General features: G+C 43.0%; 2 protein-coding genes across 2 annotated transcripts; both read right to left on the bottom strand.

The window, feature by feature from the left end:
* Positions 1-4820: 4820 nt before the first annotated feature.
* On the bottom strand, positions 4821-21232 carry ISM2 (isthmin 2; the record flags this gene model as incomplete). Its single annotated transcript, XM_081085321.1, has 7 exons — positions 4821-5338; positions 6548-6631; positions 6891-7031; positions 9094-9232; positions 10417-10641; positions 15557-15655; positions 21098-21232. The coding sequence occupies 7 exons, from the start codon at positions 21230-21232 to the stop codon at positions 4821-4823; spliced, it is 1341 nt and encodes a 446-aa protein (XP_080941447.1).
* Positions 21233-39712: 18480 nt separating this feature from the next.
* Positions 39713-136114, bottom strand: SPTLC2 (serine palmitoyltransferase long chain base subunit 2). Its single transcript, XM_081083877.1, has 12 exons — positions 135892-136114; positions 112740-112934; positions 106311-106465; positions 104298-104446; positions 100969-101093; positions 93829-93922; positions 90819-90924; positions 89657-89876; positions 84478-84604; positions 50377-50512; positions 47994-48123; positions 39713-41169 (listed from the first exon to the last, which is right to left on the bottom strand). Exons 1-12 carry the CDS (start codon positions 136018-136020, stop codon positions 41050-41052), a joined length of 1686 nt encoding a protein of 561 aa, XP_080940003.1. The 5' UTR covers positions 136021-136114; the 3' UTR covers positions 39713-41049.
* Positions 136115-144179: the final 8065 nt, after the last annotated feature.

Below are 144179 nucleotides of genomic sequence, written 5' to 3'. Positions count from 1 at the left end.
CCTGCTGGGGTTGGACCCCGGCATCTGGCGCCCGAACAGGGACCCCTAGGTAAGCGCCCCACACTCGGGACGGCTAGGACTCCACCGTAGGAAGAGGATGGATAGTCTTCGCCGACTCCGTCCACACCTTTGGGAACCCCTGGAACAGGATTCCCCTAGGTAAGCCCCCCCCCCCCCCCCCCCCGCATTGAGAACCCCACACTCGGGACGGATAGGACTCCACCAGGGTACTGCAGACCCCCCCTACAGAGGATAAGTAGGGTAAGAAAGTGGATAGTACAGAACTCAGATTGAGAAGATGTGCCATACTGAGTTCAAAGAAAGAAGACTCTGTATTGATTCTTAGATTAAGAAGATGTGCCATACTGAGTCTAAAGAAATAAGACTCTGTATTGATCTTTTAACACATATGCTTGCTAGCAGAGGAATTAAGGTTACTCCCAGTCAGATGGAACATTTTATACAAGAAATACGTCCATGCTTTTCTGAGGAAGGAAAGGTGCCCGAAAGGTAAATGTAGAGGCATGGGAGAAGGTAGGCCCAAGGAGCCTTATCCTCAACCCCACTGCAGCCTTTCCACCCCGGGAAAGTGCAGGATTGGCAAGCTCTCCCTGGGGTGATAGATCAGGCCTCAGGTAATAGCGGAAAGCGCCAATCCTACTCTTAAAATGGATACAAGAGAGCATTTCGGGTTTTTCTTTTTAATACCCGCTTTTAAAAAAAATAAAAAAGGGGGAATTTGCCGGGAGCCGGTCCATGCTTGCTGTTTCAAGGGACCTGGCATATATGGCATACTGTTCTTAATATGTTTGCTCACCTTCTTAGCGCTGTGTGTTTTAACCAAGGTCACCTCTCCGAGAAAGGTTGTTTCCCCAGGTAGGAATTTTTCCCTGAAGTCAGGGAGGGGATGCCTCTCCTAGAAAGGTTGTTTCCCCAGGAAGGAATTTTTCCCTGAAGTCAGGGAGGGAATAAAACCCCTCAACTAAGTGCCAGGCGGGTAATTAATCACTTTAACTATGAACAATCATGCTTAAGCTACATAATCTTTACTCCCTGGAATGGAGATAAGAAACGCCCTAACCTTTGTAATAGAGATTGACAGGATTAAAATCAACTGGTATAAATACAGATGTAATAAGACAGCAAGACACAGAACTTAGGAGACAGAAAGAAGACAGCACCTACACAGAACCTACAGACAGAAGAACTTCGCTGGAGAGAACATGGCAAAAGATCCTGGACTGAACCTGACTACAGAAATTGGCAAGAGAACCTGACTAGAACCTGGTGACTGAACCTGGCTGGAGAACCTGGACAGAACCTGGCTGGAGAACCTAGCGAGGGAACATGGCTACAGAACCTGGCTGGAGAATCTGGAGAACCTGGCTGGAGAACCTAGCAAGAGAACATGGACACAGAACCTGGCTGGAGATCCTAGCCAGAACTTCGCTGGAGATCCAGACCAGAACTTGGCAGGAGACCCTGACAAGAGAACCCGGCTATGATGATCAACTGAACGCTGCCTCCGTGTCATTCCTTCTTCGCCGACTCCGTCCACACCTTTGGGGACCCCTGGACCTGCTGGGGTTGGACCCCGGCAATAGACCAAGGAGTCTCCTCACCTAAGAACCATCTGTTGAATACAGAAAAGTGGACCCCACCCCTAGAGATTCTTACTCAATGGGTGTGGCCTATGAACTTGCATTTTGATAGGTATCTCAGGTGATTTCCATATCAGGAATTCATTTTGAGAAGTGCTTCAACATGTTAAGAAAATCTTGTAATGGCCGAGCCAAAGAAGCATACTTAGGTCCCTTTTGTGAATAACGGGACAAAAGATCTGAAACACTGTATCTTCCAAGAGACAAGGGAGGTCAGCAGGATCCAACAGGCTTTGTATTGCTGGTTAAACCCTAGTAAGAATTCAATTTGAGCCTGAACCAGTGTGGCTCAGTTGGTTGGTCATCCTCCCGTGTACAGGGAGGTTCTGGAGGTTGCAGGTTCAATCCCTGGTGGAGGGGTACAGAAGGCAGCTGATTGATCTTAACTCTCACATCGATGTTTCTCTCTCCCTTCCTCCCTCTAAAAAAATCAATAAACTATTCTTTTAAAAAAAAGAATTCAATTGGACCCTTCTTGCCTAAACTAGGATCCCAGATGAGAAAAACCAGAGGGGAAAATCGTGCAAAACCATTGAGGTGGCTGGAGCAGCTAAGTTGGAAACAGTAGTGGTGGTCATAAGCCATGCATGGCCAAGGTGGCTCCTGGCATTTGGAGCAGGGAGAACAGTAAATGACAGCAGTGAGGTGACTGACAGTGGACAGGAGTGGGGGGAGGGGTCCTCTGATTTCCTGGGCCCCTCCTGGCTCTGATACTAACTAGCCACTACCAAGCCGCCCCCTTTCACAAGTGCTGTGCAACCTCCATCACAGTGTCTCCTCACACAGGTGTTCCCCCGCCTGCAGCTGCCTGCAGTGTCTCTTTCTCCTCTGTAGAGCTTGAATACACATCGTTTTGTAGCTGACCTACTCCCTAATGCCTTTTTCTTAGTTTCTCTCATCTGTGCCTGACACGGTAGCAATTTAGCATGTCACTGAGATTACAGATTAAAAATGGGACTAAGCACTGTTTGGGTAATAAACAACCATTAGGTATAGATCAACTTTAGAAAGCAGCCCTCGCTGGCTTGGCTCAGTGGACAGAGCGTAGGCCTGTGGACTGAAGAGTCCTGGGTTCGATTCCAGTCAAGGGTACATGCCCGGGTTGTGGGCTCGATCCCCAGTAGGGGGCATGCAAGAGGCAGTGATCAATGATTCTCTCTCAACACTGATTTTCTGACTCCCTTTCCCCTCCTCTCTAAAATAAAAAAATATATTTTTAAAAATTTATACAGCAGTGTGTGTCAAGTAAGTTACATTAGAAAGGAGGAGAATTTTCAGTTTTCTGTGAAAACAGACTCTGGGATGTCTCTAATTTTTAAGTTTATGCTAAAAAAATAATTAAAACATGTCCTTGCTAATTAATTGTATTGAATTTTACAGACGAGACAGTAAACTTGGCTTCCAGCTGGTGACCTGAGATCCTGCCCTCTCTGACCCTGTAATATTCTAATTGCACTGGAGTATTTTTAGACTGTGGTCCAGGACCAGACTAATAAACTCACCTCGAGCTGTGATGCTAATGGGAAACATGTGGCTCTCTGGGCTTCTCCAAGTGGCAGCTTGGAATCACCTTGCCTCATTCTACTTTCTGTTTCCTTGGCGCGTCTCTTTCCCTTCCCAAAGGCCAGGGGTGACAGCGGAGTGTCTGGTACGGGTGCCAACTAAGGCAGGGGCCAGGTCCATCTCTGCCATCCTATAGGTATGTCCTTGGGCAGCTCTGTGCTGGATTCCCTTGCAGCAAGTTACCTGGGGAAGTGGGGCCACTTCCTCCAGAGTAAATGCAATTGACCTCTTTGACCAAAACACTTAGAGTGAATGTGCTTCCCAGGCAGCCCTTTGCAAGTGTGAGTTTGGTCAAATCCCTGCACCCAGGAGCTCGGCCTGCCCAGCTGGGTGAGGCAGTCACAAATGAAACCCGAAACACGAAACCCGTGGGAGCTGGGAGCTCCTTCCGACCCACGCTGCTCTGCTGGGCCACAAATTCATCAGACAGACAGAGCTGGAACGTAAAGTGCTTTATTGCTGAGGATCCCGAGAGCTTCGAGGCCGCTGTCTAGGGGCTAGCAGTGAAATCCCCTACCCTGCGGAGGCTTTTGTGAGCAGGGAAGGCCGGGACTTCAGCATTTCAGCCCCATGGAAGGCATGGCAGTGTGCTTGGGGGTGAGGGGAGGTAGGAAGAGGCACAAGGTGTGCGGGGGGGAGCAGACTGTGCTTGTCTCCCCAACTCTGAGCTCAGTGCATTCACCGACGTCACCATGGGAGCCTGGAATGGGCCATGGTGGGAGTATTTACACCACAGAAATTGCCCAGATGCTACATTCAAGGATTCTCCCTGCCCGGAGAACTGTTTACCAGGGCACCAGGAGCATGCCGCACCTCCTGAGCTGGTTCTGAGTCCACCCCAAGCCTGGCTGCTGTGACAAGCTGCCACTCCCCCATGTGGGGCAGTGCCATCTCCCACCACCTGGACAGAACACAGGTGGGCTGGACAAAGGGGACCTGACCTGGGGATCCTGTCCCTGCCTGGAGCCTGCCCTGGCTTGGCCGCCTCAGCCTGCCTGTCCACTGAGAGCTTCAGCCCCGGGCTGAAGTGGTGTCCGCCGAAAGGCAGCTCGGAGCTGAGGATAAAACCCTTTTGCTCAGTGGCTCCCAGCAGGCAAGAGGGCCACGTGCAGCCACTCAGAGGTAATGAGGGCTGGTCACCCAGGGCTGACCAAGGGCAGCTGTGGGGGCTGAGATGAAAGGACTGGCCTCGGGGCTGGGGGTTTGAGTGATTCGCTGCAGGCCCTGGGAACCAGGCTGTGTGGAGAGTGGAGAGCCTGGCGCACACCTGCGTGCAGAACCAGGGCAGGAGAGCCCAGCTCCCGGGTGGGGGAGGGAAACGAACGGCCAGGGTGGGACAGCACCTCTTAGCAGGCAGGAGGGTAGCCCCCCGAGACACAGATTTCCGCTGCACCCACAGGGACCTTGGGGCTGAGCTCCTCCCCTCACCCTGAGCCTGTACACCCTTCAACCGTCTCCCCAACCCCACCCAACACTTGGGTGCTGACCAGCCTGGAGTTCACAGGCCTCACAGGCTAAGCCCTTACACTCACCCAGCCTGGGCAGGGGCAGGGACAGGGGCCTGCCAGGGAAGCGCTCAGCACAGCAGCCCTCTCATCAGTACTCCTTGGCCTCCTGCAGCTGGGCCAGGTACTCCGGCTCGGGAGGGTTGTCAGGGCAGGCCCGGCCATTGTTGGGGGGCCGCACAGAGTGGTAGCGGCTCCAGTCGCCCTTACACAGGATCCAGGGCATCTTGTCCAACTTGAAGTGCAGTTCAGGTGAGACCTCACTGCTGATGAGGTGAGGTGAGCCAGCGCCCTTGCCCCGGGTCAGCAGCCGGAAGCTGGAGTCGTAGCAGCAGTGCTGGGCGGCCAGCGTTTTGCTGTCCGAGGACAGCAGGGAGCGCAGACAGTAGCTTGCCGTGGGCTTGTAGATGTCCAGGCGCTCTCCCGGGCCACTGGCGTCCCTCCACTGGACGCTACGGCCGGTCCGCTTGTCCTGCAAGCTCATGATCTTGTGCGCAGCCTCCGGTGGGTATGTGCATGGGCAACTGGGCAGGTCCTGCAGCACCTGGCTCAGGTACTTGTCTAGGAAGTCGCTCTTGCAGTTCAGCCACTTCTCACAGTGGTCCACACCTGCAGAGGGCAGGGAAGTGGGGGAAGTTGGGTCAGCCCCGTGGTGTGGGGGGTGAGGCCAATGGGTGGAGAGGAGCCAGAGCCCCAGCTGGGGCAAAGGTGTGGCCAGGTAAGGCCTTAGGGGCCAGAACTGGGAGCTCCCGGACCTGGCCTCCACTGCTGACAGACAGGGGTTCCCACACAACACCAGGCAACCTGAAGCAAGAGGCCCTGGTTTAAAATAGATGCAGGCCCAGGGGCTGGAGGAGGGGCCCAGATGGCCTCTGCTCTGCTAAGGTGCTGTTCCTTTCAACGATGGGTGGTAGGAAAGGTCCTGGGGAAGGAGCTGGGTGGTGAGAGCAGGGAGAACGGTTAAACCAATTGGTAAGAAAATGTTTCAATACAGGGTGGGGCACAAGTAGGTTTGCACTTGTTCGTATGGAAAATAATATACTAATTAATAAATAACAGTACAAAAATAAACCGTTTTGGGTACTCACACTGGAAACCTACGTTTGCCCCACCCTGTACGTTACACACTGGCCCATTCTTGTTTTTAACTCGGCCTTTCTCAGGCCATATGCCCTTGGGTGAGTCACTCTGCCACTCTGGGCCCCCAGTGGCTGCCCTCGCCCATCTCTCTGCCTTGGGAAATGTGGTTTCTGACCCCTTGAAACCATGAGCTGCTGTGACACTGAGCAGGGGCCTCCTCTGCACAGGCAGGAAGAGGTGGGGGAGGTGATATCCACAGCCTCCTGGTTCCTTGCAAGGGGCAGGTGAGACCGAGGGACCCAGATGCTGTGCATGCTGGTGGAGGCGTGGCCTACTCCGGGCTGCTGGAGGGAGAAGTCCCAGAGTTCTGGAACCCGGCCCACTTCTGGCAGCACCCACTTCCCAGACAAAGCCTGCCCAGGAGTCTTCAAAAGGTGACTCAGGAGTAGCCAGAATGTCCCCTTCCCATCCTGCTGCCAGGGAGACTATGGAGACCTCTTCAGCTCCATGGAGACCTTCCCAGCAGGAATATAAAACTGGGGAGGCCAACGGGCCTGTTCAGGGGGGTCACACACACTAGGGCACCCTTGCTGGGGAGGCTGACCTTCCTGTTGGAAAATGTACTCTCTGCCTCAATGGATGGAAGTAAGATTTCTGCCCATGAAATGCTGAGAGAGAGAGAGAGAGAGAGAGAGAGAGAGAGAGAGAGAGAGAGAGAGAGAATAGCCCTCCACTGACCTGAGTCCAGAATATCTGTAGCATTGGGGGCCAGGAATGGCCACTCCTCACTGGGTAAGTCCAAGGGGTCCTTGTCCTTGGCGCCTTTGGGAAGAGAGGCGGTCAGGCTGGTGGGGTCCCAAGGCACCTCTGTGCTCCCGATGGGGAAGCCCAGCCCTCCCTAGGCGCTTGGTGCCCACAGCATCTGGGACAGGCCTGGGATGAGGCAGGACCACCATGTTTGTGAGCTCCCACATCCCCTCTCCCAAGACCACCCTGGTGTAAGGCTCACATGCCCACATTCCCAGGGGACCAAGCACGGTGTGTAAGACACTCCCTGTGCAGGAGCTGTGGCTCATCTCACCAGGACAGTGGGGCAGGTCGCAGTCCTTGGTCTGGGTGACAGTGCAGGCGAAGCCACAGGGCCGGGTCCTCTGCTGGGTGCTGTTGCCGCAGCTCCCGCTGCAAGGAGACCAGGGGCCCCACTCCTGTGGAGGCTCATCATCTGTGTCAAGGCAAGGAGCCGGGGTGAGTGGGCACAGCCCACAGGCTGCACTGGAGAATATTCGCCTTTTGCTAAATTTCTCAGGAGGATGCAACCTGTGGCAGGGCTCCAAGCCTAGTGCACGGAGCAGGGGCTAGATTTCAGCCCCTCTCAGACCCTTTGTGCAGTGAACACCTGTGCAAATGCAGGAGGTGGCCCTAGAGAGGCAGCACAACCCCCAGCACATACTCTATGCCAACACAGCAACAAAGAGGAAACGGTATCTGGGCTGGAGGCCATCTGGCCGTTGTCAGGGCGACCTTGAGCAAGTCCCCCTCTATCTCTGAGCTGTAGTTTTTATGTCAATCAAAACCCAGGATGACAATACTCTCCTGGGGTTATTAAAGAATGTCCCTGCCCTAGCTGGCTCAGTGGATAGAGCGTCGGCCTGCAGACTGAAGGGTCCCTGGTTCGATTCCAGTCAAGCACACATGCCCAGGTTGCAGGCTCGATCCCCAGTAGGGGGCATGCAGGAGGCAGCTGATCAATGATTCTCTCTCATCATTGATGTTTCTCCCTCTCTCTCTCCCTCTCCCTTCCTCTCTGAAATTATATATATATATATATATACACACACACACATACATACACATATGAATGTCCCCACTGCCCATGTTAGGGGCCCGGTCCTGCTGAGAGACGTGGAACACCCTTGCCTGCACCCACACCCCTCTGACTGTGCAGGGCCCGGGCTCTCTGGGGAAACCCAGAGTAATGACACAGCCAGTGCTCTCCTCACTTGCTGGCAGGCCCGAGCAGGCTGGCACCAAGAGTTTAGGGATAATAAATGGAAGAAAAGCTGAAAGTCATGAAAATTCTGCCTGTTAGTTAATATTATTTTGGTGAAATTGGGAACAGGCTGCTATAACTTAGTCTTAATCATAGGTACCTCCATCCAATGACAAAACAACAAGGCTCTAGGGAGAATGGCTGCAAATATGTGTGAGATGGTCTGCACCCAGGAAATCCTGAACTACAATGTGCAAAAATAAAAATGGCTGCCTGGAGGGCTGGCAGGATCCAGGTGATATTTTCCGAACAGACCATATCGTATTGTTTTCTAATCAAAATAGCGGATACTGTGTTCACTACATGCAGGCACTTTAACTGTATTAACTGACTTAATACCCTTACACCCAATCCTATGTAGTAAGGGTTGTGCTAGACTCCATTTTACAGAGCAGCGGTTCTCAACCTGTGGGTCGCGACCCCTTTGGGGGTCGAACGACCCTTTCACAGGGGTCGCCTAAGACCATCGGAAAACACATATATGATTACATATTGTTTTGTGATTAATCACTACGCTTTAATTATGTTCAATTTGTAACAATGAAATTGGGGGTCACCACAACATGAGGAACTGTATTAAAGGGTTGCGGCATTAGGAAGGTTGAGAACCACTGTTATAGAGGAAGAAACTGAAGCACAGAGAGGTTCAGTAACTTGCCTAATGTCACTCGGCTGGTAAGTGGCAGAGTCGGGGTTCAAACCCTCATAGTCTGAAAATGAGGTCAGTTGCGAGTGGTGGGATTTATAACATTTTGCAATTTGTTGGAAACTGACAGATATGAATATATATACATAATATTCATATGTCGGTTTTGCTTAGGGGATCTCAGAGCTGTTGTGAGGGTCAAATGTTTTTTGGGCAAAAACTTTGCAAGCTATGGGTGATGTTACCATTTAGCGGATGATGGTGTTTGTACAGGCCTAAGCTCCTGGTTCCCCAGCTGCCCCTGCCCAGGAAGCTCTCAGCCCTCTCTCTACCCCCAGTTCCACTCTGGACCTGGAGGGCAGCAACCAGGGATGCCAAGATGGAGGTGCTCACCGTAGAAGTCCCTGAAGGGGTGCAGCCAGTCTTGCTCCTTGTTGTCATCTTCCTCATCACTGTCCTCCTGGTCCTCGCTCTCACTGTACTCATAGCCTGTAAGGTACTCCTCCTCCTCCTCCTCTGCTTCCTCCTCCTCTGCTTCCTCCTCTTCTCTTGGGGCTCTGTCCCTGAGACTGGACCCCGCCTCCTCACCCCTCAAGTAGTCCCGGAAGAGGGACCTGGAGGTCTCCATGGCGGTAGACAGCCAGTCAAAGGGCCAGACATTGCTTGGCTTGGCCAGCACGTCCTTCTCCACCTTGGCCTGGGGGTCCTCCACCACCTCGATGGTCACCTGCAGGGAGACAGACTCCACGCCGGTCAGTGAGGGAGGCTCAGAGCTGGACACCAAGGAGAGGGAATAGGACAAAGGCAGGAGGAAGAGGCCCAACCTTCTTGGCCTTCCGGGCACATGGGGTCACAGCTTATGACCTGGCTATGCGTCAAAATCCCCTGAAGGTCCTAGACTCCCCAACACTACCTCAGACATGGGTGTAACTGATCTCAGGTGAGGCCAAGCATGGGGGCTCTGGCGGGTGCCAGGGCAGAGACCCACTAGTGTCAGAGAAGCTGGCTTTGAATTCTGGCTTCACCGGCTTTCAGGCTGCACAGCCTCCGGGGCCACTACAGCCCTGAGCCTCCGTTTCTTCCTTGTAGAACCAGAAAATAAGAGCAGAGACAGCACATCCCCAGGGCAGCCCCTGGGGGGGAGCAGGGGCTCTCTTTCACATGTGGAAGGGAAAACGAAACATGAAATCATTTATGTAAAAGTGAAGCTTAAAAACATCATTTGGGGTTAAATTAATCTGAGGTCACTGAACAAAATGTGGGGGGAAAACAGCAAAATCTAAAGAAGCAGTGAACGTTGCCCACCTTCCATCACCGATGGAGAACATTTTGGGGATTAACGTCCCCAGTTTTATATATATATATACGTGTACACACACATACTCTTAAACAATTTTATAGTTATGTTCTACACTTTTCTCTTTCAGTGAAAGTGTTTTCTAACTGTAGATGCTACACAAAAATGCAGAATTATTATCATTAGGGATTCAGGACTGGCAGTGGGGCATGTCAATCCCCCACCCACTGTACTCAACCCCTCAGGGGGGTTGAGCCTGGGTGGGGATCAGACCTTCAGGCTTTTCCACAAGGCTTCCCCCAAGATTTCCAGAGTCCCTTGCAGCTCAAGAAGCAGTCTCCGCTCATTTGGTCCCCATGACAGCGCTGCCAGGTTGGCGCTGTTTGTCCCTTGCTATGGACATGAGTTGCTCATGGTCTGCAGTTTAAAGCAGAGAAGCGGGTCCTCTCCCAACAACTCCATGGGGACAGCATGGGGAGTCAACTTCTCCAACCCCACGCAGCACCCGCACCTCCAAGGAAGGCCGGACAGGACGCCTGACCTCAGAGCTGAGCCCCTGAGCCCAGCTCCTCTCTTGGTGCCCACTGGGCCCATGGCCCTCCTGCAGCTCTCACCTGGATATCGGGGTTTGGGGTAGTCAAGTCCGTGTTGGCCAATCCTGGCAGCGTCTGCAGCTCCAGCACCAAGGGGGTGTCCTCCTGGGTCCCAGGAGGGGCTGTGTCTTCTGGGCTCAGAGCTGCTGGCTCAGTGACAACCCAGTGCCTGCGTCTTTGTGGCCCTGCCTGGAGTGGGGTCTTCTCCTCTTCCCTAGGAAAGCCTGGATCTGGGGAGGCTGAAACCTAAGGGGGAGAAGGGGGTGGGAGAGGTGACTGAGATCAGGGATTGCCCCATGTGGACCCAAAAAAGGCTGGGTGTGACCAGATCACAAACTTGCCGTGACTGTATATGCAAGCATGAGAGCTTTAAGGCCTCATAGGATAAGTGGGGCTGTTTCCACAGAGCACTTGGCCAAAGAGCCAATGTGAGGCGTGAGGGGAGGGTTGAAATCGGGTTTCTGCACACGGAAGAAACAGTCCATCCTCCTCATTGTACAGAGGAAGAAACAGGCCCAGAGAGGGAAGGCAGTGGTTCCAAGTGCAGTTTGCAGGCCACCTGCCCGAGAATCCCCCAGGCTGTGGTCATCGGAGAACAGCCTCCTGCAGCACAAGTCAGAGAAGGAAGCCCCAGGAAGGCCTCTGGGTGGCAGCAGGCTTTGGCCCTTCCCCTCAGAGCTCCCCACTGCCTGGCCTTCCCGAGCGGCCCATGTGGGGGCTGGATTCCCTAGCATCTCTGACCACAGCTGCCTGTCTGTCTCTGCCTGCCCACCTGGGTCTGGTCCCTTTTCCTATTCCAGGCTGCTCGTATGGATGGCTGGCTGCCAGCTAATTCCCCATACCAGCCTGTACCCACGGGGTCCACACTGCACCATCCTTGCTTCAGCACAGGTAGTAGGTGAAAGGTCGATCCTAGTTGTCTCTGACTCCTGCTCCAGGGCCCATCTGCTCAGACAGTGGGGCACTGGGGCCGTCCACCTACCTCCAGGCTGCAGCCATTGCCCAGTCTTCATGCCAGAGCAGAAAGAGCACTGTTTAGAGCTACCCTTATAAGCCTCAGGGGCCATGAGCCTACTCTGAACCCTGCCACAGCCTTGAGCCCACCTCCCATCTCACCTGGGCAGTGTGGTAAGGCTGAGAAACATGGGTTCTGGAGAGTCAGACCAACTTGGGTTTAAATCCAAGCTCTGCCTCTCACAAGCTCATTCAACTTGATCTGTAAAATTAGGATAATTCCTACCCAGAGTCTCTTGGAGTCAGAATTTTATTTATCAAACACTTCCACAGCACTGACTGTGTGCCAACCACTATTCTAAACATTTAATCATTTGTTTCATCCTTCCAACACCCCTCGGGGGGGGGTGCTCCTGCCATTCCCATTTTGACAATGGAGACTAAAGCACAGAGAGGGCAAGTAACTTGCCTGAGGGCACACAGACATATAGAATTTGAACCATTATGCTCTAGCACTATAGGCGGGAGCACAGAGAGTCCCCTTCACAGATCCGGGGCTTAATCAGTCTAGTTTCTCACTCTCTTTTCTTGGGTTGGAAAAGTCTCTCCCCTTTGACTTCCCCTTCTGTGGTATGCAGATGCCTGGCTCCAAGGCTCCTGCACAAATCACTTGGTCCCAGGGCAGCTGTGGCCCCATCTCAGCCTGGCCCTGCAGTCTCTCTTGCTCTAGGGTCAGGCTGCCTGGGTCTGAATCCTGGCGGTGGCTGGCATCTGGACCCTGGCGGCATGCGGGACCCTGGCGGGGCACATCACCTCTGTGAGTGTCCTTCTCTATAAAATGGGAAAGGTTGCCAAAACCAGTTTGGCTCAGTGGATAGAGCGTCGGCCTGCGGACTGAAAGGTCCCAGGTCTGATTCCGGTCAAGGGCATGTACCTGGGTTGCGGGTACATCCCCAGTAGGAGATGTGCAGGAGGCAGCTGATCGATGTTTCTCTCTCATCAATGTTTCTTTTTTTTTTTTTTATTGCTTAAAGTATTACAAAGGGTATTACATATGTGTCCATTTTATCCCCCCGCCCTAGACAGTCCCCTAGCCTCCCCTACCCCTCAGTGTCTTATGTCCACTGGTTATGCTTATATGCATGCATACAAGTCCTTTAGTTGATCTCTTACCCCCCTACCTCCTGCCCCCCAACCCTCCCCGGCCTTCCCGCTGCAGTTTGACAATCTGTTTGAGGCTGCTCTGCCTCTGTATCTATTATTGTTCAAAAGTTTATAATGGTCTCTATTATCCATGAATGAGTGAGATCATGTGGTATGTTTCCTTCATTGACTGGCTTATTTCACTTAGCATAATGCTCTCCAGTTCCATCCATGACGTTGCAAATGGTAAGAGTTCCTTCCTTTTTACAGCAGCATAGTATTCCATCGTGTAGATGTACCACAGTTTTCTAATCCATTCATCTACTGATGGGCACTTAGGCTGTTTCCAGATCTTAGCTATGGTGAATTGTGCTGCTATGAACATAGGGGTGCATATATCCTTTCTGATTGGTGTTTCTGGTTTCTTGGGATATATTCCTAGAAGTGGGATCACAGGGTCAAATGGGAGTTCCATTTTCAGTTTTTTGAGGAAACTCCATACTGTCTTCCATAGTGGCTGCACCAGTCTGCATTCCTACCAGCAGTGCACAAGTGTTCCTTTTTCTCCACATCCTCTCCAGCACTTGTCGTTTGTTGATTTGTTGATGATAGCCAGTCTGACAGGTGTGAGATGGTACCTCATTGTTGTTTTGATTTGCATCTCTCTCATCGATGTTTCTAACTCTCTATCTCTCTCCCTTCCTCTCTGTAAAAAATCAATAAAATATAAAAAATAAAAAATAAAAAATAAATAAAATGGGAAAGGTGATGGACAGGAGCTGGAATCTCGCTGGTGCTGAGGATGGTCAATTCCAGCTCTCCCTGGTGCCCGGTCGGACCAGGTGATGAAGAAAAGCCATGGAAAGCCCTGGCGACACATCCCAGCCACAGAGGCCACCCTTTTTGTGGAGCCTCCTGTTCGGTGCACCAGCCCCTGGGGGTTCTGGGGTGTGGAGCAGGGAGCGGTGGGGGGGATGACATCCGGTCTTAGTTTAGGTTCCTTCAGAGCTGAACCAGACATAAGGATTCGAGGGCAAGTGGCAGGTGATCTGATCCCAGGAGACACTGTGGCGGGGGTGGAAGGGTGGAGGAGAGAGCAAATCAGGGATGGGAGGCAGCTAATAAAGAATGTTGCATCATGCCCGGCCAGTGTGGTTCAGTGGTTGAGCATCAGCCTATGAACTAGGAGGTCACAGTTCGATTCCTGGTCAGGGCATATGCCTGGGTTGTAGGCTCGATCCCCAGTTGGGGGCATGCAGGAGGCAGCCAATCAATGACGCTCTCTCATCATTGATGTTTTCTCTTTCCCTCTTCCTTCCTCTGCTGAAATCAATAAAAATATATATTTTTTAAAAAAGAATGCTCCATCTGGCTGGTGACCACAGTGGGCAACTGGAGCTCAATCACCCTGGACGCCTCCATTATCCCCAGAGAAGGGGAGCTGGGCTGCCTACTACCCACTCCGCCAGTCGTTGGCTAAGGGCTGCTGGGATGGAGGAGAGTTTGCTCTCCAGGCAGGTACGTCGGGCTTGCCATGTACAGCTCAGAGCCGTCCCTAGTGCCAGTGAACACCCTCAGGCAGCTGGACACTGGCAACTGGAAGGCCTGAGGGCACATGGGTTGAGCCCCAGAGCCATGACCTGTGACCCCTGTCTAACCACATATGGGCCAGGCCTTTTACGTACCTTCTGCCACCCACTCCAAATAGAGTGTAAGCTCCGTGAAAGTGGGAATTTCTGTCTGCTTTGTTCACGCTGTATCCTGTGCCTAGCACAGTGCCTGGTATATTGTAGGAGCTCAATAAATCACTGCTGAGGGCTGAAATGAATGCCAGCATCCTGAGGAATGAGTGGGACTATGTGAACGAGGAGGCTTTGGAGGCCCAGAGAGGGTAAGGATTTACGTAAAGTCTCAAGGTTACAATAGCAGAGCTTGGGTTCAAACTCAGCTCTGCCTGATCTCAAGTCCATGCATCAGTGCAACCACCTCTGCATTTACAAAGCACACCCACTATCATCATCTTGTCTGGCAGCTAAACTCGGTGGTAATGAGCTGTGTGGCCTTGGGCAGCTTACTTCATCTGCCCAAGTTTCTCCCTGTGTCAATTAGGAAACACCATCCCTGTCTCATGAGGTGCCTCATATGTGGCAAGCATGCAATGAACTATTTGTATGCCATAAGGGTCTATAGACGCAAGCAGCGGACCCTTTTTAATTAACTTCAAAGTATCGTGTGGCAGTTAACTGGTGAATGTTACTTAGAAGTGATGACGGATGGTTCTGAGAGGGAAGAGAGAGGAGGTGCCTCTTTCTCCAGGCACTGTGTCAGCTCTTTACATCTTAATTGGTCTGAAGACCTTCCGCCTGCCACAGCTGATGGAGGACCTGGGCAGGTATGTTCCACAATATTCTGAGGCTCCGCCTGCCTGTGTAAGAACACCTGTCGTGCCCCCAGGACACTGCCCCCACCTGTTAAGCTTGCATGTGGAGTTTCACGCAGGCACAAATATGCAACTCCATTCTTTGGTGGTAGGAGGGGGATGGAATCATTATCCAGAGAGTCTTGAGATGTAGAATTTACACAGGTTCTCCCCACTATCCGAAAGTAGGGCTTTCCTACAAAACCTTTCACAAGGAGAAATGGTACAAGGTGAAGAAGCAATGACCATTCATTGACCATTCATTCACATGGAAAGTCTCCAGCCTTGCCAGACCCCCCAAACTGAAACAAACTAACGTAATAAAAGCAGTGGCTCTTTCGCTGCTTGGGAGTGCACCACCCCTGTATCAGCTTGCGGCAAGACAAAATCGGAACACTATTTTTTTTAAAATATATTTTATTGATTTTTTACGGAGAGGAAGGGAGAGAGATAGTTAGAAACATTGATGAGAGAGAAACATCGATCAGCTGCCTCCTGCACACCCCCTACTGGGAATGTGCCCACAACCAAGGTACATGCCCTTGACCGGAATCAAACCCGGGACCTTTCAGTCCACAGGCCGACGCTCTATCCACTGAGTCAAACCTGCTTCCTCCCTCCACCTTTCAAAAAAATATTTCCTACCATATTTTTATTGCTGCTATATGTTCCCCCTTTTTTCATAAAAGCAAAAATCCTCTTGGATCTTTTTTCAGTTAGCAAAAACAGGTACTGATGTGAGTTCTGTAAAAGTGAAGAGGCGCAATGTAAAGTTTCGAAAAACGGGACAAGCCTGTACTGAGCTATATCTCCATTTTCTATCACACACACACACACACACACACACCCCTACATGTGCCCTCCCAGGCTTGGCCAGCAGCCCTGACCCATGTGTTCCCAGTTAACACAAGAGTCCTCATCCCCAAAAAGCCTTCCTGCATTGCACGCACCTGCCTGCTAACCTGTTTCAGCCCCTCCAGTTCCTCCATTCTCCCTGCTCCTCTCTGCCTCGGGGTCGGGAACTTGTTCCGGATAATGGAAGCCAGTTGCCAGATGCAGGCCAGCACCTCCCCTCCCCACAGCCCCAGCTGCTGAGGCCAGAGCCCATCCATACAGAGACAAGCTGCGCACACAGTCACCCAGCATTCAACAGCAATTGCCTCTTCGGCCAGGCTGGCGGACCACGGGCAGAGGGAGGGGGCTGGAATTCACTCGTTCACTCTCCTGGCTGGTGTGGACCAGCCTCACCCAGCCCACCCTGGCTCCTCCCTGTAATCAGAGTACTCCTGACAGAGACACCCTCCCAGCACCAGGGCTGGCTCAGGCTGAATGACCCATGGTTTATGCTCTGCTGTCGCCATTGTGAAATGCTCAGAGGCCCACACTCTCATTCTGCACCGGGCCTCACAAACCATGCAGCGGGTCCGGTCAAGCTCTCTGTATGTATTGACTCCAACCTCCTTGGGCAGGTACTAGCATCCTCCCCACTTAAGAGATGAGGCAGTCAAGGATCGGAGGTGAAGTTACGTGCTCGGGGTCAGAGGGGGCTGGCAGAGCAGGATTTGAGGCAGGTGGGCTGGCTGGACTCTGTGCTCTTAACCCTCGTGCTCTGCCAACTCCAGGGGCTGCACCTCTGGCTCACTGCCTGCCACTGTGGGGGCCTGAGTGTGGTGATGAACGAAACGCTAGAACAGGATGTTCTGCTCTTCACATCCATTTTCCCTTTGATCCTCATAACAAGCCAATGAGGAGCCAACGGGAGGAGGAGATGAGGAGACTGAGAGCCAGTGAGGTTGGGGACTTGCCTGGGACCATGAGCAGCCAAGCCTCCAGGCGCCTGCGCGTTCCTGTCCTTCCCTCTCTCCCACAACCAGCTCTCCAGGGGTCCCGAACTCTAAGAGCAAGAAGAATGGTCTGGAGGAGGAATGAGGCCAGACCACAGGCTCGGCATCACCGAGACCCGGTTCCCCTCTGAGGGTCAGAGGCCAAGCTGCAGGAAAACACCTGCTTCTCAGTGTCACCACCTGGCAGGTGAGACCTTTCACCCCACAATGCCCCTCCTACCATCCAGCCCCTGTGCCAGGCAACTGGCTGGACAATGGACCAGGGCTGAGGTGCTAACTAAACACGCCTATCCTGTGCATGCCGGTCCCAGGCTTGGAGGCTCCTTCCTCTGAGCTTAGCTCTTCATTTTTTATGTAGCTTAAAGAGAGAGAGGAAGGGATAGGGAGGGGGAGAGAGAAACATTCATCGGATTGGCTGCCTCCTGCACGCCCCCTACTGGGGATTGAGCCTACAACCCGGGCATGTGCTGTGACCGGAAATGGAACCAGCAACCTTTTAGTGCACGGAATGATGCCCAACCCACTGTGCCACACTGGCCAGGGCACAGAGTGGAGACTCATTCTGCTGCTGCTGCAGGAGTCTCCCCAGTTCTGCCCCACAAGGGACCCCTTCATGCAGGACAGTCCTTGCAGCCTGGAAGGAGGACCTCTCAGTTCTTCTCTTGCCCATTCTGATCTTCATCACCCTCTATCACAGCGGTCGCCAACCTTTCGGACCTCACAGACCACCGTGGTCCACGGACCACCGGCTGGCGACGGCTGCTCTATTGCACACTAATAGCATGGCCCAAGCTATGCCCAAAGTACCCAACACCCCCCACCCCCAGGTTTTTCCTTGCCTGCCTAGGAAGTGGTGCGTGCCAGACTACAGCCCAGGGCTGTAGAATTAAGCAAAGCTGGGTCTGCATTCTGGCTCACCACTTACTAGCTGTGTGACTGTAGGTTAGTTATTGGATCCACTGTCAGTTTCCTCGTCCCTATAATGAGGATAACAAGACAAGAAACCCAAAATGCTAGGCACAGTGGCTGTTGGGTGCTCGTCTGATCTTAACCAGAACAGAAGACACCCAATGCACAGAGCTGTGTCATTCTTTGCCTGTCCAGCACCCTTGGAACAAACTGCCTGGCCCTAGCCCCTGGCAACGACGATGCCACCCATGTATGTGTGCTGTGTTTTCACACCAAGCACGCCATCCCGTTGGACTGTAGGAGCAAACTGGGTCTCAGCAACAGGCCTGCCCAGAGAGGGGGTGGCATGTTCTGTTCACAATGCTGATGATTTCAAACTGAATGAGAGGGCTGGGGCATGGCATGCAAAGATAAACCGAAAGGTCCTCAGTGGACTGGTAGTCTTGAAATGACGGCTCCCCATCCCAGCTAGGTTTAACATCTCTGCACCTCAATTTTCTCATCTGGAAAAGGGGAATAATGCCCAAGTCAGAATGGTGTGAAGGTGGAATAACATCACTAAAGTCTTTGTACCAACTCTGCAAGGCCCAGGGAATGCTCACTCCCCCTCAGGCATCCTACACCTTTAGATCTGATGGGTTTCTGTATGTTCTTCAGTTTCTTCATAAAGGTCTTTGAGTTGGTCATTTCTGACCAAGGCCCTTTGAATAGCAGTCTGCATCCTCTCAACAATTCCTTAACTAACGCCTTTGATGTGTAGGAGATGACTTAGCCCCTCACTTTTGTTGTTGTTATTAATCCTCACCTGGGGATATTTTTCCCATTGATTTTTAAAGTGAGTGTAAGGGATGGAGGGAGAGATGGAGGGGGAGGGAAAGAGAGAGAAACATGGGTGTGAGAGAGACACATCGATTAGTTGCCTCCTGCATGTGCCCAACCAGGGCAGGGAACCCGCAATTCAGGTATGTGCCCTTGAGTGGGAGTCAAACCCTGGATCTTTGGGGTGCTGGGGTGGGGGGGGAAGGGGCAGGACACTCTAACCACTAACCCAGTGATGGCGAACCTTTTGAGCTCGGTGTGTCAGCATTTTGAAAAACCCTAATTTAACTCTGTCACATATAGAAATTTTTTGATATTTGCAACCATAGTAAAACAAAGACTTCTATTTTTGATATTTATTTTCTATATTTAAATGCCATTTAACAAAGAAAAATCAACCAAAAAAATGAGTTTGCGTGTCACCTCTGACACGCGTGTCATAGGTTTGCCATCACTGCACTAAACCCATGCAGCCCAGGGAAACTTAATTCCCTCATTTAAAAATATTTTTATTGATTTCAAAGAGGAAGGGAGAGGGAGAGAGAAATAGAAACATCAATTATGAGAATCATCCATTGTCTGCCTCCTGCACGCCCTCTATTGGGGATCAAGCCCGCAACCTGGACATGTGCCCTTGACTGGAATCAAACCCAGGATCCTTCAGTTTGCAGGCCAATGCTCTAGCCACTGAGCCAAACCAGTTAGGGCCTGCCCCCTCATTTTAAATGTCAGGAAATTGTCCAAGGTGACTCACAAAGGAGTTAATGACCCCCTGGGACCAGAACCCCAGGCCCTGGGCTCCAAGCTCTGTTTTTTCCTTCGTGGCACTAATTTGCTTTAACATGTTGAGGGCTCATCCAGGCCCTACTGGGACTGGGGATATGACTTTGGCTCTGAAATAACTCATCCTCTCCGCTGGAGGAAGATCTGGCAAACCTACTAAAAATAATTACAATACAAAGCAGTGAGACTAAAATAGAAAGTAGTTAGCCAAATGAGTAGAAAAACTGCCAATGTAATTAATTTATGACCACTGTCATCTCTCATTAGGAGGTGGGACTAGCCAGAGGCTGTTTAGTTGCTCTAGACTGCAGTGGGTTCTCAACCAATGGTGTCCCTCAGGGAACATTTAGCAAAGTCTGGCTCTGTCAGGGAGGGAATGCAATAGGCATCTAACAAGCTTGGGATGCTGCTAAACACCCTACAATGTACAACAATTATATGACCAAAACGACAGTAGTGCGTCTCAACAGGGGGAAAATTGGATCTCAGGGGCCAAAAAGTAAAAAATAAAATCTTAGATGCTACAATGGTTTGTACCACTCCAAAGGGCCATGGTACCTGAACGGTTTATCTGTGTTATTAAACTTTCATGGGGGTTGGGGGGGGAGCACTTGGAAAAAAATGCCTAAAAGGCTCCTTAGCCTGGCCAGTGTGACTCAGTGGTTGAGCATCTACCTATGAACCAGGAGGTCACAGTCTGATTCCTGACCAATGATTCTCTCTCATGACTGATGTCTCTCTCTCTCTCTCCCTCCCTCTCCCTTTCTCTCTGAAATCAATAAAAATATATTTTAAAAATAAATAAAAGGCTCCTGGGGGGGGGGGGCAGTAATGAAAAAAGATGGACAGACCCTGGTCCACACAGATCCCCCTGCAGTGCCTTTGGTCCCAATGCCCCGGAGGGCCTCAGCAGCCTGGCACCAAAAGTGTGTCCCAAGCTCGGCTCTCACTCACTCACCGATCTCCAGCACATCTGTCTGGGCCCCTCAGAGTCCTCACCCGGAAAATGGGAAGAACTGCTCTGACCTCCTCCAAGAACAGCTCAGGGCAGAGGAGGGGCCAGGACCCCTCCCACGCAGGCCCACTCCTGCATACCTTGGAACGAGTCCAGCAGGTTTTGTCCTTATGGGGATGAATGTCCACTCCAGTCCAGGAAGGAGCAGCTGGACTGTTGATCCCCCGGTGACAGCAGACACAGGTTTCAACAGACTATGGTTTCTCTCCACGACTAACATCACTCTTTAAGGTCTCACCCCTGTCCTACACCCACCCCTAGGGCCCACTCTCAGGCCACCCAGAAAGTGCTTCCCGATGTCTGGGTGATCCCTTCTGCTTTTCTAAGTTCATAATAATATAAAGGTCCCTCCCTGGCGGACTACTCACACCCAGCAAGTTGGAGGACCCCACTTACTACCTCACCTTGTCTCAATTCATGCCCAAAGGGGCCCAAACCCTTTGCAGATTTAAGAGGCTGCACCTTGACCGTTTGAACCTCAGCAACTCCTATGCCACCCTCGCACCCTCGGAGGGAGGGCGCACCTGGCCAGCGCGGCTGCAGGAGACATGCGCTCAGGGCCAGGCGACGAGCGGACGCCGGGCCTTTCCGGGGTGTCTACGCTCCTCACTCGGCACAGAAGGGAAGCTGCTCCCCAGGCTTGCGCGCCACACAGCCCAGGGAGTGGGGGCTCCTGAGGCCCCATGCACCTGGCCCTCGCCCGGCACAGCCCTCGCCCGGGGCAGCCGCTGCTCTGTCCCAGCCGCGTTCCCGGAGCGGCCAGAGCGGACGTGCCGGGAGAGGGACCAAGCGCGTAGCCCCGCGCCCGCTACTCACCTCCGCCAGCCTCGCTTGGCTCCGGAGCCGGGAACCCCTCGGCTTCTTCGTGGGGAGACCCCATCCCTCCGCCAGCAGCGCTGCCAGCAGCACAGCGCCGAAGAACAGCCGTGCTCTGCTGGGGAACCGAGGCATCGTGGCTCTCCAAAGCCGCTCCTCCGGTGCCTCTCGATGCGCTGCGCTCCGCCGAAGTTTGCAGGCTCCCGGCCTCCAGGGGCGGGGAGCCCGGGGGCAACGGCTCAGCCTGGCCGCGGGGGCGCGGGGCGGGGGCGAGCGGCGCGCCGCCCTCTCCGGCCCGAGACCCAGGCACTGAGCGCTCACGGCTCTTGGGGTCAGCGCCCGGGGGTCCCCGCCCTCTCGGGAGTCTGGCTCCTCCGCGCTTCCTTTGATCTGGCCCCCTCCCCACCCTCTGTCCCCGCCGCCGCCGTCGTCATCGCTGCCCCAAGCAAATCCTTGTACCGGGGAGTTTGCAGCCCTCCGGCAGGCGCTCCCCAGCCCGGGGCGAGGACTCCCGCGAGGTCGCTCTCCCCTCCGGCGCTCCCCCTCCCACGGCGACGTTGGGGCGCGAGGAGAGCCAGGGCCTAGCGCTTAAGGGATTCGCCGCGGCCCCACGCGGGACCCCTCAGATTATGGGCAAAATGTTTATGACTCCAGGTAGATCTGCGTGGGGAGGAAGGCCTGGAAGTAACCCCCGGACTTCCAGCTCCCCTGCTTGGGCGTGGAGACCAGAGAAACACCTGCCGTCCTGCACCCAGTTTTCTCAGGGTGTCTGTCCTCAGAACACTTCAAACCAGGAGTGCGCTGAGACTCGGATGGAGGGTTGAAGGGAACCGAAGTTTTGCAAACCCGAAGCTGCCTTTTGGGCTATTGACTTTAAGCTGTTTATTAAGAAACAAGACTCAGAACCTTTATGTCTCCCCCTCTCCTGCCCAAGAGATTCAGACGGAAAAACCTGTTTTAGGAAGGAGATCTTAGGATGCTGCCTTAGCCTAATTTGATTTAAGGATGGTAAAGAGAGGGCTTTGGCAGCGGCTTCTGAGGTACATGTGTCCCACTCTTCCTCAACTACCTGTAAACCACCTAGTCTCACTTCTGAAATCTAAGACGCCTGTCCGCCCCCCCCCCAACCCCTTTTCTCCACTGTCCAAAATGTCTTATATACCCAGTGTTGCTTCACTGTCTCTGGATTTCATGCTTATGTGAATTCCCCATACACGTTATTAAATTTTTTATTTTCTCCTGTTAATCTGTCTCTGGTCATTTGATTATTAGCCCACCCAGAATTTAGCGAGTGGGAGGAAAAGTGTTAATATTTTTTGAGCCCCTACAGGTTAAAGCCCCAGAAAGACAGCTGCTAACCATATTTGAGGGAGTGGCCAGTAGATCCTGCCCTGGGGCTGGTGTCACTTAGTTTTATTCCGGATCTGACAGTGGGACTGCCACTCTCCCCAGTGCAGGGATCCTCGCGGGTAGGGCATGGAATAACACCTCATTGTTATGGTAAACATCAGGAACTCAAGGGGCAATGACAATTTTAGTGGCTTAGATAGGGGCTGTTAGGGGATGTGAGCTTGATGACACAGGGCAAGCGAGAGTGGATGGGGACTGGGCAGGTTAGTGAGGAGCATTAGGAAGATAGGAGGGCGCACAGTCTGCCTCAGTTTCAAGGTAGGGATAGAAGCTCTGGGGAGGCGCTGGGGAGGATGGCCAGGAAACCTGACACAGGGCTGAGACTTGGGATCTGGGTTTAGCCATAGTGAAACTCTTAGGGGACTGGCTTATTTCTGAGAAACTGCTTCTATCCCCATAGCACGGCCCAGGACTCTGCAGTGTTTTGAATAGTGCATCACAGAGATTACAACCTGGGTCTCGAGTCGGCCACACGTTTGAATCATTTACGAAGAAGTTGATATTATTGGACAAGTTCTTTGACCTCTCCGTGCTTTTGTCATCTGTAAACGTGTGTGTCGGGTGGGTGGAGGGAGAAGGGTACCTACTTCACAGGTGTGAGAATGAACTAAGAATGTATGTGAAAAAATTTATATTAGGATGAACTATATAAAGTTGCCAGTTGTTAGTTAAACAAGGTCAAATACTGGCAATTTCATATGATGCAACCTATTCAGAGGCCTGTGACATGTGTAAACACTGTTGGCCAAAAGAAACCTAGCATTTGAGCACCTGCTACACTGTATTGCTTTTACTAGACTAAATGGGAGACCACTTTGTTTTTTGTTTTTTTAGAACTTTTTTTGATAAAACTATTTTTGAATCCAACCAAATATTTTGTCTTTCCATCAGACTTTTGCATCAAACTCAGAGTTTGAAAATAAAGGGTGCCCTGACCCGTATGGTTCAGTTGGTTGGGCAACAGCCCATGCACCAAAAGGTTGCTGGTTCCATTCCTGGTCAGGGACATGCCCAGGTTGCAGACTTGATCCCTGGTGGAGGGTGTGCAGGAGGCAGCCGATCAATGTTTCACTCTCACATTGATTTTTCTCTTTCTCCCTCCCTCTCCCTTCCTCTCTCTCTAAAAATCAATAAAAATATTTATTAAAGAAATAATAATGGTTTTATTTATTCATTTGTACCTCTCTTAGGGCACAGGTTTTTTCTCTCTCCAGGTTTTTTTTTCTTTTAATGCAGTGGACAGAAAGAAGGTGAGATTGGGGATTTCTCTTGAGGACCCAAATGGGTTAAGTAGATCTCTTGCCACCCTTAGGTAGGATGAGGACAGGATTAGTATCACACAGCCAGACATTTCCTGTGCCCTTAAGTGAAGGGTCCCATGGTTTCCATGGATCAAACTCTACAAGGCATGTTTACAGAAAGCATAAAAGGTGGTAATTAGGTAGTTGTTGGTCAAGGTTATATGAGTGATTAAATTGGCATCTTAGGTTTCTGAATATTAATAAGGTGAACCCAGGGGGGAGTCCAATATGGCAGCGGATTCGTTGGGAACCACACTGATCTTCTCCCAGGACCAAACTGGAATTACAACTAAAATATTAAAAAATCACCCTGAATAACTAACTGGAGACCAGCTGGAGAGAAGCCTTACAACCCAGGAGCCCACACGGCGGCTGGCTGGAAGCGCAGAGGCGTGAGAGCGCTGGCAGGCTCCCACAGCAGCAGCGGAAGTTCTGGAGGGACATCTCAGCTGCTGGGCTCCCTGTAAGAAGTCTGGGGTCTAAACCTCAAACCAGGCTCCCCATCCCAGAGCACCAGAGCTGGGAAAGGTGCCCACATAACATCTGGCAGGAAAAAGAAGCAGGGCTGCTGTCTAACAAGGAGAGATGGCTAGAAAGGCAGGCACCCTCTTAAAGGGCCAATGCACAAATTTTGTTTGTGGCCACTCACCTTGGGTTCCAGCAGAGGAAGGGCAGAGTGGATGAGAGCTGTGTGAGGAGTCCCAGGTTAGTGGCTCTGGGGTGAGAGCTGAGAAGACAGCTGCCTGGATCCCTGTGCTGAGTCATTCCCTCATACTGCAGAGGACATCTTTCTCAGGCAGACCTTTCCCATCATGCAGCATTAGCCTGGGGGGAAGCAATAGCCCTACCTGTTGGAATCCCTCTCACCCCACCCTGTGGAGCTTATGCCCTGCTGAGGACTATAGCCAGAGACTCATAAGTGACTGAGACTAATAGACAGACTACAGGCAGAGGCGGATCTATGGGTGCTTTGAATCTTTGCCTCTCCAGCTCCTGGGCCTGGGACTAGTAAAAGCAAACCTTGGCCTGCAGCTTGGTCCTTTCCACATGTAGCCAGGCCCAGTAGAGGGAGCCATAAACTGTGGATTGCTGATAGCTCCAAACAAGTTGCCCAGGGCCAATCACAGAGAGTATCTGACATTGTCCTGCACCAGAGTCCCTCCAAAGAGGCCCAGGCCAACACACCTAGTGGCCAGCTTCAGACAACAACAGAGCAGGATCCAATAAGCTTCACAAGCAGCGTATCCACAGGGAGATATTGGCAGGCACCAGAACCTGCTGAGACAAATGCCATTTCGTGTGATCAGCACCTGCACAGCAGCCTGCAGGCTGTGTTGCAGGTTGAGCTTCACTGCCAGCCAGCCCGAGTGTTGAGCCCATGCATTAATGGGTCAATAGCAATCAAAACTCAATTACAATAGGAGGACCCACACAATGGGCACAAGAGACATTCTTAGAGCACCCAGTTCTGGTGATCAGAGAGATTGCCTCACTGGGTCCCACAGCTCACCTACTACATAAGGCCACCCTACCAAGACTGGGAGTCATAGCAGATCTATCTGATACATAGAAACAAACACAAACAGGCAGCCAAAATGGAGAAACAAAGGAACAGGCACCAAATGAAGGAACAAGATAATTCTCCAGAAGAAGAGCTAAATGAAGTAGAAGTAACTAATTTATCAGATACACAGTTCAGAGTAATGATTATAAGGATGCTCAACAGCATGAAAAAGGATAAAGAAACCATAAAAAGTACTTGTCAGAAATGAAGAATACCATATCTGAAATAATGGGAGGAATAAGCAGCAGGGTAGATGAAGCAGAGGATGGAATCAGTGATTTGGAAGACAAGGTAGAAAAAAACACACAATCAGAGCAGCAAAAAGACTTTTAAAAATGAGGGTAATTTAAAGGACCTTTGGGACAACATGAAGCATAACAACATCCACATAAGAGGGGCACCAGAAGGAGGAGAGAGAGCAAGGGATCGAGAACCTATTTGAAAAACTAATGTCTGAAAACTTCCCTAACCTGGTGAATGATATTGAGAAAGAAGAACAAAGTTGGATGAATCACCCTACCTGATATCAAACTATACGAAACGCCATAATAATCAAAACAGCATGGTACTAGCATAAAAACAGACATATAGATCAATGGGACAGAACAGAGAGCCCAAAAATAAATCCATACCTTTATAGTCAATTAGTAGTTGACAAAGGAGGCAAAAACATACAATGGACTAGAGATAGTGTATTCCAGTGATGGCGAACCTTTTGATCTTGGCATGTCAGCATTTTGAAAAACCCTAACTTAACTCTGGTGCCGTGTCACATATAGAAATTTTTTGATATTTGCAACCATAGTAAAACAAAGACTTACATTTTTGATATTTATTTTCTATATTTAAATGCCATTTAACAAAGAAAAATCAACCAAAAAAATGAGTTCGCGTGTCACCTCTGACACGCGTGTAATAGGTTCACCATCACTGGCGTATTCAATAAATAATATTGGAAAAATTGGACAGTTATGTGCAAAAAAATGAAACTAGACCACCTTTTGACACCACACAAAAGAATAAACTAAAAATGGATTAAAGACTTAAATGTTAGGGTCGAAGCCATAAAAATCCTAGAAGAAAATATAGGCAGTAAAATCTTAGACATTTCTCATAGCAATATTTTTTCTGATATATCTCCTTGGGTAAGGGAAAGAAAAGAAAAAAATAAATAAATGGGACTATATCAAACTAAAGAGTTTTTGCACAGCAAAGGAAACCATCAACAAAAAGAAAAGACAACCCACTACATGGGAGAACGTCTTTGCCAATAATACACCTAATAAAGGGTTAATTTCCAAAATTTATAAAGAACTTATAAAACTCAACACACACACAAAAAATTAAATAAATAGGAGACAGGACCTGGATAGAACATGGCAAGAGAACCTGATTAGAACCTGGCGACCGAACCTGGCTGGAGAACCTGGACAGAACCTGGCTGGAGAACCTAGCAAGAGAACATGGACACAGAACCTGGCTGGAGAACCTGGATAGAACCTGGCTAAAGAACCTGGCTGGAGATCCTGGATAGAACCAGGGGAGAGAACCCAACCATGCTGGTCAACTGAATGCTGCCTCCGTGTCATTCCTTCTTCGCCGACTCCGTCCACACCTCTGGGGACCCCTGGACCTGCTGGGGCTAGACCCCAGCAGATTTTTTTTATTTTATTTAGCTTTTCTGTTTCACTTATTATCTCCTTTGATCTCAAATTAATTAAAAATTTAATGTCCATAAAGTAGTGGTTATCTGGACTCACAAAATTAACTCATCAGTTTTATTTTTTCTGTTTACACTTTATTCATGGCTGAAATTTTAGAACTGAAGCAATATGCTTTCTATTTTTTGCTGTCTCTTTTTGTATCTCAAAAAGATCTTTATTAACTATAGTGTGTAATATTTTCCTACCTATTGGAAACAGTTATAAATTAGATTATAGAATTTATAAAATTAGATTATAAAACATCTTAAAGAAGTTCTAATTAGACAAGCTTATTGGGATAAATATGTGCTTAGATACACTTGAGCCTTGAGCAACACCTATTTGAATTGCACAAATCCATTTATATACAAATTTATTTTAATAAATGCCTGTACTGTTTTTGACTGTCATTTGGGAATCTGCAGAAACAAAGAGATGTGAAAAACTAACTATATTCTTTGATCTACACCATTTTATATAGGAGGATCCTATGGTATCTGAAGGTGGTCCTGAAACCAATGTCATTTGGATACTGAGGGACAACTCAAGTTTTGGGGGACTAAGTTATATTCAGATTTTTGCCTGTGTGAAGGGTTGGTGCCCCTAACTCCTGTAGTGTTCAAGGATTAACAGTGTATTTACTATTACTAAAGTTCCCAGAAAATTATAAAACTAAATTTCAAATACTTTCAGTATACTTGAAAAGTATTAATGTAGAAACAATTCACAAACATTTTAAGAGTTCAAATTCACATAATTTAGATAAAATTTTGGCTACTGCCGAAACCGGTTTGGCTCAGTGGATAGAGCGTCGGCCTGCGGACTGAAGGGTCCCAGGTTCGATTCCGGTCAAGGGCATGTGCCTGGGTTGCGGGCACATCCCCAGTGGGAGATGTGCAGGAGGCGGCTGATCGATGTTTCTCTCCCATCGATGTTTCTAACTCTCTATCTCTCTCCCTTCCTCTCTGTAAAAAATCAATAAAATATATTTAAAAAATAAAAAATTTTGGCTACTGAGATTAGTTTATAGTTTTGGTTTAATAAAATGTTATCCCTGATTACCAATGTTATATATAGTACTAACATATATTTGTATTCTATTTGGTTACGTTTTTACTGATCAGCAACTGCTGTTTACATTTAATGTTTAAAATTATCAGGGAAATTATATTTGCATTTAACCAAATTGAATTATTCTGACAAACACTAACCCAAAAATAGTTATATTTTAAAAAGAAAAAATAAATAAATAAATAAATAAACCAATTTAAAAATGGGCAAAAAACCTGAATAGACACTTCTCCAAAGAGGACACACAGATGGCCAATAGACATATGAAAGGATGCTCACCATCACTAATCATCAGAGAAATGCAAATTGAAACCACAATGAGATATCATCTTACACCTGTCAGAATGGCTATCATCGATAAATCAACAAACAACAAGTGTTGGCGAGGATGTGGAGAAAGGGGAGCCCTCGTGCACTGTTGGTTGGGAATGCATATTGGTGCAGCCACTGTGGAAAGCAGTATGGAGTTACCTCAAAAAATTAAAAATGGCCGAAACTGGTTTGGCTCAATGGATAGAGTGTCAGCCTGCGGACTGAAGGGTCCCGGGTTCGATTCCGGTCAAGGGCGTGTACCTGGGTTGCGGGCACATCCCCAGTGGGAGATGTGGAGGAGGCAGCTGATCGATGTTTCTCTTTCATCGATGTTTCTAACTCTCTATCTCTCTCCCTTCCTCTCTGTACAAAATCAATAAAATATATTAAAAAAAATTAAAAATGGAACTGCCTATGACTCAGCGATTCCACTTCTGGGAATTTATCTGAAGAAATCCGAAACTCATTCGAAAGAATACATATACCCCTATGTTCATTGCAGCGTTATTTACAATAGTCAAGATTTAGAAGCAGCCCAAGTGTCTGTCCATCAGTAGACGAGTGGATAAAAAAGCTGTGGTACATTTACACAATGGAATACTACTCCACCAAAAAAAGGAAAAAATTTTTACCCTTTGCAACAGCATGGATGGACCTTAAGGACATTATGCTAAGTGAAATAAGCCAGTCAGAGAAAGACAAGTACCATATGATTTCACTCATATGTGGAATTTATTTACTTATTTTTTTTAAAAAAATATATATTTTATTGATTTTTTTACAGAGAGGAAGATAGAGGGATAAAGAGTTAGAAATATAGATCAGCTGCTTCCTGCACACCTCCTACTGGGGATGTGCCCACAACCAAGGTTGCCCTTGACTGGAATCAAACCTGGGACCTTTCAGTCTGCAGGCTGACGCTCTATCCACTGAGCCATATCAGTTAGGGCTCATATGTAGCATTTAATGAACTGAACTACCAAGCAAAATAGAGACAGACTCAGAGAGCAGGCAGATAGCTCTGGTGGGGGAGGGATTTGGGAAATGGAGGGATTGAGCAAAAAAGAGAGAGAGAACTCATGGACATGAACAACAGTGTGGTGATTGCAGGGCAGGGAGAGGAGTGGGTGGAGGTGGAAGAGAGCAAAGAGGGGATAAATGGTGATGGAAAAAACATATATAAATTTAAAAAATATGTAATTTTAAAAAAGGTGAGCCAAAAGTTTTTAATGGCTTGGAGGGTAAGATTGTTGGCTAAATTGCCATTACTATCTAGTTTCCAGGGTACCCCCAATAGTTAGTTGGGACCACATGTTTCATTGCCAAATTCATCTTTTAATGGTAGGACATCTGCCTCCCAGTGGCAGTGTCATTTAGTAATTTATTCCCCCAATGAATTGAGTTATTAATGGATTTGACTTCATAGCTAGCATTGTTACATACGGGGTGAGGCTATGATCGGTGATATTGTATTATTACATAGACAGGGGAAATTTCTCCTAAAAATAGACCTGAGTCAAATTGATTCCTAATGCACAGAGATGAGCTTTTTTACTAATGTGAGTGCCTGCCTGACAACCTCACAGTATGTAGCTACCTCTTCCTTTGTAACCCACTAAGTGCAGTTTGCCTCCAATCCCATCATTCGTCATCCTGGTGTGTAGAATGTAGTCAAATCCTGCATATGACCCATTGCTGTGTATCAGAGAGATTAAATTTAGAGGTATAGCTTTGAGTTGAGGGTCCTCACCAGAAAGATTTATTTTGGTGCATATCCAACAGTTTGATAGGTTGCCTATCTGTGCTACCTTTTGGATGGCCAGGGCCCATGGCTTTTAAAATTGGTTGCGAGAAGGAATACAGGGATAATGACTGAGAAGAAGGTGAGGAGGAAGGTTTGGACCTGGATGTTCATAGTTTTAGGACTTGTGTTATGAGCTAATATATCTCAGGGAGGAGTCCTCCTGCAAGAGAAAAGTAAAAGTAATAAACTAAAGGGTGAAGGTATCAGCTTAATAAATATGGAATGGGCTGACTTGCTTTGTCTTGTTTTATTTTTATTTAGGTCACATTTTAGAGGTTTGATGATGGTTATATCTTTTGGCTTTCCTTACACCTCCATTATTTTGTATTTCTCCTTGATCATATTACCCTGTCCAGTGTTCAAGACCAAGTATGTGACCCCACTGTCGATTTAGAAGTCAACCATTTTTTCCCCTATGGTCAGGGTCAGCCTTGGAACTTTCAGGACCTCTGAGGAGACTTCAGCCCCTTTAGTTTCTTTATGAAATGTTTGGAGCATTATCCTTTCCAATGGCCCTCCTCTTTGCATATGGCACACTGGTTGGGCCCACGTCTCTAGGGCTGCTGGGTGCCCCTGTCTAGGGACCCAAGTGACTCACTGGTATTATAGTGTCCCATAGGGTGGGCCTCATCGTCTCCAGGAGCTTGGTTGACCTTGAACTGCCACGGCCAAAATGTTGGCTTTCTTTTGGCCTTCCTTGGTTTCTGCCTTGAGGTCTTTGTTGCTAAAACACTCGGAAGGCCAATTCCACCTATCAGAGGTCGGGTGGTAGGTTCTATCTCTAATTTTTGCAGTTTTCGCCTACTGTCTGGAGCAGTTGGTGATATAAAGTGGGATCGAATTACTGCATTTCCTTCTATGCACTTTGGGTCTATATTGGTGAGGATGCTCAGGCATTCCCTAAGTCTTTCTAAGAAAGCAGAGGGATTCTCTTTTTAGGCTCCTGGTTAATTTCCTGGATCTGACTCCAATTAATAGGTTTCTGCCAACTGCCTGTATTCCCTTAAGGATCATATTTCTAAAATGGCTAAATAGACCTTCTCTTATATTGTCCCTAAAGTCCTAATTAGGATTCCTCTTAGGGATGGTTTGTGCTCCTGGTAGATCTGATGACCTGCATTATCCCTATTAATTTTGTCTGCTTCTTCTCTAGCCTTTGTAAAGACTAGGGCTTTCTCTTCCTCTGTTAATAGGACATTTAAGAGGGTCTGGCCCTAGCCAGTATGGTTCAGTGGATAGAGTGTCAGCCTGCGGACTGAAGGATCCCGGGTTCATTTCTGGTCAAGGACACATGCCTGGGTTGCGGCTTGATCCCCAGTAGGAGGCGTGCAGGAGGCAGCCAATCAATGATTCTCTCTCATCACTGATGTTCTCTCTCCCTTCCTCTCTGAAACAATAAAAATATATTTTTTAAAAAAAGAGGGTCTGGATGTCTGCCCAAGTGAGGTAGTGGGTCTGGAATATTCCCCCAGGTTAAGGAAGCCCTCTGGGTCTTCTCTTAATCCTTTAGAATGTGCTTTCCAATTATACAGATCTGACAAGGCAAGGGTACATACACAGTCATTAGTTTATCTCTTTCTCCACTGGGAATTTTGCTGAGGGGAACAACCTTCCTGTCCCCTAGGTTGCTAATTTGTCTCACTATGAGTACTGGCCAGGCTGAGGCCTGGGTGTGGATGAGGTGTAGGGTTGAGGGGATGAAGGAGGTGGTGAGGGAAGAGGTGAGGGGCTTGAAGGATTATCAGAAGGGGATGTAGCATCCTGTCCAGGGGAGGGCTGGCCATTAGGACTAGGTGGGATCAGGGGAGCACTTGGCCTTGGGGAGGGAGTAGGTCAAGGAGGTCTTCTGGTCTTGAATTTAGAGCTGGCAAAACTGATTTGGTTTTTTGGGGTCCCTCTTCAGGATGTAGTCCTACATTTTTATTTTATCATCTCTTATTCTGGTGCATGGCCATGAAAAATTGAACATAAGGGATTTCATACCATTTTGGTGAATTGTGTTATAATTTAGAGACCTGTTTACTAGCCTGATTCTCCACCACCACCCCCTTCCAGCCCCCCAGTTCATATCCGGCCAAGTGGTTTTACAAAGGAAAATAAGTAGCTTTTCAGTTAAGGGGTGATACTGAGTGACTCCCAATTCTGTAATAACTACCCCAAGGGGGATTTTTCTGGTTCCCCATATCCTTGAAGTTTTATCCCTTACTTGCTGCCACCCTCCCAGGGGGGCATCTCTTATGGTTGGTAGATACACAAATCCCACAGAGTGGGCCCAGACCAAATGACTCATCCTTTCCCTTTGGTCGATTACCCAGTCCTCCACTGGATATGCAGGTATGGAGATCCTTTCCAAGAGGGCCCAAAACAATAGGTCTCTATTCCCATCTGCCTTTCCCAGTCTAGTGGGGTGGCCTAGCAGTGGTTGGCAAATCGCGGCCCGCGAGCCACATGCGACTCTTTGACCCCTTGAGTGTGGCTCTTCCACAAAATACCGGCTCTTCCACAAAATACCGACTTCTGCGCATGGGCCACGAAGTTTCAATTGCACTGTACGTGCGTGCCCGCACGTGGTATTTCGTGGAAGAGCCACACTCAAGGGGCCAAAGCGCCGCACGTGGCTCGCAAGCCGTGGTTTGCCGACCACGGGCCTAGGGGTATAGTATGGTTAAGCTCCTCCTATCTAAGAGACAAGCACTCAGAGAACTGGGGATGGGAGTGGGGTCAGTAGTCAGGCTAAAACCAGAAGGCTTTCTCCTGCTGTAGGAGAAGTGCATTCAAAAAGGGCCTGGACAAGGTTTATCCAATCGTAAGCAGTTTCAGGTCCCAGGGCCCAGGGGCTCCTAATTGACTTGGAGCCTTCCGCTTGGCACCAGAAAGGCCTCTTTCTCCCTTTGGCTGTATCTATGCACATTTGCTGTACAACCTGCCTCTTTGGTAAAGAGTATCCCACAGCTAGATGGTTTACCATCAGTGAGGGACAAATGACTTATAGCATTAACTCAAAGCTCACTTTGCATATTTAAAGCCTAAAAATGGTCTTTCTGCAGGGAGGGGGACAGTGATTTTATAGTGTTCCTGGTTGCACAGACATTTGCTTCATGTTGGGGGGTGGGGGGGTGGGGCACGTGCCAATCGACCCTGTTCTGGGACCGACTTATCCTTTCCTTATCCTCTAGGCCAGTGGTCACCAACTGGTGGTCCATGGATCGACCACTGGTGGTCTGTGAGGTCCGAAAGGTTGGCGACCGCTGCTCTAGGGGCCAGTGCCCCACCGCCTCTTTTTTCAAAAATATGTTTTTATTTATTTCAAAGAGGAAGAGGGAGAGAGGGATAGAAACATCAATGATCGAGCCCACAACCCAGGCATGTGCTCTGACCTGGAATCCAATCTGCGACCTCCAGGTTCATAGGTCTATGCTCAACCACTGAGCCACCCCAGCCAGGCGTCCCCTGGCACAGTCCAGCCTCCCAACAAGCATCCTCCTTCAGCCTTTCAGGGGTCTTCCCTACGTGCTCACCCTTGATGGCAAGAAGACGCTCAGACTTAGTGTTTCAGTCTCAGAGATCCTGGTCCCAGAGGCAGAGAGCATAGGGCAAAGCAAGGTCATTTCTGGCTGGTAGCTATCTAGGCTCAGATGTCTGGGAGCTTGGAAGCAAATGTCTCTTCGTAGTCACCAATCTGTTACCAATTTAGATTGTCCCTACTGTAGGGACCTGGGAGTTTATCTTTTGAAGTTTTCATTTTGATGAAGTCAAGTTTATCAATTTTTTGTGTGTCCTAAGAAATCGTTGCCTACCCCAAAGTCACAGACTTCCTTTTGTATTTTCTCATAGAAGTTTTATATTTTAGCATATGTGCTGCCGAAGCGAGCACCGAAGTTTTATATTTTAGTTTGCATGTTCAGATCTATGATTTATTTTTAGTTAATTCTTTTATATGATGCAAGAGTTGAAGCTGTGGACAAAAAAGGGGCCACATACTAAACCTCACAAGGTCAGGGGAGGCCAGCCTTGCGGGCCCTACAAGGTACCACCATAGGATGGTCTGAACATAAAAATTCCTAACTAAAATCGATCACGGTGAGTCACCAGTCACAGCCAATAGCTTCCTTGACAAAAGTGCTGGCCTATGTGAGCTTGTCTATTGTCTTTTTGCATCTAAGATAACATACCTTTAAAATGTCAGAGTAATCTCTTTTACAGACCCTTCAGAGCACAACATCCCAGCAGAACATGAGACCATAGAACCCCTCATTGTTAATTTGTTCCCGGAATACCATCTCTAAGTGCTGTAAATGTTACTGATTTCCTAGCCTATAAAAGAACTATGTGTCTATCCATTTTACCTTTTATTCAATCCCAGAGATTTCCCCACTTTACCTTTTCCTGCTCCCCAATCTACCACCAGTGAATTTCATGTAACCCTCCTTATGTCTCTTGATTCAAATGTATAAAATAAACTGCAGAACTGCCAGCCTCCAGAGCATTTTCTCAATTCGCTGAGATTTTGTTTCCTGGCAATTGTTATCAGTTTGGCTCAAATAAACTAGTAAAAATTCTCTACAGGTTTGGATCTCAGCTCCCTGTAAGCTATTTTTCTATTCTTATTCTCTTTCCCCCTTCTCTTAATGTTAGCTACGTTTATACAGATGTCAACAAAAGTCATTTCCCCTAGATTTTTAGCTGTTCCAACACCATTTGTTGACCAACTGTACTTTCCCCATTGAATTAGCCTGACACTTGTCAAAAATCAATTAACCATATATATGTGGGTCTATTTCTGAACTCTAGTCTATTTTACTATAGTATTGTTCTACACGGCTATCCTAATGCCAACTGTAGTCTTAGTGACTGCAGCTTTGTACAGAGTTTTGAAATCAGATAGTGTAATTTCTTTTTCAAAATTTTGTTTTGGCTATTCTAGATCCTTTGCATTTCCATATAAATCTCATCAACTTGTCAATGCCTACAAAAAAAAAAAAATGGTGCTCTAGCCAGTTTGCTCAATGGATAGTGTCAGCTTGTGGACCAAAGGGTCCTGGGTTCGATTCCAGTCAAGGACACGTACCTTGGTTGCAGGCTCCTCCCCACCCGGGCCCTGGTCAGGGCTCATGCTTGAGGCAAGCAATCGATGTGTTTCTCTCACATCGTTGTTTCTCTCTGCCTTTCCCTCTCTCTTTCACTCTCCCTAAAAACCAATGGAAAAATATCCTCGGGTTAAAAAGAAACCAAATCGAGTGCTTCTTTTCCAGTGCTTTAAACTTCTCACTAGTGTCCCCAGTGCACAGGACAGCCCAGCGCAGCAGCCGGCACCACCTCCTTCCCAGACCACCTCATCATCTCCCCTTTGCTCAGGGAGCATCAACCATACTGTCGTTCACGTCCTCATTCCCTAGAGACGTTTTCTGTCTCAGCCCTGTCTAAACCAGACCCTGGTGACAATCTTTTACCGTGTTCTTTACTGTTCCTTCATGGCACTTAGCAGTTTGTAAAAGGATATATATGTTCATGTGCCTGTTTACTAGAAAGTAGAAACCATATCTAATTGTTTGTTGCTGTTATTGGTAATGTTCAGTGCAGTGCCTGGCATGCAAATAGCACCCAACGTTTATTGGTTGATGAAGAAAGGCAGATGTAACCTTCTAAATATTTTATTGGGGCAAACCAATATATTTGTATGGGATGATTTTTAAGCAGCGGTTGCCAACCTTTCAGACCTTGTGGACCACCGGTTGGCAACTGCTTAAGTTATCTCAAGTAGCTCCCCTTCAGTTTTTAAAATTATTGAATTTATTGGGGCAACATTGGTTAATAAAATTATGTAGGTTTCAAGCGTACTGTTATATAACACATCATCTGTATATTGTATTGTGTTCACCACCCAAAATCAAGTCTCCTTCCCTCACCATTTATCCCCTTTACCCGCTTCTGCCTGTCCCTACCCTCCTTTCCCTCTGGTAATCCCCACACTGTGTTTATGAGTTTTTGGGTTTTTTTTTTTTTTGCTTAATCCCTTCACCTTTTCACCCAGCCCTGCAACCCCCCTCCCCTCTGATACCCTTCAGTTCTTGACATGCACTCTTAAAGCTCATACACCTATCCCAACCCACTATCTATAGCTTCCCAGTCATCCAACAAAATAAAAAATAAATCACTTGGCAGAAAAGGGAGACAGGGGTAAGGGAGAAAGAAAGACATTTTAATATCACTTACATTTTTATTGAATTTCCCCTTCTCTCACTTTGTCAGATTATGAGCATTGCAGCAACAGAGAGGGGTTATCACAGCACCTCTTGCAAATTCCAGGTTACAGGCAAATTGGTCAATGGAAAAATATGGGCCAACAAAGATCTCAGCTCCCCATAAGCTATTTGTCTATTCTTATTTTCTCTTTCCCCTTCTCTTAATGTTAGCTACTTTTATACAGAGAGAGATCATTGAGGCTGTGAGCACGAACTCACCAGTATCCTGTGAAGAACCATCAAGAATGACTTTTGTCATTCCAATCATTGGTTTAACATCACAGAAGTAAGACCTGTTTAGGGTGCAGACAAGTTACCATTCCACCTTAGTCTGTGACATGTCCCACACTCCCTGGGAACCAAGGGACCAAGCTTCTGCACAAGAAGCTTGGGAGTTGTGTTGGAAAAGCAGACTGTGACTTGGCTCAAGGCTCCACATAAGGAGGGATCCACTTATCCATGCAGATGGCAGCAAGACAGGACACTTAGCCCATCAAGATACTGCTAACCTCCCCACCACTGCTCCACAAGAACAGAGCTTTGGGTATTGCTTCATTAAAAACACAGTAACTGCAGTTTAAGAGCCATTGCATCCTCAGGGTCAGTTTATTATATCTCATCATACCACAAAGAATCACAGTTTAAGGCCATTTTTTCATGTGTACTATGCAGTAAGCAAGATCTTGCCCATAGCTCCCCAACCAAGCCACTCCCAAGGGTGGACTGGGAATGTGATACCTGCAGACTCACCACAGAAGACTTGAATAAACATTTTCAATAGGGGTTCCAGCTAATCCCTTTGGTTTCCTCCCTAGAAAAGACTCACTCCATAGCAAAAGATGCTTGGAATACAGGTCACTGGAAACGACAAAAGAGGCAATAGCATTTTCCATACAATTAAAAGCAAATGGATCACTGGCTAGTCCTAGCATTTCTTCAGTATGATAAGCAGGAAGCCAGCCTTCTAATTTGGCTATCTGGGCACATAGCAATTGGCTAGGAGCCTGGACACTAAATTTCATGAGGATAAAGCTGAGGAGAGAATGGACATGCATTCCTCTACATGGAGGTGTTTTGATTAACTTGCTTAATGGATTAAGATGCCTGCTGGGCACTGAGTTCCCATGATAAACTGAGCCTCCATGATAAATAGGTAGCAGCACATCTATAGGTTCTGGGACTGCAGTTAAGCGAACAGCTGCTCAACAGCCATAAGAATCTTTTGACTTTTATAACCTTCACAATCCCTTTGGGCTATGCTGATTTTACCTGTGTGAAATGCTCCAGTTCTGGATCTTCATGAAGGTAGACAGAAGGAAAACCACTCACTCTCCCCACTGCCTAACCACACGGGTTTCAGCAAGTAGAGATTAGAATCCATTTTGGCTTACCTAGAACACCAGGAGACACCCTGGGAGTTAGGACACAGCAATTCTTTGCACAAGAGAACCAGGAGACAGGTTCTGTCACATCCCTATGAAGTCTAATAAAACAAGAATCCCCCCAAATCTTTTTCTTCACTGCCTGTGGAATTCTAAAAATCAAGAACAGAAAGAAAGAAAAGCCAAATACAGGAGGGAGGGGAGTACAGAGATAAATCATGGGAAGAATATCCAATTCCTTGGCCTCTGAAACGGCATTAGGCACACACAGTCCTCAGTAGTTACGTAGGATATTCTGTCCACCTTACGTGACTGCATGAGGAAGAAGCGTGTTTTGACCATCTGAAATCCTCAGCCTATCATCAAAGTTTAAGATAGAGACTTTGGGGTTCTGGAGACTAGGATGTTTTAAATAGAGAAGAAATTTTCCAAAGCAAAGCAAAAAGTGGAAAAAGTGCTTCAAAGCCCCTGAGCATTTCCCATAGTTCCTTGCTTTAGAATGTACATCACATTCTAGGGCAAAGGTGGGAGGATGATCTGCTATCTGCTCCATTCTTTGTGTGTGATTTTGATGTCCCCTCATTATAGATTTCCTGGGTTTTGATGTAATCTGCAGAAAAGTCTCCTAAACCGGGAATGGGTCAAGAATGCTAAAGAGAGAGATGGGGAAACGTGATAAGGCTGAGTCACACCTGCATTGACTGACTCAGATGATCAGCTTTGGTAGTCACGGGTTAGCTGATGCCTGTTTGAATCCCATCAGATTCTCGAATCTTGCTGTGTTAAACCATGTACTAAACAATACTTACAAGTCCCAGATTTCGACTTGTTCTCAAGGACTGTATTTATATACACTTGTATTCCCCCAAGGGCTTGGTTAAAGAATGATACTTGCTATATGACTGGATCCTAGATTTATATTACAGTTTCAAGAAGAGACAACCAGCATGTATAATGTTTTGTCCTCTAGACAGCAGAGGTCCTGGATCGATCATAGGACTTTTGTTTCTTCAAAATAAACTTATAATTTAACTACTTTTATACTGAAATAACTTTATGCCAGCAAAGTGATATATAACTTTTTAAATGCCCATACCGATATTTTATATTGCACTGACTTCATGCAAGCCAAAATAAAGACTAGCAAGTAAGTTCATTGCGTAAAGTTTGTGACTTTTGCAAACCCTACACCACTACATAGTAACTGCAGTGCAAAAGCCGTCTGGTACTCCATGGGGTCCTAGGGTGAGACACTAGATGTACAGGAAAGGGTAGCAATGCACTTTATTTTACAGGACGAGTTACTTGGTCACCACAATTTCTTTCTTACTGCAGCTTGTACATGCTAAGTATAGTCCCCGCATATCCACATGGTTCTTTTATTCACCCCTTGCTATTCTTTAAAAAAGTAAAATGAAACCTTGGAACATTTCAAGGGCTTAAGGCTCTCAGATGCTGAGAGTGATCAAAGACAAGTTGAGACACGAAAACAAAACTTCACAAACAATAATAGTGCATACATCCTCCACTATACATATTAGCACAAACATACCACAGCTGATGATAAGATGCCCAAGAGAATCTGGACTGAGAATTCTTACCAATAAAAGGAGTGGTTTCACAATTAGAGATGTGCAAAAATACTTTCACAGGATTCTTTTCCATTGGGTTCTCAATCTTTCCCTATCATACCTGATGGCTACTAAAAAAAGACAAGCTGATCTTGGGCAGAATAAAGTCTAAAGTTCTTTTCACTGAAGCTTTGATTAACAGAAAAAAATAAAAATAAAAGAACTTTAACATGGTGATTTTCAGATGTGTTCTTTGGTCAAGCAGCATAAAGCTCTCTGAAAGAAGTCCCCTTACCTGATACGAAAACAGAGTCAGTAGAGACGGTGCCAGTTTGGCCAACAGATATGTGTTCAGAATTTCTTTAAAAGAAGGGAAGGTAATGGAAGGCAAGGGAGACTAAACCCCTGATGTCAGGTTAGAATTGTCTTAGGACATCAAGAATAAAGAGAACCAGCACTCAGAAGAGTGATATTTAAATGGGCCAACTTCTAAAAAGGACAAGTTTATAACTTTAATCCTTATAGGAACATGACAAATGATTTCTGAGCAGAGGATTTACCAACATTTCCCTTTATCAGTTTAAATCCTAATCTGGACCTAGACCCAGGCAGAGGCCATCATAACTTTGAAAAGCAGATAGCATTAAGGAGCAAACCACAGACAGTCTGGTTCTGCAAGTAGTAATCAATTCTTCCGGCTGCCCCTGCCCCTCACCCAGCAGGACTGCACATCACTTCACGGAGCAGCTTTGAACACAGAATCATGAAGTGTGAGTCAGCTTCACCATGGAGGTCTGATCAGGGTGGGGTACGGGTGCCTTTAAAACAATTTAAGTGTTCTACGTAGTGGGTGGGGGCATTAAGTTACAGATTGGGGAGAATCCAGAAATTGGACATACCCTCAGACAGTGACCATCATGAAGAAATATTTGATGGTGAATGAAGAAATCTTTGTTCCATTCCAGTAAATGGAACAAGATCACGACTTGAGAGGCTCTAGACCAGGGGGAGTTACACAACGAGGGAGAATATCAACAGTGTTAACGTTTTCTGTTTTTCTTAAAAGGTTAAACTTAAGACTAAAAGCAGAACACTTTGGTTGATTACTTGACTGGTTAAATAAGGATTCCCAGGTTGGCAACCTCCGGGATCTGGAGTGGAAGTAAGTGGAAGGCACTTGCTCCCGAGGGAGGGAGGGCCAGGTGAGTCTTGAGGCTGTGATGCCGGCTGGCAGCTCTGGATGGGCCCAAGGCTGCAAGGCGGCTGGGGAAGGGCAACAGCCTGCGTGGTTAGCAGAGACAGGCGGGTCAGCGTGATTTCACAAATAGGATAGTTATAAAATAAAACATTTTTTAATGGACAAAAAAGCAAAGTGAGTCACCTTTTTTAAAAGGTGAAATGCAGCAAAGGAAGACGTGGAGCAGTTTTTCCTATTTACAAAATGCCATTTGGAGTGGAGGTGGCCACCGTCAGTAGTTGAGAAAATGTCTTTCACGTGAGACGGCCACAGAAGTGTGGTTCCTGGAACTGGCTCAGAAAGGCCACACACTGTCCTGGGTGAGGGAGTTTCCGTAAGGGAGCACCAAAAAGGCTCAGTCTTCTGTTTCTTCATATGTGGTCTCATCGAAGGGCCTGTCCAGCAGCGGCACCAACCGGTGACGGGAATACTTCAGCTGTAGTAGGTCCCCAACTTCATCTATCTCCTTGAGAGCCTGAAACGTAAGACAGAGCAGAGGTGGTCAGAGCCAGGGGCTGCAGGCGTGGCCAGTGCTTCCCATCCTCTGGTGGGACTGTTTGCATCCAGTGCGTTTACTCCAGCCGGACCACAGTGCAGCTATGCAGAGCTGCTTTCTGAGCAAGAACGTGGGGCTGACCATGAATAATGGGTTGTGAATAGCAGGTATTCAGGATAAAGGGTATAATTCACCACAGTATGTTATGCTTGGCAGGAAAAGAAACATGTGCCCTGGACTTGCCAGGCCGGCCACAATGTGTTCTCTCTCCTTTTATACTTCAGTGCTTACTCTTTCCAGTATCATGCTCCAGAAAACTGACGAGAAGTCTGCGCTGAGATGCCTCCCAGATGCAAGATGGAGAAAGTCCCCAAAGTGGACTGCTGCCCTGACTCAGGAAGAACACGTGGAAACGTGAGGAGGAGACTGTGTGGGTGAGGAACGGGCTGCAGGTAAGGGAGGAACAGGGAAAGGACAGAGCTAGATTTGAGATCCAGAAGCCCAGTCTTGGGAGATTATCTCATCTTCCCATCAAAACTCTGCTCAGTATAATGTTCTTTCCTGTAAAATTAGACCTTTATTTTTCAAAGAAAATAGGCTTCATATAAAACAATTCAAACAGTAAGGCAAGCTATAAAAGGCAAAGTCTTCCTGATTGCTACACTGGTCTACCTGGTAGCAGCAATCCATGTGTGGTCTCTTATGTGTATTGAAGAAAAAAGCTCTTTAAATATGACATACATACAGCAACATATGAATCAGAGTTCACAGAGTTAACCTTTCCAAAAAGCAGCACACACAGTCAAAATAGAGGATTCTAATATAAGAAAGGGATGTGTTCCGAATTTCTCAGAGAAAATTTTACTGCAAGGATAGGGAAACTCTAAGCCCCAGATATTTCTCAGAGAAATTCAAGGAAGACAGCAAAATGTTTCAAATCCTAGATGCTAAGACTTTCTAATAAAAGAACCTGGCATAGGTCAAAGAATGCAATTTTCAATTCACGGTAGCTCTGCAGCCCTGTTACTCACTCCCCAGACCCGTGGACATTACCTAGTGGGTCTAATAACAAGCCTGGGGTGAATGCGCTTGGCTTCAGAGATGATGGCTCTATGACACCATCTCATAAGAAACAGTAAGGCCGAGGCCGGTTTGGCTCAGTGGATAGAGCGTCGGCCTGCGGACTGGGGGGTCCCGGGTTCGATTCCGGTCAAGGGCATGTACCTGGGTTGCGGGCACATCCCCAGTGGGACATGTGCGGGAGGCAGCTGATCGATGTTTCTCTCTCATCGATGTTTCTGGCTTTCTGTCTCTCTCCCTTCCTCTCTGTGAAGGATCAATAAAATATATTTAAAAAAAAAAAAAAGAAACAGTAAGGTGGGCAGTAGAAGCCCTGTAACTCTCTGCATTCCATCAAGCCATCTACATCTTCTGTCCACTTATGGTTATCACATGTAAAAATGTACATCTTGTACTTCAGAAGAGGGAATCAGTTCGTTATTAATAAAAAGCCACGTTTACCTATTCTTAAGTTTAACTTTTAAAAATCAGTGTTTGTAGAGAGGAAAAGCCCACTAATAGTATTCCTTATTTATTCTAGCATAAGATAAAACATTCTTCACTCCAAATGTGAAAAGATATAAAAAGCAAGTAAGAGCTGGATTTCAATGTGTTATCAGAACAGTGGTACCTTTGAGAAGAGGCTTAATTGAAAGCTCCATATAGAAACAATTTAAGGTTGAATTTTAGCTGTGAGAACCCATTAGCCATTTATGCTCCTGACCTCTGATATAGAATTTGTTAATTTAAAACAACACATGACTTACTAAGATCATAGAGTAAAGGACATTTATGAACTCAAACTTCAGAAGAACTTAGTATTTTGTCATCAATTTAAAAAATAAAATGAATAAACCCACAGTAGCCCAAAGGGATCTAGATAACAAAATTTCTCTGATCCCAAACCAAATATTTCAGATGAGTAAGTTTTATTTACATAAAAGGTAAAATTGTAACTAGAAACTGCCGGCTATTATGTGGGGTTACCTGGTTAGATTAGAAATAGGAACCATTACAAGGACCACCATTTGTTAACAAATAGTCTACACCAGACCGCTGGATCACAGGGTAAGATGGGTTCTTAGTTAAAAAAGTGTTAATTATAGGGTTGATTGTGGTCCTTTAATAAGCGTATTTTACAACAGCTGGGCTCCTGAACCAATAGCACTGCCCTTCTTATTTTTAAAAATAACACTTTAGGAAACCAAGATGGCGGCATAGGTAAATACAGGAAATTGCTGCCTCCCACAACAACTTCAAAAATACAATGAAAAGACAAAACGGACATCATCCAGAACTACAGGAAGGCTGGCTGAGTGGAAATCCTACAACTAGAAGGAAAGAGAAAAGCACACTGAGACCCAGAGGAGCTGCAGAAGTAAAGTGCAGAGGTACGGAGGCTCGAGCGCACGCAGAAAGGGGCTGGCACCTGAGGACGCGGCTGTATTTTTGAATCGGGAGGGAGACACAAGCTCCCGACTGCTCTGAACTCCGGTTCCGGGAAGTCTCTGGGGACCCAGGACTCATATGGGGAGAAACTGGACTGTCTGGCAGCAGGCAGAACTCGGAACTTGAGGGCGGCTTTCCCTCAGAGGTGCTTGCAGCAATTACCAGGACACTGAGACGCGGGGCCCCTTGGGGTAGGGCTGAGGATCAGCCATAGCTGCTTGCTCCGCCCTTTGATTCCCTGAGACCCCGCCCCACCCAGGCTGCGGCAGAGGCTTTTGCATATGAATGCCCTGGCCCTTTGCAACCTGAAAATTACCTAACAAACTGCAGCTGGGCCAGACAGACGCAGAACTTCCAAGAGAAGGCCAACGCCCCACAGCAGCTTGCATTGCTTCACAGCTGGGTCTCATCTGGGCACCTCCAAACTCCAAAAAAGGAAGGGGAATCTGCAGTTCTCTTCGTAGCTCCTGCTGGGTAACCTCAGGCAGAGGCTGAATTAGCACCTCCTTAGATCCAAGAGCCAGTGTACCCAGTGGCCAGAGTGGGACCATCCAGATTACAACTCCTCAGATCCATAAGGGACACACTCAGGGGGAAGACTCAGTGAGCACCAAAGCCCCACAGAAGCAAATCTTGCCCCAGAAAGGTGTCTTCAGCACAGAAGTTCTCCCACTGCAAACACAGCTGATTCTCACTGCCAATTGGCCTGGAGGTCAATTCCTCCCAGTGATCCTACAACAATCAAGGCATAACTACAACAAGACTGTGCACAAAGCCCACAAGGGGGTGCACCAAGAGTGTCCACCTCAGGTAACTGGGAAGACTGAGCCACTGGGCCCTACAGGACACCTAGCACACAAAACCACTCTACCAACACAGGGAAGCATAAAAAATGCGGAGACAAAGAAACAGGTCACAAATGACAGAAATGGAGGAAAGCAAAAGACTGGATATAGAGTTCAAAACCATGTTTATAAGGTTTTTCAAGAATTTTATGGAAACCGCCAATAAATTTAGTGAGACCCTGTAGGATATGAAAAAAGACCAACTAGAAATTAAGCAAACACTGACTGAAATAAAGAATAATATACAGAGAACCAACAGCAGACAAGAGGATCCCAAAAATCAAGTCAAAGATTTGAAATACGAAGAAACAAAAAATACCCAACCGAAAAAGAAAAAAGAATCCAAAAATATGAAGATAGTGTAAGGAGCCTCTGGGACAGCTTCAAGCATACCAACATCAGAATTATAGGGGTACCAGAAGAAGAGAGAGGGCAAGATATTGAAAACCTATTTGAAAAAATAATGACAGAAAACTTCCCCTACCTGGTGAAAGAAACAGACTTACAGGTCCAGGAAGCGCAGAGAACCCCAAACAAAAGGAATCCAAAGAGGACCACACCAAGACACATCATAATTAAAATGCCAAGAGCAAAAGACAAAGAGAGAATCTTAAAAGCAGCAAGAGAAAGACAGTCAGTTACCTACAAGGGAGTACCCATACGACTGTCAGCGGATTTCTCAACAGAAACTTTGCAGGCCAGAAGAGAGTGGCGAGAAATATTCAAAGTGATGAATAGCAAGAACCTACAACCAAGATTACTTTATCCAGCATAGCTATCATTCAGAACTGAAGGTCAGATAAAGAGCTTCACAGATAAGAAAAAGCTAAAGGAGTTCATCACCACCAAACCAGCATTATATGAAATGCTGAAAGGTATTCTTTAAGAAGAGGAAGAAGAAAAAGGCACTCTTACCACTTGCCACAGCATGGATGGAACTGGAGAGCATTATGCTAAGTGAAATAAGCCAGTCAGAGAAGGATAAACACCACATTGATCTCACTCATTTGTGGAATATAATGAACAACATAAACTGATGAACAAGGACTGATCCAGAGATGGAGAGGCATTGATTGGACTGTCGGGTCTTGGAGGGAAGGTAGGGGAGGGTGGGGGTAAGGGGGGAAGATCAACCAAAGGACTTATATGTAAGCATATAGGCCTAACCAATGGACATGGACAACGGGGGGGTGAGGGCATGAGCGGGGCGCGGGGGTGGGGGGGGTAGGGGGTAACGTGGGGATAAGGACACATATGTAATATTTTAATCAATAAAAAAAATAAAACAAACAAACAAAAAAACACTTTAATGAGATACAATTCACATGCCACAAATTCACCTTTTGAAAGTGTACAAGTCAATGCTTTTAATATATTCAGAGTTGTACAACTTTCATCACTAATTATAAAGCATATCACCTCAAAAAAGAAACCTCACACTCCTATCAATCAATCCTCATTCCTCCATCACTACTAGCCCTGATAACTACCAATAGATTTTCTTTTCTTTCTTAGCTATAAAGAGTAATTTTAAAAAAATCCTCAATATGTTTATTGATTTTAGAGAGAGGAAAGGGAGAGAGAAAGAGAAAGAAAGAGAGAGAGAAACACTGTTCGGTTGCCTCCCATACATATCCTGATCAGGAATTGAACCTGCAACCTAGATATATACCCTGACCAGGAATTGAATCTGCAACTATTTTTTTGGGGTGTACGGGATGATGCTCAAAACTGAGTCACCTAGTCAGGAGCACCAATCTATTTTCTGACCCTACGAATTTAAAAAAATATATATTTTTTTATTCATTTCAGAGAGGAAGGGAGAGATAGAAACATCAATGATAAGAGAGAATCATGGATTGACTGCCTCCTGCACGCCCCCCACCAGGGATCGAGCCCACAACCCGGGCATGTGCCCCTGACTGGAATTGAACCTGGGACCCTTCAGTCCGCAGGCCGACGCTCTATCCCTTGAGCCAAACCAGTTAGGGCTGACCCTAGGAATTTACCTTTACAGGACGTTTTGTGTAAATGTGGTCTGTTGTGTCTGGCTTCTTTCACTTAACATAATGCTTTCTAAGCTCACCCATGCTGTGGGGGTCCGACTTTATCATTTTACATGTGGTTATCCAATTGCCTGGCACCATCTGTTGAAGAGACTAGTCTTTCCCCATTGACTAGCTTTGGTTCCCTTGTTGAACATTAATTAGCCAGATGCTTGGGTTTATTCCTCTCAGTGCTATTCCACTGGTCTATAAGAACATCTGTATGCTAGGATCCCACTGTTTTGAATTACTATAGCTTTGTAGTAAGTTTTGAAATCAGGAAGTTTGAGTCCTCCAACTTCAATTTTCTTTTTTAACACTATTTTGGCTATCTGGGGAACCTATAGTTCCATATGAATTTGAGGCTCTGCATTAAACTTTCTGCAAAAAAAGCCATTGGGATTTTGATAGGGACTGCACAATGGATTTATGGATCTTGCTGTACTGCCTACCATCTTAACAATATTAAATCTTCCAATCCACAAACTCAGGATGTCTTTCCATTTACTTAAATTTTCTTTCGGCAATGTTTGAATGCTATCATAAATGTGCCTGGTACTGTGTTAGGTCTTGGGATAGAGAATGGGCAAAATAGATTTAGCTCCTATCCTCAAGATTTATCTAATGGAGAGTATTTCCATAAACAATGAAAGGTGTGAATAATTCCCTAAGGAGAAATCTTTTCTTTTTAAAATATATTTCTTTATTGATTTCAAAGAGGAAGGGAGAGGGAGAGAGAGATAGAAGCATCAATGATGAGAGAGAATCATTGATCGGCTGCCTCTTACACACCCCCTAAGGGGAATTGAGCCTGCAACCCGGGCATGTGCCCTTTGCCGGAATCGAACCTGGGGCCCTTCAGTCCACAGGCTGATGCTCTAGTCACTGAGCCAAACTGGCTAGGGCGCTAAGGAGAAATATTAAGATTCCAAGGAAACATCAAGCAAGAGGGTTTGGGAATAGCCTTGAGCCAGTTTCCTTTAAGTGGAGATATGAAGAATGAGTAGGAATTAGCAGGGAAGAGATAAGAGAAGGCTCAAGAAAGAAAATCCTACAGACAAAAACAAACAAACAAGATCGTTTAGAGTAGAAACATAGAATAGAAAGGGAACTGTATAGTTAGTTGTAGAGGCCATAAAGAGGGAGGGCATGGCACAAGATGAAGCAAAAAAATTCCCCAAAGTCCCCATGATCACACAGGGTCTGGTGGGTGATGCTAATGGTTTTTCTTTGTTCTTTTTTGGTAAACAGCAATGTTTTAAGTAGCATTATATATTCCCTCCTCTATTTTACTGGTAAATATCTTAGGTGCTCAAAGAACGTCACGATCAACAAATAATTTCATCTGATAATCAGGCCCTCTGAGTATAAGGTATTTTATACCAAGGTTAAAGTGTCTACTTACAGTATCAAGAATTTCTTTGGTATGAGCTGCTGACAGGCAAAACCTGGCTCTGGACTCAATAATTGGGGTGGCAGGAAATCCCACCACAACTACTCCGATGTTCCGCTTCAGCATCTCCCGTCCAAAGGCACTGAGAAGGGAAAGCAAGGAAAAGAAACCAGGAAGAGTCATAAAGCATACAGTACAGAGGTCCTGCAGGGCTGAATGAGCTAAACTCCTGAATGAGAGGCGCTGGACACTTCTATGAGGAATTTCCTCTTCAAGTTAACATGGACAGTTCACAAAGACGTTTTTTACTCAGTCCAAAAGTGGTTGTCTCCCAAATGGTTTTCTTCACAAAGGTGAAGAAGACAGTTGGCAGAGACCAGTTTTTAATAGGGCTTGCCTAAAGTAATTTGCAATTTTGGCCTTAAAGTTTCCCAGACATGTAACAGTGGTTCAGAGGCTTCAAAATGAACTAGCGTTTAAAAACTGGCTCTTGAAATGTTAGGCTTGGCAGTTTAGAAGACTCTTAAGATTATAAGGACGCAGAGGATCTGTTGTTCCATGGACTTCTGCTCGTAAAATGGCCTGGTAGCACTAGCTCCCCAACACCAGGCATTTCTTTGACTGAGGTGGGCATCAATCTGCCTCTGGAATTCAGGGTTTCCTTTGGTGTTTGTGAGGCCAGCACATCCCCAGGCTCCAGCTGTGTGAGTACCCAGCTCTCATTAACCCTCAACCCCAAGGCAACCTGGTGGCATGTGACTTTGCTCCACGTCTGTATCTTGTCTAAATAACATAATTATAACTCTCATGTAAACTGTTATATTTACTAAATTATGTTCTTTGTCTTTTCCTCTTTTTGACTTACCAATCCTTTTTGTATTTTCCCCTTAGTTGTTTAAAGTGTTTTTTGGAATCCCACACATTTTAGTTACATTAGCAACTAATTACATTAGCGCCAGCCAGTCCCCACTCCCTCTAGTACCAGTACAGTCTTCGATGTACTTCCTTTGTGGCAGCAAGGGCGTGAGTGCCTGCATCTTCAGCTCATGTTCCCAAACTGTCTAGTGATTTATTCCAATTCTGCTTCACTCTCTCCAAGTCTTAATTATGATGTACACAGTCAGCTTTACTAGGGCAAAATAGACACAGTCCTCTCTAAAGAAAGGGTTCTAGATTCAGTCAGTCCTCCAGGCTGAATAACTCTTTCAGTTTATTCATGATAATTCCATTTCAAGAATGAGGAAAATTCTACACCTCTGCCTGGCTCATTTCCACCATTGCTTCTGAAGGCCTTAAGGCCAACTGCCCATATGACTTCCTGTTGAAAACTGAACTCTTTTTGCCTCAGTAAGCACCCCTGCCCAATTTTCCCCTCATTATTATCGTAGGAATCACCATGTTTCTAGGTTCCCTGATTGAATTTTCCCTCCTATTCATTTTAATAAACATTACTGAGTGGCCTCTGAATGCCAGGGCCTGCGGTAGGTAACTGGGGATTCAAAGATGAATAAAATACTTGCTCCTTTAATGACTTCAATTAAACCTTATCCAATTTTATATCTAAGAACCAGTCAAAACTCACAAATCTGAATTATTTTCCATCTCTGGAACAATTCTGCATGTAATTACTTTGCAAATAATCGTATTGGTTCATTTCATATTTGCTTTTCAAATGTCTTCTGGTTTTGTTATACACTGGAAGCCATTCTAGGACAAGGCTTCCTATTATATACACCCTGCATAAGCCAAAGAAGCTGGTGCAATCTGCACTTCTGGTAATTATGCAAGCACACACCCTCACTGGATGGCTCACCACTCGCCCTCATGGGCACTGCACTTTAGCTCCACTCACCTCCTTGCTATTCTTCCCTTGGCTAAGCATGTTCCTGCCTTATGGCCTTTGCACAAAAGCTTCTTTCTCCAGGTGGGTAACTCTCTCTGTCCTTTAAGCTCAGGTGTCATGTTCCCTTCCCACTGAGGCTCACCCTGACCACCCCATTTAATGCTGTAAACTGCCTGCCACAGGGCACGCTCAATGACCCTTATCTGCTCTGTATTTCCCATAGCTCTAAATACCTTCTCACATATGTCATGATTTACTTATCTATTATGTTTGTCACCCCACTAGAACGTAAGCTCCACGGGAGAGGGATTTTTACTTTTATGTATTGTTTGCTGATCTATCTGAATCCCCCAGAAGAGTGCATTAAACTCAAATGTATGTTTAATGAAAGGCTAACAAGTTAACATATTTTACAAGTTGGAATCCACTAATCAATGGCATATCTAGCGAATACATGTTAACATGAAGAGGCCAAAATACCTAATTCTGAGTCTCACATCACGGAAACCTTAAGCCTAGAGAGACCAGTTTGTATTGTGCAATAAAACGTACCCGATTTTGGCTGGCATGTAGAGCATCAAAGGCACCACTGGAGAATCTTCATTTCCATAGATGATGAAGCCCATCTCTTTCAGACGTCTCCTGAAATACCTAGTATTTTCAGCTAACTGCTGTACACACTCTTTGCCTGGAAAACCATGGGAAAACAAGTAAAATAATATTAAGAAAAAAAAGAGAGCAATCGCCTCTATCTCCATTCTGTCAATCAGTCCTATGATTTATTTCTTCCTTTCCAACATAAAATATTTTTGTACAGCAAGCTGTATGAAATATAAATATATCTTGCTTTGTATTTTGTCAGACTAGGTGTTGACAACAGATTTTATAGTAATGTACAAAATAATTTTAACAGCTAATATTTCCATTGCACATTAGCGTCCTCAAACATTGTCATCTCATTTAACACCCTACCATCCTTTTGCAGTAGGTAGGATATTTATTTTCATCTTCATTTTAGAGATCAGTAGACTCTCACAAAGGCGGTGATTGGCTGGTAAGTCACATGGCAATAAGTGGCACAGCTGAGACTAGAATCTAGGTCTCTCAACTTTAATATTCATTCCACCTAACGGTGCTGTGAATAATTTTACATATACGACCAGAGACAGAGCCATGTAGAGACCCAAATTTTCCTCTTAAGAGTCTGATTTTATGTTACCATTTCCCCAAAACTCCTACCAGACAGCAACAGCATATCCATAATAATGTAAAATCATATTTTTTAAAAAATATATTTTATTGATTTTTCACAGAGAGGAAGGGAGAGAGACAGAGAGAGTTAGAAACATCGATGAGAGAGAAACATCGATCAGCTGCCCGCAACCCAGGTACATGCCCTTGACCAGAATCGAACCCGGGACCTCTCAGTCCGCAGGCTGACGCTCTATCCACTGAGCCAAACCGGTTTCGGCTAAAATCATATTTTTAATCCCACTTTGTCCATCTTCCCTATAACACCAATGGATTGAAACATACACTTCTCTAACTGCTAAGTGACTAAACGTTTGGCCTGTTTTTGACATTACGGTAGGTCAATCTATGAATAGATGTCCCAACAACTGTTCTGTAATAGAGAGCAAGCCATGAATTCAAACGAAGATCTTAATTACGAATATGCCCAAGTAAAGAAAAGGTTTGCAGAAGGGGTTGGGGGAGGTCAGAGAGGGTGAAGGAGGATAAATGGTGATGCTTTAAGGAGACTTGACTTGGAGTGGTGAACACACAATACAAACAGAGGATGTATTATAGAATTGTACACCTGAAACCTATATAATTTTATTAACCAACTAGAGGCCTGATGCACGAAAATTTGTGCAAGAGTAGGCCTTCCTTCCCCAGCTGCTGGCACAGGCTTCCCTCTGGCACCCAGGACCCAGGCTTTTCTCTGGCCCTGGCTTTGTCCAGAAGGACGTTCGGAATGACGCCCAGAAGGGCTTCTGGTCTAATTAGCATATTACCCTTTTATTATTATAGATGTCATCCCAATAAATCCAATAAGAAAAAAAAGGTTTGCAGTCATTTTCTCACATATATTAGAAAGCCTGAAAATTAATATTAAAAACAAACATCATACTGTTCAAAAGATAAATCAATCAACCAGAAATACAAATGGTTAATATATTTCCTTAGAATTAGAATACTACTATATCCATCATTGATGGGAAGCTACTTTAGATATGTTTGCTACAAATAACCCCAAATTGCCCTAGCCAGTTTGGCTCAGGTGGATAGAGTGTCAGCCTATGGACCAAAGGGTCCTGGAGTTTGATTTTAGCCAAGGGCATGTACCTTGGTTGCAGGCTTCTCCCTGGCCCAGGCCCTGGTCGGGGCTCATGCAGGAGGCAACCAATTGATGTGTCTCTCTCACATCGATGTTCCTCTCTGTCTTTCCCTCTCTCTCTCCTATCTACTCTTCCTAAAAATCAGTGGAAAAATATCCTAGGGTGAGGATTAACAAATAACCTGAATTTAATACTCTCTATGTAAATAATTTCAAGTTGACCAAAAAATAACACTCAAACATAGATTAGCTTAGTATGAACTCTAATGAACATCGCGAAAATTATGACATAACTCTTACAAATAATAAAGCAGACATTAAAGTGTGTTATATTTAAGTATGTTAAGGAATGATGAGCCATGTGCTCTAGAAATAGCAATATATGCTTACTCTTACTCAAAAGAAGAGAATTCCACTCTGGCCATGATAGCATAACAGTGACCAGATTATCTTCCTGCTATAAACAATAGGAAACTGGATGAAGTATATAAAACAATGGTTTCCAGTTACTGGGCCACAGGCAGTGCAGGACTGAGAAGGTTAACAGGAGGTGAGCCTTTGGATTGTCCCTGTGCTACTAGAGTAGGTCCTAATCTGCTGCATAGGGTGGGGAACCTAGTCTTGCCAGTTGAGGACACCAGAGATAGGAGTTGGAGAGGCTAAGGAGGTTAGAATTTATTGGGCAGTGTATAGGAGAGGATGAGGGGATCTATGGAAGGGCCCCTTGAGCCTCTGGCAGAGTGCTGACCTGCATAAGTATGAGAAGAAACCATCAGGTGCCGGGGAAGGATACACCAGAATGCAGCCAACTGAGTTGGCAATAGTTTTTATTTTCACCCACCCACATGGAAAGACCTCGGAAGGGTATCACAATAGTAATGGAGTTAAATTAGCCTGAGACTAAAAGTTGTGCTTGACCCACTCTAACAAACCTTAAAGGCAAGTCTCAAAAGGATCCAATTGATTTTCAACAGAAATAACAGAGTAATGCTATTAAAAATATGCTCCTAGCCTGAGCCAGTGTGGCCCATTGGTTGAGCGCCCACTCATGAACCAGGAAGTCCTGAGTTTGATTCCTAGTCAGGGCACATGCCTGGGTTGCGGGTTCAGTCCCCAGTAGGGGGTGTGAAGGAGGCAGCTGATCAATGATTCTCTTTCATCACTGATGTTTCCATTCCTCTCTCCCCTCTCCCTTCCTCTTTCTGAAATAAAAATACATTTAAAAAAATGTGTCTACATCAGAAAGGTAGAGGAAAGATGACAAGAAGATAAAGAAAACGTATAAAAAGAAACAATTGCTACAACAATGCTGATGAATCTCATAAGCGTTATGTTAAATAAACCAGGCACAAGACTATATATATACACTGTGTGAATTCATTTATAGAAAAATTTAAAGAGACAATTATAGAGACAGGAAACAGATCTGTGGTTGCCAAGGAATGGAGGAAGGACTGGCAGCAAAGGGGTATGAGGAAACTTTTGGGGTGACAAAAATACTCTATACCTTCATTGTAGTATGGTTACATGACTATACATCTGTCAAAACTCATGGAATTATACACTTAAAATTGGTGAATTTCATTGTATGTAAATGATATCTCATTAAAGATGGTTTCTAAAAACTTGAGTGAATATTTGCATAATAGTGTACATTAATTTTTCTCATGCTCACTTTATCATTTTGCAACTTGCTGTTTTCCTATCATGCACCAAAAACATTTTATTTAAAAATCCCAATAAATATATTCCAAGAATATCAAGAAAAATTATCAATAAAGAAATGTTAAGAGATTTAGACCTTCACTTTTCCACTAATTGCTATATCATTTTAAATGAGTTTTTTTTTAAATGAAAGAAATGGAAATCTCACTCTCACCATTCATCATCTGTTCCCTGACAATAAGAGTTCCAAAAGAAAATACATCTAAATTAACACATGCATATACAACCCGAAGATACTGGGAATAGGCATTTAAAATCCCCAACTTATATATCCTTAATATTGCTGAACAGTATTCCTTTGTAAAGGTATACCAGAATTTATTTATCCTTCATGTGTTAATAAATATCAGACTTGAGATTATCAACCTACATTCTGGCAGCTATAAATTCAGATGAAAAAGAATTCTCTACTTGTAAGAACACTAATTCAAAAAGATGTATGTTCCTCTATGTTCACTGCAGCATTATTTACAATAGCCAAGATACAGAAACAACCTAAGTGTCCATCAATGAATGAGTGAATAAAGGAGATGATCAAAAACAAACCCATAGATATAGACAACAGAAAGGTGGTAATCAGAGGGAAAGGAAAGTGGGAAGATGAAATGGGTAAAGAGGTCAAATATATGGTAATGGAGAGACACTAGGCTTTTGTGGTGAGCAGGAAAGAGTATAGAGAAACAAATTATAATGTTGCATACCTGAAATTTGCTATTTAAGCAATGTTACCTTAATAAAAAAATTAATTTTAGAATGATTAGCTTTGTTAAAAAAAATATAACTCTTAAGAGTTCTTTATCCTTGCCTAAGAGCACAGATGGTTACATAAGAAGTCAGGAGGAGAGAAACCAAGATGGCGGCATAGGTTAACGCCGGAGATTCCTGCCTCGAACAACCACTTCAAAAAACAACTAAAAGATGGAACGGACATCATCCAGAACCACAGGAAGGCTGGCTGAGTGGAAATTCTACAACTAGGAGGAAAGAGAATATCATACCCAGACTCAGAAGAGGCGCAGTGCTGAAGTGAAATACTCAGGTGCGGAGTACGCTCGGAGCGGGCTGGCGGCGGAGGGCGCGGTTGTTGTTTTCAATCGGGAGGGAGTTTCAGACTCTGAGCTCCAGATCTGGGCGAGGCTCTAGGGACCCAGACTCAAATGGGAGAAGCGGGACTGTCTGGCTTCGGTCGGAACTCGAAGGCAGCTTTCTCTCCGAGGTTTGCAGCGGTGGCTGGGACTCTGTGAGGCAGAGCCCCTAGGGACGGAACTGAGAGCAGCCATAACTGCTCGCTCCTGCCCGCCCTGTAGATCCCCGGGGACCCGCCCCGGCCAAGCCCTGCGCAGAGCCATTTGCCGGATAGCCTCAGGCAAACGCTAGATTAGCACCGCCCTAGAGATCCAGCACAGAAGCTCTCCCACTGCAGACACAGCGGACTCTCATAGCCAGTTAGCCTGGAGGTCAAATCACCCCCGGTATTGCCGTCAACAATCAAGGCTTAACTACAACAAGACTGCTCACAAAGACCACTAGGGGGTGTACCAAGAAAGCATAAAAAATGCGGAGACAAAGAAACAGGACAAAACTGTCAATGGAGGATACTGAGTTCAGAACCACACTTTTAAGGTCTCTTAAGAACTGTCTAGAAGCCGCCGATAAATGTAGTGAGATCCTCAAGAAAACTAATGAGACCCTCGATGTTATGATAAAGAACCAACTAAAAATTAAGCATACACGGACTGAAATAACGAATGCTATACAGACTCCCAACAGCAGACCAGAGGAGCGCAAGAATCAAGGCAAAGATTTGAAATGCGAAGAAGCAAAAAACACCCAACCAGAAAAGCAAAATGAAAAAAGAATCCGAAAATACGAAGATAGTGTAAGGAGCCTCTGGGACAGCTTCAAGTGTACCAACATCAGAATTATAGGGGTGCCAGAAGATGAGAGAGAGCAAGATATTGAAAACCTATTTGAAGAAATAATGACAGAAAACTTCCCCCACCTGGTGAAAGAAATGGACTTACAAGTCCAGGAAGCGCAGAGAACCCCAAACAAAAGGAATCCAAAGAGGACCACACCAAGACACATCATAATTAAAATGCCAAGAGCAAAAGACAAAGAGAGAATCTTAAAAGCAGCAAGAGAAAGAAACTCAGTTACCTACAAGGGAATACCCATACGACTGTCAGCTGATTTCTCAACAGAAACTTTGCAGGCCAGAAGGGAGTGGCAAGAAATATTCAAAGTGATGAATAGCAAGAACCTACAACCAAGATTACTTTATCCAGCAAAGCTATCATTCAGAACTGAAGGTCAGATAAAGAGCTTCACAGATAAGGAAAAGCTAAAGGAGTTCATCACCACCAAACCAGTATTATATGAAATGCTGAAAGGTATCCTTTAAGAAGAGGAAGAAGAAGAAAAAGGTAAAGATACAAATTATGAACAACAAACATGCATCTATCAACAAGTGAATCTAAGAATCAAGTGAATAAATAATCTGGTGATCATAATAGAATCAGGGACATAGAAAGGAAATGGACTGACTATTCTTGGGGGGGAAAGGGGTGTGGGAGATGCGGGAAGAGACTGGACAAAAAATCGTGCACCTATGGATGAGGACAGTGGGTGGGGAGTGAGGGCGGAGGGTGGGGCGGGAACTGGGAGGAGGGGAGTAATGGGGGGGAAAAAGAGGAACAAATGTAATAATCTGAACAATAAAGATTTAATTAAAAAAAAAGACTATTGTTATAGGTTAAACACTTGAAATAGAAGCTTTATAAAATCCGAGAGAAAAAAAAAGAAGAAGTCAGCATTCTTCTCTACTTTTCAAACATAAATCTTTACTTTTAAGTGCAATAAAAAGCATAAGAGCAATTTGGAGAAAACCTCTACTAATTTCTCGTGAACTTTACACCTGAACCTCACTCTGTGGCAGTCCTTTAGACTGCATCAATATGGTTTGTTAGAATGAAACCATTTTTAGAACATCTTTTATAAAAATCCACAGCTTGGCATGAAAGAGAAAAGTAAGTGTGTGTAATTCATTTCTCAGAGAACACAGCATATATCTTTAATAAACTTTATGCTCAGGAAGGAAGTAATGAATTTGAAATTATCAATAGGTTGTGATGGAATTATTGGATTCAATTCCTTTAAGGAAACAGAAAGCCCTTTTAGGACAGAGATGGAAGAAGCATCACAATTATCTACCCATTTTTTTAAAAAATATATTTGATTTTTTACAGAGAGGAAGGAAGAGGAATAGAGAGTTAGAAACATTTATGAGAGAGAAACATCGATCAACTGCCTCTTGCACACCTCCTACTGGGGATGTGCCTGCAATCAAGGTACATGCCCTTGACCGGAATTGAGCCCGGGACCCCTCAGTCCACAGGCTGACGCTCTATCCACCGAGCCAAATCAGTTAGGGCACAATTATCCACCTATTAATAAACATGACACAGTGATAACTTTAAATCACTTTTACAAAACAAAATTAGATTTAGAGAACTACATTTATTATCCACAGCCAAACAGATTGTAAAGCTGTACCACTTGTATTTCAGCCCTTTTCAAAAGGAGTATTTTAATCAAGTCTTAATCAAGAATTCTCAGCCATGTAATCTTAAGGTCTGAAAGAACTACTGCATTATTACTTATTTTGTCTTAAGGCAAAGATATGGAATTAGTGCTATTTACATAGAATTTATGTTTCAAAGAATACAGCATGTATTCACCTGCTTAAATAGTAGTATAATTTTCAATTTAGCTGATGAACTTTTATATAACATGACATAATCAATAAAATGTGTTTGAGTCTGAAACTTCAAAAATAACATTTATGGTGTTAACTGAACTCTTTCAAAATAAAGGACAGAAACATAAATGATGTTCAGCCAGAGTTGCTCTCCTAACTCACATTATACTCCATTACACAGCTCCTAATCTTCTTAGATTTCCTGGATATGCTGATATAATCTGCCTTCCTGGGAAAAATAAAATAAAATTACTGCTACTCTTCAGGCTTATGCTTTCCAGTTAATTATAATGGGCTGGAAAAATCTGAAATCAAAGCACTTCTTTTTCCCTCCTCCCTTTCTTCTTAAAGGTCACAACCTTAAAGCAAATAAAGGTTTTCTCAATATAGGGTCCCCCAAATAAAACAGATAGCCCCCAAAATGGTTTCAGTTAGTTTTCAGCATTAATACAAGTTAAGGCACTTGAGGTGGGATAAAATATGGAAAAATTCTACCCATCGCCATGTTCTAATTTATACTATCAAAAACATTACATTGTGGATAGTTCTTATCTCCTTAATTTAATATTTTATGTCTAATCGTTTACTTTAACCAACTGTACAAGGTCTTGTTTTGCTTGGAAAGTTACTTTTTCTTTTTTAAAAAAATATATTTTATTGATTTTTTACAGAGAGGAAGGGAGAGAGATAGAGAGTTAGAAACATCGGTGGGAGAGAAACATCGATCAGCCGCCTCCTGCACATCTCCCACTGGGGATGTGCCTGCAACCCAGGTACATGCCCTTGACCGGAATTGAACCTGGGATCCCTCAGTCCGCAGGCCGACGCTCTATCCACTGAGCCAAACCGGCTTTGGCGGAAAGTTACTTTTTCTAATATATATTACTTTGGTTAAATTATATTGCAGAGTAAAAAAGGAACATGTTTTACTCGTGTGGTTTTTTCCTTCAAAAGCATTTTTTTAAAAACAGCCCTGGCCAGGTAGCTCAGTTGGTTACAGCATTGTCCCAATACACCAAGGTTTCGGGTTTGATCTCTGGTCAGGGCACATACAAGAATCAACTAATGAATGCATAAATAAGTGAAAAAAGTGTATTTTGCTTCAGTTACTATATCTCTAAATATTACCAGGTCAACTACTAACCCACCTTACCTCCTGATAAGAAAGATACACTGAGACTAACTGGTGTTGCCTAATGGTTGAGCATCAACCCATGAATGAAGAGGTCACCAGTTTGATTCCTTGTCAGGGCACATGCCTGGGTTGTGGGCTCAATCCCTAGTAGGGAGCATTCAGGAGACAGCCCATCAATGATGTCTCTCTCTCATCAATGTTTTATCTCTCTATCCCTCTCCCTTCCTCTCTCTCTCAAAAAATCAATTTAAAAAATAGCATTAAAAAAGAAAGAAAGATATACTGAGGCCCTAGATGGGTAGCTCAGTTGGTTAGAGTGTCATCTCGATACATCAAGGTTGAGGGCTTGATCCCTGGTCAAGGCACATACAGAAATCAAACAATGGCTGAACAAATAAGTGGAACAACCAATGTCTGTCTGTCTCTCTCTCTCTAATCAATCAATTAAATTTTTTTAAAAAAAGAAAGATATACTAAACCTGAACATATGCCTACTCTATGACCCAACAATTCCATTTCTAGGTAGATATACCCAACAGAATTGTGTACCAAAAAAACAGGTAATACAGGTACAAGAATGTCACTCTTGATAACAGCCAAAATCAATACACAACCCAAATGCCCATCAGCACAATGGATAAACTGTAAGATAGTCAAGCAATAGAATACTAGGTAGCAATAAATAAATTATTCCAACTAAACATATGGGTGAATCTCAAAGACATACTGATTAATACAATATGCCAGATTCAAAAGACGGATTATATATAAAGACTGTATGTAAGCCTGGCAGGCATGGGTCAGTAGTTAATCATCAACCTATGAACCAGGAGGTCACAGTTCGATTCCCCGTTGGGGCACATGCCCGGGTTGCCGGCTCGATCTCCCATGTGGGGAGTGCAGGAGGCAGCCAATCAACGATTCTCTCTCATCACTGATGTTTCTATCTCTCTCTCCCTCTCCCTTCCTCTCTGAAATCAATAAAAAATATATTTAAAAAAAAGATTGTATGTAAGATTCCATTTATATGAATTTCAAGAATGGGCAAAACTAATATACAGAGTGAAAATATTGGTTTATCTTTGGCAAAGAGGAATGGACTAGAAGAAGCACAAGACAGTCTTCTGGGATACTAGAAATATTCTATTCCGTGATCAGGTGGTGGTTACATGGGTGTGTTTTATTCATTGAATCGAATGCATAAGATTTGTGCACTTCACTGTATGAATGTAAACACTTCAATAAAAATAAAAATTTAAATACTTGGAAAATCAACTGCAGTTAAAAATCTTGAACGAGCCTTAGCTGCTTTGGCTCAATGGATAGAGCGTCAGCCTGTGGACTGAAGGGTCCCAGGTTCAATTCTGGTCAAGGGCACATGCCGGGGTTGTAGGCTCGGTCCCCAGTGGGGGGCATGCAGAAGCAGCCAATCAATGATTTTCTCTCATCATTGATGTTTCTCTCTCTCTCTCTCTCTCTCTCTCTCTCTCTCTCTCTCTCCTTTCCTCTCTGAAATCAATAAAAATATATTTTAAAAAAAACTAGAATGAGATTAAACTTCTGATATCTCAATTCATAATCTTAAATATATCCAACTATAATTTAATAATCACCTTTTTACTATACAAACAAAAAAACCAAGCCCAAAACAGAACCATATAGATTTTACAGTGGTAGGCTCAGGCATTCTCTTAGCCTTTGTTGTTTAAATTGAATTAGAAAAGCCAAAACCGGTTTGGCTCAGTGGATAGAGCGTCGGCCTGCGGACTGAGGGGTCCCAGGTTCGATTCCGGTCAAGGGCATGTACCTGGGTTGCGGGCACCTCCCCAGTGGGAGATGTGCAGGAGGCAGCTTATCGATGTTTCTCTCTCATCGATGTTTCTAACTCTCTGTCTCTCTCCCTTCCTCTCTGTAAAAAATCAATAAAATATATTAAAAAAAAAAACAAACAATAAATTGAATTAGAAAAAAAAAAAAAATCAAAATTTTTTATGTTGGGTGTTCCAGGAATTAAGACAGGGTAAGTGTTATGAAAACAGCACTTCAGAGTTAAAGGAAGGAAATGAAAGGATAAAGGGGCTGGGCCTTACTCTTTCCTCCCTTCTCTTTTAAAATAATCATATCAATAAATGCACAAATCTGACAATGTTGGCCATTTATTTTCTATCTCTGCCTCTACTTTCATTCCAATAAAGTCACCTTTTCCCCTCGATCAGCGGTTCTCAACCTGTGGGTTGCGACCCCTTTGGGGGGTCAAACGACCCTTTCATACGGGTCGCCTAAGACCATCGGAAAACACATATATAATTACATATTGTTTTTGTGATTAATCACTATGCTTTAAGTATGTTCAATTTGTAACAATGAAATTGTGGGTCACCACAACATGAGGAACTGTATTAAAGGGTTGCGCCATTAGGAAGGTTGAGAACCACTGCCCTAGATGTTTTAGCACTAGGTGTTTCTTGTACATATTCTGCTAAGAGGGAGGGAGAGGTTGATGGAAGCCTGGCACAGTATTGGCAGCTAATTGTGTTCAGGCTGCCTCCTGGAAGACTGCCTTTTAGTAGCACTATGGGACATTATAACTGAAACTTTTAGGATGCAATGGAGTACAGAAATATTCAGCAAAGAAAGAGTTTAGTAAATGACATCACTGTAGTACTAAAGCATAGACCAACATGTCATGCTCACTGAAAATGTCAATTTGGAATTTAAAAAGCTTGAAACATCTCTGGGTGAGCATAATATCAACGTATAACAAAAATTCTCCTGAAACTGTAGGGGGAAAAGAGTGTTTCCTATGAAGACTGGGAACTGAAATTCTGAAGGTCAAATATGATAATATTGGCAATAAGTAATAATTGTCTTAGGACTAACACTTTTGCTGAATTAGAACAAAGGGATGGGTTTGTGTGGAAAGTAGAGGGCTTGAGTTCCATTTTAAAAGAGGTGAAACTGAGCAGAATGAGTGCACACGAAGAGTTTAAGGAAGGCTGGACTGTACCAGGGCTTAAGATGTTCTTAAACTAAACAGACCTTACGTAAACAGAACATTCCTTACATGTGCAAGCATATCCTTTAATAGTGAGAATTGCTGGGATTCCTGATTCCACTTAATCAGGAAAATCAGAGTTACACAAATAACTTTTACTTCTTTTAAGAAAGGGGAAGTAGGGTTGACAAGTGAACATTTAGATTTGATGTTTACTAACTGTAATAGAAAAAAATTTCTGAGGTTTCTGGGGTTTTTAGGAGCCCAGAGGTTGTTCCGTATTATCCTACATAATAAAAGTGTAGTAGGCAAATTGTCCCCTTGACCAGGAATTTGTCCGGGGCTCAACCAGGGGACAGGACAGGCCAGGGGAAGGGAGGGAGGCCCGGCCGGCAGCTGGTAGCTGCTAGAGACCCTACCAGTGCACGAATTTTGTGCACTGGGCCTCTAGCCTCTCTATATATAAAAGCTAAGTGACCATTCGACCGATAGCTATGACATGCACTGACCACCAGGGGCAGATGTTCAACACAGAAGCTGCTGAGCTGTGGTGACTTGGCAGCTGTGGTTCTTGGGTGACGCACCATGAACCGGAGAGGAGGGAGCCTGATTCCGGGGTGCATCACCCAAGAAACGCCCTCTCGCAATCTGAGACCCCTTGGGTGCACAAATCCGTGCACCGGACTAGTTTATTCCATATTAATGAACTATTTCATCAAGTCCAATATTGTCAATTATAGAAAAAGATGACATATTTGTGTTAAGTCCCTCAAGTAGGAATTAAAAGAAACTGTGCACATACAGTTTCTACAGGCTATAGGGTTTCTTAGAGAAAATACTAGCCCTAGCCAGTTTAGTTCAGTGGACAGAACGTTGGCTCCCCGGATGAAGGCTCTCGAGTTTGATTCTGGTCAAGGGCATGTACCTCAGTTGTAGGCTCGATCCTAAGTGTGGGAGGCAACCAATGGATTTATCTCTCTCACATTGATGTCTCTCTCTCTCTCTCTTTCTCCCCAGCACCCTTCCACTCCCTCAAAAATCAATGGGAAAATATCCTTGGGTGAGGATTAAAAAACAAACAAACACAAAACACACACACACACACACACACACACACACACACAAATACTAAAGAAGTAGAACTTGGAGGCTACTAACATTTTTGAAACCTCAGGGAAGCCTATCATTACAACATAAAACTACTTTTTAAAAAAAACCTCAGAAGTCTAGTATATAAAAATAATTAAATAACAAAGATTTCACTTCATGTATATATTTGCTAGTGATATCTATCTATACATAAAAGCCGAGCAACCGAACAGTGAAACGACCAGAATGACCGGAGTGACCAGTTGCTATGACACGCACTGCAGCGGCCAACCAGCCCCATCAGGCCCCCCCAAACTCCTGAGGTCCCTTTGCCCGGCTGGCCCTACCCCCCTGCCGATTGGGGGTGGGGCTGGCCAGGGGGCATGGCCAGTCAGCCAACCTCCCCCAGCTGCCTCCTCCTCATTAGCCCCCCACCATCGGGGGCGGGCCAGTGGACCCCACCCATGCACCAATTTGTGCACCAGACCTCTAGTAGGAGATATAAAAGTGGTATAAAGACCATTACACCAAGGCAAAAATCTCACTGGGAAGATTACATAGAAAGGGGAGAATGTATCCTGTGCTAGACAAGCAGGTACAAACTAAATATATCCTGAGACCCACCCTCTATGTGCCAGATACTGTTCTGGACCTTGGTTATTTTGTATCTAACGAAAGAGAAAAACTGCTGCCTGCATGGAGCTTACTTTCCAGTGTGGGAGACAGACAACAAAAAGATAATTGCCTCATCCAAGTGGCACTTGAGAAAGGACCTGAATGAGCCAAGTGCTATCTCCATAAAGCACCAAGGCTGGAAGCAAAAGCATGACTAGCATTTAAAAAAATGTATTTATAGATTTTAGAGAGGAAGGGAGAGGGAGAGAGAGAAACATCAATGATGAGAGAGAATCATTGATCAGCTGCCTCCTGCACGGCCCACAATGGGGATCGAGCCCACAACCCAGGCATGAACCTTGAACAACATGGGTTTGAATTGTGCAGGTCCACTTACAGGTAGATTATTTTCAATAAACATACATTTGGCCCTTTGTAACCCTGGGTTTCACATCCTTGGATTACCACGGATGTGGAGGGCTGATTGTATGCATTGTACTACACCATTTTATTTATTTGTTTTTAAAATCCTCACCAGAGTATATGTTTTAATTGATTTTAGATAGAGAAGAAGGAAGAGAGAGAGAGGAGAAAAAAACATCATGAGAGAGAGACACGAGAGAGAAACAACATGACTGGGAATTGAAGCCCCCAACCTAAAATGTGCCCTGACTGGGAATTGAATTTGCAACCTTTTGATGTACAGGACGACGCTTCAACCAACTGAGCCACCTGGCCAGGGCTGTTCTATGTCATTTGATATGAGGGACTTGAGCATCAAAGATTTTGGTATCCATGGGGTCCTGGAGCCAATATCCTGCAGAAACCGAGGGATGACTACTAGTATATTTCAAAAGTAGACTGAAATGAATCTTGTCTATCTAGGAGGAACAGACCAACTAGAGTCAGAAAAGGAATCAAGGAGTCAAAAAATTTTACTGGAACTCTTTTCATGGATGTCTTCTAATTTTCAGCCCTGTTTATTTATCTTCATTGACTGATCCCTCTGCTATGTCTGACTATTAAATCCAGGTGAAAGGAGATAGGAATCACGCTAAGTTTAAGAAGGAATAATCTGCCGAAACCGGTTTGGCTCAGTGGATAGAGCGTCAGCCTGCGGACTGAAAGGTCCCAGGTTCGATTCCGGTCAAGGGCATGTACCTCGGTTGTGGGCACATCCCCAGTAGGGAGTGTGCAGGAGGCAGCTGATCGATGTTTCTCTCTCATCAATGTTTCTAACTCTCTATCCCTCTCCCTTCCTCTCTGTAAAAAATCAATAAAATATATCTAAAAAAAAAAAAAGAAGGAATAATCCACAGGCTCTGGTGATTAAATACACAGGGAATAAAGAAGGACAGAAAATACAATAATAGGGATTCCTTGTTTTGACCACTTAATGAATAGTAATGTCACTATCTGAGATGGAGAACACAAAAGAAAAAGCAGGTTTGAGAGGAAACAAATGGAAAAGGCAAAAAACTTTAGAGAAACAAAACTCAATTTTTATAAGCAAGTATTTGTAGAGTCTAAAGGCTTAAAATTAAGTAGGTCAAGCTACTGCTTCCAAATTTGGATTGTATATTGAAAGTTAATCACTAGGATGATGAAAAGATTCTGGAAATGGATAGTAGTGATGGTTGCACAACATTGTAAAATGTACTTAATGCCAATGAACTGCAGACCTAAAATTGGCTAAAATGATAAATTTTATGTTATGTATATTTTACCACAACGTCCACTCATTAGAAGTTGTTTTTTAAATTGAGATATAACTCACATACTATATACAACTTACCCCATTTAAAGTATACAATTCAAAGTTTCTTAGTATATTTATAGAGTTGTGCAACCATCACAATAATTAATTTTAGAACATTTTCATCACCCCTCCCCCAAAATGAGGACCCATTAGCAAATAATCGCCAATGTACCCCAATCTTTCCAGCCTATGCAGGACGCAGCTAGAATGTAATATAATTTATCCCTCGGTGACTTTTTTTCTACATAAACCTAAGCCTTATGGCAGTGGTTCTCAAGCTTCCTAATGCCACGACCCTTTAATACAGTTCCTCATGTTGTGGTGACCCCCATAAAATTATTTTCGTTGCTACTTCATAATTGTAATTTTGCTGTTATGAATGGTAATGTAAATATCTGATATGCCGGATGTATTTTCACTGTTACAAATTGAACATAATTAAAGCATAGTGATTAATCACAAAAACAATATGTAATTATATATGTGCTTTCCAATGGTCTTAGGCGACCCCTGTGAAAGGGTCGTTTGACCCCCAAAGGGGTCGCGACCCACAGGTTGAGAACCACTGCCTTATGGGCTAACTTCTGAGGAAAAAAATCCACACCTCTCTTAAAACTCTTAAGTCTTTCTCTGCTATTACTTGAGTGGTCAAGATAAAACTCTACTAATGAAAATTCATATGGATTTTTCTGCAATTTAGATAAAAATCACACAAATCAGTAAACATGAGCAATTTACCCTTTCATTTTCATTTTGTTTTTGTTATTTTCTACTAGTATGTATGTATTTCTAATCTTTAGATACTCCAAAAGAACCAAGAGCACTGTGAAAGATGATGGCTAGAAGTAAAAAACATTGGTTATGAAAAGTTCCTGGCACATTTTAAGACATGCCTTTTACTTTGTACTTCATTAATTTGCTCTTGTTTTTAAGTTCCTGTTTCTGTTCTTTCGCCTTTCATGTGTGATCTTGTGCCCTCAAAACCAACTCTAAATGCTGAGGGCAAATACTGTTCCCCCACCCCCTTTACCTCTCCCAAGTATACACAGCAGACATTCAAGTTGAAATATTCTGAGAAAATGAAAACCCTTTTATGTGTTCAAACTAATTTAAATTCCACAGTGGAATGACCTATGTTCATTACATTAAGGCAATTAATAATTAAATATCTCATATACAAAAAGCATCTGACACTGGACACCCAGGTTCAAATCATGGCCTTAGGTAAGCAATTTCATCTCTTAGCTGCTTCACTTTGTAAAGTAAGGAGAAGTATGTCTAACATTTTTTCTGAGAATTTAATGAAAAGCACTTGGAACCATGCTCAGTAAACACAATAAATGTCCACTATTTTGTTTCTTTCCATGCATATATTTTTCCCTTAAAATTATGCCATTCAGTCCAACTGGCGTGGCCCAGTGGTTGAGCATCGACCTATGAACAAAGAGGTCACGGTTCAATTCCTGGTAGGTGCACAGGCCCAGGCTGCGGGCTCGATCCCCAGTGTGGGGCACGCAGGAGGCAGCTGATCGATAATTCTCTCTCATCATTGATGTTTCTATCTCATTCTCCCTCTCCCTTCCTCTCTGAAATCACACTCTTAGTCAATAACTCAGGACACAGCTGACATTCTTAAACTTTCTGATTTACAATTTATAAATATGCTTGATATACAGGGCGTCCCCCCAAAAATGTATGTACACTTTGAAACCATTCCTTACTGTAACAGGGAGAGAAGCTGGTCTCTACCTGGGCTAAACTGATTCTCTCACCTAATGATCTGGAAGAAGTGTAAAATGTGAAACCATCCAAAAGCTATTTGGATGTAATATATCAAAGCAGTAAAAGCAGGTCTGAGAAAGAAAGGAACAAATAATCTACTATCTTCCTAAATTTCACCAATAACTTGTTTAGTTTGATTTTTTGGTGGTATAAATATTTCTTAATTTAGACCAACTGCCCAGGAGACAGTGACCGGTGGCGGGGACCCAATGACTCAGGTGGAGGGGGGCGTGTGGGAGCCCAGGGGCCAGGGCCCAGAGGTCAGCTGGGATCTGCCTTTCCACGCCAGACACTCGCACTCTGTTCGCCATCCAGACTTAGGGACTGTGCCCGTGCACAAATTTCGTGCACCAGGCCTCTAGTAGTATAATTATAAACTAGGTGTGGTAGACAGGGAGGAACCTAGCAAAGTCTGTTTGTTAAAATTCCTCTCAGTGTCTCATTGTGTCCTGGATGGCCCAACAAACATTGTTTACCAAACATTTGCTCTTTTCATCTTCCTGTGAATTGCCTTCCTTCCCTTTGAAGTCCCAAACCACTAACCCTCTTTCCTTAGCTCAAAATAGCCTATCAGTTTCACTTTACCTGACTGCCTTTGGAATCTGTCATGTTTGCATGGATTCCCCATATGTATGTACGTAATGAAATTTGATTTTCTCCTTTTAATTTCTCTATTTAATTCTTAGACCAGCAAATTAACTTAGAAGGATAAAAGAAAAATTTTTTTTCTGCCCCAACATAACTGAAACTACTAAATAAGCCAAACAAAACAGAGGAGATGCTAGGTGTTTTAAAGATCAGATATCAAATAAAGACTTATACCTTAAAAAAACAAAAAATATAAACATGTAATAGACACAGCTCTTATCTGCTAATAAAATAAATTTAACAACATATTCTCAATTAACTGTGAAGAGTGAAGATGGGGGAAGGGAAGTACAGCAGTGATGATACCCAGATAATTAAGAAAAGTGTTCATTTAAATTTTAAGTATATTTTGTTATTTTAACCAAAGACTTATTTGAGTGCTAACATTTAATTTTCACATAAGTCCATATATGTCAGTTCTACTGAAGGGGAAACAACTGATGTACATATTTAGCTGCTGAGGTGGATTATGATTACAAATGTGCTGCACAATCTGTTTATAGCCCCCAAAATATGTGTTAGCATGCAAAATCCAAGAATAAACAAAAATGTAACAGTATTAAGCATGTATGTTTGCAATAATTTTAAACATACAGAATCCCATGTAGCCATGGGCATGTTTCTGAAACCGAAGGTCCTTATGATTTGATGAGATTTAGTTTTAAATTCTAGCTCTAGAAATCATATCCTTCTTTCTATATCTTTGCCCCTTGGAGACCTAGCCTTTCCTCTGATAATCAGTAACACCCAGGGCAGCAGAAGACTGTAGCCTGAATGTGACTAATGGTCACACAGTCTGCACCAATGGCAAGCTAAAGATAACGTCTTCATCTAAATGATGTCTCTGCTCCTAAAGCCCCAGGTGGAATAATCCCCTTGCTACGTGAAACCTGACAGAGGCATTTGGGTAAAAGACCTCAAGACCTGAAGAAATGATTCACTACCCTCCTTCACATCTAACCAATCAGCGAACAGCACAATCCAAACCCCCAAAGTCCAGTTGTCTTATAATTTTGCCTTATATAGTAATCTGTAACCTACAATGCCATCAAGGAGTCAGGTCTTAAGCATTAGCTCCCCATCAACGGACTGGCCAATTCAATATTAAACTATTTACTTTTCTATACTGCAGACTCCTGCTTGTGAATTTATTTGGGCCAGTGCATTCAGGCAGGCAGAATCAGAACACTGAGGTCACAGAAACACTTATGGCAATGCCAGTATTTCTTCTCACTACTATTCTTAGAATTAATGTTTAATACACCCAGGCTGCAGTGACATCTACGATACTTTATACAACATCAAAGGTCTTTACTATATCATCCTGTTTCTTAATCATTACTAGTTATGTCCTTCCTTGAAGAAACTTTCAGAAGTCATAAAATGTGCACCTGAACTCCAGGCATAACTTTATTATTTGCACATATGACAAAACTATTCGTCAGAACATAAAATACACAGCAGAAAGAGAAGATAGCATGGAGTACACTATCAAGGAGGGATAGAGAGACTCCTGCCCAAGAATGTCTGTGTTCTATGAAGGCAATTCTCATTGGTCAAAGGGCAATTCTCATTGATCAAAGACTTAGGGGGGCAATTGATAAGATTCAACACTCATTTGCTCTTAAAACAAGGGGGGAGGGAATAAAAAGAAACAATAACAAAATGCCTTATTTTGTTGTTGTTTTTTTAAAGAAAAATATTTCAGAGAGAATTAATGTGGAAACACATCAGCCTTCTATGGAGTGCTAGCAGATGGAGGTATGCACATAAAATGCAGGAACAATATGGAACACTTCACTTACCATAATGACAAGAGAGTCAACTTAGATATTTATCACGTATTTAGGCATTGCTAGCACCCCACTTATGGAGAATTTACAAACTGAGGGTTTTCTCACAATGTGATTTCCTTCTCTTTTGTTATTCTTAAGTACTATTAAACACTGGAGGAGGGAGGTGTTCAAATAGAACTCATCTATTTTTGTTCTTGCCAAAATTATGGAGAAAATTCTAACAACCTATTATGAAAATATCCCAAATAACTGCTGAAAATGCAATAAATATTCTCATTCCTCCTTCCCACAGTAACCGACTATTAAACTCTCCTAATCAAGTGGCATTTAAAGCTATTGCTAAAAAGTAACAGCAGTAATAAAAATCATTTGTATATAAGTGCATGCACTCGAAGAAATCTGTAGACTATATGCCAAACAACAGACACTGGTTGGTTAGTGAGATCACAGAGAACTGTTTCTTTCTGTGACATATATCTGCAATATTTGGTTTTTGAAAAGGTAAATGTACTGCTTTTATGAACAAAATAAGTATGAATGAATAAATGAGTAATTTAAATGTGGTATTAAAAATCCCATGCCAATACCGGTTTGGCTCAGTGGATAGAGCGTTGGCTTGGGGACTGAAAGGTCCCAGGTTCGATGCCGGTCAAGGGCATGTACCTGGGTTGCGGGCACATCCCCAGTGGGAGATGTGCAGGAGGCAGCTGATCGATGTTTCTCTCTCATCGACGTTTCTAACTCTCTATCTCTCTCCCTTCCTCTCTGTAAAAAAATCAATAACATATATTAAAAAAAATTATTTAAAAAAAATCCCATATTTTTGTGATAGGCACTTAGATAGACATGAGCAGAGAGCAAGGACAATGAGCCAGGTACAGGTCACTAAGGTGGAAAGCCCAGCGCAATACACAAAACTGGGAAAACAAGGAGCTCACCCCAGGGTAACCTTTCCTTCCCCTTACGTACCAACTAAACGGCACTGGAAATGTTCATGATTCAGTAAACAGTCTCATAAAAGCGTTACTTATAAGCAACTTTGGGCAGCAAGAGTTCAGTACCTTTATGACACTGAGGCAAAAAGAATGCGAACTAGGTTTAACAGGGGTGGGCAAACTTTTTGACTCGAGGGCCACAATGGGTTCTTAAACTGGACTGGAGGACCAGAACAAAAGCATGGATGGAGTGTTTGTGTGAACTAATATAAATTTAAAGTAAACATCATTACATAAAAGGGTACGGTCTTTTTTTTTTTTTAGTTTTATTCATTTCAAACGGGCCGTAGTTTGCCCACGGCTGGTTAGCATCTCTTAGAGACAGCCCTTATATTGCTGGACTGGGGACAACTATGAAAGTGCTCAGCTCAGACAATTGTCAAGCTGATGAACATCAAAGCAGACTCCTCTCCCTACCCTAGCGATACTGTTTTAAAGCAGCCCTTAGGTTTTGTTTTCTTTTTTTTTTTAACCTCTGAACAAGACTGTGTCCAAGTATTTTAGTCTACTTTCCCATATTACTATTGCTATTTCTCTCATCTGCAACTAGAGCAGCCTTTGTTAGCACCAAGCCCTGCACAGTAAATTTCTCTCACAAGCAGTCTATCACCTCCTCCCTAGTAGTAGCTTAATCCTTTAATTAGTTGCAATGCCAAAAAGTAGGATTTCCTGAGGACAGCCGCAGGATGTGCGACAAGCAGCAGGGGCCAAGGCTTAAAGTTGTTGATTCAATATAACCAAGAGTTTAAAAGAATGGTTGCCAATGCACAGCCCAAAACAGAGGTTCTTAAACAAAAGGAAGAAAGGAGGCCAAGTACCTATGAAAAATTAAGGCACTGAGTTTTAAATGCTACCAGCTCACAGGCAGGACAGAAAGTCTTAATTTGTCCAAAGATGATCCTACCATCCCCCTTTGGGGCTGGAAAATATCACAGGACACTTTTAGACAGAACTAAAAGGATGAGGCAATACATGTACTGTGGTCAAGCATCCACCTTCAGATGAGGAGCACTATTAGCAAATAAGGCAATAAGGCTAGGCTTGGAATTCAACCAATAGTTTTAGAGGTAGAAGGCAAGGCAATAAAGAGTTTCACAAAATTTTTTAAAGTTTATAGTGGGCAAGGCCATTTGTAGGTTATGTACTAGAAAATTTGAGATTCTGGATAAATACTCTATAAAAAAAAGTAGAACAAAAGGTAATTCCAACCAGCCTTAAGAAGCCTGATCATAGACCTCTGACTCCTTAGCTTTCTTTTCTCCCTTCCCTAATTGGTTTTAAATTTCATGTATGCCACCGATTCATTCAGCAAGAATCATCAGAAGGAAGCATCGAGGTATTTAGATTTCCAAAAACAGTGAAAATTAGCAACTTAGCTTTACCACCAAAGTCCTGCTCCAGAAGTCAACATTTCCCTTATTTGTTTTTTAAAAAAGAGATCATACATCTTGCCTTCAGATTTCCTTTCCTTTCCCCAATTACCATCAATCAGTAGAATTCTTTTTGGTTCTCTTTGATGTAAGCAAGCTCAAAAAACAGGGCAATTCTTTTTTCCCCCCTCTATTGATTAAGGTATTACATATGTGTCCTTATCTCTCTTTTTCAAAATAATATATATTTTTTAATTGATTTCAGAGAGGAAGGGAGAGGGAGAGAGATAGAAACATCAATGATGAGAGAGAATAATTGATCGGCTGCCTCCTGCACACCACATACTGGGATCAAGCCCGCAACCCAGGCATGTGCCCCGACTCGGAATTGAACCGTGACCTCCTGGTTTATAGGTTGACGCTCAACCACTGAGCTACGCCAGCCGGGCTACAGGGCAATTCTTAGATCTCTTAAAAGTTAGTTTGATTATTAACTGAGGTTTTCTTTAAAATGTATATACCAGGGCCTTGACCACCAAGTCCTAGTGGACTGGTAGAGTGGACAAGCTCTCCAGTAGTAAAATTATGTGGGGTGCTTTTAAATAACACCCTGCCAGGGTCTCACCCTCACTGGGTCTGCAAAGGGCCTGATATCACCCTGATATCAGCATTATTACTAAATTTTAAGCTTTTCTGTGTGTGAGCAATGGTAGGAACACCATACTAAAAGTACCTCTGATGCAAATGGTCTATGGACAAAGTTTGAGAATGGGCTTGAAAGAGAACACCTTAATGCATGGTCCTTCTGAACCTCACTTCATTGCTAAGTACATGGCAGGAAGATACAAATATTTAGATAATTAGAAAAACCGTAGGTGACCATTAGAAAATAAACCAACTCCTCTTCAGAAAGCTCTCAAATCTGGCAAGCCATCAGCATAACAGTTCTTAATGGAGAACAGAGGCCATCTAACGTGTCACTTGTTTATATGTATTAAGTATTCTTACAGCAATAAACAGCAATAAAGTTGATGAAAAGCTAGGCTCAAGTCTCCCAGATAAAGTCCTCAGAAATAATTTGGGGGGAGGGGGAAAGGAAGGAATGCAACTCCAACCATGTTAAGGTTTAGAAAGTTATTCTTCAACAAACAAAACAGAGTCTGGGCTATAAAGTTAACAAATTAGAAGTGATGAGAAGAAAAGGCTGAAGTAATGATCACATGTCTCAACTAAACAGTATCTGAATATATAAAACTGGCAAAAAACGTTTTTAAAAAAAATATATTTTTATTAATTTCAGAGAGGAAGGAGAGGGAGAGACAGAAACATCAATGATGAGAGAGAATCATTGATCGGCTGCCTCCTGCACGCCCCCTACTGGGGATCCAGCCCCCAATCCAGGCATGTGCCCTTGACCGGAATCGAACCCGGGACCCTTCAGTCCGCAGGCTGATGCTCTATCCATTGAGCCAAACCAGCTAGGGCTGTGGGGGGAAATTTTAAAAATATTTTATTATGAAAAAACTACAGTAATTCCCTCACTTCAATCTTACAAAAAAACAGCCTAACAGTACTGTACTTCAATTAAGAGTTTAGTTCCTTTATATCATCTTACGCCATCTACTAAGGGAGGAACTTCTAGTTCAGGGCTCCTTTCCTGTTCCAGAGGAATGAACTCAAACTCCTTATTTATGTTTTGAATTAAGAACGATATTTTACTAAATGAACAAGTCTACATTTGTTCAAAGGTTAGCTAGCTTTCAGCCTGCTGCCTGTGGGCATCTATTATAATAGCCAGCTTCAAACAAACTCTGAAACAAGACAAAAAAGGAGAGACCACTCTTGTGGCAGGAAACTTTTATTAGCATTTGGATTTGGAAGAAAGAGATGGGAGTGGAAGAATAAATAGACAGACCATGATATAAAAGCTCATGAGTACTCAGAATAGATTTCTGGAGCAGGGAGGGAGGTGAAAGGGATTACTAATCCACAGAGAGGAAACAGGTAGGCAGATGCCCCAAAGGGCTTTCATTTGTGGGGCTGATCACTCACAACTCAACTTTGCTGCCTTTTGGAAAACAAGCAGACCAGAAATCACAAAATCAGAAATAGGTTGTAAAATAGCCTGTTTTAAGAAAATGTTAAATATCATTAATGCAACTTTAGAAGTAGAAGTGGATGGAGTTCAAGAAAGTACATTCTACTCAGAGACAAGATATTAAGAAAACTTGGTGCATTTGTAAGCTCAAGTTTCTTCACCTGTAGTGTTCATATTGGTTGCTGATGTCAGAAAGCTTAAGCCAATGGTTAAAAAGTCCTATAACCTAGATCAGTGGTCAACAAACCGTGGCTCATGAACCACATGCAGCTCTTTGGCCCTTGAGTGTGGCTCTTCCACAAAATACCACGTGTGAGCGCGCACGTACAGTGCGATTGAAACTTCGTGGCCCATGCGCAAAAGTTGGTATTTTGTGGAAGAGCCACACTCAAGGGGCCAAAGAGCCGCGTGTGGCTTGCGAGCCGCAGTTTGCCGAGCCGCAGTTTGTCGACCACTGACCTAGATGATAATGAGACTACTTTACAAAAGAAAAATCGTTATTTTTCTTTGATTGCTAGTAATTTAGTACAGTGAGATTGTGTAAGAAAAAAAATCCACATAGAAAGTGTGGACGAAAGGGGCTACATGCTGACCTGACAAGCTCAGGAGAGGCCTGCATGGCAGTTTTGCAGACTCGGAGACCTAAAGTAACCACAAAGGATGGTCTGAAATTAAACCTTAACTAAAAGCAGTTATGGTGGGGAGTTACGTCCTAAGGCAATATCTTCACTGATAAGGTCAATCTTTACTGTAACTGAGCCTATCTGTCTTTTTGCATCTATGATAACATACCCTTGAAATGTCTGGGTAACTTGTGATTTCCCTGTATCTGGAGCCCCTGGGGCACAACCAGATGTGCTAAGCCCAGGATAGATGCAGCAGATTCTTTCATTTATCATGTTAATTGTTCCTGCACCCACCTAAGTATGTGTCCATCATTTTACTTTTTATCCTATCACAGAGGTTTCCCCCACTTCGCTTAATCCCACCTCCTTAAATGTGTCACCAATGAATTTCATGTATAAATACGGATGTAACCCCGCCATTCTCCGGAGCACTATCTCAATTCGTTGAGGTTCTGCTTCCCGGCATATGTCGACAGTTTGGCTCAAATAAACTCACAAAAATTCTTTACAGGTTTCAATGGTTTTTTACATTAACAAAAGGTTGATAAGAAACAGAAGATCGGAGTTTGCTTCAAAAAATTAGCTGACTTTAAGGAAGTTTAAGGTTTTGGGGAGTGGGTGGGTGAGCGAGAAAGGAAACTGAGAAAAGAGGAAGCTGAACGAAGGAAGAATTTATCTATGGCTCTGAGATCAATGCTTCCCTGGAATCCAACCCCTACCACTAGACTAGGCAAGAAGTATGCACTGTTCAACTCCTAAAGAACATACCCACCACAGGACACAGAGTAGGTTTAATTAATGTTTGATTAATGTGAAATTGAATATTTTTTAACTGTGTTCAGGTAGTAAATTATAAGATAGGAGGGATCTAGCCTGACCCTCAGATACACCTCTAAACATACCATGGCTAACATAAAACTGTGTTTACTAGAAAACTTCACTTTTATTTAGATGAATTTCTAATAGTAACATGAACAAATTACGTAAACAGATAAATATAATAAAGAAAAAGTGAAACCCAAATATTCCTGGACTCAGAAAGCACAGGGTTTAGAGAGGGGAGTACCCAGGCCCAGCCAAAGGAAAATTCCACCTGCCAAGCATAACAAGTGAATGTTAGAAGCTGTTAGCCTCCTGCAGAGAAGCAGGAAATTCTCTTTATAACCCCCACCCCCAAAACACTGTTTTCTTGAACAGTTCTGCCCCTCTAGCATGGGAATCCTGGAAGGTTGTTTTGTGGTTGTTTGGTTTTCCTTTAAGTTTTTCAGTTCTCTTAAATTTGTTTTTGACAGTTCCTGGGCTTCTCAAGGTGATCATTCAATACCTCGTTAACAAGTCTATTATAGGAATTAAGGCAAATGAGCCAAACCTAATTTTTTTAAAAATATATTTTATTGATTTTTTTACAGAGAGGAAGGGAGAAGGAGAGTGATAGAGTGTTAGAAACATCGATTCAGCTGCTTCCTGCACACTCCCTACTGGGGATGTGCCCACAACCAAGGTACATGCCCTTCACCATGCCCTTCAGTCCGCAGGCCGTTGCTCTATCCACTGAACCAAACCGGTCAGGGCGAGCCAAACCTAATTTTAATTACACCTCAATCTACCTAAAGTCTTTTTTCTCCTATACCAACATTGCTAAATGGGCCCAATTCCTTTCAAAATGAAGTACTAAAAGTAATTTTCTAGAAAGTTTTTTGTCATCATTGATCTAGTAAAAGGTTCCTATCTAGTTTTATTCCATAATTTTGCCATTCTGGCTTAACATTCCACTATACAAGAACCCACTCATTTTCTAGTTAGTTATCTCTGGATCATGTGTGCACTCATTCATTCAGCAAAATTACTGACAGGCTTATACTAAATGTCAGACACTAAGCTGGACACATTTTATTAACTATATCTTTAGCCAGAAATAAAACACATCAAAGCAAAGCTCTGAAAAATGGACAAGCACAATTTTAGTTGCTTTGGTCAGACAATTTGCCTTGATTCATAAACAGACCTTACAGCTACATTTCCATTACTGGACTTGGATTAGTAATGTGAAAAGTAAAAGCTAGAACTTCAAATGTCTAAAGGAATTGGTCAGAATTTCCTAGGCTTCATTTTTTTCTCTCCACCAGCCTGTTCTAACTCAATATACCCACTCAAGGTACAAGCACATGAGCAGCACAATCTCCAACCATTGTCAACCTATTTTGGTTCCTAGTCACATGTCCCTCTCTTCTTTGGGAAAAGGACAGGAACTGGAGAGTAAATGTGGAAAAGGTAGGGAAGAAGGAGAAAGGAGAATTTACAAAGTAGGTAGGGAACAGATCTCAACTTCCCTTGTAAGCTGCAGCTTTTCTGAAGGCTCCACTCTAGTCCCCAAAGAGTAACATGTCTTCCCCCCAAAAAAGAAAACATTTATTAATAATCAACTATAAACTATTTGTGTATATGTTTAGGCCTTACTTTCAATCTTATAAGCAGGATTTATGTCCATATGTTATAAATGTACTTTGGAATCTATAAATAGAACAGTTTTAAAACTACATGATAAAATTCTAGTAGTGTAGAGTATTAACTAAAAAATAGAAGTCTCCCCCCCTCTGACCAGGAAGTGGCTCCAGGTTCTGTTTCTGGCTTTTCTGGTAGCTAGTACCACAATGCTAAGCACTACACTTACACCTCTGCTTCTTGTTCCACCTACATGGTATGCGTTTGTACTTCGATTACTTTCCATGTTGGCTCCACTAATCACAACCAATCTTGTAATAAATATTACTATTTTTAAGTCTTCTGGTGGCTGATTACATAACTTCATAAATTTAAAGACTATTTCTTAACTTCAAAATGTGTTATTTATAAAGTTGGTAGTATCTACTAACTTTCCAACAAGTATGATGACAGAAACTGACACACTTGTACGCCCTCACCTCTCTCTCCCTACTTTCGACATCTCCAGCCTTCTTGTGGCTACTTTTACACTGTCAAGATTTTTGATATTTACATCTGGTTTATAACCATAGCTAAACCTTGAATGCTTAGCTCTAACTGGCCCTAAACACTAGAAACTAATTAAAACCAATATTATTTCACTACGTTTGTGTTAAAAAAAGGAAAGTTTCTCAAGTGTCAAGGCTAAGTATTTTCTCATTTTTTAATCCCCTAGATCTCAAGTAATATTTTAGTTTTGACTTCATCTTAAATGAAAGACTTGCTTTATATTTCATAGCTCATTAAGTATTATCATTACGAAACAACTATTTCAGATCCACTAACTCTGGTTGGGGGCAAAAAGATGAAAATCATACGAAGCCCACAGAGAGAGAATAGTAGCCACTAAATGTGAAGGACATATAGTGCCATAAATTCTACAATCTGACACAGGTCATGTCTTTGCTTGGAATAAAATAGATATTAATAGACAATCCTAAAATCAACTGAAGTATTTAATGACAAGCAAGTATTTATATTTTAATTAAAGTCTAACCTGCTTTATAGTTACCTGTAAGTCCTTTTTATAAAAAAAAACTAAGTTTAGCTTCTCTAATTTGATTTTTAATCTTCTTCCAAGGGTTAGTTTCTATATCTATATCACTAATAAGATACAAAATCTACAAGTTAAAATGGAGCAAATGCTTCCCTGGCTCTGAAACCTAGCTTATAAATAGTTGCTTCTGGTAACAAGAGGACCTGGCTAAGATAGTAAAGGCCAAACCAACTGTATCATAAGAGTATGAAGATTTTCTCACTAAAAGAAAATCTGTAACAGCATCAAATCAAATATTGCATTTATATTAAAAAAACAAATTATCAATCATAAATCTATTGTATATTTTTTCCTAAGTCACATTGGTCAGTATACATGAGGCTTTAATTCAGAAATAATCCTGAAAGAGTGAATGACTAATGTTATCCTCTTTAGGTGTACAGAGTTCTTAACTTCTCAGAGTTTAAGAATATAATAAAGGTCTAAATCATAGGTCACTAAGTCATATTGCCTCTCTTCAAGGCACCAAAAGATTATTCATTTAATCATTCACCAAGTATTTACTGCATGCCTACTATGTGCCAAACACAGCTCTAAACAGAAGAAACAAAAGGTGGCCCAAACTCCCAATTTTCATTCTACTTGGGGAAGAGAGATAATAATTTTGAGAACAATGAAGTCAATTATTGACTCTAAGGTCTTGAAATAAGCACTATTTAAGATGCAAAGGAGCCCTGGCCAGTTTGGCTCAGTGGATAGAGCGTCGGTCTGCGGACTGAAGGGTTCCGGGTTCGATTCCAATCAAGTGCATAAACCTCAGTTGGAGGCTGGATCTCTAGCTCAGGTCAGAGTATGGGAGAGAACCAATCGGTGTGTCTCACATCAGTGTTTCTCTCTCTGTCTCTCCACCTCCCTTCCACTCTCTCAAAAAAAAAAAAAATCAATGGCAAGAATATCCTCTATTGAGGATAACCACCCCCCCTCCCCCAAAAAAAGAAGAAGAAAGAAAAGATGCAAAGAAAAAGCAAGACATGAGTCCCTGCCCTCAAAGAATTTATAATCTGATAGGGGAGATGACATATACTTGGAAAAAATTTAGTAAAGCGTTAGTCAACTTTCATACATTCAGCTTTGGTATAACTCATATACAGTGAAATCCCTAAGCCTATCTACTCCAACCGACCAATAGGCTTTTGGTGTTTCTGCCCAATAATACTACCTATTAACTGAAAGCTCATTTTTGGTAAAGTCTCCATCTTTCTAAAACAGCATTATCCTAATATTTTATTACACTCATCCTTGTATTACCAAAAACTGTTTTTGTATCAACCTAATACTTTTACAAGGTAAGACTGCCCCCTGCTGGAACTTCTACACTCTGCACAACCTCTATCCTCACTTCACTCACCTGTACTATTATGCTCTGGCCATAGTGGCCTCCTTGCTATTCCTGAACAGAGTAAAAGCATCAAAGTACAGGAAAGAGTAGCCTCCATCTGAGGGCCTTCTATCCCTGGATTTTCAGGGCTAAAGCTTCACCTTCAAGTCCTTGCTAAAATCCTACCCTTTCAATGACCACCCTAATTAAAATTGCAAACTAGTCCCCAGAACTCCTGATCGCCCACCATCCTGGCTTACCTTTTCCCCAAGGTACTTACCACTTGCCAACACACAGCATATGTTATGATTAATAAAACTTCAATTTTTCTAAGCAGCACTAGTCTCTGGGACTAATCAACAGCCCACTATCCCCTGCATCCCCAATACTCCCCAAGTATATACGTCACTTAAATATCTGCTTGTATGCCCATTTCCTGTGGATTCTGATTCACACCATCTTAACATTTAGTGAGATACTCAACGTTTGTGAGATCAATGAAATGCCATGTCCTGAACATCAGAGATTAACTTTCTCTTAAAGCAGGTCATTCTATTGTAAAATCACACTCAGGTAATTAATTGGAGATGCCTCTTTTTAAGGCCACCTTAAGACATAGTAAAGAGGTTCTTGCATGGTTCACAGCTCTTTTTCTACAAGGACAATAAAAAGATGCTTTCAGTGGTGCCATAAAAATAAGCATTACCTAATGCACTCAAAAATAAAATAAATCAGGCCAAATTAATTAAGATCAGTTAAAAGGTTTTATGAAAAATGGTTTGTAAGTCTATTTTTGGTTAGATTTTTATTATCCTGTATTTTGGCAGAGAAACAATGTAGGCAACAGAAGTTTGTAATACTAATTTAAAATTTTAGTGAAGAGGGTGGTGGCTGGGTGAAGAAGGGTAACAGGACATCTGTAACAGTGTCAACAATAAAGAAAAGCTTTAGGGAGTAATTTTAAAAATATATTATTTAAAAGCTGGTAGTGGCAATTTTTTAAAATGGTTGTAAATTCTTTGACCCACCTCCCATTTGAGATGGAGTGTGATTTCCCATGTCCTGCAATCTGGGCTGGCCTTAGTCACCTGCTCATAACAACAGATCAGAAAAGGTCACAGGGTTGCAGCAGGTTCCTTGGAACACTTGCTTGCTGAAGCATCCTCTCTGGATACCCTAGTTAGCATGCTATGAAGAACCCATGCCACATGATGAGGACATGTGAAGGTGCTCTAGTCAAGAGCCTCAGCTGGGCCCAGCCTTCTAGTCACTCCAGCCCAGGTGACATGTGAGTGTGGAACCCTTCAGATGATCCCAGCCCCCAGCCATCTGAGTCTAACCCAGTGGCTTGAGTCTTCCAAGCTTAAGCCCCAGATATTGTGGAGCAAAGACAAGCCATCCCTGCTGTGTTCTGACCGAATTCCTGACCCGCAGAATCTGTGAGCGTAATAAGATGGCTGTTGTTTCATGCCACTAAGCTTAGGGGGGGTGGTTAGAGAGGCAATAAACTGGAAAACGAATGCTAACCCAAAGCCTATATCTAATTACCATATTTCATTTTCTCACCACCTAGATTTCATTATTTAGTACAGATAAGTCACTTATCCTTATCCAGTGGTCAGCATCACAGATTCACACTCTGGGGTCAGGGCAAATAAATTATCCAAAGTTAACTTTGATAGCTGTTAGCCATCCATTTTTTAGTTGTCTAAAGCTGTCTGCTGAATCAATAAGGTTGATGCACCTATGTGAAGTAGCTTGATAAGTGCTAGCTATATAGATAAATAGATATATCACTGTATCTCAGATCAAAGCACACTATTTCAATAACACCATGTGGGGAGGAGAGAAGATAACATTATGACTGTTAAGAGGGAGCTAAGCTCAAGGCTCCATGCTGTGTTCACAACATTAATGAAATGTTTTTTCTCCAGGAATCAATTCATGAAATTGAAAATGATCAACACTTCAAAAATCTATTTCCAAAAATCTCTCACTAGAGATAACAAGCATGTATCACAGATCAGAAGTAACAGTAATATTAAGGTAAAATTCTGACTTAAGAAAACAGGTTTAAATCAATCAAAATCAGACATATCACTTCTTTGTTGTTTTTCAATGCAAACCAAATTAATCTTACTATAGTGTTATTTAACTAAAAAGTCTAGAGCTCAAGGCTGAGAATGTGAGATCTTTTATGACAGTAAAAATGATTTTAGAAGCATTAAAAAACCAACATGCACAATTAATATATGACTCTTCAATTAAAATACTTTTAAAAGTGAAAAAACAAAACAAAAATCCACCTCCTCCCCTTTCATTGTAACTTTTCTGCTGTTAACACTGCCTCCTAGGGATGCAGAATAAAAGTGAACTATTGAAAGCAAACGCACACTTGATTGTTCATTTTAGTATTTTAAGTTAGGGCACCTACTCTACAAATTCCACCAAAGACAGAATAAACAAATTCAGGATGACCTATATTAGCTACTGTATGTTAAATTACAAACTCTTTTCAAGGCACCAAGTCAAGGACACTAATTCATGAAAACAGCAGCTTTTAAATACCATGGGAATGAAATATCACTATATAGTGAATTCTATTTTCACATAAAATTGTGCAGTTCAAGAAAGATCCTAAAGACTTATTTCCTGAGGGAGAAACTAAGATGGCGGCATAGATAAACACCGGGAAATAGTCGCCTCACACAACAATTGAAAAATACCGCAAAGGACGGAGCAAACATCGTCCAGAACAACAGGAAGGCTGGCTGAGTGTAATTTCTACAACTAGAAGAAAAGAAAAGCACGCTGAGAGCCAGAGGAGCTGCGGAGGCTGAGTGCAGAGGTACGGCGGCGGCTCGCGCGCGCGGAAAGGGGGTGGCACCTGAGGACGGGGCTGTCTTTTTGAATCACAAGCTCCCGACTGCTCTGAACTCCGGTTCCGGGAAGTCTCTGGGGACCCAGGACTCATACGGGGAGAGGCTGCTCTGTCAGGCGGCAGCGGGCGAACTTGAGGGCGGATTTCCCTCAGAGGTGCTTGCAGCCGTTACCGGGACACTGAGACGCGCGACTCTGGGCGCGGAGAATCAGCCATAGCTTCTTTCTCCGCCCTTTTGACTCCCTGAGACCCCGCCCCACCCAGGCTGCGGCAGAGGCTTTTGCATGTGAATGTACCTAACTACAGCCCAGCCAGGCAGACCCGGAACTTCCAAGAGAAGGCCCAAGGCCCCGCAGCGGCTTGCATTGCTTCACAGCTGAGCCTCTTCGTGTCTCCGGCTGTGTGGCCTCAGGCAGGGGCTGAATTAGCACCTCCTTAGATCCAGGAGCCACTGTACCCAGTGGTCAGAGGGGGACCATTCTCCCACTTCAGACACAGCTGCTTCCCACAGCCAATTGGCCTGGAGGTCAATTCCTCCCAGTGATCCTACAACAACCAAGGCACCAAGAGTGCACCAAGAGTGTCCACCCCAGGTAACTGGGGAGGCTGAGCCACTGGGCCCTACAGGACACCTGGCGCGCAGGGCCACTCTATCAACACAGGGAAGCAGCCAAAATGCGGTGACAAAGAAACAGGTCACAATTGGCAGAAACGGAGGAGGGCAGACGACTGGATATAGAGTTCAAGGCCACGTTTATAAGGTTTGTCAAGAATTTTATGGAAACCGCCGATAAATTTAATGAATCCCTCAAGGAGTATTGTGAGACCATGGAGGACATGAAAAAGGACCAACTAGAAATTAAGCATACACTGACTGAAATAAAGAATAATTTACAGAGATCCAACAGCAGACAAGAGGATCCCAAGAATCAAGTCAAAGATTTGAAATACAAAGAAACAAAAAATGCCCAACCGAAAAAGAAAAAAGAAAAGAGATTCAAAAAATATGAAGATAGTGTAAGGAACCTCTGGGACAACTTCAAGCGTACCAACATCAGAATTATAGGGGTACCAGAAGGAGAGAGAGGGCAAGATATTGAAAACCTTTTTGAAGAAATAATGACAGAAAACTTCCCCCACCTGGTGAAAGAAATGGACTTACAAGTCCAGGAAGCGCAGGGAACCCCAAACAAAAGGAATCCAAAGAGGACCACACCAAGACACATCATAATTAAAATGCCAAGAGCAAAAGATAAAGAGAGAATCTTAAAAGCAGCAAGAGAAAGACAGTCAGTTACCTACAAGGGAGTACCCATACGACTGTCAGCTGATTTCTCAACAGAAACCATGCAGGCCAGAAGAGAGTGGCAAGAAATATTCAAAGAGATGAATAGCAAGAACCTGCAACCAAGATTACTTTATCCAGCAAAGCTATCATTCAGAATGGAAGGTCAGATAAAGAGCTTCACGGATAAGAAAAAGCTAAAGGAGTTCATCACCACCAAACCAGCATTATATGAAATGCTGAAAGGTATTCTTTAAGAAGAGGAAGAAGAAAAAGGAACTCTTACCATTTGCCACAGCATCGATGGAACTGGAGAGCGGATAAATACCACAAGATCTCACTTATTTGTGGAATATAATGAACAACATAAACTGATGAACAAGGACTGATCCAGAGATGGAGAGGCTTTGATTGGACTGTCGGGCCTTGGAGGGAAGGTAGGGGAGGGTGGGGGCAAGGGGGAAAGATCAACCAAAGGACTTATATGCAAGCATATAGGCCTAACCAATGGACACGGACAACGGGGGGGTGAGGGGATGAGCGGGGGGGGGGGGGGAGGGGGGTAGAGGGTACACATATGTAATATCTTAATCAATAAAAAATATTAAAAAAAAAGACTTATTTCCTGTGATTAAAAAGGGTAGGGAGGATTGTTAGATTAACGTCTCACCACCGATAGAGAATAAAATTCAACAGGAAGCAAGCCAGACTAGTTCTCATGGTATGTGTATCAAACACTGAAGAGTGTCCATAGAAACCAAGGCCTCACACACCTGCCAGCTTGCTGATTAGGGTACCTGGCTCCTCATTTTAGGCAAAAAGCTCTAGAAAAAACCTTTGTTTGGTTGCTAAATATTTACAGAGATCAGGACATTTTCCAAGGAAAGAACTACTTACCAAGGGTGGTGCCATCCTTCCCCATGATGCACTTCATCGAGGTGATGATCTGCTGCACAACAGGCGGTGACAGTGACGTGGCATACACTGCACTATGAGAATGTGTTCGCAGATAGTCTATCAGCTCCTGGGGAGTTCACAGAAGCAAGGCATCAGAGGCAATGTTTGGGTTCACCGGCAATGTCACTGCCTACCTTCGAGGAGAAAGCAGGCTCCTCCTCCCTTCAGCAGACTGGAATAGGGTCACTAATCTGAGAGGCAAGGACAACCAACTGGGTTGGACACATGGCAACGTCCTTACGCTTTGTTTTATTTTTTAAACCTGCCACACAGAATGAGAAAGTAGTTTTAAAGAAACCCTCTAAATTTGGACAGCGTATCACTTAATGATATAAATAGATCTACAATGCAGAATTAAACAAGGAAGTGTTTACACTACTTTTGGACAAGTGGTTTACTTGTAAGTATTAAAGAAAATATCATCTGCATCCCACATCTGCAAAGCCCTCCTTACACTTCTAGATCAGAGAAAAGCAATTCTCTAAATCAATTTTAAAGGCATTCAATATCCTCCACATATATATTTATAAAATTATATGCGGCCGAAAACCCCTGGGTCTTTCACAGAACACTAAGGCCTGCAACAAAGAATAAAGAAAAACCTTGTCTATAAGCTACAAGGTTTTCAAAGAAATCAGTTGTCTATCCCCAATCACTGATGCCTTCTAACTTCACTAAGTCTTTAAACATTCACACAAAAAAGCTTATGTATCAGAATCAAGAAGACACATAATGTGGCTTTTTAATAGTGTTATCACTTCAAAATTACGCAAAATTATATAAAACCCACAATAACATAAATATAATGTACCTAAAATACCTCCCAGAGTATTATTATCTGTCCTTTGATTTAGCAATAAATCTTACCAAAAGGCAATCAAGTCTCCAAAGTAGCCTGGTCCCATTATCAAAACTCAAGGTAAAAAATCTACCAAACTGGACTAAAACTACTGATAATAGATTTTCTCTAAAGGGCAACCAATTATTAAGAGAAAATCCATGCTTTAAGATTTCCAAAGTATTAAAGAGGAATTAAAGAAATTTACAATTACCAACTATATGCCACATACAAATATTTAACATACACTGTTTTTTCCCTAAAACTGCAGTTTTTAAACAGCATGTTTTTGTTTGTTTTTTGTTTGTTTTTTTGTTAATCCTTACCTGAGGATATTTGTCCATTGATTTTTAAAGAGAGTGGAAGGGAAGGGGAGAGACAGAGAGAGAAAAATCTGATTTGAGAGAGACACATCGATTGGTTGCTGCCCAAAGGAGCTCCGATCATGTGGGGGATCAAGCCTGCAACGTGCCCTTGACGGGAATCAAACCTGGAACCCTTCAGTCTGCAGGTCAATACTATATCCACTGAGCCAAACTGGCTAGGGCAAAGTAACAGTTTTAATGAGATATAATTCACATACGATAGAATTCACTTTTTCAATGTGTACAATTCAGTGTTTTTTAGTATATTCATAGAACTATACAACTTTCGTCACTACCTAATTTTAGAACATTTTCATTACCTCAAAAAGAAACCTCACACCCATTAGCAGTCACTTTCCACTTCCCCCAGCTCCTTAACCCCTAGCAACCACCAATTTACTTTCTACCTCTATGATCTGCCTATTCTGGATAAAGCATATCTATACCTAATAAAAGAGAAACATAGTAATTAGCGTACGTCCGCTACCCTTCCCATTGGCTAATCAGGGCGATATGCAAATTAACTGCCAGCCAAGATGGCAGCCGGCAGCCAGGCAGCTTGAAACTAACATGAGGCTTGCTTGCTTCAGTGATGGAGGAAACCAACATTACCCGCCTGCCTTGCCGGCCTCTGAGCCTGCAGTTTGAAACATAGTTACAAATATAGAAGCTAAACAAAACCCCAGAAACCTACTTTCAGCAAGCCAGGATCTCAGAGCTGGAGTTATACATTGTTTCAATTATAGAACACAAACAAACCAGATACCTGCTTTCAGCAGCAGAGGCCTCAGAGCTGGAGCCAGAGCTAAAGCTGGCCCAGAATAAAGAAAGAAAAAAAGAAAAAAAGGAGCAGTTGGGAGCTTCAGCCCTCAACCCCTCACCCAGACAGGCCAGGCACCCCAGTGGGGACCCCCACCCTGATGGGTGTGTGACCAGCTGCAAACAGCCATCATCCCCTCATCCAGGCTGGCCAGGCACCCCAGTGGGGACCCCCACCCTGATCCAGGACACCCTTCAGGGCAAACCAGCCAGTCCCACCCATGCACCAGGCCTCTATCCTATATAGTAAAAGGGTAATATGCCTCCCAGCACCGGGATCAGCATGACAGGGGGCAGCGCCCAAACCCCCTGATGGCCCTGCGGCTCTGTGTGTGACAGGGGGCGGGGCCACAACCTCCCTATCCACCCTGCTCTTTTCATGACAGGGGAAGGCGCCCCAACCTCCTGATCAGCCCTGCTCTGTGTCTGATACGGGGGGGCTCCCCAACCCCCTGATCACCCTGCGGCTCTGTGTGTGACAGGGTGTGGCGCCCCAACCCACCCCACACGGGCCCTGCTCTGTGTGTGACAGGGTAGAGACATAACTTCCCCATCGGTCCTGCCCTGAGTGTGAGAGTGGCAGCGCCCCAACCCCCTGATCGGCTCTGCTCTGTGGGTGATAGAGGGCGGCGCCCCAACCCCCTGATCCGCCCTGCTCTGTGTGTGACAGGGGGCAGTGCCCCAACTCCCTTATCGGCCCTACTCTGTGAGTGACAGGGGGGAGCTCCCCAACCCCCTGATGGGCCCTACTCTGTGCGTGACAGGGGGGAGCTCCCCAACCCGCTGATCGACCCTGCTCTGTGTGTGACAGGGTAAGGAGCCCCACCCCCCTGATGGGCCCTGCTCTGTGCGTGACAGGGGGTGGCGCCGCAACCCCCCAATAGGCCCTACCCTGAGCGTGACTGAGGGTGGCATCGCAACCTCCCAATCTGCCCTGCTCTGTGCATGACAGGGGGTGGCGCCCCAACTCCCCAATCGGCCCTGCTCTGAGCCCGACCAGGGGCTGCACCTAGGGATTGGGCCTGCCCTCTGCCATCCGGGAGCAGGCCTAAGCAGCAGGGCGTTATCTCCCGAGGGGTCCCAGACTGCGAGAGGGCACAGGCCAGGCTGAGGGACCCCCTCTTCCCCCCGAGTGCACAAATTTTTGTGCACCCGGCCTCTAGTCTATACTAATAAAAGACAAACATGCAAACTGTACCTTCGCTTCGCCTTAAGCCATGCCCACCAGCCAATCAGAGCGACTATATGCAAATTAACCCAACCAAGATGGCGTCCAGCAGCCACGGAGCTGGAGCAAGCAGGAGGCTTGGTTGCCCCAATGATGGAGGAAGCCAACTTCCCACCTGCCGCGGCGGGCTCTGAGCTCCACTCAAAGCAACAGAGTTTCAATTATAGAAGATAAATAAACCCAGAGACTTGCTTTCAGCGGGCATGGCCACGGAGCTGGAGCGAGCAGGAGGCTTTCCCTCCCGCCTGCCCTGGCCGGCTCTGAGCTCCTCTCAAGGCTACAAAATTTCAATTATAGAAGGTAAATAAATCCCAGAATAAAAAAAAAAGAAAAAAAGGAGAGGCTGGGAGCTTTTGTCGCCGGGGGGGCTGTGGCCAGCCTGAAAACGGCCCTCAGCCCCTCACTCAGGCTGGCCAGGCTCCCCAGTGGGGACCCCCACCCTGAAGGGGGTGTGACCAGCCTGCAAACACCCATCAGCCCCTAACCCAGGCTGGCCAGGCACCCCAGCGGGACCCCCACCCTGATCCGGGACACCCTTCAGGGCAAACCAGCCGGCCCCCACACATGCACCAGGCCTCTATCCTATATAATAAAAGGGTAATATGCAAACTGACCCTAACAGCAGAATGACTGGAAATCTGGGAATGACTGGTCACTATGACACACACTGACCACCAGGGAGCAGACGCTCAATGCAGGAGCTGCCCCCTGGTGATCAGTACGCTCCCACAGGGGGAGCTCTGCTCAGCCACAATCCAGGCTGCCAGCTGCCAGTATGGCAGTGGCGGTGAAAGCCTCTCCCACCTCCTCAGCAGCGCTAAGGATGTCCAACTGCAGCTTAGGCCTGCTCCCCGTTGGCAAGTGGACATCCCTGAGGGCTCCCGGGCTGCCAGAGGGACGTCTGACTGCCAGCTTAGGCCCAATCCCCCAGGGAGCAGGCCTAAGCCAGCAGGTGGTCATCCCCCAAGGGGTCCCAGACTGCGAGAGGGCACAGGCTGGGCTGAGGGGACGACCCCCTGCAGTGCACAAATTTTTGTGCACCGGGCCTTCTAGTTGAAGAAATAATATAACATGTGACCGTTTGTGACTTCCTTCTTTAACTTAACATAAAGCTTTCAAGGTTCATCCATGTTGCAGCATGGACATACATTATTTCTTAAACCCTTACTACAATCTTATAAGCCAGCATATTTACCTCTGTTTTACTGATAAGGAAATTGAAAAGTTAAATGCTTTGTCCAAGGTCTCACAAAGTTAAGGAAATAATCAAACCCAGGCCTCTGTCTCCATGGTTCAAACATTTTTACCATGCCACACGCCTCAAATGGCTTAGAGGTCAGTATATGATTTTTAAATTGAAAAACTAAAAACACAAAAACCCACAAAACAAAATAAAAAACAAAGCCTTATAATACACCAGAGCTAACAAAATAATCATTTTTCTTCCTGTCTTTATGTTCACCCAAGATGCATTTAAGTCTAAGGGCAAGGAACTTGGCCTTTTATTCCCATCAGCTCCCATGACAACCCCACTACTTTGAAACTGAGCACAACTCAAACCCAGCAAAAGAGTGTGGCAAACAGGCAGCACCACTGTGTGTTCTTTCATACAAGAGGGTATTCTATATCTCAAACCAGCATGTAGTTTAGAACGAAGCTCAAAGAAGAAAACAACAAACAATGAACAGAACCAGCCTTCAATGCCTCAGTCACTCACCAGGCAGCTGAAGTGTGAACCCGCTGGCACCATGAGCCTAAACCACAAATTCAGGATCTTGCATCCCAGTTTGGAAGCTATTAGACATGACTTACTAAACCTAGTAGCCAGTGCCTTTGTTCTTAACTGCTCAATAATCACAGCCCATTTACCTTCTTCCCTCCAATGTATCCTCCAGAAGCACCAAAGCTCTTGGTAAATGTTCCCATCATAACGTCCACATCCTCAGGATCCAGGCCAAAGTAATCTACCACACCTCGTCCCGCAGGGCCCAGAGCCCCGATGCTGTGGGCTTCATCAAGATACAGGTATGCCTTGTATTTCTTCTTAAGGGCAATCACCTCAGGAAGGCGAACAATGGATCCCTCCATGCTGGCAAAACAGAGTAAACAATACATACACTGAGACTTCTTAACTCTCAAAATTAGGAGCTGGCCACTATATTAATTTCTGAATTTTACTGCTTTTTGAAATAGTCTAACAACAACTCTGCCTGTGGTTTTAAACTGGCAAAATCAAATGATGCCATGGCTAGAATGGATCTTTTAAAACAAGTACTAGAACACAATCTTTTTTTTTCTTTAATATTTTTTATTGATTTTTTACAGAGAGGAAGGGAGAAGGATAGAGAGTTAGGAACATCGATGAGAGAGGAACATCTATCAGCTGCCTCCTGCACACCCCCCACTGGGGATGTGCCTGCAACCAAGGTACATGCCCTTGACCGGAATCGAACCCGGGACCCTTCAGTCCACAGGTCGACGCTCTATCCATTGAGCCAAACAGGTCAGGGCAAATCTTAATTCACTACAGAGGAATAAAAGTCACAGCAGATTCTTCTAAAGCTTGTAATTATAGGCAACGTTAGACTCTGCATCACATAGGTATGCAATTGAAATTCTACAGAAAGAATTAAAAAACATTAGGAGGTAAGAAAGTAAGTGGAAGGGCTGCAAATAGATAAAATAAAAATTTCTTAATATTAAATGGTGTGTAACTTAGTTTTGACATATTAGAAAACATATTTCAATTCTTGACCTATATAAAATTTCCTCTATAAACAGAGAAATAAAGGATCCAAATAGAAGGGAGATTTGAGGACCATGTAGCATGATGGAAAGATTAAAAGCCAGACAAAAAGACTTTTGTCCTAGAGCTAACTCTGCTTCCAGGTACTTTAACAAGTCAAAAACACTGTCTCCTTAGTTTCCAGGGGGGTCTAATTAGTGTTCCCTTGAGAATGAAGTGAGGTTGAAAAATTCTAAGACTTCATGGAACCAAATCTGAAAAATTAGAATCATAAAGCAGGATTACCTATATATTCCCTCCACAAGGATTAGAATCTTCTTCCAGGGCCTTCGTGTCCGAGGCTGACCACAGACAATGGCATCTTTCAATAGCTTCTCTAGGCTCTGCATGTCTATAGCACACACAAAAAGATGTCAGCATAAAGTACTTTCTCTTTCCTAACTTTATTCCAGAAATGCAAATAAACATTTCTTATTTAGGAAGACTGTCTCAGACAGCAAAGGACATTAACAAAGTCAGAACAGGGCAGAAGAAGATGGAGCAAAATGAGTGAGCTACTGCTATCTTGAATTAAAATCTCGTCTGAAATGTAACAAATGTTCAAAGTCACAGAAACTCAACAAATGACTGTGGCACAGTTGAGTCAGGTGGTTAGCAGGCTTATGAAATTACCAATGTTTCATGTTAAATACTTGGCCATTCAGTTAGCTTTTTTTGTATTTATAAAATCAACTGTATCTTAGTGAGTCATTCAGAAATAATGCATAAAGAAGACTGAGCAAGAGTATGGAAACCACTATACAGTGGGGCCTTGACTTACGAGTTTAATTTGTTCAGAGACCGAACTCGTTAAGGAGCTCTTTAACTCAAATTACTCTATCAACTCAATGCAAACAATTGGCCAGAGACAGCTGGTATCTCAAAAAACTCGTTAGTCGGGACACTCGTAAGTCAAGGTCCCACTGTAAATACATACACCTCCTAAAAATCAAATATGGGGAAAAACTTCAAAGTACATGCCCATTTCCTTTCACAGAAGATGTTCTTCATAAATGCTTGTTAAGTAACTTTATCTTAGTAGTGGGTTAAAAATACAGTAGTCTGATTAGTGCTATAGAATAAATTCCTAAATGCATGAATCTCTGTGTTAAGCAAGCTTGGCAATCAGTTGAGATTGTTTCTGTTTGATTTGATCTGCTATCTGTACACAACCAAGTTCTTGTGACTCTGTTGGTTCTTAAGATGGTTAACAGGTCTAGGAAACAACATGGCTAGTACTACCACTAATGAGGGTCATAATTTTCCTGTTAAAGATAAATGCTTTGAAGACCATTTTTGCTGCCACTATCGACTTCTTATTTAAATTTTTTTGCCCTGAAACACTGCCCTTAAGAAACCCCGCTCAAAAAAACCAAAACCAAAACCAAACAACAACAACAAAAAACACCTCAAGAAAACTGTAACATGAAGTTTGCAGTATATTTAACAAGGGTGGGAGGCAAGCCATCATAAAATCTGATTTTATAGTCTTTATTGCTCCTCACTGAAGGAGGGTGTTACAAAATTACATGATTTTGCTCTTTTCATAGAAAGGACTTCGGTAGAAAAGAGAAATAATAAAAACACCACAAACACAGATAAGATGGCCGTGGACTGTGACTGTGTTGACACCTTCAGTTATTCGTAAGAACACAATCTGTCTGCTACCTGACCCAGAGACAGGAGATGCTGTCCCGGAAGTGTTGAAGTGGCTAGTACTGATGCAGAGGGCAGCATCTGGCAATCAGCAAGAGCCAGTAAAAATGTAGTCATTGTTCTAGTTTCCTCTGTTTACATACAGAAAAGAGGAGAAAAATAAATACTGATTCAAAATTTTAGATGAAAGGAAATATCTGTACAATGCTAAACCATATTATCAACTTAGGGAGAAAAATCTAGTATCTCTCTTATACTTCACAAATCCCATGTAAGAATAAAGATGTAAATAAAAAAACACCACAAAACTACCAGAAGAAAATAAGAGAATAACCCTATTATCTTAAATATGGAAGGTATTAACACAAAATCGAAGTCACAAGATAATAAATGTGACAACATAAGCATTTTAATAAGTTTGCACAGCAAAAAACTAAAAACAAAGTTAAAAGTAACATAAAAAATAATGCAGTATCAAAAAAAATAGGAAGGGCTCTTATAATCAGTAAAAAAGAGAAAACATTTGAAAATGACCAATTTACAAAGAAACTCAAACACAATACTGTATAAAAAGTTGCTTGACACCTAATAATGAAAGAAATAAAATTAACATGTTGATTATTAGAGAAGGGAAGTTTTAAAATATTTCATAATGGCCTAAGTTGGCTTGTGAATCACTGTCATGTTGTTGAGTAAAAGTCTGTACAATGCTTGGAGGCAATTTGGAAAAGTACAAAAATATGTGTGCCCTTTTAACCAGGCATTCTAAGACTGCTAGGAATTCATCCCAAGGCACTAATCACACCATTGAGCAAAAATGTGGGTAACAGGTAGTACTGTTTCTAGTAGAAAATTTTACAAACAACCTGGATGTCCAAACTGAGAGACAGTCTGAATAAGGGCACTTCCAGACACTGCCTGCCACCCTGACATTAGGGGAGGAGGAGAGTCACATGTATTGCCAAAGTTCCCAATGTGTTGTAAGAAAAGAGCAGGTTCCACAGTGGTGTTTAATAAGTCCCATTTACATAAAACAAAATGCTATTTGCATCATTCTTATTGTAAAACATTTTAGACAAGACAAAGACAAAAGGCAGGAAGTTATTACCATCTCTAACCTTCCAACCAGGAGCACAGACCTACTATTTTGGTGTATATTCTTCTAGACTTGTTTGTACATGTACTCACTTTGGTAAAAGATGTTATTAAAAATACAGTTGGTAATCTTTCTTCTCTACATGTGAATGTTTTAATTACAAAAGTTATACATTTTTATTGCAAATAAATATTTTAATAATACACAACACATTTCCATTTAGGAAGAAAGTTTTGGCTTTCGAAGGGAGAAGGGAGGGCGATTTGTTGTTCCACTTATTTACGCATTCATTGGTTGATTCTTGTATGTGCCCTGACTGGAGAATCAAACCCACAACCTTGGTGTATAGAGACAATGCTCTAACCAACTGAGCTATCCAGCCAGGGCTCAGAAAAACATTTTAAATGTTGCTATTTCATCTTCATTTATATTTTCTATTATTAATATGACCACTGCCACTAATCCAAGGAATACTAAACACTAAGACCTCCACAACAAACTCACTGTTGTGTTTGAAGACTCGAATGGTTGCTCCTGAGAGTCGGGCTCCCAGAACCAGTGATGCATGGTTCAGTTCATCACTCAGAATCAAGCAACCCTGCAAAACCACAAGGACAGGAAGTAAGAAGCTGGGGTGGAGGCAGGTGAGGTTTCATTACACAAAAGATCAAATGTTAAAATCATTAATAATTATAGCCTATTAAGGAAAGCTTGTATAACAGCAAACTACCAATTTCAGTAAGAAAAAAAGTATAGTTGTTTTTTCCCCCCAAAAAAATTAATTTAGAAGTAGATGCAAAATTCTAGCCTTTTAACTTCTTCATTCCTGAGATGGACATAAATACCCAGATATATAGCAATAGGTTTTTTATTTACACTTAAAATCTGAGATACCAGATAGTCTTCATAGAGTTTCAATTTTGTTGAGTTTGGTATGATGTACTATTTTACTCACAGAAAAAGTGTGTGGGGGAGAAGGCAGTTGAGGGAGTAATGCTTATGGAAACAATGCATTCTTCCTCCCACTCCTAACCATCCAGAGTTCAATAACAATCCCACTTATTAATCTAACTAGTGGCCCGATGCACAAAATTCAAGCAAGCGTAGGCCCTCGCAGCCCCGGCTTTGTCCTGAAGGTCCTCCTGACAGTCATTCTGCTGTTTGGTCTAATTAGCACATTAGCTCTTTATTATATAGGACTAGAGGCCCAGTGCACAAAAATTTGTGCACTGGCGGGGGAGGAGGGGTGTCCCTCAGTCCTACTTGTGCCCTCTCACAGTCTGGGACCCTTCGGGAGATAACCACCTGATGGCTTAGGCCTGCTCCCCCGGTGGCAGATGGCAGGCCTGATCCCTCGGTGCCTGCCCCGCCTCCCCGGGTTGCACACGGGGGTTAAGGCGCCGTCCCGGGTCATGCACACGGCAGGGTCGATCCGGGGGTTGGGGCGCCGCCCCGGGTCGGGTCACACACGGGCACCCAGGTGGGCCGGCCAATCGCTGCTGCCCCGCCCAGCCGCCCCGGGTTGGGTCGCACATGGGACGCCCGGCAGATTGCTGCTGCACCACCCAGACGCCCCGGGTTGGGTCGTACACGGATGCCTGCCACCCCGGGTCGCAGATAGCAGGCCCGGATGGCGGCAGGGCAGGCGGGATAGCGCTCTCCCGCCCCACCGCCCCGGGTCGCAAATAGCAGGCCCAGATGGCGGCGGGGCAGGCGGGATGGCACTGTCCCGCCCTGCCTGCAGTATGCAAATTAGCTGCCGTCTTTGTTGGTGGTTAGTTTGCATATTGTGCTGATTAGCCAATGGGAGGCGTAGCAAAGGTATGGTCAATTACCATGTTTGTATATTATTAGATAGGATTCCCAAAATCACACAGAGTGTAGGCTTAGTTTTGCCCTTAAAATCTCTGAACAAGTTTTTCTGTAAATCCATGTAAACATGGGTTTCTGTTAAGGCAACAAGAAACATCTGAAGCTCTCAGAATTTTTATTTCTTCCCCAGTTCTTACTCTTCCACATCTCCTGCAGGTTCCAACCTATAAAGTCTGAACTCAGAAACAGGTTTTTCTCTGTCAACAATGGCCTTCAAAATATCTGAATAGATGAAAAAAGGAAGGAGCAGAAAGTGTCAGCGTGCTCCCAGAATAAAAGGAAGAGTATTCCTGGATGGATACTTATGAACTTGCAATAGCAATTGTCCACCTGAAATTTTTACTGTATGTAAAGTTTTCATTATTAAGATTTTAAAAAGCTCTCTCATTAAAAATGTGTAGATTAAAAATGAAGAGAAGTGGAGTTGGAAATACCCATATGGACTAATAGTTTTTAAAATGTATATCTAGCCGAAAGACATATGAAAACATGCTCAAAGTCACTAATTATAGGAGAGATGCAAATCAAAACGACAATGCGGTATCATCTCACACCTGTCAGAATGGCTATCATCAACAAATCAACAAACAACAAGTGTTGGAGAGGATGCAGAGAAAAAGGAACCCTTCTGCACTATTGGTGGGAATGCAGACTGGTGCAGCCACTGTGGAGAACAGTATGGAGTTTCCTCAAAAAACTAAAAATGGAACTCCCATTTGACCCAGTGATCCCACTTCTAGGACTATATCCCAAGAAACCAGAAACACCAATCAGAAAGGATATATGCACCCCTATGTTCATAGCAGCACAATTCGCCATAGCTAAGATCTGGAAACAGCCTAAGTGCCCATCAGCAGATGAGTGGATTAGAAAATTGTGATATATCTACACAATGGAATACTATGCTGCGGTGAAAAAGAAGGAACTCTTGCCTTTTGCAACAGCAAGGATGGAACTGGAGAGCATTATGCTAAGTGAAATAAGCCAGTCAGAGAAAGATAAATACCACATGATCTCACTCATTTGTGGATTATAGAGAACAACATAGACTGATAAACAGGGACAGATTCAAAGACAGAGAAACAGCGATCAGACTATCACTCCCCAGAGGGAAAGTAGGGGAGTGAGGGGGTAAGGGGAAGAGATCAACCAAAGGACTTGTATGCATGCATATAAGCCAAACCAATGGACATGGACAACAGGGGGATGAGAACATGAGTGGGGGGAGGGGGGTTAATGGGGGGTATAAGGACAAATTTGTAATATCTTAACTAATAAAGAATTTAAAAAAATTTATACACATGCATACTAATCGATATGTTTATGCATGAGTTAGTATACATGTTTTTATTTTTCTAGCTCTATCCACCGAGAGGCAATGAACACATCAAATCTTGGTTTCTAAATACAATCCTCCAATAAAAGGAACCAGGGCTCAATGGAGAACTTAGTGATTGACCCCAAGGTGAGGATAGGTAAAAAGAGCCTGGGGCAGTGGTCAGCAAACTCATTAGTCAACAGAACCAAATATCAACAGTACAATGATTGAAATTTCTTTTGAGAGCCAAATTTTTTAAACTTAAACTATATAGGTAGGTACATTGTTATTAACTTAATTAGGGTACTCCTAAGGCTTAGGAAGAGCCACACTCAAGGGGCCAAAGAGCCGCATGTGGCTCGCGAGCTGCAGTTTGCTGACCACGGGCCTGGGGCATCTCGTTATGCTGCAAAGAAAGTGCTTTAGGAAAAAAAAAATGGGGCATACTCAAAGGGCGCAGGAGCCCACCTGAAAGATCTACTAATGGCCAAAACTGGATCAACTTGAGCAACAAAATTAAAAGTAATCATGTTGAACCCAAATAATAAAATATTCATGAACCCATACTGATATAAATAAATAGGGAAGAAGCAATAACACTTCCTTCAGAAGAGTCAAAACCAGGAAAGACAAGAACTCAATGCAATGAAGATACTCGATTGAATTCTGGAGCAGGAAAATAGTTATCAGTGGGAAAACTGGTGAAACTGAAACAAGCTCTGTTCTTTAGTTAGTAGTATTGAATCAAAGTTAGTTTTTTAGTTTTGGTAAATGTTTCACTGTTATGTAAAATATTAACATAAAGGAAGCTGAATGAAAGGTACCCAGAACGCTCTATACTCTCTTGCAACTCTTCTGTAAGTCTAAATTTATCTCTGAAAAAAAGCGTTAAAATTGAAAAAATTGAGAAAAATTGGGGGAAAAATGGAGAGGCTGAATTCCTCTTCTGCAAGTCTTTAAATCCTTTCCTTAACCACTCTTGGCATTCCACTGCACCTTAAAAAGAATGCAATTTTCTTTTTCCATTTAATTTTTCTTTTTTGCAAAATCAGCAATATAATTATGTTCTTTTTGTTTATTATCTCCTTTTTAGACAGCCTAATTCACCATTTCTGTGTACCAACCTATTTTTTCTTCTAATATACTATGAGAGTCTATTATGTCATTTATGCAAAAATAAAAATTAAATGCCAGCAGTTAACATCTAAATGCTTAATATGTTTCAGGCATTATATTAAGGGTTGTAAACACATAGTTACCTTTAATCCTCACAACAATCTGTGAGGTAAGAATTATTATTATTATCCCCACTTTACATGTGGGAACTAAGGAGTTACAAAGCTTGCCCAAGGTCAGAGCATTTAAGTGTCTGATACAAAGCTTCTGCTTTTAGAATACATACTCTTAGTCAATATACTGTCTGCCTCTGACTTTAAGCTGAGTTACTGATCACCTCCTATTGAAATGTAATATAAGTCTTAAAGAAAGAGTAAAACTGGATTTGTTGTTGCCTTGAATAGATTAAAATATATTTCATAACATCTCAACTATAATATTTGATTTGCACAATAAATGTTTAAGGTAGTATCTTCCACGTCTGTATATAAAACATCTAATTCTAGATAGTGATTGTTAGTTTGTGAACACACAGGGGAAGCAAAATGAAATTATTTAACCCTTTAGTGTAAAAAATTCTATGAAATTCCAAATAAGAATCTCAAGTTTATGATGTCAAAATGTACTATAATCAAAGAATCATACATATATTTTTTTTCTCAAGAAATCTGTCCACTGTAGCTAAGTTGTTGAATTTACTGGCATGAAGTTGTTCTTAATATTTCCTTATATCCTTTTAATGTCCATAGGATATGTAGTGAAGTAGCTTCTTTCATGCCTACTACTAGTAATTTTTGTCTTCTCTCTTTTTATCCTGACCAATCTGACTAGAGATCTGTCAACTGCATTCATTTTCTCAAAGAATCAGTATTGGTTTCACTGATTTCACCTATTGCCTATTTTCTAATTTATTGATTTCTGCATTTACCTTTATTGTATCCTTCCTCTGAAATCTCTGGGTTTAATTTGCTCTTTTCTTTTCCTAATTTCATGTGGTAGGAATTTAGATGGCTGATTCAAAACTCTTTTTTCCCCCGAATACAAGCATTTAATGCTATATATTTCCATCTGAGTATGGCTTTAGCTTCCTCCCACAAATTATATTACATTTCCAGTTAGTTCAAGTATTTTCAATTTTGCCTTTCTTTGAGCCTGGGTTATTTAAAAGTGTGTCATTTACTTTTCAATTGTTTGAGGATTTTCCAGATATCTTTCTTTGTGTTACTGATTTCTAAGTCAATTCCATTATGGTTAGAGAACATCCTATCTAATAAAGGTAATATGCAAATTAACCATCACTCCAACACACAAGATGGCTACCCCCATGTGGTCAAAGATGGCCAGCAGGGGAGGGCAGTTGTGGGCAATCAGGCCAGCAGGGGAGGGCAGTTGGGGGGGACCAGGACTGGAGGGGAGGATAGTTAGGGGTGCCCAGGCCAGCAGGGGAGGGCAGTTAGGGGCAATGGGCCAGGAGGAAAGCAGTAAGGCATCAATCAGGCTGGCAGGGGAGTGGTTAGGGGGTGATCAGGCTGGCAGGCAGAAGTGGTTAGGAGCAATCAGGCAGGCAGGCAGGCAGCAGTCCTGGATTGTGAGAGGGATCCCAGATTGGAGGGTGCAGGCTGAGCTGAGGGGGACACACACACACACACACACACACACACACACACACAGTGCACAAATTTCGTGCACCGGGCCTCCAGTATTTTGAATAATTTCAATTCTTTTAAATTTGTTAAGGTTGGTTTAATGGCCCAGAAAATGGTCTCTTGGTAAATGTTTTGCTATTGCTGGTTGAAATGTTTCATAAATGTTAAGTTGGTTAATTGTGTTTTTCAAATGTTCTATCTCCTTAGATTTTCATACTAATTCTATCAATTTTTTTGTGTTTTTTCTTGAATTTTTAGAGAGGAAGAGAAACACCGATGTGAGAAACTTTGATCAGTTGCCTTCTGCATGCACCCCAACCAGGGATTGAACCCACAACCTGGGTATGTCCCCTGACTAGGAATCAAACCTGCCATCTTTTGGTGTACAGGATGATGCTCCAACTGAGTCACCTGGCCAGAGCACGCCAACTTCCTTTTGATTATTATTTACATGCTATATCTTTTCCATTCTTTTACTTAAACCTACTTGTGTCTTTAAATTTAAAGTTGATTTCTGGTAGAAACATACTAAATTTTATCTAATCTGACAATCTCTGTCTTTTACTTGGAATGTATAAACCATTTCCATTTAATGTAATGCCAATAAGGTTTAAATTTCCCCTCTTGCTTTCTGTTCTCTTTCTTCTGTTCCCTGGATTTACATAACTGAAAAGGACTTTAGAGTTAATCTAATTCAAGTACTTAATTTTACAAAGGAAAATTTGGGGCTCAGAAAGGTTTTGACATTGTTCAGTCACACAGCTAAATTTGACCATATAATCAAACAAGCGAAAACTCAGGTCTTCTGCCCTAACCGGTTTGGCTCAGTGGATAGAGCGTCAGCCTGCGGACTCAAGGGTCTCAGGTTCGATTCCGGTCAAGGGCATGTACCTTGGTTGCGGGCACATCCCCAGTAGGGAGTGTGCAAGAGGCAGCTGATCGATGTTTCTCTCTCATCGATGTTTCTAACTCTCTATCCCTCTCCCTTCCTCTCTGTAAAAAAAAATCAATAAAATATATATTAAAAACAAACAAACAAACAAAAAACTCAAGTCTTTTGACTCAAGGCACTGATGATTTTTTCAAGATACCATTCACAGATCACGGTTAAAATGAGAATAAATACCCTTTGAAGAACTGCTCAAACTGAAAGTGCTAATCTACTAAAATGTGATTTACAATGTCTCATCTCTTCTCTTCTACTGTCCCCTCATAGAAGCTCTACACACATTATTAACCTACATTATTACTAACATATATATAGACACACATATAATTTGCTCATATGTCTTTCAGTAATATACATTACAGTGAGAACAAGTATATATTTTCAAATTTTTCTATTTGGGGAAAAAGTACCTGTTAAATAACTTTCCAAACGAAACATTCTTTCTTCCATAATTTTAGCCATTTATAAGGTTTTATTTATTAGAATCCCTTTAAAACTGTATGAAATGAAGAAGGCAAGTGTCATCTAATGGGAGAGGAAGGGATCATGGGTTCTAATAAGAAAGCTTCAATTGATGTAAGTCTTTATGGTATATACTTATCCAAAAGTTTGTGATAGAAATATCTTTGGGCAGACTATATTTAACCTAAATTTATAATAGTTTCTGGCTTGCCCTGAATGTTTTATAAAATAAAATATGATATATATAAGGAAGTTTTCATTAATGACAGACTAAGTCTTACTTTGCTAACAAGAGCAGGAATGTTCATTGAATTTGTTGCAAATCCCATGCCATATGCCATAGCAGCTTCTACTCCCAAGAAACTTGCCACAAGCTTTTCTAGTTCTTCATGCTTGTCCAGGTTACCTGTGTGAAGAAGTTAATGAAGTCAATATCACCAAACCCAAAATTTAAGAATCATTCATTACTTTACTGCCTGAAATCTAGCTGAAGGAAAGACCTACAACTAAGAATATTAAAAAAAGCCACACTGAACTGGTTGGAGGGGTGGAAACAAGGAATGGCTGGGTCCCACACTCATGTGTGGCGGATAAGAAATCAGGAAGACTGCTGGTGGGAATGCAGACTGGTGTAGCCACTGTGAAAAACAGTATGGAGTTTCCTTAAAAAATTAAAAATGGAACTCCCATTTGACCCAGTAATTCCACTTCTAGGAATATATCCCAAGGAATCAGAAACACCAATCAGAAAGGATATATGCACTCCTATGTTCATAGCAGCACAATTTACACTAGCTAAGATTTGGAAACAGCCTAGGTGCCCATCAGCAGACGAGTGGATTATAAAACTGTGGTACATCTACACAATGGAATACTACATGGCTGTAGAAGAAACTCTTATCATTTGCAACAGCATAGATGGACCTGAAGAGCATTATACTAAGCGAAATAAGCCAATCGGAGAAAGAAAAATATCACATGATCTCATTTATTTGTGGAATATAATGAACAACATAAACTGATGAACAAAAATAGGTCCAGAGACATAGAAGCACTGAACAGACCGTCCAACCTTAGATGGGGGGTGGGGGGTGGGGGGGTGTTAAGAGAGCAACCAAAGGACTTGTATGCATGCATATAAGCATAATCCATGGACACAGAGAGGGGGGGGGGGGTGAGGTCATGTGCTAGGGAGTGGGACTAGCCGGGTAGAGGTCAATGGGGGGGAAAAAGGAGACATATGTAATACAGTAGGTCCTCAGGTTACGTCGGAGATCTGTTCCTACGGCGCAATGTAACGCGATTTTCGCCCTAAGTCAGAATCCACATACATAAGCACCTACATCACTCACATGGAGCACATACACAGCAGTAATGAAGTGAAACAGTAAAAAAAATTTAAAAGAAAGATACCAATTTCTGACCTTTACTTGTGGTAAATAAATAATAAAAAACATAAAGGACATATGTCAAAATGACAGAACTTTTTTTTTTATAAATGCTGTAAATGGGAGATGACGATGTAACCACGAAACAACCTACATCGAGTCTGACGTAACCTGAGGACTACCTGTACTTTAAACAATAAAAATTTTTTAAAAAAATCAGGAGGGATATCTCAGCTGTGGAGGTCCCCTCTGAGAAGTGAGGGGTCGCAGCACCCAACCCGGGTTCCCAGCCCAGGGTTCCAGTGCCAGGAAGAGAAATCCACTTAATTTCTGGGGGTAAAAACCAGCGTTGATTGTGGCTGAGTGAGATGGAGGGCTGCTGGAGTCCTAGGCAGTTTCTCTTAAAGGGTCCATGCATAGACTTGCTCTGACTCATTCCCTCTGGGTTCCAGCATTGGGGCAGCAGCTCAAAAGGCACCAGGGAAACAAAGGGAGGAACTGAACTGTCTGGAGGGGCAGCTTTCTCCTAGACAGAAGTGCTGGCAGAGGCCACTGTTCCTTTTTTGAGAACCTCCTCATGCCCTACCCACAGAACTGGTAGATGTGCACCATATTTGAGTCTCCATGAATCTGGCTGACACTGTTCTCCTGGCCCTGGTGATTCCCTGAGACGCCCATCCCACCCAACTGTGGGTCCACCCAAACTGTTTCCAGTTGCTTTTCCAAATGAATAGCCTGTTTTGGCTTGTGCTTCAGATTTTAATAAAATCTCTCAAACAAGCAGCATCTGGCCTCAGCATGCCCTGTTGTTCTCACTAAGTGGCCCCAGGCCCAGCACGAGCAGCAGCCAGCCTTAGTTTGCAGCTTTGCCTTGCTGCACTCCAAGCCCAGCATAAGTAGCAAACATCTGCAGATTGCTTTGTAGCTCATGCTGGGTGTCCCCAGGCAGAATACAGGCATTAGTTGACCTTGGCCTGCACTTTATGAAAAAGTACTTTATAAAATATAAACTGCCATAAAGATGTGTGACTTCTATATGTGGTTAATGCTCCCTTAACCACATCATTAGGGACCCTAAGTGAAAACAACCCAGCTGTATTTGCCAATCTCTAGACCAGGGGTGGGCAAACTTTTTGACTTGAGGGCCACAATGGGTTCTTAAACTGGACCGGAGGGCCAGAACAAAAGCATGGATGGAGTGTTTGTGTGAACTAATATAAATTCAAAGTAAACATCATTACATAAAAGGGTACGGTCTTTTTTTTCAATAGTTTTATTCATTTCAAACGGGCCGGATCCAGCCCGTGGGCCGTAGTTTGCCCACAGCTGCTCTAGACCCATGCGAATAACAATGAATTGTTTTTTATTCTTTATTTAATCATAGAAAGGAAGAGAAAGGTAAAGATAGATACATCAATGATGAGAGAGAATCATTGATTGGCTGCCTCTTGCATGCCCCCTACTGGGGATTGAGCCCACAACCCGGATATGTGCCCTGACTGGGAATCAAACCATGACCTCCTGGTTCATGGGCCCATGCTCAACCACTGAGCCACACTGGCCGTGCTGAATTGTTTTAATCCACTAAGTTTTGATGTGCTTCACAGTAATAAATATCCAGACTGATGCCTTATAACTTCTATGGTTATCAGTCACTAGAACAAAATGAAGAATTTGAAATTTTCCTTTTAACTAAATAAATTAAATCTCTTTACATAAATCTGTTCTCTTTTACATTTTATAGACTTGTACTACTAATAAAAAGAATTAGCATTTAATGAGTATTTACCATGTTACAAGCACTTTACATGAATTAGCTTCTTAAAACAATCCTATAAGGTAGGAATTATTATTAGCCCCAAATTACCAGTACGGAAATAGAATTAACTTTCATATGCTCACAGGCTCAGATATGAAGTGGTGCTCTTTAATGAACTATCATTTGCAAAAGTCAATAAAGTCAACACTAAAGTTATAAATGAAACAATAGTATCGAACATACTCTGTATGTATAACATAATGGAAAAGAAAAATACGTCTCAAAATGTATTGAAAGCATTAAAATCATCCATTAATTCAGAAAAATAAAGCATTCTTTATCTGATCTAAACTACATGGCAAAGTATGTATTTGGATACTTAATATTCTAGCACTCTATCCATATTACTCCCTCCTGAGTAAAAAAGTTAAGAACATCAGCTAGCCAAACAGACTATACTCACCAATTTCCTGCCGAGTGCTGCACACGCCAACTCCATACTCCTCTAGGACTTTGGCAGCTGCCTCCTGACATGATCCAGTATTTCGTGCAAATCCAAGATAGTTGTAGGAACCCATGTTTATAACACCTTTAATCGTATTCCCTGTGTACCTGTATTTCAATAGGATGAATGTTCATGAAACCCATGAACATGGTCAAACACTTACATATGATAATAAATGTATTGGTAATACCAAAGGAAGCAATATATGTAAGAAACAGAGAGAATATGGTCTAAATGAAAAATAGCTCAAACTCACTACCAATAAATGAAATGAAAGTTAAAATACCAATTTTTGCTTATCAATAATGATAAAGATTTAAAAACTGACCATAGCCAGCATTGGTCAGGACTACTTCATACACTGTAGATAAGAATATCAGAGTACTGCCCTAACCGGTTTGGTTCAGTGGATAGAGCGTCGGCCTACGGACTGAAGGGTCCCAGGTTCGATTCCAGTCAAGGGCATGTACCTTGGTTGCGGGCACATCCCTAGCAGGTGGTGTGCAGGAGGGAGCTGACCGATGTTTCTCTCTCATTGATGTTCCTAACTCTCTATCCCTCTCCCTTCCTCTCTGTAAAAAATCAATAAAATATATTAAAAAAAAAAAAGAATATCAGAGTACTTTTTTTTTGGAAGGCAGTTTGACAGTACTTATCCATTAAAAGATATCCTCCAGTGAGGACTAACCAAAGGAAAAAAAAGAGTCACAATACAATTGTGACCATGTCTCTTTCCGAGGCACACAAACCAGTGACATTCCTAATTGTGGAAGCTCAGACAGTTGACCCCTCAAGTGAAGACGACATGGTTCAGAGGCACATCCAACTTAAGTTGAACATGAAGTACGAACAAGAAATAAATTGCCAATCTTTTAACTTGAAATTTTGGAGTTTTTAACACAGGATGATGCAGCCCAACCTGCATGTGTACACTATAAACATCAAAATTATAGAATACTAAGTAGCCACTACAAATAATGAGCTTGCTGTGAATATACACAAAGATGTAACTGATATGTTAGCAAGTAAAAAAACAAGATGCAGTATCATTTCTATAGTATAATGCCATTTTTGTAAATCAAAAACTGTGTGTAATCCTACTAGATACATTATATACATATCCCACAGAAAACACCTGGAGGAATAACACACTACAAACTGATATAACAATGGTTACCTCTGGGGAGTGAGGATTAGTAGGGCAGTGGATTTGCAAAGGGATAGTGGTTAGTTCTCATGGGGACTTTCAATTTATCTTTAGTGCTTGTCTTTTTTTTTTTTTTTTAATAGCAATGCAATCATGTAATACTTGAGCAATCTAAACAAAATAAAATTTTATAAAGTTTTCTAAACTATTGAACCCATTTAAGTAAAAACACTCTACATATCCTTGAATCATTTGAGAAATCAAAATACCCAGAAATAAATTCAGATACTTGATTCTGGTAAGTAGTATAATAGAAAAGACAGTTTTTCTTTGTGTTGTTTTTTTGTTGATGTTGTCTTTTTAAAATATATTTTTATTGATTTCAGAGAGGAAGGGAAAGGGAGAAAGAAATAGAAGCATCAATGAGAGAAAATCATTGATTGGCTGCCTCCAGCACGCCCCCCACTGGGGATTGAGCCCGCAACCCAGGCATGTGCCCTTGACCAGAATCAAATCTGGGACCCTTCAGTCCAGAGGCCAACGCTCTACCCATTGAGCAAAACCAGCTAGGGCTTGTTTTGTTTTACTAGGTCAAATTTTGCTTTCAACTATAACCCAACACAGTATCAAACTAATTAAAAAATGTATTTTAAACATCCCAATAACAATGAACAATATGCAAGGAAATTAATCACATTGTATTGTATTTTCAGCTTCCACTGCTGTTTTGACAAAATACTGTCAAATTTGCAATAGAATATTTTAAAAAGTCAAAAAATTCCTTTTTTTTGTTGTTAGGAAATAATTTCCCAAACAAGACTTACCTGAATGACCAGTTGTAATCATGAGACTGTCTCTCCATGATGTCCATCCTGGCTCCAGGCACACTACAGATTGGTCGATTCCAGTTGTCTCTGATCCTCATGTAGAGGTTCCTTGTATAGAAGTTTTCAAAATCCTGATACAATGGCACAAAGTCCTACCAACAAATGGTGAAATACCATAAATTTAACTAAGTTACTTTTTAACAATTTACAACTTCCCTTTTCATATTGCAATAGCACTTGAGAATGAGGTCAATTATACTGATTTAGCTCGGCCAGCATGGCTCTTTCAAAATGTTTTCAGCCATTCATGGCCCATGAATCAGGAGGTTCAATTCCTGACCAGGACACATGCCTGGGTTGTGGGCTTGATCCCTAATAGGGGGTGTGCAGGAGGCAGCTGATCATATTTCTCTCTCATTGATGTTTCTATCTCTCTATCCCTCTCCCTTTCTCTCTCTAAAATCAATCCTATATAATAAAAGGGTAATATGCAAATTGACCAAACAGCAGAACGCCAGTCGCTGGAATGACTGGTCGCTATGATATGCACTGACCACCAGGTGGCAGACGCTCAACACAGGAACTGCCCCCTGGTGTTCAGTGCACTCCATAGGGGGAGCTCCGCTCAGTCACAAGCCAGGCTGACAGCTGGCAAGCACAGCTGTGGTGGTGGGAGCCAAGCCTGCCTCTGCAGCAGTGCTAAGGATGTCCGACTGCGGCTTAGGCCCACTCCCCACAGGCCTAAGCCACAGTTGGGCATCCCCTCAAGGGCTCCTGGACTGTGAAAGGGCGCAGGCCAGGCTGAGGGAACCCCCTCCCCCCGACACACATACCCAGTGTACAAAATTTCGTGCACTGGGCCTCTAGTAGAAATCTAATCTAATTAAAGAGAAACATGCAAACTGACTGCACCTCCACTACGCCCCAAGCCACGCCCACCAGCAACTATATGCAAATTAACCCAACCAAGATGGCAGCCGGCAGCCGGCAGCCACGAAGCTGGAGCAAGCAGGAGGCTTGGTTGCCCCGGCAATAGAGGAAGCCAAGCTTCCTGCCTGCCCTGGCCAGCTGTGGCCTCCGCTCAAGGCAACAAAGTTTCAATTATAGAAGATAAACAAATCCCAGATACCTGCTTCCAGCCAGCCTCCAGCTTGGGTGTGTGTGTGTGTGTGTGTGTGTGTGTATATATATTTTTTTTTAATGTATTTTATTGATTTTTTACAGAGAGGAAGGGAGAGGGATAGAGCGTTAGAAACATCCATCAGCTGCCTCCTGCACACCCCCTACTGGGGATGTGCCCACAACCAAGGTACATGCCCTTGACTGGAATCGAACCTGGGACCTTTTAGTCCGCAGGCCGACGCTCTATCCACTGAGCCAAACAAGTCAGGGCTAGAAATATATTTTTTTTAAAGGTAAGTTAAATAAAATTATACTGAGTTAACTGACACAGAAAACATTTTGAAAGGCATAAATTCTGTTTATATTAAAACAACTCTTAGGTAAAAGTCACATAGCTTTGATGGTTGATCTATAAGAAATGGTTGAATGCAGAGCCAAAGAATTGAATAAAGCAGGCCTCTAAAAATAAACTTAGTTGTACATTTCTGTCATTAAAAGTTTTCCTTCCTAATAAAATAAAAAAGACTAGTGTTCTGCCCCCTACCCCAAGTAAAATACTGACTGGGGGAAATGCCATAAAAACTCCTATAATTTCAGTTTCTAACAAGAAAAATAATTCCAAAATTAAGATTCCATTCTTGGCATATTTTTAAGGATCAAAATGAAATTAATTCAAAGAAAAATGATAAAAGCAAAAGACTCTTAAGTAGCTTATAGAAAGATCCCTGCGTCTGGTTTCTTTCCTTAGATAGAAGTTTTTAATAAAAATTAAAAAACAGCCCTAGCCCGTTTGGCTCAGTGGATAAAGCGTTGGCCTGCAGACCAAAGGGTCCAGGGTTCGATTCCGGCAAGGGCACATACCTCAGTTGCAGGCTCCTTCCTGGTGCAGGCCCTGGTCAAGGCGCGTGTAGGAGGCAACCAATCGATGTGTTTCTCTCACATCAATGTTTGTCTTTACTTCTCTCTTCCACTCTCTAAAAATCAATGGAAAAATATCCTCAGGTGACGATTAAAAATAATAATAATGAAAAATAGTTTTAAAAAAGTTAAAAAATATATATATATAAGAAAGATTCTCAAAATGAATTCCATAATCAAGGACTTAACACCCTTTTTTTCATCCCTGAAGTTAAGTTATACTAAAATTAAGCCTGTAAAAAATAAAGTCACCATGAGCTAAAATGAATGAATATGCTATGTCCCATGTGGTTTGACCATTGCTCAGAACACACATGACTAGACCACATAGAATCTACTTAAATCCTGAAGGTAAATGGTAAAACACACAAACAAACAAAACTGTACTACAGTTTTACTAGTCAGAAAACCACTGAGCTTCAAGGCCTCGGGTCTGGGCTTGGTGCCAACCTAAGTTAATTTATAATAATAAAAACGTAATAATGCTAATTAGACCGGAGAGCCAAACGTCCTTCCAGACGAAGCCGCAGTGGTGGGGGCTGAGGAAGAGGCAGTTAGGGGTGATCAGCCAGGCAGGCAGAGGCAGTTAGGGGTGATCAGGCAGGCAGGTGAATGGTTAGGGGCGATCAGGCAGGCAGGCAGAGTGGTTAGGAGTGACCAGGCAGGCAAGTGAGCAGTTTGGGGTGATCAGGCAGGCAGGCCAGCAGTTAGGGACATCAGGCAGGCAGGCAGAAGTGGTTAGGGGTAATCAGACAGGCATGCAGAGTGGTTAGGGGTAATCAGGCAGGCAGGCCAGCAGTTAGGAGCCAGCGGTCCCGGATTGCGAGAGGGATGTCCAACTGCTGGTTTAGGCCCACAGGGATCAGGCCTAAACCAGCAGTCGGACATCCCCCGAGGGGTCCCGGATTGCGAGAGGGTGCAGGCCAGGCCAAGGGACCCCACTGGTGCATGATCGGGCCAGGGAGGGACATGGGAGGTTGGCCAGTTGGGGAGGGACTGCGGGAGGGTTCCAGGGTATGTCCAGCCCATCTGGCTCAGTCCGGATCAGCCGGATCCCAGCAGCAAGCTTACCTACCAGTCGAAGCGTCTTCCCCTGATGGTCAGTGCATGTCATAGTGAGTGGTAGAGCAGCCTTAGCATATCATTAGCATATTACGCTTTGATTGGTTGAATGGCCGGCCAGATGACTGGACACTTAGCATCTTAGGCTTTTATTATATAGGATTTTATGATCCCAAGCAAGCACTTTCCCTCACCTCTTTCCAATATTAAGACTAAAATTTGCCTATCCCTGGACTACATCTAATCCAGCATCAGAAAACAAGCTCTACCATAACGATGAATTATTCTTTCTTTCCCTCTAAAAGTAATCAAAGAATTATATGCATATATGCAAGGCCCATGGACACAGACAATAATGTAGTGAAGATATGGGGTGTGGCCTGGGTGGAGGGGAGGAAAGGGATGGGAGGATGGGGGACATCTGTAATACTGTCAACAATAAAATAAATAAATAAATAAATAAATAAATAAATAAATAGCCCTAGCTGGTTTGGCTCAGCGGATAGAGTGTCAACTGGCAGACCAAAGGGTCCCTGGTTCGATTCTAGTCACGGACATGTACCTCAGTTGCAGGCTCAATCTCTGGGCCCCATTGAGGCGCCTGCGGGAGGCAATCAATCGATGCATTTCTCTCACATCAATGTTTCTCTTTATGTCTCTCCTCTTCCCTTTCACTCTCTCTAAAAAAGATCAATGGTAAATAACCTCAGGTGAGGATTAATAAAAAATAAATAAAAAAGTAATATTTATTATTACTTCCTCCAAAAATTGTTTCCTGACTAATCCTATGCTACTCAGTTTACTTTTTTGTTCTAAATCGGCATACAATTCAAGGACTATTTACGTATAGAAAGCTTTGCAAAGGCCTATAAATTCAAAGTGTTAATGTTTCTTCAACAAAATTAGAAACTAAAAGAATAAAATCTATGTATTCCAATTATTTCACACAGATAGCCCCAATACTTAAACAATTTACCCTGAAACATGAAACAAGTTCCAAAGATACTATACTTATTCACCAAGTAATTCAGATGAATCCCCTCCCTCTGTCCCTTCCATTCATCATGCTTGACAGAGCACCAGCTGTGCAAACTCTATTGTCATTCTCCTGCTCAGAAACTGCCCAGGACTCCTTAGTGCCTACCAAACTTCTTAGTTTACATTCAAAACACAATTTTTCATACACCCAAACACTGGTTCCAAACACTGCTCATGCCTTTACCTATACTTTCCTCTCTATACCATAATCAGCTCATCCCATCTCCACCTCTACCTGTCATTTATTAGGTCTCTACAGTATGTTGACACTATGGGGGGTCCTGGTAGATAAAGATTTTCTAGTCTGAATATGTGATAAAACTTTAGCTCCCATCCAGTCATAACTGCCATCAACTCAGTCTAGTAGGAAAAGATTGCCTGTGAACAAGTAATTGCAATACCACACTATACAGTAAGTGTATAGTAAGCTGTAAGTTATGGTAAGTAAGCCATACCTGAGGGATGTAAAAAAAAAAAAAAAAAATCAACATACCATGGATGCATGTTAGCTAGAAAGTCTATTTGAGACATACAGGGGTCAAAAAAAATGGTAAAGAAAATTTTAATTTGTTCTGGTTTTCAATTATGAAAATTAGTTTGGCCAACTGGATCAAGTTCTGAATGCAGGGCTTTGTTTGCATTAGGTATTTAAGAAATACCTTTTTAATGAAATTAACTTGTAGGGATCTCAGGGCAAAGAGTAAGATGGCCAACTTATGGTGCTTGAGCTGGGAAGGATGCAGAATGGTTGAGATGACAAAGAATGCCTGGACCCTTTTCCCCAGGGCCAGAATCTTCAATCCTGACTGGCTTTGACTTCCTAGTTCCAGAAAGAACCTTTCCCTCTCTCATGTTTCCGGATGCCCTCACGTGATCACAATACATTCCCAGTGTTTCCTGGCTCCTCTCTCAGTGGTGACCTTGCTGCCATTTACATCTCTCTCCTCTAACACCCACAAAAGTGAGGGACAACAAGAGTCTAACTCCTGAATCCCTTCTCTAATCTAGTACACTCCCTGGGCTGCAGGACAACCTCTCCATACTTTACCTGCCAAGAACAAGTTTCTTTTTTGTAAAATCAGGCATTTCACTCTAACTTTATTTCTTTTTGAGAATAAGTAATGTGTGTTTATTGTACAAAACTCTAGAGAGGCAAAGGAGTATACAGAGAAAAGGGAAGTGAATTAGATCCTCCTCCCCAGAGACATTATCACTTCTGTTTACCATTACTAACATAAGGTGGTTTCTACTATAAACAGCCATTCTGCTTTAGGGCTTATTTGTTTGGGGACAGGACCTGATTTGTGAACCAGACATTTATGTATAATGTGTCTATGAGAAAACACATCCCAAGTTCTATAGAACAAAATCTTTTCAGATGACTGTGGACACAACTTGGGATACAATATGGTATTGTGAATAGAAAGAACATGGCTTTCGGCTCTTCACCAACCTGTGTCTGCATACCAGTTCTGAAACTAAGCTCCTTAGGAAACATTAACTTGGGCACATACCCGGGTTTCAGGTTTGATCCCAAGTTGTGGCGTGTATCGGAGGCAAAGGCTCAATGTTTCTCTCTCATATTAAATGTTTCTCTCTCTCTCTTCCTCTCTCTCTAGAATCAATGAAAAAAACATATCCTCGATGAGGACTGAAAAGAAAGTAAAGTTCTTTTTCTTTAATATATATATTTTTTATTGATTTCAGAGAGGAAAGGAGAGGGAGAGATAGAAACATCAATGGTAAGAGAGAATCATTGATTGGCTGCCTCCTGCACACCCCCTACTGGGGATTGAGGCCGCAACCCAGGCATGTGCCTTTGACCGATGCTCTATCCACTGAGCCAAACCAGCTAGGGCAAGAAAAGTTAAGTTCTTTAGTTTCTTCATGCCTTTAACTTTGTTTCCAACTTTCTTTGTGGAAAGTTTAACTGCATCTGGAATATTTTTATTTTAATGTGTACCAAAATATCTAAAGAAAAAACTGAGTGAAAATACCAAGATTTTGCCCTAGCTGGTTTGGCTCAGTGGACAGAGCAACCAGCCTGCGGACTGAAGGGTCCTGGGTTCGATTCCAGTCAAGGGCACATACCTGGGTTGTGGGCTCGATCCCCAGTAGGGGATGTGCAGGAGGCAGCTGATCACTGATTCTCTCTCATCATTGATATTTCTATCTCTCTCTCCCTCTCCCTTCCTCTCTGAAATCAATAAAAAAATATTAAAAGAAAATACCAAGATTTCTATAAAAGGCTTCCATTCACAGAATTAAAGATTCTCTAACAATTACCTTTTGTTCTTCCCTTTCTGTTGCATAGTGACACTTTTCAATTCTCCAATACCTCAAGAAATCTCGAAGGTATCCAAAGAGGGTGAGTACACCATACCCCACATAAGTAAGCACAGCAACCAGCATTGGTGTTTCTTCAAAAGCTTCGTTAAACGGTTTTTTATACAGTCCTCCATTTTGTGTAACATGATGGACCTGAAAGAGAGATTTAAAATGTTTACTTCAATAACACTAAGGAACTTAAAAAATCTAAGTAGTCTTCACAGATTTGTATAACTATACCTTTGGAATTCCCTAAGTTATAGTTTAAAAAACCCACTAAGATCTAAACAGGGAATCATTATTTTTCAATAGAAGTTAAGTTACACATAATTCAGATGAACAGCAAACAAAAAAACAGAGGGAGAGGGACTGCCTAAGAACAATGCCTGACTCTTTTCTCTCGTTATTTGATTTCATGAAATAGATCCTAAAATACTATGGTTGGAGAATACATAATTTCCTTTGTTCTAATAAAGAAAACAAGAAATATCGGGGGGAACACTTTGTAAAGTATGTGATTATCTAACCACTATATCTGAAACTAATACAAAATAACATTGAATGTAAACCATAATTGAAAAAAATAAAAAAGCACACAGAAATATAAATCAACAGAGAAAGCCTATCCTGAAAAATAGTGTATTAGCTAATAAATAAAGTGATCAAAAGTAAATTCAGTTTTAGAATAAAATATTTGTAAATGTTTTACTGCTCTATGTCCTTAAAGCCACTCAATCACAGTATTCCAAACATCAACATTAGGCCCCTGTGAAAACACACACAATGCTTACTTTTGTGAGTGATTCAGCATTGTATAAAAGGAGAAAGTGAAATCCAATGCAAGGCATACAGCAATCAGTAACTGTCAATGAAATCATTCTGCCCCTCCATCTAAGTGTCCATTTAAATGCTGCAAGATTATCCCTGGCTTCATACATTCTTTGGGGTACCTGAGTTTTAATATTCAGATACCAAACCACCGTACTTTTGATATCATAACCTAAAGCTTTTTACTTTTTGGTCAATTTTTAAAATATATATATATTTTATTGATTTTTTTTATAGAGATGAAGGGAGAGGGATAGAGAGTTAGAAACATCGATGAGAGAGAAACATTGATCATCTGCCTCCTGCACACCCCCTACTGGGGATGTGCCTGCAACCCAGGTACATGCTCTTGACCAGAATCGAATCTGGGACCCTTCAGTCCACAGGCCGATGCTCTATCCACTGAGCCAAACCAGTTAGAGCCTTTTTGGTCAATTTTAATGGAAATCTTATTTTACAGAAAAAATCCACAAAGCATTTTCTAAAAATTTATTGATTTTGGAAAGAGAGAAAAAACCATTGATTTGTTGTTCTGCTTATTTATGCATTTACTGGTTGCTTCTTGTATGTGACCTGACCAGAGATTGAACCTGCAACCTTGGTGAATCGGAATGAGGCTCTAACCAACTGAGCTACCTGGCCAGGGCCCACTAGAGTATTTTGTGTGTTAATGTTAATCTTACTTGAAACAACTGAGAACAGTGAGGACAGTCAATCAGAATTTACCAGGAGCATTTTTTTTTAATTTCAGAGAGGGAGGAAGGGGAGTGGGAGGGGGAGGGGGAGAGGGAGAGAGAGAAAGAGAGAGAGAGAGAGAGAGAGAGAGAGAGAGAGAGAGAGAGATATCAATGATGAGAGAGATTCATTGATCAGCTGCCTCCTGCACACCCCACACTGGGGATCAAGCTCACAACCTGGGTATGTGCCCTGACCAAGAATCGAGCCCTGACCTCCTGGTTCATAGGTCGAAGATCAATCACTGAAGCACACCACCAGGCAGGAGCATATTTTTCAAGTGAGCTCTGAGCTAGTTATAAAAAGTCCCAAAGGAAGAAAAGATTTTTGCCCTCTCAGGCAACCTGATCAGATATCCGATGTAAACTAATAAGAACAAATAAATAAAAATTTACAAAACTACAGAAATTAATATAAGCATACCCCTGGGCTAAATATGGTTTAGAATATTGTATCCTGATATTGTTAGTTTGAGAAAGTTACTTGAATGCTGCAAGTTAGAACAGTTTTGGAAAAAATAGCTGTATTTGACAAAGAAAAGACATTCAGATAGGCATAATACATGGGATCTATTGGTTCTGATTCAATTTGACTGCCCAAAAAACTTAGGAAAACTATTCGTAAAACTGGTTTAAGTCTTCATCAATCTCTCCTCCAAGAGATTGTATCAATATTTAATACTTAAACTTTTTATGCAGAAGTAAGGTTGTAATATGTTTAGAAGAGAATAGCTAGCAATGAGCCATTATCTGAAGATAGAAAATTATTTAAAAATTAACAATATAACACATAAGCTAATAAGCTAAACAAAACAAAATCAAAAGCAATCAAAACACAAGAAAAATAACATTCTGATCATCTCTTTAAAAAACTACATTTAAAAATATTGCCGCCAAAACCGGTTTGGCTCAGTGGATAGAGCGTCGGCCTGCGGACTGAAAGGTCCCAGGTTCGATTCTGGTCAAGGGCATGTACCTGGGTTGCGGGCACATCCCCAGTGGGGGATGTGCAGGAGGCGGCTGATCAATGTTTCTCTCTCATCGATGTTTCTAACTCTCTATCTCTCTCCCTTTCTCTCTGTAAAAAATCAATAAAATATATTTAAAAAAATAAAAATAAAAATAAAAATAAAAATATTGTCATACCAGTACCCAACTCTTCTGAACTCTAAAATTGTTTCAACTATTTTCTCTCAACTGAACAAAAAAGTAAAATGTGAGGCAATTTTCAGAGCGCCTAAGTCTAAAATATGTGTGGCAGATTTATATGTCAGGAATGCTGTTGTTATCTCTTTAAAAGATATCCACCTGGATTTGAGATACACCCAAACCAGCAGGACCAAGTAAATGTAAACAGATGGTTGCACTGTCTAGGAAGGAGGAAGTTAAACCATTAGTTTGCTTTTAAATACTATGTGATTCTATCGCAGCCCCTTTTAAAATGAAATGCATTTGAAGGAATTGAGATTCAACTCTGAAAGAACTTTTGGAATGTGGCCTCAGTCAAAAACACAGGTCACTCTTCTGCGTCACTGAATCTGCTGCTGAGTCCATCTAAGTCATCTTCATTTCAGTTATTATATCTTTCATTTCTGATTGTTGTTGTTTATGGTTTCTCTCTGTAAGTTCTCTCTGAGTTCATCTACTCTTCCCCTAAGTTCATTGAGCATCCCTATAACCAGTGTTTTGAACTCTGTATCTGGTAGATTGCTAGCTTCCATTTTGGTCACATGCCTATAAGAACCAACTAGAAATTAAGCATACACGGACTGAAATAAAGTATATTATACAGACTCCCAACAGCAGACCAGAGGAGCGCAAGAATCAAGTCAAAGATTTGAAATGCGAAGAAGCAAAAAACACCCAACCGGAAAAGCAAAATGAAAAAAGAATCCAAAAATACGAAGATAGTATAAGGAGCCTCTGGGACAACTTCAAGCGTACCAACATCAGAATTATAGGGGTGCCAGAAGATGAGAGAGAACAAGGTACTGAAAACCTATTTGAAGAAATCATGACAGAAAACTTCCCCCACCTGGTGAAAGAAATAGACTTACAAGTCCAGGAAGAGCAGAGAACCCAAAATAAAAGGAATCCAAAGAGGACCACACCAAGACACATCATAATTAAAATGCCAAGAGCAAAAGACAAAGAGAGAATCTTAAAAGAAGCAAGAGAAAGAAACTCAGTTACCTACAAGGGAATACCCATACGACTGTCAGCTGATTTCTCAACAGAAACTTTGCAGGCCTGAAGGGAGTGGCAAGAAATATTCAAAGTGATGAATAGCAAGAACCTACAACCAAGATTACTTTATCCAGCAAAGCTATCATTCAGAATTGAAGGTCAGATAAAGAGCTTCACAGATAAGAAAAAGCTAAAGGAGTTCATCACCACCAAACCAGTATTATATGAAATGCTGAAAGGTATCCTTTAAGAAGAGGAAGAAGAAGAAAAAGGTAAAGATACAAATTATGAACAACAAACATGCATCTATCAACAAGTGAATCTAAGAATCAAGTGAATAAATAATCTGATGAACAGAATGAACTGGTGATTATAATAGAATCAGGGACATAGAAAGGGAATGGACTGACTATTCTTGGGGGGGAAAGGGGTGTGGGAGATGCGGGAAGAGATTGGACAAAAATCATGCACCTATGGATGAGGATAGTGGGTGGGGAGTGAGGGCGGGGAGTGAGGGCGGAGGGTGGGGTGGGAACTGGGAGGAGGGGAGTTATGGGGGAAAAAAAAAGAGGAACAAATGTAATAATCTGAACAATAAAGATTTAATAAAAAACAAACAAATGCATACAACATACTCCCAATTGGTTTAGGAAAAAATAACCATGTTTGTGCATGAGCACATGTGTAAAGAGAATGATGGAGAATTTTCTTCACGAACCATTTGCGAGTCAGTTGCAGTTATAATGTACCTTTACTTTTTACTATTTTATTATTATTATTTTTAATCCTCACCCAGGGAGTGAGGATATTTTTTCCATTGTTTTTTCGAAAGAGAATGGAAGGGCGGGGGGAGGGGGAGAGATAAGATAGAAACATCAGTGTGGAAGAGGCACATGGATTGGTTGCCTCCCGCACCCACCCCAGCCCAACATGGGGAGAGGATCAAACCTGCAAGCCAGGCAGATGCCCTTGACAGGGAATTGAACCCAAGACCCTCCGGTGAGCAGGCGGATAACCACTGAACAACCATTGAACAACACCAGCCAGGGTATGTACCTTTACCATTTATTTATTTTATTTATTTTTTATTTTCGGTTAATCCTTACCTGAGGATATCTTTTACATTGTTTTTTTCAGCGAGAGTGGAAGGGAGGGAGGGAGAGAGAGACAGACAGGGAAACACTGACGCAAGAGAGACACATTGACTGGCTGTCTCCTGCAGTCGCCCTAACCAGGGAATTGAACCCAAGACCTTCTGGTGTGCAGGCCAACACTCTAACCACTGAACAACACCAGCAATGGCTTATTTTTTAAAATTTATCTTTATTGTTGAAAGTATTATAGATGTGCCCCTTTTCTCCCCCCCCCCCTTGACCCCCTCCATCCCACTCCCACCCCACTCCCCAGGCATTCGCCGTATTATTGTCTATCTCCATGGGTTATGCATATATGCATATAAATTCTTTGGTTAAACTCTTCCCACCCGCCCCCTCTGAAATATGTCAGTCTGTTGCATGCTTCAATGTTTCCGGATATATTTTGTTTTTCAGTTTATTTTGTTCATTAAATTCCACATATAAGTGAGATTACGTCTTTCTCTGACTGGCTTATTTCACTTAGCATAATACTCTCCAGATCCCTCCATGCTGTCTCAAAGGGTAATGCCGGGGTCCAACCCCAGCAGGTCCAGGGGTCCCCAAAGGTGTGGATGGAGTCGGCGAAGAAGGAATGACACGGAGACAGCGTTCAGTTGATCAGCAGCCTAGCCAGGATCTCCAGCCAGGATCTCCAGCCAAGTTCTGGTCTGGATCTCCAGAGAGGTTCTGCTTAGGATCTCCAGCCAGGTTCTGTGTCCATGTTGTCTTGCTAGGTTCTCCAGCCAGGTTCTCCAGGTTCTCCAGCCAGGTTCTGTAGCCAAGTTCCCTCGCTAGGTTCTCCAGCCAGGTTCTGTCCAGGTTCTCCAGCCAGGTTCAGTCACCAGGTTCTAGTCAGGTTCTCTTGCCAATTTCTGTAGTCAGGTTCAGTCCAGGATCTTTTGCCATGTTCTCTCGCTAGGTTCTGTCTCTAGGTTCTGAGGCCAGTTTCTGTCCAGGATCTTTTGCCATGTTCTCTCCAGCGAAGTTCTTCTGTCTCTAGAGAACGTTCTGTGTAGGTTCTGTGCCTAGGTTCTGTCTCTTAGTTCTGTGTGTAGGTTCTGTGTGCTGTTGTCTTGTTACATCTGTATTTATACCAGTTGATTCCAATCCTATCAATCTCTATTCCAAAGGTTAGGGCGTTTCTTATCTCCATTCCAGGGAGTAAAGATTATGTAGCTTAAGCATGATTGTCCGTAGTTAAAGTGATTAATTACCCGCCTGGCACTTAGTTAAGAGGTTTTATTCCCTCCCTAACTTCAGGGGAAAATCCCTACCCGGGGAAACAACCTTTCTCAGAGACCTTGGTTAAAACACATAGTGCCAAGAAGGTGAGCAAACATATTAAGAACAGTATGCCATATATGCCAGGTCCTTTGAAACAGCAAGGATGGACTGGCTCCCAGCAGGGTAAGAGATCCTTCTTTTTTACAGCCACATGGTATTCCCTTGTGTAAATATACTAGTACCTTTTTAAAAAATATATAAATTTTATTGATTTTTTTACAGAGAGGAAGGGAGAGGGATAGAGAGTTAGAAACATCGATGAGAGAAAGAGAAACATCGATCAGCTGCCTCCTGCACACCCCCTATTGGGGATGTGCCTGCAACAGGTACATGCCCTTGACCGGAATCGAACCTGGGACCCTTCAGTCCACAGGCCGACGCTCTATCCACTGAGCCAAACCGGTTAGGGCATATACCAGTACCTTTTAATACTTCAGTGTGTATGTCTTCAACACATTCTCTTACATAACTACAGAACAATTATCAACATCAGAAAATTGATAGATTTGCCAAATAAATGGAATTTACAGGAAAAAAAAAGAAAATTGATAGAATATTAATAACTAGTCCACATTCTTAATTCAAATTTTGTCAATTGTCCTAATGATGTCCTTTACAAGAAAAGAAAGTCCTGGATCACCCTGGCTGGGTAGCTCAGTGGATTGCAGTGTCATCCCCATACACCAGGTCGAGCCACATACAGGAGTCAACCAGTGAATGGATGGGTGGAACAAGTTTTAGTCTCTCTCATTCTCTCTCTCTGTTTCTCCCCCTCCTTCCCTCTCTCCTCCTCTCAAAAATCAATAAATGATATTTTTAAAATAAAAAGCTAGGAAATAGGAAAATAAAATAGGAAAATAAAATAGGAAAAAATTAAGTCCTGGATCATGTGTTGCATTCTGTCTCTTAGTTTCAGAAAAGAAAAAGAGATGTTTTGATTACACTGTAAACTGACTTGGCCTGAATGATCCTGAGCAGAGGTTTCAAGAATCCTATGAAAGGCCCTAGCTGGTTTGGCTCAGTGGATGGAGCATTGGCCTGAGGACTGAAAGGTCCTGGGTTTGATTCTGGTCAGGGGCACACGACCAAGTTGCAGGCTCAATCCCCATGGAGGTGAGGAGAGGTGGGGGGCAGGGTGCGTGCAGGAGGCAGCCTATCAATGATTCTCTCTCATCATTGATGTTTCTAGCCTCTTTCTCCCTTCCTCTCTGAAATCAGTGAGAAAAATATATATATATATATATATATATATATATATATATATATATATATATAAAGAATCCCATGAAAGTACACAGAGTAACTATGTAATTATATAACAATGAGGAAGTAATTATTGGGAAACAGTGTAAATTTCTGATATGAATACAAAAACCACATAAGCATCTCTGTTTAAAGCAAATAAACATTCCTGCTGAATGTGGCAGTAGGATGACTGAGCTTGCCCCATCACCACAGACACTGCCCACCTAACTCTTTCATGGCAAGAACAAAAATTACAAACAAAAAGGGAAGTATTCAATTACTTAATACAAGACTTTAGGAAAACTGACTATTTGAAAAAATAACTCTAGTTAGAACTTCTCATCCCATACTGTGGCAGAGACCATTAACTGCCCCCTGTATAGACCTATCTTCCCTCTAGTAACCAAATCTGTTTCAGCTGGGTACATGGCCACCCAACTACAAGCTTAATTCCCAGTCTCTCTTGTAGCTAGAAGTAGCCATGGTATGAAGTTCTGGCCAACAGGAAGTGAACATGGTGATGGATACCAGTGCTGGATTACATCCTCTAAGAAAGAAATTGCTTTCCCTCCACTTTTCCTTCCCTCTGCCTATGGCCTGGAATATAGATGTGGCTGAAGAATCAGATGCTAATGAAGACAAAATGCTAAAATACTGCAGAATAACAGAACATACCTCATAACCTACCTACCTAGGACTACTTATCTACATCCAGACTTTACAAATAATAATAATAATAATAACTTATATCTTGATGAACTTAATTTTCTTCCAAAAGGAAGATGCTTTGTCCTAACCGGTTTGGCTCAGTGGATAGAACGTCAGCCTGCAGACTGAAGGGTCCTAGGTTCAATTCCGGTCAAGGGCATGTACCTTGGTTGCAGGCACATCCCCAGTAGGGAGTGTGCAGGAGGCAGCTGATCGATGTTCCTCTCTCATCGATGTTTCTAACTCTCTATCCCTCTCCCTTCCTCTCTGTGAAAAATCAATAAAATATATATTAAAAGAAATAAAATAAATTTATTTTTCAATTACAATTGATATACAATATTATATTAGGTTCAGGTATATAATATTGCAATTAGATATTTATATACCTTATGAAGTGATCACCTGATAAATCTAGTAACCTTCTGAAATCATATATATATATATATATATATATATATCTCACAATATTAGCCTATTTAATAAAGAGGAAATATGCAAATTGACCATCATGCCATAATGGTCAAGATGGCTGCACCCACAGCAGAGGCAGGGATTCCGTAACACAAGATGGCTGCGCCCATAGCGGAGGCTGACTTCCCATAACGAGCCTTTAACGAACAGTCAGCAGGGACCTGAGGCCACATCCCCCGACTGGTGGGGCTTGACAGGGGACCTCAGGCTGCACCCCCCCCCCACCCTGGCACCAGGCTGGGGGACCTCAGGCTCCGCCTCCTGAATGGCAGGGCTTGACAGGGGACCTCAAGGAGTGCCCCCTCCCCTGGCCAGGGGACCTCAGGCCACGCACCTCACCCTGGGCCGGGGGACCTGAGGCTGCACCCCCCGCCTGGCGGGGCTTGATGTGGGACCTGAGGCTGCGCCCCCTGGCCTAGACCAGGGGACCTCAAAGTGCAACCCCTGGCCCAGGGGACCTCAGGCCATGCCCCCGTCCCGGCACCGAGCCAGGCAACCTGACCTGAGGCCGTGCCCCCCACTCGGCGGGGCTTGACAGGGGTGGGGCCAGCCAGGTCTGGATCTAGCCCAATGGAGGTGGGGCCGGCCGGGTCTGGGTCTGGTGTGATTTCAAGGCGCACATGGGTGGACGGGGACTTGACTCTCGTTCTCGTGGCGCGGCCCAGACTCTGACAGGAGGAAGATTTTCACATACATCTTACTAATTTTGTTTCATCTCTGACACTTCTATTATAGAGAAAGGGCAAATAGCAATATTAAAATATTTCCTCTAGTTAATTCCCTTTTAATGTGCACAAATCTCGTGCACCGGGTCACTAGGTGACTATATTCCCTATGCCCTACTTTTCTTTACAACTGGCAATTTATACTTAATCCCTTTCACCTTTTTCCCTCATCCCACTACCCCTTCCATCTGGCAACCATCAGTTTGTTCTCTGTAAATATCAGTTTGTTTTGATAACTTTATTTTTATGCCACTTATATAAACAAAACCGAAAAAATCAAAAACCAATATTGAGACATCCGCTTCCAGGTTGGAGTTAAAAGTTAGAGGCAAGCCATCACTTACACAGAACTAGATAAAACTACAGATTACTCAAAACAAGAAACATTTTTTTAAATAGGTTTTTATTGGTTTGAGAGAGGAAGGGAAAGGGATAGAGAGATGGAAACATCGATGAGAGAGAAACATCGATCAGCTGCCTCCTACACACTCCCTACGAGGGATTGAGCCAGAATCAGGGCCTGTGCCCTGCCCAGGAATCAAACTCGTGACCTCTTAGTTCATGGGTTGACAGTCAACCACTGAGCAACACCAGCAAGGCAGAAAAAGAAAAAATTTTAATAACACTGTAGAGTTGTCTTCAATGCAAAGTAAAGAGCACACGATGAATTAAAATTCCAAAGACGAAAGAGCCTTTTCTTGGTAAGCTGAAATTGCTAGCCATTTTCTTTCCTAGTGGTATTTGCAGGGTTTGAGCATAAACTGATCATAACTGGGCTTGCCATAGGCAGAAAGACTCTACCAAGAGGAATAAAAACCAGCGGAGCTTATGGTAGCTGTACAAGTTGGTATGACTGAATTCTAGATTAACACCAAACACATGGCCAATTTTCTGCACAAGACATTTACACAGTTCTAGAGAAGCTTGAGGTCTGCACTAGAAAGGTGACTTGAAACTCACCACAATCTCACAATGCTTAGGCGATAAAGTCATACATACTACAGGGAGGGCTCCCAACAAACACACAATGGATCCCACCCTTGAGGCACTGTGCTCACTAGAGTAGATTAATCTACCCAAAACTTCAGCCCAGCCGCACCCTGTTCTACCTCTGGTTAGATAGCAGTGCTTACCAAGGGTGGGCAAACTTTTTGACTCGAGGGCCACAATGGGTTCTTAAACTGGACTGGAGGGCCGGAACAAAAGCATGGATGGAGTGTTTGTGTGAACTAATATAAATTCAAAGTAAACATCATTACATAAAAGGGTACGGTCTATTTTTTTTTTAGTTTTATTCATTTCAAACGGGCCGGATGCGGCTCGCGGGCCGTAGTTTGCCCACGGCTGGCTTAGCCCCTTACCGTATCTACCTCAGAGGGCAAAAGCTGAAAAAACAGAACAAAACACTGACTTTAGTCTCTGCAGGTCTTTTATTCATACTGTCCAGCAATCAAAAGCTTCTGCTTTCCGAGCAGGCAGGGAGGGAATATGAATATGACTGAAAAAGAGAGAAGGCACAGTGTACAGTAGTCTACACATTCACCTCTCACTACTGCAGCACTGCTAGCCTTGGGAAATCTCTCTCAACTTGATCTTCCCTTCCTCCCTTTAATTTCACATGCCAAGAAGTAGAGATTCCTCCCATTTAATTTTTTAACATTTCCCAAGCTGCAAAAATAATTTTCATACATCAAAGTCTCTCCTAGGAACCCAGAGTCTCATTCTATCAAGGAGCTCAAAATCATAATTATCTTTCTTTTTCACTCATTCAAAAATATTTCATTTCTCTATATATGTCAAGAACTGTGCTCTGTAGTTGATACAAGTAAAAGATAATCCTTGTCTTCAAGAAGTCTGCAGTTTTTTTAAGAGAGCAAAACGATGCAAAAATCAACATTTTTGTGGGGTATTTTTTATTGAGGTATAATTGACATATAACAACATATTAGTTTCAGGTATATAACTCATGATTTGATATATTCGCATACTGTACTGCAAAATGATCACCACAAAAGTCCAGATAACATCATGCATACATAGTTACATATTTTTTTCTTATGATGAGAACTTTCAAGATCCATTTTTTTAGCTACTTTCAAATATGCTACATGACTTTTGAGATAAGAGAATAACAAAAACTATTTTAAAGAATACTTACTAAAGGGATTTATATTTAAATGAAAAATGTACACAACTTGAGAAGCCTTTTTTTATAAGTGATTCTCAAGCTGGCTCACTTTTCCTCTCCACATGAAATGGCAATATCAAGGAAAGGAGATTAAACAATTTGTCTAGTCACAAGAAAGTTAAATTCAAAGTTGGGACTAGAATCCAAGTCTTTACCTTTTCCATTTATTGGCATTTCTTAATCTCATTCCTGAGATTTTCTATTAATCAAAATTTCCCTTGATTATATCAGAGATATTACAACTTAATCTGATTGTTTTAAAATCATCAGTGGCTTAATATTAGAATTTCATTTTAAACTCACCCTTCATGCTTAATTTTTCTATTCAGATAATTAGCAGTTTTTGCTATTCATATTACTAGCTATCCTAGAATGGAGACAAATGATGGTATATGAGTTTCCTCTGTTAAAAAAAAAGTCTGTTTTTAGGAAACCAGAACTAATCTAGATATACTGCTTCCTTTGCCTATACACAAGCCATGCTTATGTAGGAGGTAAAGATATTAATTACCTTTAGCACATACAGCAGGAGTCTCCTCAGGTAGTTCTATTACAGTCTCATCAGTGATCACAGGCCAGGTTTCTCAGCCCAGTTTCTTGGCATTCCAAGTCAAGGTGAGAAAGGGTGGCAAGGCAGAAAGTCAAAGCTAACAGGTTTCCTTTCCTTTGAAACACCGACCAGCATCTCACAGCTTACACCCCTTGTAAGACTATTGGAAGGGGTGCTGCAGAAGTGACTACTGGCCATGCTGCTCCTTAGAAGAGCTAACGGAAAGGTGATTATATATACTGGAGTGTGTCCGTGCCATCTCCAGACTATTAGGAATGTCACTGACCACTTCCCACTCCTCCTCATGAACGGTCACCCTTCCTAGTAAGAATTTTCAGTAAGCCCCTATTATTTTTAACCACCTGTAAACCTAGAACACTAAAAGTTATGCTATGAGTTTCTTTACTGGCACAACCTATTTCTCCTATCTACTAGTATAATAATAAAAGCATAATATGCTAATTAGACCAGACAGCCGAATGACCTTCCAGACGAAGCCGGGGCTGAGAGAGACAAGACAGCCTCATGCATCGGGCCTCTAGTATGTTTATAATATTATTTTGGGAAACTGGTTTTCATCAACAAGCAAGCACATATGAAATACCATACTATAATTAATTTTTTAAAATAGATAAAAACATACTCAACACCTAGATTTATCAAAATTTAATAACTAGCTTATATGCTTTAGATCTTATTTTTCCATTAAATAAAACATTGAAGTTACCATTCATTCTTTTACTCATTCATTTACTCCATTAATACTCATTGAGCCCCTATTATAAGCTAGGCATTATCTGAGCACTAAAATGCATACATTCTGGTGAGAGAGGCAGACAATAAATAAGCAAAAAGATACATAATTTAATATCAGGCAATTATAAATGCTATAACTAGAAGAATACAGTAATAAAAGAGCATTTTAGACAGGAATAAGCTGTCTGAAGGATGTAAGGGGCCTATATGGATTGGAGAAACAAACTAAGGAAAAAATATTTTTCAGGCCAAAATAAAAAGGACAAAAGCCTTGAGGCAAGCATGCTTGATGTGTTCAGGGAAGAGCAGAAAGGCCAGCTTGGCTGGAGCGGAGTGACCTGGAAGGATATGAAGTCAGGGAGGTATGGGAGAGCCACATGAAATTTGTCCTTTTAAGAAATTTGCCCTGGGGAAGTGTTATTTCACTTCGCTATAAGTATAAATGCTACCCTTAATTTGGTGTTTATCATTCCCATGAATTTTAAAAATACCTTTACTATATAAATACATAGCCATGAATAATTGTCCTGCATGTTTTTAATCCTTAAAATCACATTATTCTATATGTATCTCTCTGCAACTTTTAACAGTATGTACCTAAGATTTACCGAAGTTCATAATATAGACACGATTCAACTTTTCACTGCTATCTAGTATTACATTGTATGACTATGCCATACAGTGTCTTTGCTGATTTTTAAAAAAATATTTTTAAATAAAACGACTTAAAAAAAATTTTTATTGCCCTAGCCAGTTTGGCTCAGTGGATAGCGTGTCAGCCTGAGGACTGAAGGGTCCCAGACTCGATTCTGGTCAAGGGCACATGCTTGGGTGCGGGCTTGATACCCAGTGTGGGGTGATGATTCTCTCTCATCATTGATGTTTCTATCTCCCTCTCCCTACCTCTCTGAAGTCAATTAAAAAATGTATTTAAAAAATATTTTTATTGATTTCAGAGAGGAAGGGAGAGGGAGAGAAACATCAATGATGAGAATCATTGATAGGCTGCCTCCTGCACGCCCCACACTGGAGATCGAGCCCACAACCCGGCATGTGCCCTGACCTCCTGGTTCATAGGTCAATGCTCAATCACTGAGCCACACCAGTTGGGCTTGTTGATTTTTAAAATATTTTCTGAAATATGTCTGCTGTGGCCATGAGCAGAATCTGTTGGGAAAACATTAATATATGGGCTGAACTGACTGACCCCCCATATGCTTAAGTTCTAACCCCAATACATCAAAATGTGACTATATTTGGAGATAAGGTTTTTAAAAGAGACAATCACATTAAAATTAGGTCATTAGGGTAGGTCCTAATCCAATGACTAGTGTCCTTATAAGAAGCAATTTGGGAACAGAGGGAAGACCATGTAAGGATCCAGGGAGAAGAGGCTCAACTACAAGTCAAAGAGAGAGGTATTAGAAGAAACCAACCTTGACCAAACCCTCTCTCAGACAGTCCCCACAACTATGAGAAAGCACATTTTTTTGTTTAAGACACCTATTCTGTGGTACTTTGTTATGGCAGCCCTAGCAGTGTTCAAACTGTGGGTTACAGCCAATCAGTGGTTCATGATGTCAATTTACTGGTTTGTGATCAGCGTATTTTAAACTTTCAGTTCAAAACTTTCATTGAGTAGTACAGAATAAAGACGATCAGATGATCAGTGTTGCATGGGTAAACACTGATTTGTGAAACCTTTCTTTCAGTTATATATGTATGTGGACATAAAATATGTAAAGCACATAAAATATACATACATTATGGGTGCACTGGGTTGTGATATAAAAATGTTATTTCTTGGTGTGGGTTGAAATAAAAAGATTTGAAAACCTCTGCTATCATATATATCTACATAGAGATTTAGTAGAACAATCATTATAAATATGCATATCTCAACTTTTCTAGAAACTGTTCTCCAAAGCAATTGTACCATTTTATAGTAAGAGCACCCACATACACGTTCCAATTGCTAAAATTTTGTCAACATTTAATACTGTCATATTTTAATAGCTTTCAAATTGGAAAAGATGAAAACATTATCTCACTGTTTTAACTTACAGTAACTCAAGAACTAGTGAGAATGAACATATTCATATATTTATTTTTCAATTTTTTTGCCTGCGAATTGCCAATTCCTATCTTTTGCCCATTTTCTACTGAACTGCATGCTTATTTCAGAAAGCATACTGATTTACAACAAACCGTATTTAAAAATGAACCCCCAACACAGGGGTATCCCAATATTTAGGGCTCTATGGTACACGTGCATTATTTCTAGTCAGAAGCAAAAATTATTTTAAAATACAAGAAAAAAATACCCACTTTAACATTCATAATGGGTCTTGAAGGTAATCTTAAAAACAACAAAAATAAGCTAAATTTTCTGAAATTAAATGAGTCAAGAGCAAAAGGCTTATTTGCTTAATCAGTCACAAAATACAAACTACATTATTAAAGCCTTCTTAGAAGCTATTCAGAAGCCAACTGACTTTTGAGGCCACAAACCATGTATTTAATCAAAGAAGGCACACCCACTCAGAATGCAAACACAGCCTCTACCCATCCCTTTCAATTGCCTATTCTGCCAATGAACACTGCTTCTTTCTTTCAAAAAATGAATCTAACTGAATCTCAACCAATTAACTATCTTGCTCAGAACACTAGGAAGTTCCTAGGGCACCTAGGCCAACCTTAAAAAGCGGGCAAGTCTGTCTTTCCTGAATATTCAAGTTCTAACGTACTACTGGTCTCATTTATCAAGAATTTTCTTTAAAATATATTTTATTGATTTTCTACAGAGAGGAAGGGAGAGGGATAGAGAGCCAGAAACATCGATGAGAGAGAAACATCGATCAGCTGCCTCCTGCACACCCCACACTGGGGATATGTCCACAACCAAGGTACATGCCCTTGACCGGAATCAAACCTGAGACCCTTCAGTACCCAGGCCGTTGCTCTATCCACTGAGCCAAACCGGTCAGGGCTCTCAAGAATTTTTATTAGAGAATTCCTGAGTACTTCAAATGACTCTGGAATCTTTCAGATCCAGATAGAAATGCTCTTCCTGTCGGAACAAAAACATTTGAAAGAATAATTCAGTCCCACAAGTAGTAAACAGTTACAACATTTTTGCAAAGCCTTAGGTCTTCCAGTGTCTCATCAGGCCCTGGGAAACCTGAACAGGTATACTGGACATTCTAGCTACTCCTCCTGTTCTTGTCTCATAACTTATTTTCAGAGTTACAGTTTCTATTAAGTGGAAACAAAAGCTAGTAGCTATTTAGTAAGCCACCCTTCATTAGTTATTCATTTGTAGCCTTCTAAGAACCATATAAGTAGCAGGACCAGCATTTTGTTCTTCCTATTTCTCCTGGCTTATTATTTAAATAAGAACATAACTTGTACCCCAATTCCTCCTTTAGAATCTCATTTATTTTGGTGGCTAAAAGGCTATCATCCTTCTAATATTTCATTAAAATTACTACTAAAGAAAATAAAGTTAGGTTCAAAACTGTCTCAAAAGCAGATTTTTTTCCTTCTATACTTATCAACTAATTAAGGAACATCGAACAAGGTTCTATAAAGAAATTAAAGATCTAAAAAAAAAGTGCCATTAACAAGGAGCTTTAAAAAAACACATCCAACTCTTGGAAATTAAGATCACTGAATACTGTAACATGCTGATGAGAAAATGTCCTGCAAATCCTCCAGAGGTCTTTAAAAATAGGATGGAATCATCTATTAAGATTAGTTTTAATAAAGTCCTACAAAGAGATAAAGGGACTGAACTACATAACCCCCTAAAGGTCCTTCCAGCTCTAATTTTGCCAAAGCTTCCAATTCTTTCAAAATTTCCCTAATGCTAATTGAACTCCTTACCTCCAATAAAGGCTGACCCTCCTCTCATTGCTCTGAATGGTAGGGAGGAAAAATTACTGCTTTACTGCTACCCTTCCTTGTGAAAACTCTGTCTACTGTTATCACTAAAAAACAGTGATACAGTAATATTGTCCTGGGCCATGTGGCTCAGTTAGTTGAGTGTCATCCTGTGCACCAAAGGTCACCGGTTTCGGGCTCAGTCCCTGATGAGGGGCATGCAGGAGGCAGCGGGTCAATGTTTCTTACGTCGATGTTTCTCTCTTCTTCTGTCCCCCTCCCTTCCTCTCTCTCTAATAAAAACATTTAAAAAAACAAAACAGTAATGTCTACACTCATGAGGATGGCTACTGTAAAGAAAAAAACCTAACACCCAGCACTCCTGTGATGTTTCTCATTTATTCCCACTAATGTGTTACCACAATCACAACACTTCTGACACCAGAATGGGAGCAATAAGCGTGTGTGCTTCCACACCAGCAAGCAACACTTCGACAACAGTTCAGTGTCTTACAATTAACTCAAGTCTAATGCTATTCACCTGGAGATATCATCACATCCCACTGGTTAAGTGCTCAGTCCCATAAGACTCTCTCTCATCCCCCAACTTCAGACGCCAATGGCAAATCTAGATCGTCCTCTGTGCTTCTTAAGATCAACTCTAAATTGGAGGTACACACCATCCCCTCCTCCAGTTTGATTAATTTGCTAGAGCAGTTCACAGAACTCAGGAAAATTGTTTATTTACTGTTTACTAGTTTATTATAAAAAGATATTAAAAATACAGGTGAACATCTAGTTTGAAGAGAAGGCAAGGTGTGTGGGAAGGAGTACGCCCCTTTCCCAGCACCTCCATGTGTTCAGCAACCCGGAAGCTCTCTGAACCCCGTACTTTTGGGAACTTTTATGGAGGAGGCTTCCGTACGTAGGCATGATCAATCATTAACTCCATTTCCAGCCCCTCTTTCCTCTCTGGAAAATGGAAGGTAGGGCTGAGCATTCCAAGCTTCTAGTCATGGCTTGGTCCTTCTGGTGACCAGCCCCTATCCAGGAGCCCACCCAGAGTCACCTCACAGAACAAAGAACGCCATGGTCACCCAGAACACTCCAAGAGATTTAGGTACTCTGTGGTTAGGAATCAGGGTCAAAGATCAAATATTAGAACAAAACATGCTCTTAATACACTTCTCACTTAGGAAATCACACAAGTTTTAGGAATTCCGTGCCAGAAACAGCGGAGATAGATATAGATATATAGATATAGATAGATAGATAGACAGACAGATATATCTATATCTATCTACCTACCTACCTACCTACCTACCTACCTACCTATCTATCTATCTATATATGTATATACACTAGAGGCCTGATGCATGGGATTTGTGCACTGGTGGGGGAACATAGCCTGCTGGGATGGGCCCGCTGTGGGAGAGCGAGCTGTAGACCCACCCTCTGAGCAGCTGCTCCCTGGTCTGGCATCTTCCGTGGAGCCGGAGCACTTGCCTCTCCAAGAGACCTGGTCAGGGCCGGGCCCAGGTGCGGGGGTCCAACCCCAGCAGGTCCAGGGGTCCCCAAAGGTGTGGATGGAGTCGGCGAAGAAGGAATGACATGGAGGCAGCATTCAGTTCATCAGCGGCCTAGCCAGGATCTCTAGCCAGGATCTCCAGCCAAGTTCTGGTCTGGATCTCCAGCGAAGTTCTGCTTAGGATCTCCAGCCAGGTTCTGTGTCCATGGTCTCTTGCTAGGTTCTCCAGCCAGGGTCTCCAGGTTCTCCAGCCAGGTTCTGTAGTCATGTTCCCTCACTAGGTTCTCCAGCCAGGTTCTGTCCAGGTTCTCCAGCCAGGTTCAGTCACCAGGTTCTAGTCAGGTTCTCTTGCCAATTTCTGTAGTCAGGTTCAGTCCAGGATCTTTTGCCATGTTCTCTCCAGCGAAGTTCTTCTGTCTCTAGAGAACATTCTGTGTAGGTTCTGTGCCAATTTCTGTCTCTCTCTCTGTCTTGTTGCATCTGTATTTATACCAGTTGATTCCAATCCTATCAATCTCTATTCCAAAGGTTAGGGCGTTTCTTATCTCCATTCCAGGGAGTGAAGATTATGTAGCTTAAGCATGATTGTTCGTAGTTAAAATGATTAATTACCCGCCTGGCACTTAGTTAAGAGGTTTTATTCCCTCCCTAACTTCAGGGGAAAATCCCTACCTGGGGATTCAACCTTTCTCAGAGAGGTGACCTTGGTTAAAATACATAGTGCCAAGAAGGTGAGCAAACATATTAAGAACAGTATGCCATATATGCCAGGTCCTTTGAAACAGCAAGGATGGACCGGCTCCCGGCACCCAGGGACAATAGCACCGAGAAGCAGTGGAATAGGCCTCAGTCCTGCAGTGGCCATGAATCCGCCTCCCAGCCTCCAGGATCAGCTCTGCAAGCCTGGCAGCAGCACTGCACGGCCTATGGGCATCCAGAAGAAGTGGCAGGGAGCAAGGAGGAGCCTGGGGTGAGGAGACGATGATCGCAGCCCGGGTCCCTGCCTATCGGCCCAGGGTTCACAGCAGGAGCAGCCACTCATCCCAGTCAGCTGAGCGGTGCTCCCACTGTGGTAGCACACTGACCACCAGGGGACAGCTCCTGCATTAAGCATCTGCCCCCTGGTGGTCAGTGCACGTCACAGCGACTGGTCGACTGGTCGTTCTGGTCATTCCACCATTTGGCCAGTACGTAGGCATGATCAATCATTAACTCCATTTTACTATATAGGAGGATATATATGGTGTCCCAAGAAAATGTATACACATGTTAATGAAATTCATTTTAATAACACTGCCTTTATAATTCAAAGTGTATGTACATTTTTGTCACACCCTGTATTTCCTATTATCTCACAGCTATCACCAAAAAAAAACCCTGGGTGACGTCAACTGGTGACCCCATTTTAAGTTGAGCATCTGTACATTTGTAACCCACCCCACTATTTTTCTGATATTGTTCCTGTAAATGCTGATTCTGACTAATATGTAGCTTGTAAATAAACAGTACATTTGTATAAGAATCCTAGGAACTAACTTCAGAAGTTACCAACTCCGACCTTCAGTCACCCCAGCTCCAGATTTGCTGACCTTCAAACGCAGAACCAGGATGACAAAGTACCAGGATGATCCACACTAGACTATCACTTGAGCAGTTTTGAAGGTCTTATTAGAATGGACTGTGCTGGACTGCACACAGAGAATTTTTCAACCCCCTTCCCTTGATTTCTTTGTTCTGCGTTGCCTCTCCCTCCTTATAAAAACTCTGCCTGCACTTAGACGTTGAGATGGGCTTTGCAACAAGAGTCTCCCATCTCCTCAGGCAATCGGCACTTGAATTAAAACCTCTTTTTTCACCAGCATCTGTCTAATGAGTTTGGTTTTTGTGGCAGCAGGCAGCCCACCTTGGGTTTCAGTTATACATTCATCCCTTCAAACACAGAAACATAGACTCTGGAGAATGTAAAGAAATCTTAGAAGTTTCTAACTTCTCTCTGCTCATAAAAGACAAATGTAGGAATATGTGAGGAAATGAACTTATACCTTGGGTTTAAAAACATGTTATACTATAAATTTACAGTAAGAGCATGATGCACACCTGTGCACTTAACATCTTTTTTTAAAAATTTATCTTTATTGCTGAAAGTATTACAGACGTCCCCAGCATTTAACACCTTATGTGTATTTTTATGGCACACATATCCCCCAGAAACTGCTGATTGGAGTTAGAGCAGTAGCATATCACTTTAAGAAAAACAAAACTAACTTAAATATTTTTAAGGCCCTACCTGGTTTGGCTCAGTGGATAGAGTGTCAGCCTGTGTACTGAAGGGTGCCAGGTTCGATTCCAGTCAAGGGCATGTACTTCCGTTGCAGGCTTAGTCCCAGGCCCTAGTTGGGGCACCTGTGGGAGGCAACCAATTGATGTGCCTCTCTCACATAAATCTCTCTCTCTCTCTCTCTCTCTCTCTCTCTGTCTCTCTCTCTCTCTCTCTCCCCCCCCTTCCCTTCCACTCTCTCTAAAAAATATATATATATATATATCAATGGAAAAATATCCTCAGGTGGGGATTAACTAATATATATATTTTTTAATATATTTTTTATTGATTTCAGAGAGGGAGAGAGAGAGAGAAACATCAATGATGGGAATCACTGATCGGCTGCCTCCTGCAAGTCCCCCACTGGGGGATTGAGCCCACAACCTGGTCACGTGCCCGGACCGGGATCAAACCGTGACCTCCTGGTTCACAGGTTGATGCTCAACCCCTGAGCCATGCTGACCGGGCTAAAATGTGTTTTTAAGATATTCTTGTTCTCATGAAGTTACCAAAAATCTCTCTTTTGCTTAAAAGGAAATAAAAAAACTCACACAATATTCTCATGTCCGTGTACAAAGCAATATACTTAAATTCTTTGTTGAAAAAGACTTCTGAAAGACTTCCTAGAAGCAGCCCTAAACATTGTTTAGCGTATTCCATTAACGCATTCTTCCAAATACCACCATAGTGCTTTGAGAGGAATTTTCCCCTAAAATGTATTAGGAAAAGTCAGGCAGGTTTTTAAGTTTCATTTTAACAACTTGCTATTTCATCATCATATTGGTCGTGAATTCTGAAGAAACATTATGCTTACTAATGCTCAGCTGTTAGGAATTATGGGAGGCAGAAATTTAATTTACTACTAAATCAGAACATAGCTCCTATGTTAAGTGAAAAGAGCACTTAAACACAAAACACCTCGAAAATCTGAATACCTTTCTCTTGATTTCCTTTTCCCTTTTAAATAACCCACTGGGCCATGGCTGGGTAGCTCAGTTGGTTAGAGCATCGTTCCAATACACCCAAGGTTGTAGGTTCAAGCCCCAGTTAGGGCACGTACAAGAATCAACCAATGAATGCATAAAGAGGTGGGTCAACAAACTAATCGATAAATAAATAAATAATAAATAATCCACTCATTCACCTGCAACGTATTTTCTGACTCCTCCTGTGAGGTTTCCCTGTTATATTCTACACCACAATTTTGTCTTATTAGCCATGACTAGGAAAACAATTCCTCCCACTGCTTATAATGAGCCCACTCTTATCATTTCCTCTCTCACACAATTAATTATTTTAAAAAATGGCAACAAATCTTTTGAATTTAGTACTATACTGCCTTATGCCTTATAAATTCTAGGGAGGTCAAGTCTCTGGTATGTATTTCCTCTCCCCAACTCTTATAGTCTTCTTCTCTCAGCATGACCTGGAGAAATGTTTTATTTTCTGTTTCACACCAAACAGCAACAGGCCTATCTAGAATATCTACTGACTGGGGGAGGAGCCTGCCAGATATTTATGTTAAAGCCAAATTAAACCACAGTCACAAGCCAAATACAGGGAACAGATTACCTTTGGGGGTGGAAAAGTTTTCCTAAATATCTGAACAAGACTTTTAAGTATGAAAGACAGTTGCAAATATCACAGCACTCTCTTCCAGCAACACGGATCTTGAATCCTTTTAATCAGTTTGTCTTTAAAAGCACATTTCAGCAGACTATGCCAATCCAGAGAATTGGAAGGTTAATAATTAGTCTTGAACTGAGAACTTTTCAAAATATTTCAGAACTGCCTGGATTTGCTTGGTGATTCAGCCTCGGTTAATTCGTATGGAGTCATCACAAGTCACCGCCAGGTTAAACAACCCCCTTGGGTGACAGAACTGTTGTTCAAAGGACCCAGGGGACCACCTACCTCAACCTGGATCGGGGATGAGGTCTCACCACGGGCTATGAGCTTAAGGCTCTCGAGGCACCGGACCGCGTTTACTTGCAGGTGGGTGGTCCCATGTCTTGCCTGCCGAAGGGGTAGGGTATGTGGTAGGAAGTGACTAATTTCGTTTCCGCCTGGTACCGCCTCTTAACTTTCTTTGCCTCCCGAGAACCCCAGGATGGTCTTCCTAGGAGGGCTTCAGGGCTCCAAGAGGAAGCCTCCATCTCGAGGGCATGAGGAAGGCGCCTCGGGAGAATCAAGAGCCCCTAAGCGGTTCCTCCAGGGTCCGAGGAGTCACCCCCTGCCTCCGCTGCTCGGCGGCCCGCATTTCTGGCCCAAACGTCGAGAGGAAAGTACCCGGACTTGAAGCACACCCCACACCTCCAGGCACAGTTGAGGAGGACCTCGAGCGAGGAGAGACGGGGGAGCCCCCGTGCCGCCCTTGAGGCTCCAGCTCCGGACAGGCCCGGCCAGCGCCAGGAACGGCCGCCAGCACACACCTGAGCCGCGCCGGACGCGCGCCAGGCGGACGGTCACCGCGACCTCGCCCCGCCCGGCCGCCGGCTCCGCGCGGGTGCCAGCTCGCGGGGTCCCGGCCCACAGCTCCGGCCCGGCCGCCCGCTCCCACCGTACCTGGCCGGCTGCGGCAGCGGCGGCAGCGGCGCTGCTCCTCACGTACCCGTTCCGCACCTCCCCGTTCGCCACGCAGCCGTTCGCCCGCACCGGGCGACGGCAGCAGCAGCCTCCCGGCTCCGGCCGCATGGTCCAGGCAGCACCAGGCGCAAGGCAGACTCTGTAGGCGGTGGCCGAAGCGGCGGCGGCTCCAAGTCCCGCTCCGCACCCCACCCACCTCCCCGAAACCGGAAATGGCTGCACGCTGCCGCCAATTCCCGGCTGTCACAAGGGGGCGGGGCCCACTCCCGCGGAGGCCCGGCCGCCCGCGGGAAGTCCGGGCGGGGGCTGGAAGGAGGGTCAGGAGATTACGGACCGCTGACCAATCTGGAGGAGGAAGAGGCGGACCCCATGCTGCCGCCTGGCCAATCACAGGCGAGAGTAAATCTGGTCGCCTTGTCCAGGGGCCTTCAGGAGGGACTCGTGGACCTGGCACCCGATTGGCTTGGCTTCTGCTTAATGGTCCACCCTGACGAGGAGGCGGGGCCTAGGAAAATTAGCCAATTGGAGTGTGAGGGTAGAAAAGGGGGCCGAGCCCGTCTCTGGAGCGGGTTCCCTGGTTCTTCTGGACAGCTGGCGCCCCCTCTCTCTTGCCTCCGGGTAAATTCGCGGGTTTAATTCCAGGCCAAGACAGGGCTCCTTTATTTAATTAACAATTCCTCTATGGATGTTCTTAGAGTAGCATTTTTTACATTATCTCACCATTATTCAGTTTACATTAACACATATCTTTTTCCCCCAGCTGCCAACATTTTTTTTCATATTTTTTAAACCTTATTTTTCAATTACAGTTTTCATTCGACATGAATTTGTATTAGTTTCAGGTTACAATGTAGTGGTTAAACAATCATATACGTTACACTGCATTAACACGTTTCTCTTTTTTTTTTTTAACTTATTGCTTAAAGTATTACAAAGGGTATTACATATGTGTCCATTTTATCCCCCCGCCCTAGACAGTCCCCTAGCCTCCCCTATCCCCCAATGTCTTATGTCCACTGGTTATGCTTATATGCATGCATCCAAGTAACACGTTTCTTAAGTAATCATTCAAATGCCTCTTTCCCCTCCACACAGTCTCTATCAATGTTTTGTGTTCAATTTCCTTTAAAGAGCACTTCCTTGAAAGTCAGGAAACCTGGTTTCCCTTCCAACTCTGCCAATAACGGGAAGCTAAACCTTGAATACTTCACAACTTTAGGAGCCACATTCTTTAAAATGGAGTTAATACTTCCTGCTTCATAGACTCATTGCAAGAATTATTTTCATGAAGCATTGTCCACCTATCATGATACCTGGCTCACACTAGATTCTAGTGATGGCGAACCTTTTGAGCTCGGCGTGTCAGCATTTTGAAAAACCCTAACTTAACTCTGGTGCCGTGTCACATATAGAAATTTTTTGATATTTGCAACGATAGTAAAACAAAGACTTATATTTTTGATATTTATTTTATATATTTAAATGCCATTTAACAAAGAAAAATCAACCAAAAAAAGAGTTCGCATGTCACCTCTGACACGCGTGTCATAGGTTCGCCATCACTGCGTGACTAGAAGTATAATAAATCCTCTATTATTTTCTCACTCCTTTAATCCTATCTTCCTACACAGGTTAGAAAGAAAGGAAGTGGATGTATATTATAGCAAGAGACTTTTGGTTACCCATAAAGGATTTAGTGTCGGAGTTAAAAGTATGGACTCAGCTCAGGCTGCGTTTGAATACTGGCTGCACCACTTATGAGCAGAGTGGCCTCTATACGTCTTCATCTGTTCAGGGGGGTAATAGCTGTCCTGAGGATTTAATGAGTTGATACGTGTAGTGTATTTTGTTCAGGACCTGGCAATTAGTAAACATGAATAAGTGTTGGTTATTATTAATTGCTGAATGTGCCTGTGAGAGCCCCTACATTCTTCTCAGACCCTCCAGGAGCTTTAGAAAGGGGATTTGACAAGTTAGCAGTTTTGCATGATTTAGGAGCTAAACAATCTAACAGCAGGTGGGCAGAGCACATATCCTCTTTGAACTAACAAACAACATGACCCCAAAGAACCCAAGTTTGCGATAGATGTATGAAGCTAAAAAAGAAGCATGTGACCTGTTTGGCTCAGTGGATAGAGCATCAGCGTGGGGACTGAAAGGTCCCAGGTTCGATTCTGGTCAAGGGCATGTACCTTAGTCATGTACCTTAGTTGTGGACACATCCCCAATGGGAGGTGTGCAGGAGGCAGCTGATTGATGTTTCTCTCTCATCGATGTTTCTGACTCTCTATCCCTCTCCCTTCCTCTCTGTAAAAAAATCAATAAAAGATATATTTTAAAAAAAGAAGAAGAAGAAGCATGTGGCCCTAGCTGGTTTGGCTCAATGGATAGAGCATTGGCCTGCGAACTGAAGGGTCTCACGTTCGATTCCAGCCAAGGGCACATGCCTGGGTTGTGGGCTCGATCCCCAGTAGGAGGTGTGCAGGAGGCAGCTGATCAATGATTCTCTCATCATTGATGTTTCTAGCTCTCTCTCCCTCTCCCTTCATCTCTAAAATCAATGAAATATATTTTAAAAAATTTAAAAAAAGAAGCAGCATGTGATTTGTGCCTCACATTCTAGTGAAAGACAAGATGTTCACATAGTAAACAACAATAAAAGGCCGACTGCAGGCTGGAGAGATTAGGCAACAGGAGTTCTGATGAGGAAGGCTGGATGACAGTGATGAGTCTGGAGTTTCTAAATAAGACACTTTCAGGGCAAGAATCTAATTGGAAACATGGCTAAGGGATTTTAATTGACATTTAGCTAGTGGGCTGAATGAAACTGGAGACCACTTGAGAGGACGATGTGGGATGAGTTTAATCTTAAGGATGATAAAGATTTAGTAAGTTGGAAATGAGAAAGAATGGGAGGATGTCTCTGGGAGAGGGAACCTTCAGAGGCTCAGGTGTAGAGGCTGTAAAGAGCAAAGCCTTAAATTGGAGACTCAGAGTAAAGAAGCCTGACTAGATTAGAGGTATCCTGTTAGCCAATCTCTCCCTCCGGAGGGCAGAATACCAGGTCCTTGGCTGGTTCTGCCACTTATTCACCATGTGTGGTCTTGGACGAGTCATGCAACATCAGCCTTGGTTTCTTCACCCATCTTATGAAGTCAATACTACTACCTCAAAAGCCTTTTGTGAGCATCAATGATACACTACACAAATGATGTCCTTGCACGCCATTGCTAAATCACAAAAAGGATGCCTCAGAAGGCAGTAGGAAACACCCCAGGCTCTGTGTAAGCAGAAAAACAACTCCTTCCAGATGCATAAGCAGCTTCATCATCATTTTACTGAGTTCATATGCAAAATACTGTGTTAGGCACCAGGGTTACAACTCTTCTCTTCCTCCAAGATTGCTCAAACCACTTCAACTGTAAAACCTTTGTTGACCTCCAACCTCCACACACTTGTGTAAGCATGTGGGGCATTGCTTTGGGATTCTATTTTGAAAGGGAGGTTACACGGTGGTGAGAAGCCAGAGTTCTGTGATTAGAGAGGATTGGAGATCCAGCTGTAGCACTTAGAAGCCTTGTGACTTTGGCAAAGTTGTCTAACCTCTCTGTGACTCAGTTCCTTCATCTGTAAAATGGGACATACCTATTAGAAAAGCATTTAGTATCAGGGCCTGTTACATAATATTTAATAAGTGCTGGTGATTATTAGTTGAATGAATGAATTATTTATCGAATGAATGAATGATTGATTGAATACATGTACACCCCAAATAGACAGAGAGCAGGCTCCTTGAGTTCAGGGAATTGTCAAATTCATTTTTAGGTTCATAGCACCTAGCACAGTGCCTGGCATGAGTGAATAAATGCATGAATGAATGAAAATCTGCTGCTGTCTCCAAAAAGCCTTTTATCACATGGAAACTGTTAATTAAGATGTGTTTGATTGCAGATAACATAAGCCAATAATAAAAAACTTCATCAAGAAAGGCAGATTTATTGGAACTCTCCTCAAGATAGGTAAGTGTTAGGACCCAGAAAAAAATCTCAAACCTCAGCAACGAAAATTACAAACCTTCCTCTTAGCATCAAGTTACTTTGGAGGCTCAGCTTGCAGCAACCTACAACTTTCACATTCCCTAGGTCGAACATAAGCTACCAGAAAAGAGAAATCTGATTGGCCCAGTTTAGGGTAAACTGTCTAATGCTTGACCAACCAATCAATGATGGCCAAAGCACAAAGTCAAGCTGCTGGAGGTGAGGAATCAGTTACAGAAAAGGAGGAATTGCTTCAGAGAAGGAAGGAACAACCTTATCACTGTCCATTACAAGGAATGGGAATGGAAAGGACAAATAACCATTGATTGGAATGGATATTAAAAGAGGAAGCTTCCAGGACAGCATTTTTAAAAGGGACGAGCAGAACTGCAGCGGAGGAAAAGAAATGAAGTGAGAGAAACCAGACCATTTAGCCGGGGAAGCAGCCCACCTGCACTATCAGATAAAGGCCTTGGTTGCGTGCAGTGCAAGTTAATGCTGGCCTACTTACACAAAAGGGAATTCATTGGAAGGTCATTAGCAGCTCAGAGACCTGGCTGGAGGCTGAGTGACCAGGCTTAGACAAAGTAAGGAGCTCCAGTGGGCTAGGCAGCAAGGACCTCCGCAAGGGTTTGTGGCAGAAACTGTCTGGAGAATTAACCACCAAAATAAATGAGCTCCAACTAGCTCTTCCCTCCTTGGCACTTGTCCAAGAGTCAAAGTCCTGGGAGAGATCATCAGATTGAGTGACTTTAGGTCACTTTGGTCCAAATGGGAGGGTGGGGCAAACAAAAGAAGAATGTGCTTTCTTCACCTTTCATGTGGGCGGTGTTTACCAGGATTCACTTTCCCAAAAAGAGGACACAAAATGAGGAGAGGATGTTCCCAAAAGGAAATTGGGGACCTTCTAGAAAAAGGGGATAGATGTTGGACAGGCAAACATGACCAAGGTGCACAATATCTGTTAAGATAGCAGATGTAGAGGCAATCTACTTCCATACAAAACCCAGGGCTGGGCAACTCAGAGATATTATCTGATCCTGACTCTGAGAGCATCATTTGGTCTTCCTTTTCCAAATCTTTCAGGCTTCATTAATTCGGGGCATCATGCTGGGTACTACAAATACAATGATAACCAACCAAACAAATAAACAACATGGTCTCTGCCTTTATGGAGCTGCTGTCCTGGTTTACAAGAAATGGACTTGCTATTTCCCTTTTTATTACTTCTAATCTAATACAATGAATGAAAAGTCTACTTCTTCTCTCCTTGGGTTTCTGGCCCTATTTTTGCTGGAAAATCTTAGATCACATTTTTGGACCATTTCCAGTGATAATATTTGCAGCTACAAGAACTGAGTCAGCTTCAGGACCAGTTTAGAATTGTAGTATCATTGCTAGACTTACGTTGTTTAAAGGAATGATGCATGCAAATAAGCTTTAAGAGAAAATGATGGTTTCTCATTGGCTCAAGGTGCCTGTTGACCATCCACTAGAGTGATTTCAATCTGTGTCTACCAAGGCTTTTGTAATTGGAGCTTGGAGATAAAATAGATGAGCATTCCAGGAATAGGCAGCAAGAGCCTGTCTCTCAACGGTAGGTCTCTGCCGTTGTGTTTCCTCTGCCCTAGAAGCACCTCAGAGCCTCCTACTCAACTGCCATGCCCCACACTGCCACCCTGGACTTCCTGTGGGTACAGATGCGACTGAGTGTTGCAATCATCTGAGGCTCTGCTTCAGGAAGTGGACTTTTACTTCTGGTGCCAGGAAGGAGGAGAAGGGGTGGTGCTGCAGATAACAATTATGATGGTGATGGTATTAGTCAAGACTTTCAGTTTTGAAACTAAATTCAAATTGTATTAAGCATAGAGATTTGTTGGCTTATATAACCAAAAAGAAAAACCTAGATAGATCTGACTGAACCTAGGTGCTCAAACCAGGCCATCAAAAAATCTGTCCCAAAGAAAAAAACAAACAAAAATCTGTCTCTATCCTGGGTTTGGCGTCCCAATAAATTTGGTTCATTCCTAGATAGGAGGTCACCATTGATATTAAAGATGGCTTATGGCTGGCAAGTTTGCAGTCAACCAGCTTTAAAACCTCAGCTAAGGCCCTAACCGGTTTGGCTCAGCAGATAGAGCGTCAGACTGTGGACTCAAGGGTCCCAGGTTCGATTCCGGTCAAGGGCATGTATCTTGGTTGTGGGCACATCCCCAGTGGGGAGTGTGCAGGAGGCAACTGATCGATATTTCTCTCTCATCGATGTTTCTAACTCTCTATCCCTCTCCCTTCCTCTCTGTAAAAAATCAATAAAATATATTTAAAAAATAAAATAAAACCTCAGCTGATGAAGAGTGCCTCTTTTTTAGAGTCCCTGTGAGAGTCCTAGGTAAGCTTCCATTGGCCCAGGTTGGGTCACATTCCTCAGATGAATGTTGAATTGATTGGCCAGGACTGAATCTTATGCCCACCCACTCCCTCCAGTTCTGAGCCACAGGCTCTGAGAATGGAAGACCAATGAATTCCCAAATGGAAGAGATGGATGCTATCACCAGAAAAAGGGGTGCTAGGCAGGAATAAACAACAAATGTGCATTATACTGTTCATGATGAATATTATAACGATAACAAGAAACAGGAAGTAGGTATGCCTAGGAGATTCTCAACATTTTTAGATGTTATAAGAAATACTAGTTTAAGACTCTCCCTCTTTTTCATATCCAACTTCCAAAATTTACCCCAAATTTATGTTTACTTAACCTGATTTGAGTGATTGATATCTTCATTTTCAGCAAATCATCATCCCAAAGCGATTCATAAACATCCTCTGTTTAGTTAGTTGTATAATAAAATAGAAATGTCATCTCAACAGACTGAGAATTTACTCTTTAAGAGAGCATTAATGATGACAAAGATCTCATAGACAACCACACGAGCTCTGAATATGTTATTTATTGTCAGTTTTAAATTACATAAATTGTACTATATTTAAAATTTACCTCAATAAATAATAGTTTTAAAAAATGACAATTAAGGTTCATTGGTTCCTAAGCAATGTAGTATATGCATTGTATGGAGTGATGGGATTTGCATATTTAAACAGAATAGGTTTAAGTGAGGCTGCCATTTCTTTTCCACTTTATTATAAAACCCTTTTGCATTCTTCCCCATCTCTCTAGATATTTATTTGGTAATGCTGCATATTCTTGGATAAAATAACTTCCTTTGAAGTGGCCTTTTGGAGTTCTTCCCCCTGCCCTCAATATTTCTGAACTTTTTCTCATATTTTTTCCTATCTTGTACCAACCCCAAAACCAACAATTTCTGGTGCCCAATGTCTAGGAAAGCCCTTTAAACCTGTATCTACAAGTGTTATTCTATTGTTTATGCTCACAGGGTGTCTTACTAGTAAAAGCCACATGACAAATTCTCTCAAAGAAGTCCTGAAAATCAGAGGAATTAAACAGGCAGTGGGGATGCAACAGTGGTGCCCAAACAGTTGACAGGGAAAATGACCTTTCTTGTACCTATTTTAAGAGGCACAGGAGCGCTGCAGAGAAAGCCTCAGTCTTCTGAGGGAATATACAAGGCATCGCGAATGGAATATAAGTAGAAATATGGACCATTCTGATGAGGTCTAAGACAGAAAGGAGTCACATGCTATTGGACAGGGCAGGAAAGGCCATTCTTGTTATAAAGTGACAAAGAACTTGGCTGAATCCCGTTCATGTCCTAGTGTTTTGTGGATGGTAAAACTTGTGAGTGATGCAATTAGGTATTTGCCTAAGGAACTATCTAAGCCAAGTGTTGAAGGAGTGGGCCTGGTTCCTCTTGACTGCTTATAGAAAAATAAAGGAAGAAAGAAATGATTTTAAAATGGAATTGTTAATGAAAAAGGAAGCAGAACTTCAAGATTTGAAAATCCTCTGCCTATCCATATTGTTAAGAATGAGAAAATACCTTTGAGGAGTGTGACACAGGAACCATTTGGGAGGTAGTCAGTCATTTCAACAGAAACCCTGAGCTATTGTCCAACACAATGGAAGTACAAAGGAGGGGCCACCAATGCCTGAGGGCCTTCAGCCCACAATTTCTCTTGAGTCACAGGCTCTGCTTCTTGTATTCTGGCACCTACTTGTTGGCTACTCCAGGTGCAGCTCCAGTGGGCCCCAAGTAGAGTCTATTTTTTTAAGTAATTTTTTTCTATTATAAAAGCAACATATATTTAAAT

Source organism: Myotis nattereri (genome assembly GCF_964212035.1).
Source record: "Myotis nattereri genome assembly, chromosome: 1".
Classification (NCBI taxonomy): domain Eukaryota; kingdom Metazoa; phylum Chordata; class Mammalia; order Chiroptera; family Vespertilionidae; genus Myotis; species Myotis nattereri.
The sequence above is the reverse complement of the archived record's forward strand: the minus strand, read 5'-3'. Positions and strand labels throughout refer to the sequence as shown.

Excerpts from the sequence above, each read along its gene's own strand:
- SPTLC2 (XM_081083877.1), bottom strand. The coding sequence starts at position 136,020 with ATGCGGCCGGAGCCGGGAGGCTGCTGCTGCCGTCGCCCGGTGCGGGCG. Across the intron at positions 106,466-112,739 it reads CAGAAAGGGAAGAACAAAAG|GACTTTGTGCCATTGTATCA; the intron begins GTAATTGTTAGA and ends ATTTGTTGGTAG. Across the intron at positions 41,170-47,993 it reads CCAAAGAAATTCTTGATACT|GCTCTCAAGGAGATAGATGA; the intron begins GTAAGTAGACAC and ends CTTACGTTTCAG.